Source organism: Cherax quadricarinatus, chromosome 4 (assembly GCF_038502225.1).
Source record: "Cherax quadricarinatus isolate ZL_2023a chromosome 4, ASM3850222v1, whole genome shotgun sequence".
NCBI classification, from domain to species: domain Eukaryota; kingdom Metazoa; phylum Arthropoda; class Malacostraca; order Decapoda; family Parastacidae; genus Cherax; species Cherax quadricarinatus.
In genome coordinates, this window is record NC_091295.1 from 15,979,773 (window position 1) to 16,101,668 (window position 121,896).

Consider the following 121,896-nt stretch of genomic DNA (forward strand, 5'->3'; position numbering starts at 1 on the left):
ATTTATAATGAACTCATTATAAAGTTTCTCTTACAGTCGAGACACGTCGAAGAGAACGAAGCAAGAAGCTGAACGGTATAGTGACATTATTATTAATAAGTCATCATTTTCTTTATGTAAGATGTATTATACATTTTCCATTTTACAAAGATTGTTAAAAGAACATTTATTACCTATTCTATGGTTACATTGTTTAATAAAGTCAAACAGGATATATGAATAATAATAATAATACCTGGAGTTTACCTGGAGAGAGTTCCGGGGGTCAACGCCCCCGCGGCCCGGTCTGTGACCAGGCCTCCAGATAAATTAGACACATATGCAACTCTTGGGTATCTTTATTGAGGAAACGTTTCGCCACACAGTGGCGGTTTATAAGCTGCTTCTCCGCTGATATGCCGTATTCTATTCAAGATTGATGGACTGAACACATCGAATCAAGGTTGAGGGACTGATTACCTCATTCTCCTCCTGTTCTTCAAGTTTCTCCTACGTATGGACTGATGAAGCCACTGTGTGGCGAAACGTTTCCTCAATAAAGATACCCAAGAGTTGCATATGTGTCTAATTTATCAACATGTCGGTTCTCTGAACCATTCATCTGCAAACCAGGCCTCTTGGTGGATCAGAGCCTGATCAACCAGGCTGTTGCTCCTGGCTGCACGCAAACCAACGTACGAGCCACAGCCCGGCTGATCAGGAACTGACTTTAGGTGCTTGTCCAGTGCCAGCTTGAAGACTGCCAGGGGTCTGTTGGTAATCCCCCTTATGTGTGCTGGGAGGCAGTTGAACAGTCTCGGGCCCCTGACACTTATTGTATGGTCTCTTAACGTGCTAGTGACACCCCTGCTTTTCATTGGGGGGATGGTGCATCGTCTGCCAAGTCTTTTGCTTTCGCAGTAAGTGATTTTCGTGTGCAAGTTCGGTACTAGTCCCTCTAGGATTTTCCAGGTGTATATAATCATGTATCTCTCCCTCCTACGTTCCAGGGAATACAGGTTTAGAAACCTCAAGCGCTCCCAGTAATTGAGGTGTTTTATCTCCGTTATGCGCGCCGTGAAAGTTCTCTGTACATTTTCTAGGTCAGCAATTTCACCTGCCTTGAAAGGTGCTGTTAGAGTGCAGCAATATTCCAGCCTAGATAGAACAAGTGACCTGAAGAGTGTCATCATGGGCTTGGCCTCCCTAGTTTTGAAGGTTCTCATTATCCATCCTGTCATTTTTCTAGCAGATGCGATTGATACAATGTTATGGTCCTTGAAGGTGAGATCCTCCGACATGATCACTCCCAGGTCTTTGACGTTGGTGTTTCGCTCTATTTTGTGGCCAGAATCTGTTTTGTACTCTGATGAAGATTTAATTTCCTCATGTTTACCATATCTGAGTAATTGAAATTTCTCATCGTTGAACTTCATATTGTTTTCTGCAGCCCACTGAAAGATTTGGTTGATAATAATAATAATAATAATAATAATAATAATAATAATAATAATAATAATAATATCTTTATTTCTACAAGTACATGTACAAGGTATACAGGTCTACTTGACATCAGTGACATACTACTATATAGAAAGCCGCTTGTTATGCTGAACATTTCCCACAAATTAGGTCACTTTTGTCCCAGGATGCGACCCACACCAATCGACTATCACCCAGGCACATATTTTATACTGATGGGTGAACAGAGACAACCGGTGTAAGGAAACACTTTCAATGTTTCTACCCTCGCCAAGAATCGAATCTGGACCCTCGCCGTGTGAAGCGATAGCTTTAGGCATCAGGTTAATGTGTAGAGCACTGCAACTTGAACTCACACCATTAACGTGGTCAAGGAACTAATATGCAAAATCGATGAAGCCGATATGTGTATTAAATATTCTTGAAGCATGTAAGTAACTCTTCCTAGAAATTCTTGCCAGTGTAGCGTCATGTCGTGGTGTAGCTCGGTCACCTGTGTTGAGGGGACAATACCATCTTATAAATTAAAGGTTTATGTCAGCAGTCCTCTAACTGTAAGACTTTTTGTTTCCTTTATGTAATTTTTTGAAGTTTTTGTCAAACAGTGGATTAAGACAACTTCACCAGGGTCATGGTACCTCCCTGGAAGTAGTAAATGAATAAGATTTCCTCAAGCTGCGGTACGTTCTTTTTCCTCATGTGAGGGAGGGGGCCACCAACCCATCAGTCAGTGCTAGACTGTGGCAGTGGGAGGAAGTACGCTCTGAGGCCCTTCACTTCCCTGGTAAATATGTCTTATTTTACGGTACCTTGTAGCTTTTCTTTTCCTGTTTATATGACACTTCGATGTGATGTACCAGGGTGGGTGGGCGGTCACAGCCATGGGTGTTACAGGAGTGATATGTTGTAGGTTTAAAGTAGATAGATGGATTGGTTTGTTGATATCCCGGTGTAGTAAGGATGGTGCCATTCTTGTGGAAGTGCCACTGGTGCCATTCTTGTGGCAGTGCCACTGGTGCCATTCTTGTGGAAGTGCCACTTGTGCCATTGTGGTAGTGCCACTGGTGCCATTCTTGTAGTGCCACTGGTGCCATTCTTGTGGTAGTGCCACTTGTGCCATTGTGGTAGTGCCATTGTGGTAGTGCCACTGGTGCCATTCTTGTAGTGCCACTGGTGCCATTCTTGTGGTAGTGCCACTGGTGCCATTCTTGTAGTGCCACTGGTGCATTCTTGTGGTAGTGCCACTGGCGCCATTCTTGTGGTAGTGCCGCTGGTGCCATTCTTGTGGTAGTGCCACTGGTGCCATTCTTGTGGTAGTGCCACTGGTGCCATCCTTGTGGTAGTGCCACTGGTGTCATTCTTGTGGTAGTGCCACTGGTGCCATTCTTGTGGTGCCACTTGCCATTCCTGTGGTAGTGCCACTGGTGCCATTCTTGTGGTAGTGTCATTGGTGCCCTTGTGGTAGTGCCATTGGTACCATTTTTGTGGTAGCGGCACTGATGGTGCCTTTCTTGTGGTAGTACCACTGATGGTACCATTTTTGTGGTAGTGCCAGTGATGGCGCCATTCTTATGGTTGTGCCATTCTTGTGGTAGTGCCACTCGTGATGGTGCCATTGTTGTGGTAGTACCACTCGCGATGATGCCATTCTTGTGACTGCCATTGTTGTGGTAGTGCCATTCTTGTGGTGCCATTCTTGTGATGGTGCCATTCTTGTGATGGTGCCATTCTTGTGGTAGTGTAATTGTGATAGTGCCATTCTTGTGGTTGTGCTGCTCGTGATGGCGCCATTCTTGTGGTTGTGCCACTGCTACCATTTTTGTGGTAGTGCCACTGATGGTGCCATTCTTGTGGTAGTGCCACTGATAGAGCCATTCTTGTGGTAATACCACTGATGATGCCATTCATGTGCCACTGATGTGCCATTCTTGTGGGAGTGCCACTAGTACCATTTTTGTAGTGCCAGAAGTACCATTTTTGTGGTAGTGCCACTGATGGTGCCATTCTTGTGGTAGTGCCACTGGTGCTATTCTTGTGGCAGTGCTACTGAAAGTGCCATTCTTGTGGTAGTGCCACTGATGGTGCCATTCTTGTGGTGGCGCCACTGATGGTGCTATTCTTGTGATAGTGCCACTGATGGTACCATTCTTGTGGTAGTGCCACTGATGGTACCATTCTTGTGGTAGTGTCACTGATGGTGCCATTCTTGTGATAGTGCCACTAATGGTGCCGTTCTTGTGGCAGTGCCATTGACGGTTTCATTTTTGTGGCAGTGCCACTAACGGTACCATTCCTGTGGTAGCGCCACTGATGGTACCATTCTTGGGGTAGTGACAGTGATGGTGCCATTCTCGTGGTAGTGTCATTGATGGTGCCATTCTTGTGGTTGTGCCATTCTTGTGGTTGCGCCATTCTTGTGGTAGTGCCACTCGTGATGGTGCTATTCTTGTGGTAGTGCCATTCTTGTGGTAGTGTAGCTTGTGATAGTGCCAGTCTTGCAGTAGTGCCACGTGGGACGGTGCCACTCCTGTAGTGCTACTCATGCTGCTGTTTTGTAGTAATGCTACTGATAGTGCCATTCTTGCAGTGCCACTTGTGATGGTGCCATTCTTGCGGTTATGCCACTCGTGATGCTGTTACTTGCTTAGTGCCACTTATAGTGGTGCTACTTTTGCGAGGGTACCCCTTGTGATGATGCCACTCTTGTTGTGAAGCTACTCTTATGGTGAAGCTGCTCTTACGGTGACGCTGCCACTCTTATGGTAGTGCTACTGCTGTCGTGTTACTCTTGTCGTAGTGCCACGTATGATAGTGTTACTCCTGCGGTGGTGTCATTCATGTAGTGACGGTGCCACTTGTGGTGGTGATGGCGCCACTTGTGGTGGTGATGGCGTCACTTGTGGTGATGGCACCACTTGTGGTGGTGATGGCACCACTTGTGGTGGGAATGGCACCACTTGTGGTGGTGATGGCACCACTTGTGGTGATGGCACCACTTGTGGTGATGGCACCACTTGTGGTGGTGATGGCACCACTTGTGGTGGTGATGGCACCACTTGTGGTGGTGATGGCACCACTTGTGGTGATGGCACCACTTGTGGTGATGGCACCACTTGTGGGGGTGATAGCGTCACTTGTGGTGGTGATGGCACCACTTGTGGTGGTGATGGCACCACTTGTGGTGATGGCACCACTTGTGGAGATGGCACCACTTGTGGTGATGGCGCCACTTGTGGTGATAGCGTCACTTGTGGTGGTGATGGCACCACTTGTGGTGGTGATAGCGTCACTTGTGGTGATGGCACCACTTGTGGTGGTGATGGCACCACTTGTGGTGATGGCACCACTTGTGGTGGTGATGGCACCACTTGTGGTGATGGCACCACTTGTGGTGGTGATGGCACCACTTGTGGTGGTGATGGCACCACTTGTGGTGGTGATGGCACCACTTGTGGTGGTGATGGTTTTACCACTTGTTTTTTTTTTAATACTATACGAGCTTGGAAATAGTCACGAAGCGAAAGGTGACACATTATCAGCCGAGAAATAAGATCGAATAAAACTTATCCGACAGGGATGAACAGTGAGTAACACATCTTTTGAGAAGGTTTTTGTCAAAGAAACGTTAAAAAAGAGGGTATAAGAAATTAAAGTTGCAAAGGAATCAGAGATAAATCCCAAAGGTTTCTTCCTAGTATGTAAAAAAAACTTGGGTTCACTTAGAACTAACTCTGGACAGCTTACCGAAGGGGAGAAATGTTTCAATACGTCAGTGCTTTATAGTACTGATGAATAGATGAATTAGACATATGTACAACAGCTGGATAACTTTATTATGTTGTAGACGTTCACTAAACACTGGCTTTATCAATATATAACTTAGGGACAAAAACAAGACTGCAGAGGTAAAAGTTGAGATAATCAGTGTCTCAGCCTAGCAGCAATGTTCAGTACGTATTGCAGTTTTGATAATGAGGGGGTTGGGTAAGGTTCGTCAGGAAACAGGACAAATGTTTCCTGATGCGGGTCTTAGTCAGATGATGACCCGCCTTTGGAGCTTTTGGTCATCTGACCGAGGCCTTCCGCTGGCTTACCGGTCCACCCCTTTAAAAATTATGGTCATTTATAACCATTGTTATTTTTTTTTTTTTGATAATGAGGATACCCAGTTGTTCCATATGGGTCTAATTCCTTTGAAAACAATGTTCTATTTTTTTTTACAATTATTTCCTGTCGGTCTTGACACAAGAAGACCAATAATATCCAAGTAATTATTATAGTGAACCTGAGGAAAACAAATGACTTAATATAACACTCACTAGGTTCGGCCAAGGAACATTTAGTCTTTTGGATGAACATGAGGAGCGCTGCAGTAGGTCTACTGGTCCATGTTGAGCAGGTAGTGTGTGTAAGAGTGGAGATCAGTATGAGGGAAGGCAAGATATACCAGATGAGAATGCTAAATACAATCTCGTGTCCTTCACTTAAGTCATTGGTGATGGTAGCTTTCTGCTGCTGCATTCTAATTTAGCAATCACCCCATGCACATGTAGGTGGTAGTCATCCCACGCCCATCCTTAAAATCCATAAATAAAACCTCTTGTATTATTCTCACTGAAACCTGGGTAATTAAGCAAGACACACCAGACATCTACACATTACCAGGATACACGACAATCCACAACTGCAAGCCAGACCAAACAGGGGGGAGGTATTGCATTTCACTGCAATAACTATTATGTTGTAGCACTAAATGCTTCGGAGATGAATATGGCAATTTTACATTTTCCAAGTTTCCTGAAAAAAAAAAAAAAAAAAAAAACTCAAGACTCATTACAGTTGGTGCTATCTCCAGGATGCTTCATACTAATATTCCAAATTTTAGTGATAACCTTAAAACCCTAATAACTAACTAACAGCCTGGTGGCTAAAGCTCCCGCTTCACACACGGAGGGCCCGGGTTCGATTCCCGACGGGTGGAAACATTTCGACACGTTTCCTTACACCTGTTGTCCTGTTCACCTAGCAGCAAATAGGTACCTGGGTGTTAGTCGACTGGTGTGGGTCGCATCCTGGGGGACAAGATTAAGGACCTCAATGGAAATAAGTTAGACAGTCCTCGATGACGCACTGACTTTCTTGGGTTATCCTGGGTGGCTAACCCTCCGGGGTTAAAAATCCGAACGAAATCTTATCTTATCTTATCTTAACAAACACTACCTACTATTGGCAGGTGACTTTAACATTAAACTTGGCTTAGCAGATGACTAACCAGTAACTGATTTCATTACTAGTATGAACGGTTTAATACTCTTAGCAGCTATAACTAAACCTACAAGAATGCAACCATAATTGATCATATATGTACAAACATATTGGCTCCCGTCAAATCAGGGATAATCACTGACAACACTACTGACCACTACCCGACTTTCCTCCTAACAAACATCTCTAAGCAGTCAGTGGAATATAGTAACATCTCGTTTCGACTCCATGACGAGGCATCAATGAATAAATTTATCGCAGCTTTAAGTTCAGTTGACTGGGTTGCAGAATTTACAGGCGTTGGCGAATGGATAGAATAATTTTTACAAAAAAATACGTAGCCTATACAACAATCATTGTTCCGTAAAAACGAAACAGATCACTACCAAACGACTAGGTTGCCGTTGGCTTACGAGTATCATCCTTAGATATAGAGATAAGAAACATCAATATAAAAACAATATAGGCGGGGCTTAATAACTAAAGAATTTAGTAAAAACTATGACAGCCCTCGCTAAACTAATAGAAATTCCAAGCAACCATATTATACCAATAGATTCACCGAAACGAGAGGATATTTAAAAAAGACCTGAAAGACACATTTATTACACAAAGACAAGAGACCCAACAGACGTAAACAGTTATGGGCCAATCTTTAACTTAACCTTTGCTATCCAAATCTTTCGAGAAACTCGTATACAAGAAATTATACTCTTTTATAACATCACAAAGTATTCCCAACGTCTGCCAGTTTAGGCAAAACAAAAGGAAAACGACGCAATTATAAAAATGCTATACTTTACACAGCACTTAAAAAAATGAATATCCACTAGGAGTCTTTATCGACCTAAGAACAGTTTTTGATACCGTAGACCATAAGAACATAAGAACGAAGGAACACTGCAGAAGGCCTACTGGCCCATGCGAGGCAGGTCCAAGTCTCCTACCGGCTCAAGCCAATGCACCCAACCTAAATAGTCCACCACCTTGGAGCCTTGTTGGACTGGAGGCGCAGCCAGTGGCCACCCATGGCCCTCCAGAATTACAACTACTGATGCCAATAACAAAATCCCCCCAACAAACACAGAATACAACCTCGTTCATATTTGCTAATATACAGGGCCTTAAGCCATCCACCAACAACAAAATACCTTTTATCAGTGGACTTCTAGTGGAGTCTAATGCAATGTTTGCAGCCTTCACAGAGACTCACACAAAAGATCACTTTGACAGTGAAATATGGATAAGTGGTTACAACCTTTTTAGATGCGACAGAAAAAACAGGCAACAAGGGGGGGTTGGCCTGTATGTCAAAGAGTCCCTTATCTGCACGGAGTTGCTGAACACCACAAATGAGGTAGTTGAAGTTCTATCAATAAAGATCGAGAACCAAAACCTAGTCATTGTGGTTGTATACAAGCCACCAGATGCAACCTCACAACAGTTCAAGGAACAGCTACTGAAAATCGATTACTGTTTGGAAAACCTTCCAGCTCCATCCCCAAACATCTTACTGCTTGGTGATTTCAACCTAAGGCATACAAAATGGAAGAATGTAGCAAATAATGTTATAGCTGAAACAATCCCCGGAGGTAGCGCAGATGAAAGGTCACACACACATGAGCTACTAAGTCTCTGCGAAAAACACACCTTAAGCCAGCAGATAGTGGAGCCAACAAGACTAGAAAACACACTTGACCTTATCTTCACAAATAATGAGGACCTGATAAGAGACATAAGAATATCAAAAACAACTAATTCCGATCACAATCTAATCGAAGTCCAGACGTACATGCATAGGGGTCCTGAACAGCAGAATGCATGTACCTGTGAAGGTGTCTTCACAAAATACAATTTCAACAACAAGAACATCAACTGGGACCAGGTAAACCATGTCCTAAACGAAACATGTTGGGAAGATGTCTTAAATGACATGGATCCAAACCAGTGCCTTGAAAGGATCAACTTCCTGGTAGCCGAAGCATGTTCTAGGCATATTCCCCTAAGAAAGAAGAAGAGCAGAAGTAAACTGGAGAGAAAAAGACGCTCCCTCTACAGAAGACGACGAAGAGTCACTGAGCTCCTCAGGAGGGCTAGAATATCTGATACACGAAAGGAGGCGCTGACCAGGGAAGTGGAAACTATCGAACTTAAGCTAAATGACTCTTACAGGAACCAGGAGAGGCAGGAGGAGCTTAAAGCTATTAGTGAAATCGAAAGAAATTCAAAATATTTCTTTTCATATGCCAAAAACAAGGCAAATACCACATCTAGTATCGGGCCCTTACTCAGACAGGATGGGACTTACACAGATGACAACAAGGAAATGAGTGAAATATTGAAATCCCAGTACGACTCTGTGTTTAGTGAACCACTAATCGGTCTGAGGATCGACGACCCAAATGATTTCTTCATGAATGAGCCTCAAAACTCCATAAATGTATGCCAGATTTCCGACATTACCCTAACTCCGATAGATTTCGAAAAAGCCATTGACAACATGCCTATGCACTCAGCCCCGGGGCCAGACTCGTGGAACTCTGTTTTCATTAAGAACTGCAAGAAACCCCTCTTGCGTGCCCTAAGTACACTATGGAGGAGGAGCTTGGACATGGGTGAAATTCCACAGTCACTTAAAACAACGGATATAGCCCCACTCCATAAAGGTGGCAGCAAAGCATTAGCTAAGAACTATAGACCAATAGCTCTGACGTCCCACATCATAAAAATCTTTGAAAGAGTGCTAAGAAGCAGGATTGCAAATCACCTGGATTCCCAAAATCTGCACAATCCAGGGCAACATGGGTTCAGGGCAGGTCGCTCCTGCCTCTCACAACTACTGGATCACTATGACATGGCCTTGGATGCACTGGAAGAAAATCAGAATGCAGATGTAATATACACAGACTTTGCAAAAGCATTTGACAAATGCGATCATGGCGTAATAGCCCATAAAATACGTGCTAAAGGAATAACTGGGAAAGTGGGGAGATGGATCTTCAACTTCCTAACAAATCGAACACAAAGAGTAGTGGTCAACAGAGTTAAATCGGAGGCTGCCATAGTGAAGAGCTCTGTTCCACAAGGCACAGTACTCGCCCCCATCTTATTCCTTATCCTCATATCAGACATAAACAGAGATATACACCACAGCACCGTATCATCCTTTGCGGATGATACTAGGATCTGCATGAGGCTGTCATCTGCTGAGGACGCGGTTAACCTCCAAGAAGATATAAACAAAGTTTTCCAGTGGGCAACGGTAAACAATATGATGTTCAATGAGGACAAATTCCAACTACTCCGTTATGGAAAACTGGAGGAGATAATAACTAGAACAGAGTATACTACTGACTCCGGCCATACAATAGAGCGGAAAAATAATGTAAGGGACCTGGGAGTAGTAATGTCTGAGGATCTCACTTTCAAGGATCACAACAGTGCCACGATCGCACGTGCAAAGAAAATGATAGGATGGATAATGAGAACTTTCAAAACGAGAGATGCCAAGCCCATGATGATCCTTTTCAAATCACTTGTTCTCTCTAGGCTGGAATACTGCTGTACATTAACATCTCCATTCAAAGCAGGTGAAATCGCAGATCTAGAGAGTGTACAGAGATCCTTTACTGCACGTATAAGTTCTGTCAAGCACCTTAACTACTGGGAACGCTTGGAAGCACTTGACTTGTACTCGTTGGAACGCAGGAGGGAGAGATATATCATAATCTACACTTGGAAAATCTTGGAAGGAATGGTCCCAAATCTGCACACAGAAATCACTCCCTACGAAAGTAAAAGACTGGGCAGGCGATGCAAAATGCCCCCAATAAAAAGTAGGGGCGCCATTGGTACACTAAGAGAAAACACCATAAGTGTCCGGGGCCCAAAACTGTTCAACAGCCTCCCATCAAGCATTAGGGGAATTGCCAATAAACCCCTGGCTGCCTTCAAGAGAGAGCTGGACAGATACCTAAAGTCAGTGCCGGATCAGCCGGGCTGTGGCTCGTACGTTGGACTGCGTGTGGCCAGCAGTAACAGCCTAGTTGATCAGGCCCTGATCCATCGGGAGGCCTGGTCATGGACCGGGCCGCGGGGGCGTTGATCCCCGGAATAACCTCCAGGTAACCTAGTCAGGTCAGGTCACATTGACTTAAGGGAGGAACACGGCAACCGACCTGGTAGCACAAGCTATTAGGTCCAACTCACACCCACCCACATCCACTCATGTATTTATCCAACCTATTTTTAAAGCTACACAGCGTTCTGGCCTCTATAACTGTACTCGGGAGTTTGTTCCACTCATCCACAACTCTATTACCAAACCAGTACTTTCCTATATCCTTCCTGAATCTGAATTTTTCCAACTTAAAACCATTGCTGCGAGTCCTGTCTAGGCTAGATATTTTCAGCACACTATTTACATCCCTTTATTTATTCCTGTCTTCCATTTATACACCTCAATCATATCCCCCCTAATTCTACGTCTTTCTAGAGAGTGCAGATTCAGGGCCCTTAGTCTATCCTCATAAGGAAAGTTTCTGATACATGGGATCAACTTTCTCATCCTCCTTTGTACATTTTCCAGAGAATTTATATCCATTCTGTAATACGGTGACCAAAACTGTGCAGCATAATCTAAATGAGGCCTAACCAAGGATGTATAGAGTTGAAGAACAACCTGAGGACTCCTATTATTTATGCTTCTTGATATGAAGCCAAGGATTCTATTAGCTTTATTGCGAACACTTATGCACTGTTGTCTTGGTTTCAGATTACTGCTAACCAGAACTCCTAAATCTTTTTCGCAATCCGTAATATTAAGATCTACATTATTTAGTTTATATGTGGCATGGTTATTGTCCTGTCCAACATTTAGAACTTTGCATTTGTCTATATTAAACTGCATCTGCCACTTCTCCGACCACTGCATCAGTCTATTCAAATCTTCCTGGAGTGCTCTAATGTCCTCGTCAGAATGAATTGGACGGCCTATTTTGGTGTCATCGGCAAACTTGCCGATGTCGCTCTTTATGCCCTCATCTATGTCGTTTATGTAGATTGTGAACAGCAGGGGGACCAACACTGACCCCTGTGGAACACCGCTCGTGACGCTTCCCCACTCTGATTTCTCCCCATTTATGCAAACTCTCTGCTGCCTATTTGTCAACCATGCCTCTATCCAGGAAAAAATTTCTCCTCCTATTCCATGTGCCTTAATTTTCGTCAATAGTCTCTGATGTGGGACCCTGTCAAAAGCCTTACTGAAGTCCATATACACAATATCATATTCATTACCATGATCTACCTCCTCAAATACCTTAGTGAAAAAAGTTAATAAATTCGTAAGGCAGGAACGCCCCTTTGTAAAACCATGCTGAGATTCGTTGATTAATTTATGCTTTTCAAGGTGGCTACGAACTGCCTCGGCAATTATTGATTCCATAAATTTTCCCACTATGGAGGTTAGGCTTATTGGTCTATAGTTCGAAGCTAAGGACCTGTCACCTGCTTTGAAAATAGGTATCACATTTGCCATTTTCCACTTATCTGGCACCATGCCAGTTTGTAGTGATATGTTGAAAAGATTAGCCAAAGGTGTGCTAAGCTCCTCTTTACATTCCTTTAGAACCCTTGCATACAGTTCATCAGGGCCTGGGGATTTGTTAGGTTTTAATTTATCTATTTGCCTAAGGACCATGTCACTTGTGACCTTAATCGTGCACAGTTTATTATCGTCCTGTTCTACATAATTTATCATTACTGGAATATCGCTGGTATCCTCCTTTGTAAAAACTGAGAGGAAGTATGTGTTAAAAATTCTACACATTTCCTTATCACTGTCAGTGAGCTGACCCGAGGAACTTTTGAGTGGGCCTATCTTGTCCCTGATCTTACTTCTGTATACCTGAAAGAATCCTTTTGGGTTAGTCTTCGATTCTCTTGCAACTTTAACCTCATAATCTCTTTTTGCTTTTCTAATTCCCTTTTTTATTTCTCTCTTTAACTGAATATATCGATTTCTTAATTGCCCCTCTCCTCTTTTGATTTGCCTATATATGCCTCTCTTTTGACCAATCAGATATTTTAATCTATTGTTCATCCATTTAGGATCATTTTTGTTTGATCTGATTTCCCTATTTGGAACATAATTTAACTGAGCAGCTAGAACTATGCCCTGGAAAGCATCATATCGGCAACCATCACCACTTACCTGACCCTTAGTCAGGTCATTCCAGTTCAGCCCACCTAAGTAATTTTTCAGTCCTATGAAATCAGCCAAGCGAAAGTCAGGGACGGAGACTTGATTGCCATTATTAGGGGAATTCCATGATATATTAAAACTGAGTGATTTGTGATCACTTTCCCCAAGCTCATCATTAACCTCAAGATTATTAATTAGTGTTTCCCTACTGGCAAGAACGAAGTCAAGTTGGTTATTTCCTCTAGTTGGCTCTGTCACAAACTGTTTTAAAAAAACAATCCTGGATCGTATCAAGAAAGTCACCTGACTCTAAATTTCCTGTCAAATTGCTCCAGTCAATCTGTCTATAGTTGAAATCTCCCATTACCACAACATTTTCGTATGTAGATGCCTTACGAATTTCGTCCCATAGAAGTTTACTGCACTCCCTTTAAAGATTTGGGGCCCTGTAAATCACACCCAAAATTAGTTTTTCTCGGCCCTCGAGAAGCTGTAACCAAACAGATTCAGTGGCTGACGCTTCTACTTTTATATCTTGTCTAACACAACAATTTAAATTGTCTCTGACATACATCGCTACTCCACCACCCTTCCTGTTGACCCTGTCAGTGTGGAATAATTTATAGCCTTGTATGTGACATTCAGAGGGCATCTCTCTATCTTTCAGATTGAGCCAGGTCTCTGTTATAGCAATAATATCTATGTTTCCTGCACTTGCAATTAATCTTAGCTCATCTATCTTATTTCTTACACTCCTGCTATTAGTATAGTAAACCTTAAGGGAGCTAGTCCCTTGCTGTCCTCTGCTGTCCCCCTTTGTTTGCTGACCTGATCTATTGTCTTTATAACTTCATGCTGAATGCCTTTTATACATTTACTGATTCCAACCCTAGTGTTGCAACCTGCTTGTTTCCCACACACACCCATACCTCTATCTTCTATCAGTTTAAAATCATAGGCATTTCATCAATGGCCTCCTCAATTGAGTTTGCAAGTGCTACCACCCCAGCCCCAGAGAGATGTACCCCATCCCTTGCATACATATCATGTTTGCCATAAAAGTTGTTCCAGTTGTCAATGAATGGGATTGCAAGTTCCTTGCAGTATCTGTCTAGCCAGCAATTTACACCAATTGCCCTAGACAACCATTCATTTCCTACTCCCCTTCTAGGCAAGATGCTACATATGATTGGGACCCCTCCCTCAGACTTAATGAAATCTATAGCTGACCTGTACTTACCTAGCAGCTCTTCTCTCCTACCCTTCCCAACATCATTTCCACCAGCACTGAGACAAATAATGGGCTCGTTCCCATTACCTGACATGATATTATCCAGCCTGTTGACTATGTCCCCAACACCAGCTCCAGGGAAGCACACTCTATCTCTCATCTTCTTATTCCTATTACAAAAAGCACGGTCAATATATCTTACCTGAGAGTCACCAACCTCAAGAATGCTCTTACCTCTGTTAGCAGGGGCAGTAGTACCCTTACCTTCACTGGCCACTAAAGTACATTCATCCTGAAGAACAGAGAAGCGATTTCTTACCTTCAGATCTTCACTCTTAACTTTCCTTATTCTGATTCTCCTCCCATTACTGGTTACCACTCGCCACTTGTAGCAGGTGCTGGACTGCACCTCACTGCTGGTAGCCGTTGCTACCTCCCCACCTACAGCCTCCTCACAGCGAGAGACAGACTGCACCTCACTGCTAGAAGCCTCATTCCCCACAACTCCAGCCACCTCACACTCTCTCCCAGACCCACTGAGGTGAACCTTCAGTCTCCTAATCTCCTCCTGGAGAAGCAAGACCTCCTCCTTCAACTCTCCAACCTCAATTTTTAAAACACTGCAGAAGCAAGCCATGCTTTGTAACCGTCCACGCTAATCCCCAAAGCAGCTCAGGGTCTGTGACCTCACGTGACGACTGACCACTGAACACTACTATATCACAAACTTGATCATTATGGTATCAGAGGTCATGCACTTGAATATAAAGTCTTACCTTACTAACAGACAGCAATACGTCTTTATTAGGGACACAACCTCTTCAGGACATTGGCGTTCTTGGCCTCCTGCTTTTCTTCTTTTGCATCAGTGATCTTCCAGATGTATCTAAGCAACTTAGACCCATTCTTTTTTTTTCATCTTATGTCATCTCCCGCCCAAATTTAGCATCATTCAACATCATTAATAATGAAGAGCTCAAAAACATCAACCTGGATGACTGCCAACAAACTCACACTTAACATTGACAAAACATTCTACATTATGTTTGGGAGCAGAGCAAGTAATGTCCAATTAAACGTTATGATTAACAATACTCTTATTGCTAAGGATAATGAGGAAAAATTTCTGGGTCTGCACCTTGACAGCAACTTGAAGTTTAACACCTACATCCAACACATTGGCATCCTCTCCAAGATACGTTATTATGTACCACGAACAGCCCTACTTGCATTATACTGTTCACTGATCTATCCCTGCCTGTTACAAAAAACTCGATTCTAAAAGCTTAGAGATCTCCAGTGAATACTAGAAAGGACTGCCCTTCTAGCATCCAGCCTGTTACTGGGTTTTCGTAACAAGTAGTCAGTATCCTTGTCCAATTATCCATTAGAATTCAGTATGATTCAGTAGTGCTTCAAGATTACAACTGGTAGGCTACTAACTAGAGAAATTAAAATTTAATAAATTTATTAATCATTAAGTTGTCTAGAGGTATATTATCAAATTAAATTAAATTAAATTAATCACAGTAATCAAAATAATATCACATCTCTCGTTTACAGTATTATTGTGCTGAAAGCACATATCACATTTATAATTCTTAAGTACCGTCTGGTACATTAACATTTAATAAGATATTACAAATATGTACAAGTAAGTTTGTGTATGTGTGTAAGTGCTCTAAGTAGTTCTCTGTCTCACGACTCGACTAGACTTAAACAAGTGACTGACAAAGTCCTCACTTAAACTAACTTCTTGACCGACTGGCAACCAGAACAGTCTGCTTGAACAATAAAAAGAATGCTAAGCCCAATAGCAATATAACAAGCAACTGCGACACAGAATCCGGAACAAGGAGATAATATAAAGACACTAAGTAGGGACCATCTGCAGATCCTCCACAAAAGTCACAAAACTCCCATACTACTGAATGTAAGTTCGCATAAGAAAATCCCCGACTGTGATAATACACAGATACCAGTACAAGTTAGGTGAGAAGCTAAAGCTCAGGACCTGAGATGTTTCGAGTGTCTATGAGACACACAACCTCAGTACAACGTCGAAAATAACTTAAGTCTATACAATGTTCTGTGAACAGAGTTCTACAGAACAAACAAGAATAATGAGACAGACAATCTGTCCAACCTCCAAGAGAGTCTAGAGCAGACTGAATACTTCAGGCGAGGTGAGGACACCTCCCCCCTCGATCACGTGATAGCTCCATGGACAGCAGTCGCCAAGCAAGAAGCCGGCAATATAACGAGCAAGGAGCGATAATTACAGTAGTTTGACAATCAAGACTTGAACTGAGCACATATTATGTTACATCCTACCTAACAAGTCAAATAACAATATAAAGCAATACATTTACGATTTAGCTATTATCGCAAATACAAGCAATATAAAATTATATGAAAAGATAATAATTATATATATACATAATAATCATTGCAACCCATTCAGGGGTTGCAACACTGCCTCACCTATGCTATTTGTGCCTGGGGGATCCACATCAACAATTCACCTCAAACCAATAATAACTTAACAAGAGCCCGCAGTGCTAATGATCAGGCAGCCACTGCTAGGCAACACACTGCTCCACTTTTCAAAGACCTACAAAACATGCACTCCTACTACTGTGCATCCTACTTATACAGAACAATAAAATATAAAATTAATCCCGACTTTAATAGCTGCAAAAGAACCCATAGACATAATACAAGACACAAGAATCTCTGACATACCCCGTGTCAGGGTTAATCTTTGTAAAAACTCAATATACACAGTTTTAGTTTAATATGTTTATTATGCACCCCATACCCATCCTTTGGGCAGTAGTGAAGGTACATAGTGGGTCCAGGGACTGGGCCCCAAAGTTTTGATAGCTGAGCAAGTTACAAAGGTAATGAACTCACAAGTTACAAAGGTAATGAACTCAAGTTACAAAGGTAATGAACTCCAGGTAGGTCTGGTAACAATCATGACAAGTTACAAAGGTATTTACAGATTACAGAGGTACGTAATGGGTCCAGGGACTGGGCCCCCAAAGTTTTGATAGCTGAACTAGGTACAAAGATAATGAACTCACAAGTCACAAAGGTAAAGAATCCTGTAAGTAAATTTGCTTACTTACGTTTATACATGGCTACAATCATGAACAAATTATAGAGTAGTGAACAATTCACACGTCCACACCCGGTCACAACTGTAATGAGTTATTGGTGCAAATATTGATTGTTGAGCACACACACACACACACACACACACACACACACACACACACACACACACACACAGAAGACAGAGAACTCAGGAAAATAAAGAGATTAGCCGAAGAGCCAGAAACGAATATGCACAGATAAGAAGGGAGGCTCAGCGACAATATGAAAATGACATAGCATCGAAAGTCAAGTTTGACCCGAAGCTGTTGTACAGCCACATCAGGAGGAAAACAACAGTCAAGGACCAGGTAATCAGACTGAGGAAGGGTGATGGGGAGTTCACAAGAAACGACCGAGAGGTATGTCTGGAGCTCAACACGAGATTTAAAGAAGTATTTACAGTGGAAACCAGTAGGACTCCAGGAAATCAGAACAGGGGGGGTACACCAGCAAGTGCTGGATGAGGTGCATATAACCAAGGAGGAGGTGAAGAAGCTGCTATGCGAACTTGACACCTCAAAGGCGGTGGGACCAGACATCTCTCCATGGGTCCTTAAAGAGGGAGGAGAGATACTGTGTGTGCCATTAACAAAGATCTTCAACACATCAATTGAAACTGGGCAACTCCCTGAGGTATGGAAGATGGTAAATGTAGTCCCAATTTTTAAAAAGGGAGACAGACATGAGGCACTAAACTACAGACCTGTATCACTAACGTGTATAGTATGCAAGGTCATGGAGAAGATCATCAGGAGGAGAGTGGTGGAGCACCTGGAAAGAAACAAGTGTATAATTGACAACCAGCACGGTTTCAGGAAAGGAAAATCCTGTGTCACAAACCTACTAGAGTTTTATGACAAGGTGACAGAAGTAAGACAAGAGAGAGGGGGGTGGATCGACTGCATTTTTTTGGACTGCAAGAAGGCCTTCGACACAGTTCCTCACAAGAGGTTACTGCAAAAGCTAGAGGATCAGGCACACATAACAGGAAAGGCACTGCAATGGATCAGAGAATACCTGACAGGGAGGCAACGAGTCATGGTACGTGACGAGGTGTCAAAGTGGGCGCCTGTGACAAGCGGGGTTCCACAGGGGTCAGTCCTAGGACCTGTGCTGTTCTTGGTATATGTGAACGACATAACGGAGGGGATAGACTCAGAAGTGTCCTTGTTTGCAGACGATGTGAAGTTAATGAGAAGAATCAAATCGGATGAGGATCAGGCAGGACTACAAAGAGACCTGGACAGGCTACAAGCCTGGTCCAGCAACTGGCTCCTTGAATTTAACCCTGCCAAATGCAAAGTCATGAAGATTGGGGAAGGGCAAAGAAGACCGCAGACACAATATAGTTTAGATGGCCAAAGACTGCAAACCTCACTCAAGGAAAAAGATCTGGGGGTGAGTATAACACCGAGCATATCTCCTGAGGCGCACATCAATCAGATAACTGCTGCAGCATACGGGCGCCTGGCAAACCTACGGATAGCGTTCCGAGCATTGAGTAAGACATTAATTAGAATATTGAATAGGTTGGGACTGAGCACACCTCCCTGTGGGGTTCCTAATTCAAAGTCTTTAGTTATACTTCTCTGCCCCTGGAAAAAACACAGTTGTTGGCAGGTAGCCTTTAATCCAGCGGAGAACATATAGTTTATATCTACATATCTATAGTTCACTTATCTGTTACAAGCAAATTTAGGAAATTTGCTTAGTATATCTGGTATCTTATTTTCATTAATAAGATGTCTTGACATGTCACATAGGTTATTAGTCTCTGTATTCCTCAGTAAGTGGACAATTAAGCATAGTGTTCAAGACAGTGACCATATGCCTGATCACATAATTTACATTTAGTGTGTCTCCCAAACTGCCAGAAGTACTTGTAACCAAGCCTAAGCCTGGCCACTACAACATCAGTCAGTACTTGTAACCAAGCCTAAGCCTGGCCACTACAACATCAGTCAGTACTTGTAACCAAGCCTAAGCCTGGCCACTACAACATCAGTCAGTACTTGTAACCAAGCCTAAGCCTGGCCACTACAACATCAGTCAGTACTTGTAATCAAGCCTAAGCCTGGCCACTACAACATCAGTCAGTACTTGTAACCAAGCCTAAGCCTGGCCATTACAACATCAGTGTTCACATTGCAAGTTGCTCCATAAATATACTTATCTATGTTCATGTTATCGTAGTGGGTTATAGATCTACTCAGGCTTCTAACTGCATTCCTATAACAATCATTTTCATTATTTACTTCTCTCCTAATATTATCCTTAATACTAGACACAGATATACCAAAGTTATATTCTACATTCTCCTTCTGGGTACTCTTCTTGGCTAACATATCAACTTTATCAGGAAGGAGTAATCCAATGTGTGATGGGATCCATAGCAATTGTACATTAATTCCTTTGTCCCGGATTTATGAGTATCTATACCTGGCTTCAATGAGCATGTTGTTAGTCATTATACGAGTTAAGAGCATTCATTGATGACATAGAATCAGTAATGATGATAGTCAAGCTCAGTGTCATACCTAGGAAATGCACCGAATAGAATTACTGCTATAAATTTACCAGCTTATAAGAGTTGGGACCTAGTTAGCCCATTCAGTCCCTCTCGAACACTCCGTGCAAATTTAAACTTCTGCTTTTCGCTAACCTCGTTGCCAGCCGTCACGGTCATTTTTTTAATATGCACGTTTTTAATAAATATACGCTTTTTGTAAGTTTATGTATCTTAACTTTATTTAGAATATATAAAATAAAAAGAACATAGTGAAAGCGGGATAGATTCCTTAACAAATTATTTATACTTGTCAGTGTGTGTGTAAATGTACAGCGCACAGAAATATTCCTTCAAGTGACGTTACTTGGCAGCTTGGGTAAGTTTGTAGATGAATGGTTCAGAGAACCGACATGTTGATAAATTAGACACATGTACAACTCTTGGGTATCTTTATTGAGGAAACGTTTCGCCACACAGTGGCTTCATCAGTCCATACAAAGGAGAATCTTGAAGAACAGGAGGAGAATGAGGTAATCAGTCCCTCAACCTTGAGTCGATGTGGTCAGTCCATCAAGATTGATGGACTGACCACATCGACTCAAGGTTGAGGGACTGATTACCTCATTCTCCTCCTGTTCTTCAAGATTCTCCTTTGTATGGACTGATGAAGCCACTGTGTGGCGAAACGTTTCCTCAATAAAGATACCCAAGAGTTGCACATGTGTCTAATTTACTTGGGTAAGTTATTTATAATTTTGCTATGTTAAGGGTTCAAGAACTGAATATATCAATGCCCATAAACTGTAGAAATAAAAACATGTAATAATTGCGACATTCAGTTAAGAGACATTTCGCCCACTGGTGGCTTTAACATCTAGATCATGGAAAAAAATACTCGATGTAAAATGCTGATTTAGATTATATCCAATTATTGAATTTACAAAGTATAAAATCAGAATAACAGTTGGATGCACAGCATTTCAGGCTGATGTCAAATGAACGAGGTGGGGGTCAGGTCTAGTATGGTCAATGTTTGTCAGTATCTGCCAAATTTTAATACATTGAACCATTAATATTTTAACCCATTACATTACATTAATGTATAACCCTTCACAGAGGAGAGGGAAAGGATGGAGATGCCTTGATGCTGGTGAAGGATTCTTGATCCAAGGAAATAATAATAATAATAATAATAATAATAATAATAATGGCATCAATGAATATACCACGTCACCCAATATTGCACTGTAGGTGTTTCAAGAGTACTGTGTTGTTAGTAAGTGTTTGGTCTAGGTTCCGTCCCATCACATTAGGGATTAGAAGCGTTCTACTTAAATTAAGTTAGCTGGGACCTTGGACACACACCTTTCAAAGTTCTTGAGCACTGTAAGTCAGTCACACCTGCAGTACTCAGGTTTACCTGGAGAGGGTTTCGGGGGTCAACGCCCCCGCGGCACGGTCTGAGACCAGGCCTCATGGTGGATCAGGGTCTGATCATCCAAGCTGTTACTGCTGCCGCATGCAAACTGACGTACGAACCACAGCCCGGTTGGTCAGGTACTGACTTTAGGTGCCTGTCCAGTGCCTTCTTGAAGACAGCCAGGGGTCTCTTGGTAATCCCCCTTATGTAGGTGTTCTCAGTCGCTGGACGGACCTCGACATAAGTGATAAGAAGCTCCCAAGTTTTGGCGTCACTGCCCTATTCACTAATGTGCTAATAGACCTAGCCATTGACCTCTTACACTAGAAGATTGTGTATGACCCGGACCTCTCCCTGCACGCTATAGACAATGAACTAATGCTTAGGAGCCTTGAAGTACTGGAAATTTTTCACACAGTTAACCTAGAACATACTATCAGGATTACTGTTCAAGAGAAAAAAAGATAAACTTATCTTTTCTTGATGTTTTCCTTTTGTTGAAAGCGTACAAAAAACCAACATATAAAAATACAGTAGCTTGTTTTACTTTTACTACCACCATGACAATAGAACAAAGAGGCGTAGTTATAGGCTTTTCCTCAGGGCTTTTACGAGTTCTAATCCTCGATACCTTAAAGATGAATGTGCTATCCTTCACACAGACTTTTAGCCTTCTGAATTTCACCCCTTTGTCTCCACTTGTAAGAAACGGGCAACACACATCATTGGCAGAAACAAAAAGTCTAAAACCGGACCTACCATATACAATATAAGTAGCGTAGCTTCCAACTAATTTGCCAGTAACCAAACTGAAGATAGCTTAAAACTTTGTTACTTCTATTAACGATATAGCGCGTAAGAAGCACATAACAGCGCTAGTCACTAGTGCAAGAGTCTCATGTGGGGTTTGTGACAAGAAGTACAGAGGTGAAACGGCACGGTTCTTCGAACAGAGCATTCGCAAACATAATGCACTTGTAGCAGTGACAATCTAAACAACTGCGTTCAACACAGAAATAGGAAGCGACACCATTTGAGGTTTGATGATACGAAGCTAGTTGCCAAAGAAAGTGACCTGCACCGACGGAAATGCTTAGAGGTGTCCCTCATAGCAATCTCAAACACCATCCGACGGAAGTCGGGCAGCTTCGGTATTTCTAAGTATTTGGCAGTTAAGTTTAGCATTGTCCAACCTGGATACCTGGATTACCTGGAGATTACCTGGAGAGAGTTTCGGGGGTCAACGCCCCCGCGGCCTGGTCTGTGACCAGGCCTCCTGGTGGATCAGCGCCTGATCAACCAGGCTGTTGCTGCTGGCTGCACGCAAACCAGCGTACGAGCCACAGCCCGGCTGATCAGGAACTGACTTTAGGTGCTTGTCCAGTGCCAGCTTGAAGACTGCCAGGGGTCTGTTGGTAATCCCCCTTATGTGTGCTGGGAGGCAGTTGAACAGTCTCGGGCCCCTGACACTTATTGTATGGTCTCTTAACGTGCTAGTGACACCCCTGCTTTTCATTGGGGGGATGGTGCATCGTCTGCCAAGTCTTTTGCTTTCGTAGTGGGTGATTTTCGTGTGCAAGTTCGGTACTAGTCCCTCTAGGATTTTCCAGGTGTATATAATCATGTATCTCTCCCTCCTGCGTTCCAGGGAATACAGGTTTAGAAACCTCAAGCGCTCCCAGTAATTGAGGTGTTTTATCTCCGTTATGCGCGCCGTGAAAGTTCTCTGTACATTTTCTAGGTCGGCAATTTCACCTGCCTTGATATGGATACAACCATAATGTAACACCAACGTATGAGAACCGTCACAGGATAGACTACTCATCATGTCATGCCCACTACTTTGCAGCTGACAATCTTCTCCATGTCACCTGGCACCATGTCACCATGTCACCTGACACCTCAATTATTGGGAGCGCTTGAGGTTCCTAAACCTGTATTCCCTGGAACGCAGGAGGGAAAGATACATGATTATATACACCTGGAAAATCCTAGAGGGACTAGTACCGAACTTGCACACGAAAATCACTCACTACGAAAGCAAAAGACTTGGCAGACGATGCACCATCCCCCCAATGAAAAGCAGGGGTGTCACTAGCACGTTAAGAGACCATACAATAAGTGTCAGGGGCCCGAGACTGTTCAACTGCCTCCCAGCACACATAAGGGGGATTACCAACAGACCCCTGGCAGTCTTCAAGCTGGCACTGGACAAGCACCTAAAGTCAGTTCCGGATCAGCCGGGCTGTGGCTCGTACGTTGGTTTGCGTGCAGCCAGCAGCAACAGCCTGGTTGATCAGGCTCTGATCCACCAGGAGGCCTGGTCTCAGACCGGGCCGCGGGGGCGTTGACCCCCGGAACTCTCTCCAGGTAAACTCCAGGTGACCCTTACCACTATTATGCTAACTTGGTTGTCTCTGCAATAGGCCTGAAGGAGTCATTCCTGTCGAAACGTAATCCTCAGTTGAATGTCAGAATTTTACTTGTTTCTTTCTACAATGTTATCACCATACCTTGTGGTACAGGGCTTGTGCAATCCTCCGGTTTCCCTAAATCCTTTCATAAAGGTTATCTCTCACACTCCAACAGCACGTCAAATCATAAACATCACTTGCCTTCACTCAGTCCTGTCTACCACAAGTCTGTTGGATGTCTAAGCCTCTAGAAAATATACAGTATTTAGTAGTGCAGCGCAGTATAACCCAAACAGGTTTAGAGCATAAAATATATAATTTATTAGTCTAGGGATAAATTCGGTAATGTTCACTAAACAAATTAAACTATATGTATAGGTTCCTTACAGTATTGAAATAATGGAGACGGGAAGTTTACGTCTGGCAGCGCACGGCATATTATAGTCCCTTAGTGAATCTCAAACTGGTACGAGAACTGACCTCTTGGAGGTAGACATTAAGTTGGAGTGACCAAGTAACTGAGGAATACAGATTCAGAGGTCGTCCAGCAGCCGCCGTGGAGAGAAGATGTCTTCGTTCCTGCTCTTGAGTTACCCTGAGTAATTCTCGACCAGAGCTGCTCTGAGCACTGAGCCTCGAGCTCTTTCTTGGGTTATCCTGAGTAATTCTCGACCAGGGCTGAGAGGAAACTTGCTTGCAGTCACTTCGAGCATCATCCCTTCCAGAGTGTAAGGCGGTGACTTGCTTGCTTGTTCACCCCTCTCTTCCCCATCCCCTCATCCTTCCCTCACACAAGCATCAACACTGGCCCACACACTACTTACACTGCTATCTTTCTGCCTACCCTATCTTCTTCTTTTTCAGCAACTTCACCTTCGGCGAGTTAACACAAGGCATTTTGACCATCCGGTAGCCCGTGTGGTTTTATAAAATCCTGCCGATCTTTGCCTTGGGCCCTGTCCCCCTCACTCCTCGAGGGTAGGCTATCTTAGGGGCACTGTCCCCCTCACTCCTCGAGGGTAGGCTATCTTAGGGGCACTGTTCCCCTCACTCCTCGAGGGTAGGCTATCTTAGGGGCACTGTCCCCCTCACTCCTCGAGGGTAGGCTATCTTAGGGGCACTGTTCCCCTCACTCCTCGAGGGTAGGCTATCTTAGGGGCACTGTCCCCCTCACTCCTCGAGGGTAGGCTATCTTAGGGGCACTGTCCCCCTCACTCCTCGAGGGTAGGCTATCTTAGGGGCACTGTCCCCCTCACTCCTCGAGGGTAGGCTATCTTAGGGGCACTGTCCCCCTCCTCGAGGGTAGGCTATCTTAGGGGCACTGTCCCCCTCACTCCTCGAGGGTAGGCTATCTTAGGGGCACTGTCCCCCTCACTCCTCGAGGGTAGGCTATCTTAAGTAAAGTAGTAAAGTTTATTTCTTTGTAAAGGTTACAATGTGTAATTACAATTTTGATTTGCTAAGTACAAAGATAGCCACTATCATACTGAGGCATTTTGGGCGAACTAATCCTAATATATAGTAACTAATTAAAACTAGATAAGATAATAGTACATAGTAACTATACTTAAAACTAAACAAGGAATAGTGGTTAGCTGTTTTACAATCTTATTTGAACTTAATATACTCTTATTTAAACTTAGTACAAAATCTACCTTATAAGTAATGGTGCAGGTGGTAATATTTTGTGGAATGGCAGAATTAAAAGACAGAAGGTCACATGATAAGACTAATTAGCAGATGTTTTGGCAGATTTGGTTAATATTGAGAAGCAAGATGATTTTATGGATTGGCAGAATTAAGAGCCTAGAGGTCACATAATGAAACTAGTTAGCATATGTTTGGTTGATTTGGTTAATATTGTGAGATAAGATGATTTTTTAGCAAAGTCCTAAATTTATAAGCTGTCAGGGGATCCGTGACCTGTTCCGGTAGCGAGTTCCAGATCTTCGGGCCTTTTATGTGCATAGCGTTCTTGCATTGTGAGAGACTGACTCGAGAGATGTTGAAAGTGCCTTATGCCTTGTATTGTGCCTGTGCATTCTGTTGTAACTGTCAAGGAGTAGTTTTAGGGGAGGGTTTACAGTGGAGTTTAATGTTCTGTATATGTAGTAGACACAATAATATGAGTGTATGTCTTGTATATTTAGCAAGTTGAGTCTTTTGAAAAGTGGTGGGGTGTGCTGTTTAGCACAGGAGCTGGTTATCACCTGCACAGCAGCTTTTTGTTGGATTATTAAGGATCTAAGGTGGTTGGCTGTGGTTGAGCCCCAGGCACAGATATCACAGGTGAGGTAAGGATATATTAGAGAGTGGTACAGGGTAAGGAGAGTCGTTTGTGGTACATAGTAGCGTATCTTGGAAAGGATTCCTACTGATTTGGAAATTTTCTTGGCTACGTGATGGGTATGGGACTGAAATTTAAGATTACAGTCAAGGAGAAGACTTAGAAATTTGCCCTCCGTGTGTCTTGATATAGGGGAACCATTTAACAGTATGTTGAGTTGGATATTTGGGGCTCTATTGCCAAACAGCATGAAGTATGTTTTGTCTATGTTGAGAGTGAGTTTGTTGGTCATCATCCAAGCATATATCTTTAGTAGTTCATTGTTTACAGTGTTTTCAAGTACAGCTGGGTCTGAATGGAAGTATGTAAAGTAAAAGGACACGAGTAGACATATGTAGTGTCAACTGCGAATAGAACTGGTGTAAGGAGTTGGGATGCATTGGGGAGATCATTGATGTAGATGAGAAAGAGGAGTGGGCCTAGGACACTACCTTGGGGTACTCCTACAGCTACAGGTTGGATAGCGGAGTTGACTCCATTTGCATGTACATGCATGCTGGTATCTGTCGTTAAGATAGGATTTTAGGTAGTCAAGAGAATGTCCTCTTATGCCGTAATGATTCAGTTTGAGGTACAAGAGATTGTGGTCAACTGTGTCAAACGCTTTTCGTAGGTCGATAAAGAGCCCCAGAGGATATTCATTTTTATCGAGAGCTGTGTACATTGGCTCAAGAATTTGTATAATAGCGCCATTCGTACTTTTTGGTCTAAACCCAAACTGGCATGGGTTAAGTATGTTGTTGGAAGTAAGGTAGGAGTAAAGACACTTGTGTATTATTTTTTCAAATATCTTGGAGAGTAAGGGCAAGTTTGATATGGGTCTGTAGTTGTTCAAATCAGTAGGATCTCCACCTTTGTGGATTGGGGTGACCCTTGCTGTCTTGAGTATGGATGGGAAGGTTGAGGATGCTATAGATTTGTTAAACATTGTTGCAATAATGGGTGACAGTTCTGGTGCAGCTTTTTTATATATGAATGGTGGCAAGTTATCTAGATCACCTGATTTGTTCTTTAATGATTTAATGACGAGTGAGACTTCAGTGGAATTAATTGAAGCTAGAAATAGAGTATAATGCTTGGAATATTAAGTTCTTATCGCATATTTAAAATTTGGGCAGTACCAGGGCATCCTAGGATGATCCTCATTGCTTCGTTTTGCAGTTTTTCCAGCCTTCCAAGCTTCCAGTCAGACACGAGAGCAAGTAGTGGCGCAGCATAATCAACCAATGATCTAATATAAGCAGGATACATCATTTTCATAATTTAAACATTAGCTCCATACCTGGGATGAAAACCTGCCACAACTCTAAGTGCTCTCAGCCTTTCTTTGTGTTGGCGACAAAGTCTCGTTACAACAGGTCCAAGTAGTGGTACCTCAAAGCCTAGATACCTGTATCTGCTTACATATTCTAGAAGAGACCCATCATGCAACTGGATCTGACGAACTGTGCCTCTCTGTCGAGGAGGACGCCTGTTGAGTATCTTTGTTTTATCCCCTGAGATTATTAACCCCAGGTCCTGACACGAGGCTAGTACATGATTAAGAATGTTTTGGGTGTTGGAGAATCCGGTGGTGTGAATCATTATATCAGCAAAACTAACCATATAATGATGGGGCTGGCTAGGCATAGCATTAAGTAAGGCATTAATCAGAATATTGAAAAGGGTGGGACTTAGCACACCTCCCTGTGGGGTTCCTAATTCAAAATCTTTAGTTACACTTCTATGTCCCTGGAACAACACAGACGACTTTCTGTTGGACATGTAACCTTTAATCCAGCGGAGAAGCCATCCTCCAACATCCATTCTGGCAAGTTCACTAATGATTACATGTCGGTTGGCTACATCAAAAGCGGATTTAAGGTCAAGGAAGGTAGTGTATGAGCTGTCAGTGTGCAAAGTGAGAAAGGTGGTAATGCAATGATGCACACTCCTTCCATGCATGAAGCCATGCAACCGGAGAGACAAGAATTGCTTAATTCTGTGCATAAGACGATTAAGAATCATCCTTTCGAATGTTTTACACAAACAGCTAGTAAGGGATATTGGGCGAAATGAGTTTTGTTGATTGGGCTTCGGAATGGGAATAATGAGGCTGTTGGTCCATGATTGAGGGAGCTCCCCAGTGACATAGCTCATGTTATATAATTCAAGTAAAGGATTACCTGGTACTCGACACATCAATCTGAGTATGTTGTAAGTAATACCATCCTCACCAGGCGACGTGGAGTTGCCCTTAGTTAGTGCTGCATCAAGTTCATAATTAGTGAAAGGAATGTTGCAGTCATCTGCCTTGCTGAGCATAAAGCAATCAAGTCTCTCCCTTGCATCATATTTAAATGTCCATTAATTTTGCCTGTGTGGTACTAGGAAGACTCATAGCTAGATGTAGCAGCCCAAGCACTAACTCATTCGTCCTATGCAAGGGATGAGGGTGCGCGATCTGCCCAGTTCTGTTACCCTTAATTCTATTTATGTCCCTCCATGCCCGGCTGAGAGCGCTTAGAGTTGTGGCAGGTTTTCATCCCAGGTGTGGTGCTAATGTTAAAATTGTGAAAATGATGTATCTTGCTTATATTAGATCATTGGTTGATTATGCGGCGCCACTACTTGCACTCGTGTCTGACTGGAAGCTTGGAGGGCTGGAAAAACTGCAAAACGAAGCAATGAGGATCATCCTAGGATGCCCTCGTACTGCCAAAATTTTAAATATGCGGAAAGAACTTAATATTCCAAACATTAGAGATCGTGTTACTGAAAGAAATATCCTTATTGGGGTCAATATACTTAAGTTAGCCCATTCAAACCCCATCACAGAAGCCCTCCAAACTTTCCTCAGCACTGGTGAACATCCTTCCAGATGGATCGAAAAAAACTGGAACCGACCTCCGCATGAACCAGCTACATGATCTATGTCAAGTTAGGCAACAGAGACATTTCCCTGCTCCATGGGATATTACCCCATTCCAAACTACCATTCCTCCATTTCCCCCCAAAACTCTTCTTAAATCACAACCAAAGCTTCGTCTTGAAGCCAAACATGATGCCTTAAGCTGTATTGATAACTTAGTCACACAGAACACTCTTTCACAAATTATTTACGTTGATGGTTCTGTTCACCATTCCACTGGTGCAGCTTGTAGTGCTGCTGTCATACAGAGTGATGGCTCTCAAAGAAATTGGAGCACGCATCAATAACTGGGCCTCTACCCTTCAAACAGAACTGTTTGCCATACTTCTTGCACTCAAATGTGTCCATGTATCTAAGGTTGACACTTTAATTGTAACTGATTATCTGTCATCCATAAATGCTTTCAACTCATTAAGTATAAATTGTGGCATGCTTGTGTCAGAAGCCAGACATAGGTATGGAAAGACTGTGGACAGTGGAGTCAGAGTGCACATGCTGTGGATTCCATCTCACATGGGTCTTCAGATGCATGATATAACTGATAAATTGGCTAAGCTGTATGCTTTCAAAGAGGGGGTAGATTACAATCTTGGGTTGTCAGTTAGCAGTTTGAGAACAATAATAAGAAAAGAACTTCAAATGAACTTTATTTACTTAAGACTTAGGGAGATTGACACAAATCAGTCCATCTATCATCATTTCATCATGCAGGAGGAGCCACATGGCTATGGTGCATCAAACAAGATAAGCAGACTCTTAAGGGATGTCACTACCGCCCGGCTACGGCTGGGTTACAAGTATCTATGGCAGTTTAAATCACCACCACCAGATGTAGACCAAACGAAATGTAAACTTTGCCAGATGGACTATTGTCACACCCTGCGTCATTATGTACTGGAGTGTGATCAAATTAATGACTTTAGAAACAACTCACTCAGAAATGTTCAAGAAATGGCAAAGTATTTTATCCACAGTGGTATATTACAGACCATTCTGGAGAAATACACTGACTTTGCTAGCTGTAAATAATGCATAACCATGTGTGTGTGTGTGTGTGTGCGTGCGTGCGTGTGTGTGTGTGTGTGTGTGTGTGTGTGTGTGTGTGTGTGTGTGTGTGTGTGTGTGTGTGTGTGTGTGTACTCACCTATTTGTACTCACCTATTTGTGGTTGCAGGGGTCGAATCACAGCTCCTGGCCCCGCCTCTTCGCTGATTGCTACTAGGTCCTCTCTCTCCCTGCCCCAAGAGCTGTCTCATACCTCGCCTTAAAACTATGTATGGTTCCCGCCTCTACTACGTCACTTTCTAGGCTATTCCACGGCCTGACTACTCTATGACTGAAGAAATACTTCCTAACATCCCTTTGATTCATCTGAGTCTTCAACTTCCAATTGTGACCTTTTGTGTCTGTGTCCCTTCTCTGGAACATCCCGTCTTTGTCCACCTTGTCTATTCCGCGCAGTATTTTATATGTCGTTATCATGTCTCCCCTGACCCTCCTGTCCTCCAGTGTCGTCAGGCCGATTTCCCTCAACCTTTCTTCGTAGCACAATCCCCGTAGCTCTGGGACTAGTCTTGTTGCAAACCTTTGCACTTTCTCTAATTTCTTGACGTGCTTGACTAGGTGTGGGTTCCAAACTGGTGCTGCATACTCCAGTATGGGCCTGACGTAAATGGTATACAGAGTCTTAAACGACTCCTTACTGAGGTATCGGAACGCTATCCGTAGGTTTGCCAAGCGCCCATATGCTGCAGCAGTTATCTGATTGATGTGCACCTCAGGAGATATGCTCGGTGTTATACTCACCCCCAGATCTTTTTCCTTGAGTGAGGTTTGCAGTCTTTGGCCATCTAAACTATATTGTGTCTGCGGTCTTCTTTGCCCTTCCCCAATCTTCATGACTTTGCATTTGGCAGGTTTAAATTCAAGGAGCCAGTTGCTGGACCAGGCTTGTAGCCTGTCCAGGTCTCTTTGTAGTCCTGCCTGATCCTCATCCGATTTGATTCTTCTCATTAACTTCGCATCATCTGCAAACAAGGACACTTCTGAGTCTATCCCTTCCGTTATGTCGTTCACATATACCAAGAACAGCACAGGTCCTAGGACTGACCCCTGTGGAACCCCGCTTGTCACAGGCGCCCACTCTGACACCTCGTCGCGTACCATGACTCGTTGTTGCCTCCCTGTCAGGTATTCTCTGATCCATTGCAGTGCCTTTCCTGTTATGTGTGCCTGATCCTCTAGCTTTTGCAGTAACCTCTTGTGAGGAACTGTGTCGAACGCCTTCTTGCAGTCCAAAAATATGCAGTCGATCCACCCCTCTCTCTCTTGTCTTACTTCTGTCACCTTGTCATAAAACTCTAGTAGGTTTGTGACACAGGATTTTCCTTCCCTGAAACCGTGCTGGTTGTCAATTATACACTTGTTTCTTTCCAGGTGCTCCACCACTCTCCTCCTGATGATCTCCATGACCTTGCATACTATACACGTTAGTGATACAGGTCTGTAGTTTAGTGCCTCATGTCTGTCTCCCTTTTTAAAAATTGGGACTACATTTGCCATTTTCCATACCTCAGGGAGTTGCCCAGTTTCAAATGTGTTGAAGATCTTTGTTAATGGCTCACACAATATCTCTGCTCCCTCTTTAAGGACCCATGGAGAGATGTTGTCTGGTCCCACCGCCTTTGAGGTGTCAAGTTCGCATAGCAGCTTCTTCACCTCCTCCTTGGTTATATGTACCTCATCCAGCACTTGCTGGTGTGCCCCCCTGTTCTGATTTCCTGGAGTCCTACTGGTTTCCACTGTAAATACCTCTTTAAATCTTGTGTTGAGCTCCCGACATAACCTCTCGGTCGTTTCATGTGAATTCCCCATCACCCTTCCTCAGTCTGATTACCTGGTCCTTGACTGTTGTTTTCCTCCTGATGTGGCTGTACAGCAGCTTCGGGTCAGTCTTTACTTTTGATGCTATGTCATTTTCATATTGTCTCTGAGCCTCCCTTCTTATCTGTGCATATTCGTTTCTGGCTCTTCGGCTAATTTCTTTATTTTCCTGAGTTCTCTGTCTTCTGTACCTTTTCCATTCTCTAGTACACCTAGTTTTTGCCTCCCTACACCTTTGGGTGAACCAAGGACTCGTTCTGTTCTTCCCATTATTTCTGTTTCCCTTGGGAACAAACCTCTCCTCTGCCTCCTTGCATTTTGTTGCTACATAGTCCATCATTTCTTGTACTGGTTTTCCTGTCAGTTCCCTCTCCCACTGAATGTCTTGAAGGAAGTTCCTCATGCCTGAGTAGTTCCCCCTTTTGTAGTTTGGTTTTTCCCAGCCTATTCCTGCTACTCTCTCCACTTGGAGCTCAACTATGTAGTCGAAGCACAGAACCACATGATCACTAGCTCCCAGGGGCCTTTCATACATGATACCTCGATGTCCGAACTACTCAAGGTGAATACAAGGTCCAGTCTTGCTGGTTCATCCTCTCCTCTCTCTCTGGTAGTGTCTCTAACATGTTGATGCATGAGGTTTTCCAGTACCACATCCATCATCTTGGCTCTCCATGTTTCGGGACCCCCATGGGGCTCCAGGTTTTCCCAGTCAATCTCCTTGTGATTGAAATCACCCATAACTAGTAACTTTGCTCCCCCCATGTGTGCTCTCCTGGCCACCTCGGCTAGTGTGTCGATCATTGCTCTGTTGCTCTCATCGTATTCTTCTCTTGGCCTCCTGCAGTTCTGTGGTGGGTTGTACATTACTGCAATTATCACCTTATGTCCCTCAGACTGGATTGTTCCTACTAAGTAGTCCCTTTCGTCCGTGCCATCCATTCCTTCCATTTTCTCAAAACCCCACTGGTTTTTAATGAGCAGTGCAACTCCTCCTCCCCCTCTCCTCCCTCTGTCTTTCCTGAGGATTTGATATCTGGATGGAAAGATTGAATCTGTTATTATTCTGGTGAGTTTTGTTTCTGTGAGTGCTATTATGTCTGGGGATGTCTCTTTGATTCTTTCGTGCCACTCCTCATACTTGTTTGTTATTCCATCTGCATTTGTATACCACACCTTCAACTTCTTTTCTAAGACTGTGGTCTGGGAGGTATATTGGGGTTGGGGAAGTGGGAGACCTGGTAAGGAACTATGGGTTGTTGCTGTGGGGGTGGAGTTTGTAATGTAGTGGGTGGGGGCATTGGATGTGGCATGGGTGTTTTGATTTAGAGTGTTTGGTTGCACTGGGGTTGACCTGGTTGGGAGGCTTCTATAGGAAGTTGTGAGGGAGACTGTATTTGATCTTCTTCCTGGGTCTGGGATCTCCTGTCTGTCTTCTCCATCCCCTCTCTTTCCTCCTTTCGCCTTTGTACCATCTCTCTCAGTTTCTGCCTTTCTTCTTGTGTTCTGTCGCGGTCGAGATACACCTTCCTGTATGCCGGCATGTCCCTTAATCGTGCTTTCTCCTGCAGGATCCTGGTCCGAGTCGCTTCTGCCTTGAAGGTCACTCTCACTGGCCGGGTTCTTTTTTTACAAACCCCCCTATTCTCCGAAAATTTTCCAGCTGGGTCATGTCGTCTTCTCCTGTTGCTTTCATGATGCTTTCAATTGCTTTTTTTTCCCTTGTTTTCTTGCTTCATATGTTTCCCCTTCAACTTCCTGGAGCCCATACACAAAGACTGACCTCACCCTTTCATTCTCCCACTGCATATCCCTGTGTATCCCCTCATTTAATTTGGTTTCCTCCACTGCAGCTTTCCTTTCATCAGTTTCACTGGCTAATGTACTTGGGCTCAGTGGCCTGTCATTTTCCCTTCTCGGCTTTCCTTGGGCTCTGTTGTTGTCTGTTAGGGCCTCCACATAAAGCTTAGCTCTTTCATTTGCTACAGTCTCCTCTGATAGAGCTTCTCCATGCAGTTGTGCCCCTTCTTTCCCTACAGTCCCCTTATTTGTGGCTGAGGTAGCAGTCTCTGTTGTCAATCCCAAAATGTTCTTTAGTTCTTTAGGCTGTTTCAGATTTTTCAGTTCCTCTTCTAAACTCTGTATCCTAGCTTCTGCTGCTTTGACATGCACCTCCCACTTCCTGCTTTCCATATCTATCCTCTCTTCCATTCTCATGCTAAGTTCTTCTACTTTCTTTTCCCATTCATGATCCCTTTTTATGAGCTCTGCTGCCCAATCTTCCTTTGCAGCTTCCTCCTCCTGTCCCTTGGTTTTTCTTGTTGCTCTCTGGCAACCCATTTTTGTTTTATCCTGATTGCCTCAGAGTGGGAAACCTATGTAGTTCTGTATGTTAGGTTAGTAGTGTGTATGTCAGAGTGTGGGGGGGGAAGTAGTGGAGGAACTGTGGCTATGTGGGAGCGGAGTGGGGAGGGGTGGGGAGGGTTTAGGGTGAACGGGGGAGGGAGGGTGATCGAGGGAGGGGAGGATGTGTGTAGGGAGGGAGTGTATGTGTGTGGATATGTGTGTATGTGTTTGTGTGTGTGTGTGTGTGTGTGTGTGTGTGTGTGTGTGTGTGTGTGTAATTTTGTGTGTAATTTTGTGGAATTATGTGTGGGTTTATTATGTACTGAAAGGTAGGTGGCTCGTGCGTTGTAATGTAAGTCTCAGTGGTCCTTGGCTGCCCACAACTTCTTGTGACCTGACCCCCAACCTCCTGGGACTTACCGGCACATACTTACAGTGTGTGTGTGTGTGTGTGTGTGTGTGTGTGTGTGTGTGTGTGTGTGTGTGTGTGTGTGTGTGTGTGTGTGTGTGTGTGTGTGTGTGTGTGTGTGTATGTGTGTGTGTGTGTATGTACTCACCTATTTGTACTCACCTATTTGTGGTTGCAGGGGTCGAGTCTTAGCTCCTGGCCCCGCCTCTTCACCGGTTGCTACTGGGCCCTCTCTCTCCCCGCTCCATGAGCTTTATCAAACCTCGTCTTAAAACTGTGTATGGTTCCTGCCTCCACTACGTCATTTTCTAGGCTATTCCACTGCCTTACAACTCTATGACTGAAGAAATACTTCCTACTATCTCTCTGACTCATTTGTGTCTTCAACTTCCAATTGTGGCCTCTTGTTTCTGTGTCCCCTCCCTGGAACATCCTGTCTTTGTCCACCTTGTCTATTCCACGCAGTATTTTATATGTCGTTATCATGTCTCCCCTGACCCTCCTGTCCTCCAGTGTCGTCAGGCCGATTTCCCTTAATCTTTCTTCATAGGACATTCCCCTTAGCTCTGGAACTAACCTTGTCGCAAACCTTTGTACTTTCTCTAGTTTCTTGACGTGCTTTATCAAGTGCGGGTTCCAAACAGGTGCTGCATACTCCAGTATGGGCCTGACATACACGGTGTACAGTGTCTTGAATGATTCCTTACTAAGGTATCGGAATGCTGTTCTCAGGTTTGCCAGGCGCCCATATGCTGCAGCAGTTATCTGATTGATGTGTGCTTCCGGAGACATGCTCGGTGTTATACTCACCCCAAGATCTTTCTCCTTGAGTGAGGTTTGCAGTCTTTGGCCACCTAGCCTATACTCTGTCTGTGGTCTTCTGTGCCCTTCCCCTATCTTCATGACTTTGCATTTGGCAGGATTAAATTCGAGAAGCCATTTGCTGGACCAGGTGTCCAGTCTGTCCAGGTCTCTTTGAAGTCCTGCCTGGTCCTCATCAGATTTAATTCTCCTCATTAACTTCACATCATCTGCAAACAGGGACACTTCTGAGTCTAACCCTTCCATCATGTCGTTCACATATACCAAAAATAGCACTGGTCCTAGGACCGACCCCTGTGGGACCCCGCTCGTCACAGGTGCCCACTGTGATACATCATTACGTACCATGACTCGTTGTTGCCTCCCTGTCAGGTATTCTCTGATCCATTGCAGTGCCCTTCCTGTTATATGCGCCTGATGCTCTAGCTTCTGCACTAATCTCTTGTGAGGAACTGTGTCAAAGGCCTTCTTGCAGTCCAAGAAGATGCAATCAACCCACCCCTCTCTCTCGTGTCTTACTTCTGTTATTTTATCATAAAACTCCAGAAGGTTTGTGACACAAGATTTGCCTTCCGTGAATCCGTGCTGGTTGGCATTTATACTCTTGTTCCGTTCCAGGTGCTCCACCACTCTCCTCCTGATAATCTTCTCCATAATTTTGCATACTATACACGTCAATGACACAGGTCTATAGTTTAGTGCCTCTTTTCTGTCTCCTTTTTTAAAAATGGGAACTACATTTGCCGTCTTCCATACCTCAGGTAGTTGCCCAGTTTCCAGGGACGTGTTGAAGATTGTGGTAAGTGGCACGCACAACATATCTGCTCCCTCTCTAAGGACCCACGGGGAGATGTTGTCCGGTCCCATTGCCTTTGAGGTATCGATGTCCCTTAGCAGTTTCTTCACCTCCTCCTCATCTGTATGTATGTCGTCCAACACTTGTTGGTGTATTCCTTGCTGGTGTCCCCATCTGGTCTGTCCCCCCAGAGTCCTTCCTGTCTCTACTGTAAATACTTCCTTAAATCTTGTGTTGAGCTCCTCACATACCTCTTGATCGTTTCTTGTGAGTTCTCCACCTTCTTTCCTCAGCCTTATCACCTGGTCCTTGACTGTTGTCTTCCTCCTAATGTGGCTATACAGCAGTTTCGGGTCAGATTTGACTTTCGATGCTATGTCGTTTTCATACTGTCGCTGGGCCTCCCTCCTTATCTGTGCATACTCGTTTCTGGCTCTTCTACTAATCTCCTTGTTTTCCTGGGTCCTATGCCTCCTGTACCTTTTCCATTCTCTGTTGCACTTAGTTTTTGCCTCCCTACACCTTCGGGTAAACCAAGGACTCGTTTTGGTCTTCCTATTATTTCTGTTTCCCTTGGGAACAAAACTTTCCTCTGCCTCCTTGCACTTTGTTGCCACATATTCCATCATCTCGTTTACTGATTTTCCTACCATTTCTCTGTCCCACTGAACCTCCTGCAGGAAGTTTCTCATACCTGTGTAGTCCCCCCTTTTATAGTTTGGCCTGTCCCCTTCAGTTCCTGTTACCTTCTCCACTTGTAACTCTACTATATAGTCAAAACTCAGAACCACGTGATCGCTAGCTCCAAGGGGCCTCTCGTAAGTGATGTCCTCAATGTCTGAACTGCTCAGGGTGAACACAAGATCCAGTCTTGCTGGTTCATCCTCCCCTCTCTCTCTGGTTGTGTCCCTGACATGTTGATGCATGAGGTTTTCAAGTACCACATCCATCATCTTGGCTCTCCATGTTTCGGGACCCCCATGTGGCTCCAGGTTTTCCCAGTCGATCTCCCTGTGGTTGAAATCGCCCATTACCAGTAACTTTGCTCTGCTCGAGTGAGCTCTTCTTGCCACCTCAGCCAGTGTGTCCACCATCACCCTGTTGTTTTCTTCGTACTCCTCTCTTGGCCTCCTGCAGTTCTGTGGTGGGTTATACATCACTCCAATGACTACTTTATGTTCTCCGGACTGAATTGTACCTACAATGTAGTCTCTTTCTCCAATCATGTCCATGCCTTCCATTTCCTCAAATCCCCATCGGTGTTTTATGAGCAGTGCAACCCCTCCTCCCCCTCTACTCCTTCTATCTTTCCTCAGGATCTGATATCCTGTTGGGAAGATTGTGTCTGTTATTGTCTCAGTGAGTTTTGTTTCTGTGACTGCTATGATGTCTGGGGATTTTTCACTGATTCTTTCGTTCCACTCCTCATGTTTATTCGTTATTCCATCCGCGTTTGTGTACCAAACCTTCAGTTTCTTTTCTATCATTGTGGTCATGCAAGAATATTGGGGTTGGGGGAGCGAGAGCCTTGGTGGGGGCCTATATGGGGCTGTGGTGTAGGTGGGGTTTGTGTTGATGGGGGTGGGGTCAGAATGCCCATAAGGGACAGCTGTTGGGGTGAGGTTTGTGATATGGGGGTTGGTGGCAGAGGGAACAGTGAGTGGGTTGTAGTATAGGTTGCTCAGTTGCGTTGGGAATGTCGCGGTTGGAGTCTTTTGGTGGGAGATTCTGTGGGGTGTGTTTGCCCTTCCTCCTGTGTCTGGGTCCTGCTCATTTTCGTCATTGCTTCTCGTTCCTCCTTGCGTCTCTGTACCCTCTCTTTCAGTGTAGTCCTTTCTTCTTGTGTTCTGTCGCGGTCGAGGTATACTCTCTGGTACCCCTCTTTGTCCCTCAGTCTTGCTTTCTCTTGCAGAATCCTGGTTCGAACTGATTCTTCCTTGAAAGTTACTCTGACAGGCCGTATCCTTCCACTCGCAAACCACCCAATTCTCTGAAAATTTGTCACCTGGGTCATATCGCCCTCCCCTATTGTTTTCATGATGCCTTCAATCATTTTTTTCTCCTCCTGTTTTATTTCTTCAAAGTTGTCCCCCTTGGCTTCTTGGAGCCCATACACAAAAACTGACCTCGCCCTTTCCTCCTCCCACTGAGTCTCCATCTGCTTCCTCTGAGGCATTTTATTTCCTTCCATTGACATGTTCTTGCCTTCAGTCCCTGTCATATCTGAAACTTCTATTCTCAGTGAACTGTCTTTCCTGACCAGCTGTCCCTTGCTACTGCAGTTGGCTGTTAGAATCTCTGCATATAGCATACCTTCATTGTCTTCGGACCTGTCGTTTGATCTTAGTGTGCTCGTCGTCTTTTCCCTGGCCCCACGTGGGTCTGATAGGGCCTTCGTGTACGGCATGTCTCCGTTGTTGCTTACCGTCCCCTTGTCTGCGCCTGACTTTGAATTTCCTGATGTCACATCTGAATTGTCATTTGTCTCTCTAATCTGTTTCAGGCTTTGCAGTTTCTCTTCTAAGCACTGTATCCTAGCTTCTGCTGCTAAGACCTGTACTTCCCACTTCCTGCACTCTTCAGCTATCCGCTCCTCCATTTTCTTACCAAGCTCTACTATCTTCCTTCCCCACTCTTCCTCCCTTTTTTGGAGCTCTAACTCCCAGTCTTTCCTCCCTGGTTCGTCTACCAGATCTCTGGTTTTCCGTCCTCTAAGGCCACCCATTTTTTTTTTTTTTTTTTTTTTTTTACCACAGAAGGCTAGAGGAGGGAGAGGGTGCGAGGGGGAGAGAGAAAGGGTAGAAAGAGGGAGAGAGAGGAGAGAGAAAGGGTAGAAAGAGGGAGAGAGAGGAGAGAGTATGGGGGTGAGGGATAAGACCAAGGGGGAGAGAGAGAAATGTGAGGGGGGAGAGAAAGGGTAGAGAGAGGGAGAAAGAGAGGGAGAGGGAGAGGGAGAGAAAAAGAGAGAGAGGGAGAAAGGAGGGCAAGGGAAAAGGCTATGAGAGAGAGAAATGGAGAGATGGAGAGAGAAGCCTATAGAGAGAGAGGAGGGTGACAGATAGGATTATGGGAGTGAGGGAGAGAGAGGGAGAGAGAGAGGGAGAGAGAGAGGGAGAGAGAGAGGGAGAGAGAGGGAGAGAGAGAGAGAGAGAGAGAGTAGGGGAAGGGGAGGGAAAAAGGCTATGAGAGAGAGAAACGCGAGGGAAGGAAAAGATAGGAGGGAGGAGGGAGTGAAGGCAACAGCGGGGAGGGGAAAGGTCTGTGGGGGAGGGAAACGTGTGTGGGGGGGGTGAGGGGACACGGTCAAATTCCAAGGATCAGCTGTGTGTACTCACCTAGTTGTGGTTTCAGGGGTCGAGACTCAGCTCCTGGCCCCGAGTGTATGTGTGTGCACGCGTGTGTGTGAGCACATCATTTGTTTATATGTCCCAGAAATACAATTCACCTCTGTGTATCCGTAATACTAATACGATACCATTAACACTGAGAGTAATTCTAATAATTATAATACTAGCGTGTGTTAACAAGTCATTCTTTCACCCAGTTATGTACTACCTTTTACTACATGTGTACCCAATACTTGCTTCTCAGATTGTACTGTCTGTGTGTCCTAAAACATTATCTCTCGAAACTGTTGTCAGGGCTGTAGTCCCATTAGCCACGACTTAATCCTCCTGCCTATTCCTTGCTCCTACAAATTTTATCTTCCTACTACTGCTAGGTGTTGTGTGTATGATAATCCCTCTGGAGCAGGGTTTGGATAGCGAGCTACCAGTGATCGTAGGGCCGGCTCTACCACTCAAAAACCTCCCGCCAACCACAAACAGGTGATTTGTATGTTACTCCTCAGAGGGGACGTCCATCCAGATGCCTGATGTACAATGCTCGCTGTACGATGCTCGCTGTACGATGACTCGTGCACCTCGCCCTTCCGCCTCTGACTTCTTCAACTATTCTTTTCTCGTTGCCCTTTTGAGTCCTCATTCACCACACTTATCACTTGTATACTTCTACTTTTATAATTTACACTTCACTTTTGGTAAGTACACCCAACCTGTTATGGCGGCGCTACTCCCTCAGGCCTACTACTGCCACCACCTCTGCTTATATATATTTATGTATATGTATATATATATATATATATATATATATATATATATATATATATATATATATATATATATATATATATATATATATATCCCCTTTCTGGCTAGCTTGTTCACTCTGTGTGCTACATCACAAGTTTGTCGTTAGCCACCCTCTCTTAATTCTATTTGATCTTTTCTCTTTAGTCACTCGCTTTGTACTTTGTATATGTGTAACACTGTGGCAACAGGTGCCAAATAGGCCTCAACGAACTGTCACTTTGAAATTTTGTTGTATAATTTCAGGCTTTCTCTCGCCTTTACTTTATTTATTTTTGCAATACTTTGGTTATCACTTGTAGGGTTGTTCACTGACGTTGTCACTAACACTGGTTGCTTCTAGCTGCTAAAACACGCCCTAAAAGCACTAAGATTCTCGGAGCCTGGCGCTTGTGACCCACTACACTACGTGTGTACTCACCTATTTGTACTCACCTATTTGTGGTTGCAGGGGTCGAGTCCTAGCTCCTGGCCCCGCCTCTTCACCGGTTGCTACTAGGCCCTCTCTCTCCCTGCTCCATGAGCTTTATCAAACCTCGTCTTAAAACTGTGTATGGTTCCTGCCTCCACTACATCATTTTCTAGGCTGTGTGTGTGTGTGTGTGTACTCACCTATTTGTGGTTGCAGGGGTCGATTCATAGCTCCTGGCACCGCCTCTTCGCTGATTGCTACTAGGTCCTCTCTCTCCCTGCCCCATGAGCTTTATCATACCTCACCTTAAAACTATGTATGGTTCCAGCCTCCACTACGTCACTTTCTAGGCTATTCCATGGTCTGACTACTCTATGATTGAAGAAATACTTCCTAACATCCATTTGATTCATCTGAGTCTTCAACTTCCAATTGTGACCTCTTGTGTCTGTGTCCCCTCTCTGGAACATCCCATCTTTGTCCACCTTCTCTATTCCGTGCAGTATTTTATATGTCGTTATCATGTCTCCCCTGACCCTCCTGTCCTCCAGTGTCGTCAGGCCGATTTCCCTCAACCTTTCTTCGTAGGACAATCCCCGTAGCTCTGGGATTAGCCTTGTTACAAACCTTTGCACTTTCTCTAATTTCTTGACGTGCTTGACTAGGTGTGGATTCCAAACTGGTGCTGCATACTCAAGTATGGGCCTGACGTAAATGGTATACAGAGTCTTGAACGAATCCTTACTGAGGTATCGGAACGCTATCTGTAGGTTTGCCAGGCGCCCGTATGCTGCAGCAGTTATCTGATTGATGTGCGCCTCAGGAGATATGCTCGGTGTTATACTCACCCCCAGATCTTTTTCCTTGAGTGAGGTTTGCAGTCTTTGGCCATCTAAACTGTATTGTGTCTGCGGTCTTCTTTGCCCTTCCCCAATCTTCATGACTTTGCATTTGGCAGTGTTAAACTCAAGGAGCCAGTTGCTGGACCAGGCTTGTAGCCTGTCCAGGTCTCTTTGTAGTCCTGCCTGATCCTCATCCGATTTGATTCTTCTCATTAACTTCACATCATCTGCAAACAAGGACACTTCTGAGTCTATCCCTTCTGTTATGTCGTTCACATATACCAAGAACAGCACAGGTCCTAGGACTAACCCCTGCAGAACCCTGCTTGTCACAAGTGCCCACTCTGACACCTCGTCATGTACCATGACTCGTTTTCCCTCCCTGTCAGGTATTCTCTGATCCATTGCAGTGCCTTTCCTGTTATGTGTGCCTGATCCTCTAGCTTTTGCAGTAACCTCTTGTGAGGAACTGTGTCGAAGGCCTTCTTGCAGTCCAAAAAAATGCAGTCGATCCACCCCTCTCTCTCTTGTCTTACTTCTGTCACCTTGTCATAAAACTCTAGTAGGTTTGTGACACAGGATTTTCCTTCCCTGAAACCGTGCTGGTTGTCAATTATACACTTGTTTCTTTCCAGGTGCTCCACCACTCTCCTCCTGATGATCTTCTCCATGACCTTGCATACTATACACGTTAGTGATACAGGTCTGTAGTTTAGTGCCTCATGTCTGTCTCCCTTTTTAAAAATTGGGACTACATTTCCCATCTTCCATACCTCAGGGAGTTGCCCAGTTTCAAATGATGTGTTGAAGATCTTTGTTAATGGCACACACAATATCTCTGCTCCCTCTTTAAGGACCCACGGAGAGATGTTGTCTGGTCCCACCGCCTTTGAGGTGTCAAGTTCACATAGCAGCTTCTTCACTTCCTCCTTGGTTATATGTACCTCATCCAGCACTTGCTGGTGTACCCCCCTGTTCTGATTTCCTGGAGTCCTACTGGTTTCCACTGTAAATACTTCTTTAAATCTCGTGTTGAGCTCCTGACATACCTCTCGGTCGTTTCTTGTGAATTCCCCATCCCCCTTCCTCAGTCTGATTACCTGGTCCTTGACTGTTGTTTTCCTCCTGATGTGGCTGTACAGCAGCTTCGGGTCAGTCTTGACTTTCGATGCTATGTCATTTTCATATTGTCGCTGAGCCTCCCTTCTTATCTGTGCATGTTCGTTTCTGGCTCTTCGGCTAATCTCTTTATTTTCCTGAGTTCTCTGTCTTCTGTACCTTTTCCATTCTCTAGTACACCTAGTTTTTGCCTCCCTACACCTTTGGGTGAACCAAGGACTCGTTCTGTTCTTCCCATTATTTCTGTTTCCCTTGGGAACAAACTTCTCTGCCTCCTTGCATTTTGTTGCCACATAGTCCATCATTTCTTGTACTGGTTTTCCTGTCAGTTCCCTCTCCCACTGAATGTTTTGAAGGAAGTTCCTCATGCCTGAGCAGTTCCCCCTTTTGTAGTTTGGTTTTTCCCACCCTATTCCTGCTACTCTCTCCACTTGGAGCTCAACTATGTAGTCGAAGCACAGATCCACATGATCACTAGCTCCCAGGGGCCTTTCATACAAGATATCCTCGATGTCTGAACTACTCAAGGTGAATACAAGGTGTTAGGTAAGACACATATGCAACAGTTAGGTATCTTTATTTCGAAACGTTTCGCCTACACAGTAGGCTTCTTCAGTCGAGTACAGAAAAGTTGATAGAAGCAGAAGATACTTGAAGACGATGTAATCAGTCCATCACCCTTAAAGTTTTGAGGTGGTCAGTCCCTCAGTCTGGAGAAGAGCATTGTTCCGTTGTCTGAAACAATATGAAGTTGAAGTGACAGAATGGGGCCTTATATAGTGCCAGGAGGTGAGACGTAGGTTGCTTTGGGAGGGCAGGTCCCTCTCAAACCCAGCCGTTCTCACTAGTAGAGGTTGTCGAAGTTGATGGTCTGTACCAAGATACCCTTGTGTTGCAGTGTCTGACAGAATGAACATTGAAATGGTATAAAATACCGACAGATTGTTAGGTAAGACACATATGCAACAGTTCAAATTCAAATTCAAATTCAAAGTTTATTCTCTATAAGGATTACAATGCTGAGTTTACAGAAATTTGGTTATTGTTTGGTTTACATGTAGTAAAATTGTGATTACAGAGTGTACCACTAGAACGCTTAGCATGGCTAGGCATTTCGGGCATACTTAGTTTTATTCTTAATTGTAAAATATTACAAATTATGAGGTAAGTTGGTATTATGGCTAAGTGACTAAATACTAGTTTGTGAGTTTAGCAATGTGAATGCTTTTGTTTTGGCACAGTACATAGTTTCAGTATTGGAGTATCACAGGATTCATTATTTTAAGACTGAGATTAATATTTCCGTTTATGGTCAAATGAGTGAGTGAGTGTAAGTGTGAACCACCAGGTGGTATTCGTGTAGTTAGTTGACAGGGTGTATCAGGGAGATAAGATGTTTTCTAATGGTAGTTTTGAAGGTGATGAATGTGTCTGCAGTTCTAGAGTTCTCAGGTAGGGTATTCCAGATTTTAGGGCCTTTGACATACATTGAATTTTTGTAAAGGTTTAGTCGGACACGGGGAATGTCGTAGAGATGTTTGTGTCTGGTGTTATGCCTGTGGGTTCTGTCACAACTATCAAGAAAGCGTTTTAGGTCAAGGTTGATATTAGAGTTTAAGGCCCTGTAGATATAGATTGCACAGTAGTAAGTGTGGATGTACTGAACTGGGAGCAAGTTTAGATCTATGAAGAGTGGGGGGGATGTGTTGCCAGGGATGGGATTTAGTGATTATTCTTACTGCAGCTTTTTGTTGGGTTATTATTGGCTTTAGGTGTGTTGCTGCAGTTGATCCCCAAGCACAAATAGCATAGGTGAGGTATGGATAAATAAGTGAGTGGTATAGTGTGAGAAGGGCATTTTGCGGCACGTAGTATCGTATCTTGGAGAGGATCCCAACCGTTTTGGATACTTTTTTGGCTATATGCTGGATATGGGTGCTGAAATTCAGGTTGTTGTCAAGGTATAAGCCTAGGAATTTTCCCCCATTATTTCTGGTAATTAGAGTGTTGTCAATCTTAATGTTAATTTGTGCATCTCCTGCTCTGCTACCAAACATAATATAGTAGGTTTTGTCAGTGTTAAGCGTAAGTTTATTGGCTGTCATCCAAGTCGATATTTTAATCAGCTCCTCATTCACAATGGTGTTGAGGGTGGCAAGATTAGGGTGAGAGATGACATAAGTCGTGTCATCAGCAAAGAGAATGGGTTTCAGGTGTTGGGATACGTTTGGAAGGTCATTGATGTATATGAGGAAGAGCAGGGGACCAAGGACACTTCCCTGCGGAACTCCAGTATCAAGTGGCCGTGTTGCTGATGCTGTGTCTTTAATGGTGACGTACTGATACCTATTAGTAATGTAAGATTTGAAATAAGCAAGTGCATGGCCTCTTATCTTTATTTCGAAACGTTTCGCCTACACAGTAGGCTTCTTCAGTCGAGTACAGAAAAGTTGATAGAAGCAGAAGATACTTGAAGACGATGTAATCAGTCCATCACCCTTAAAGTTTTGAGGTGGTCAGTCCCTCAGTCTGGAGAAGAGCATTGTTCCGTTGTCTGAAACAATATGAAGTTGAAGTGACAGAATGGGGCCTTATATAGTGCCAGGAGGTGAGACGTAGGTTGCTTTGGGAGGGCAGGTCCCTCTCAAACCCAGCCGTTCTCACTAGTAGAGGTTGTCGAAGTTGATGGTCTGTACCAAGATACCCTTGTGTTGCAGTGTCTGACAGAATGAACATTGAAATGGTATAAAATACCGACAGATTGTTAGGTAAGACACATATGCAACAGTTAGGTATCTTTATTTCGAAACGTTTCGCCTACACAGTAGGCTTCTTCAGTCGAGTACAGAAAAGTTGATAGACGCAGAAGATACTTGAAGACGATGTAATCAGTCCATCACCCTTAAAGTTTTGAGGTGGTCAGTCCCTCAGTCTGGAGAAGAGCATTGTTCCATTGTCTGAAGGGACTGACCACCTCAAAACTTTAAGGGTGATGGACTGATTACATCGTCTTCAAGTATCTTCTGCTTCTATCAACTTTTCTGTACTCGACTGAAGAAGCCTACTGTGTAGGCGAATCGTTTCGAAATAAAGATACCTAACTGTTGCATATGTGTCTTAACTAACAATCTGTCAGTATTTTATACCATTTCAATGTTCATTCTGTCAGACACTGCAACACAAGGGTATCTTGGTACAGACCATCAACTTCGACAACCTCTACTAGTGAGAACGGCTGGATTTGAGAGGGACCTGCCCTCCCAAAGCAACCTACGTCTCACCTCCTGGCACTATATAAGGCCCCATTCTGTCACTTCAACTTCATATTGTTTCAGACAACGGAACAATGCTCTTCTCCAGACTGAGGGACTGACCACCTCAAAACTTTAAGGGTGATGGACTGATTACATCGTCTTCAAGTATCTTCTGCTTCTATCAACTTTTCTGTACTCGACTGAAGAAGCCTACTGTGTAGGCGAAACGTTTCGAAATAAAGATACCTAACTGTTGCATATGTGTCTTACCTAACAATCTGTCGGTATTTTATACCATTTCAATGTTCATTATGTCAGACACTGCAACACAAGGGTATCTTGGTACAGACCATCAACTTCGACAACCTCTACTAGTGAGAACGGCTGGGTTTGAGAGGGACCTGCCCTCCCAAAGCAACCTACGTCTCACGTCCTGGCACTATATAAGGCCCCATTCTGTCACTTCAACTTCATATTGTTTCAGACAACGGAACAATGCTCTTCTCCAGACTGAGGGACTGACCACCTCAAAACTTTAAGGGTGATGGACTGATTACATCGTCTTCAAGTATCTTCTGCTTCTATCAACTTTTCTGTACTCGACTGAAGAAGCCTACTGTGTAGGCGAAACGTTTCGAAATAAAGATACCTAACTGTTGCATATGTGTCTTACCTAACAATCTGTCGGTATTTTATACCATTTCAATGTGAATACAAGGTCCAGTCTTGCTGGTTCATCTTCTCTCTCTCTGGTAGTGTCTCTAACATGTTGATGCATGAGGTTTTCCAGTACTACATCCATCATCTTTGCTCTCCATGTTTCGGGACTCCCATGGGGCTCCAGGTTTTCCCAGTCAATCTCCTTGTGATTAAAATCACCCATAACTAGTAACTTTGCTCCCCCCATATGTGCTCTCCTGGCCACCTCGGCTAGTGTGGCGACCATGGCTCTGTTGCTCTCATCGTATTCTTCTCTTGGTCTCCTGCAGTTCTGTGGTGGATTGTACATTACTGCACTTATCACCTTATGTCCCTCAGACTGGATTGTTCCTACTAAGTAGTCCCATTCACCTGTGCCATCCATTCCTTCCATTTTCTCAAAACCCCACTAATTTTTAATGAGCAGTGCAACTCCTCCTCCCCCTCTCCTCCCTCTGTCTTTCCTGAGGATTTGATATCCGGGTGGAAAGATTGAATCTGTTATTATTCTGGTGAGTTTTGTTTCTGTGAGTGCTATTATGTCTGGGGATGTCTCCTTGATTCTTTCGTGCCACTCCTCATACTTGTTATTCCATCTGCATTTGTATACCACACCTTCAACTTCTTTTCTAAGACTGTGGTCTGGGAGGTGTATTGGGGTTGGGGAAGTGGGAGACCTGATAAGGAACTATGGGTGGTTGCTGTTGGGGTGGAGTTTGTAAGGTAGTGGGTGGGGGCATTGGATGTGGCATGGGTGTTTTGGTTTAGAGTGTTTGGCTGCACTGGGGTTGACCTGGTTGGGAGGCTTCTATAGGAAGCTGTGAGGGAGGTTGTATTTGATCTTCCTGTGTCTGGGATCTCCTGTCTGTCTTCTCCATCCCCTCTCTTTCCTCCTTTCGCCTTTGTACCATCTTTCTCAGTTGCTGCGTTTCTTCTTGTGTTCTGTCGCGGTCGAGATACACCTTCCTGTATGCCGGCATGTCCCTTAATCGTGCTTTCTCCTGCAGGATCCTGTTCCGAGTCGATTCTGCTTTGAAGGTCACTTTCACTGGCCGGGTTCTTTTTTTTACAAACCCCCCTATTCTCCGAAAATTTTCCAGCTGGGTCATGTCGTCTTCTCCTATTGCTTTCATGATGCTTTCAATTGCTTTTTTTCCCCTTGTTTTCTTGCTTCATATGTTTCCCCTTCAACTTCCTGGAGCCCCTACACAAAGACTGACCTCAACCTTTCATTCTCCCACTGCATATCCCTGTGTATCCCCTCATTCAATTTGATTTCCTCCATTGCAGCTTTCCTTTCTTCAGTTTCACTAGCTAATGTACTTGGGCTCAGTGGCCTGTCATTTTCCCTTCTCGGCTTTCCCTGGGCTCTGCTGTGATCTGTTAGGGCCTCCACATATAGCTTAGCTCTTTCATTTACTACAGTCTCCACTGATTGAGCTTCTACATGCAGTTTTGCTCCTTCTTTCCCTACAGTCCCCTTATTTGTGGCTGAGGTAGCAGTCTCTGTTGTCAATCCCAAAATGTTCTTTAGTTCTTTAGGCTGTTTCAGATTTTTCAGTTCCTCTTCTAAACTCTGTATCCTAGCCTCTGCTGCTTTGACTTGCCCCTCCCACTTCCTGCTTTCCATGTCTATCCTCTCTTCCATTCTCATGCTAAGTTCTTCTAGTTTCTTTTCTCATTCATGTTCCCTTTTTGTGAGCTCTGCTGCCCAATCTTTCTTTGCAGTTTCCTCCTCCTGTCCCTTGGTTTTTCTTGTTGCTCTCTGGCAACCCATTTTTGTTTTATCCTCATTGCCTCAGAGTGGGAAACCTATGTAATTCTGTATGTTAGGTTAGTATTGTGTATGTCAGAGTGTGGGGGGGGAGGTAGTGGAGGAACTGTGGCTATGTGGGATTGTAGTGGGGAGGGGGAGTGGGAAGGAGGGAGAAGCAGTGGGTGAGTGGGAAAGGGAGAGGGGGAAGGAGGGAGAGGTGGGGAGAGGGAGGGTGAAAGAGGGAAGGGAGGGATCAGGTGAAGGAGTGAGATGTCGGTGGGGGAGGGGGGAGTGTATGTGTGAGTCTGACAATGTGTGTGTGTTTGTGTGTGTGTGTGTGTGTGTGTTGTGTGTGTGTATGTTGTGTGTGTGTGTGTGTGTGTGTGTGTGTGTGTGTGTGTGTGTGTGTGTGTGTGTTGGGTGTGTGTGTGTGTGTGTGTGTGTGTGTGTGTATGTGTGTGTGTGTTGTGTGTGTGTGTGTGTGTGTGTGTGTGTGTCAGTGGTCCTTGACTGGCCGCAACTTCTTGTGAATTGACCCCCACTCTCCTGGGACTTCCCCACCTACTTACAATGTTGCCCTTAAAAGCTGTGTGTGTATGTGTGTATACGTGTGTGTTCGTGTGTATTGGGGAGGTATGAGGGGTAGATACTGATAATACATACCAGTAATTCTGGGTTGTAAAAAGTGGAAATTGCTACTAGGGTCTAAAGCTTCTATGAGTGTCTGCCCTTGTGTGTGTGTGAGAGAGGGATGGTTAGGGGGTGGGGGGTAGATGGTGTGGTTTAAAGATCAGTTCCAACTGTCTTTCCTAGAAATGCTACTCTTTCCACTTATTGCCCTTTCTGGATTTAAGTATCAATTATTGCTGGTTATTATCCTATTCCTTGTTCACGTTGAGAGAGGACTTCCTAGCTTCCTAAGTATTCTTACTACTAATAACTACTGTGCTAGCTTGCAGGAGTGAGTGACCAGTATCTAACAGCGATGCAAGGCCAGAAAAAGCCTGCAATATGCAAACCACAAAATAGGTGAGTGATACTTGTGCTGGCAACGGTCGTGACAGTTGCCAGATGCTGATATGTGGAATTATGTGTGGGTTTAGTATGTGTTTGAAAAGTAGGTGACTTGTGCTTGGAGTGGTATGTGGATTCTCTATGGTCGCTTGTGACCACAACCTCTTGTGACCTGACCCCAACCCTCCTGGGACTTGCCCACACCTTCTTACAATGTTGCCTATGCCTGACCTACCACCTAGGTTATAGTAAGTTACTCGCCTTGTTCAATGGATGTGTGTGTGTGTGTGTGTGTGTGTATTCACCTAGTTAGTTACCATTTTTTCCTAGTACAGGTGTGTGTGTGTGTGTATGTGTGTATGAGGGGGAGATACTGTTAATACATACCAGTAATTCTGGGTTATAAAAAGTGGAAATTGCTACTAGGGTCTAAAGCTTCTATGAGTGTCTGCCCTTGTGTGTGTGTGTGTGTGTGTGTGTGTGTGTGTGAGGGAGGGATGGTTAGGGGGGTAGGTGGTGTGTGTGTGTGTGTGTGTGTGTGTGTGTGTGTAATTATGTGTGGGTTTATTATGTGTCTGAAAAGTAGGTGGCTTGTGCTTGGAGTGTAATGTGGATTCTCAGTGGTCGCTTGTGTCCACAACCTCTTGTGACCTGACTCCCACCCTCCTGCGGCTTACGCTCACCTACTTACAATGTTGCCTATACCTGACCTGCCACCTAGCTTATAGTAAGTTAATTGCCTTGTTCAATGGATTACCAATTGCTATTCCTTATTGAATACTTGAGTGCCTATTCTTTATTGTGCTATGAGAGTTGGACCATTCACATTCAGCTTGGCGGTTAATTGGAACCTGGAACCCCTCACCCAAACAACCACTCATAGGTGGATACAGTACTTGTAGTGCAGCTGTAGCAGCCTGTAGATTGTCCAGCTCGATGTGACGTCCTGGCGTAGATCCAGCTCGATGTGACGTCCTGGCGTAGATTCACCTCAATTTCTTCTCGTTAATAATGTGCCCAATTCACTGTATTTCTCTCACTGGTCACACGATTGTTTCACTTTATTATCTTTCTTGGGTGACACTTGACAACGTCCCCTTACCACCCACACTAACCTGCCCACTCTGCGCCACAACGTTTTTATTTTCTAGATTCTTTACAAAATTGTGGTTCTCCCCACACTTATGTGGCTCAGGCAGATTAAAAACACTTCTAGGATTGTTCACTACCCTGACACACTTAGCTTCCTGAGCTTTATCATACCTCTTCTTAAAACTATGTATGGTTCCTGCCTCCACTACTTGCTAGGCTATTCCACTTCCTGACGACTCTATGACTGAAGAAATACTTCCTAACGTCCTTGTGACTCGTCTGAGTCTTCAGCTTCCAGTTGTGACCCCTTGTCCCTGTGTCCCCTCTCTGGAACATCCTATCTCTGTCCACCTTGTCTATTCCCCGCAGTATCTTGTATGTCGTTATCATGTCTCCCCTGACCCTTCTGTCCTCCAGTGTCGTCAGTTCGAGTTCCCTCAACCTTTCCTCGTATGACATTCCCCTGAGCTCTGGGACTAGCCTTGTTGCAAACCTTTGTACTTTCTCTAACTTCTTGACGTGCTTGACCAGGTGTGGGTTCCAGACTGGTGCTGCATACTCCAGTATGGGTCTGACATACACAGTGTACAGTGTCTTGAACGATTCCTTATTAAGGTATTGGAACGCTATTCTCAGGTTTGCCAGGCGCCCATATGCTGCAGCAGTTATTTGGTTGATGTGTGCCTCCTGTGACGTGCTCGGTGTTATGGTCACCCCGAGGTCTTTCTCCCTGAGTGAGGTCTGTAGTCTTTGTCCACCTAGCCTATACTCTGTCTGCAGTCTTCTTTGCCCCTCCCCAATCTTCATGACTTTGCATTTGGCAGGATTGAATTCGAGAAGCCAGTTACTGGGCCACATGTCCAGCCTGTCCAGGTCTCTTTGCAGTCCTGCCTCATCCTCATCCGATTTAATTCTTCTCATCAACTTCACATCATCTGCGAATAGGGACACTTCAGAGTCTATTCCTTCCATCATGTCGTTCACACATCAAAAATAGCACGGGTCCTAGAACTGACCCCTGTGGGACCCCGCTCGTCACAGGCGCCCACTGTGATACCTCTTCACGTACCATGACTCGTTGCTGCCTCCCTGTCAGGTATTCCCTGATCCATTGCAATGCCCTCCCTGTTACATGTGCCTGATCCTCCAGCTTCTGCACTAATCTCTTGTGGGGAACTGTGTCAAAGGCCTTCCTGCAGTCTAGGAAGACGCAATCTACCCACCCCTCTCTCTCGTGTCTTCTGTTACCTTGTCATAAAACTCCAGGAAGTTTGTGATACAAGATTTGCCTTCCATGAACCCATGCTGGTTTTCATTTATAATCTTGTTCTGTTCCAGGTGTTCGACCACTCTCCTCCTGATAATCTTCTCCATGACTTTGCACACAATACATGTCAGAGACACAGGTCTGTAGTTTAGCACCTCGTTTCTGTTTCCTTTCTTAAATATGGGGACTACATTTGCTGTCTTCCATTTCTCAGGTAGTTGCCCAGTTTCAAGGGATGTGTTGAAGATTGTGGTTAGAGGCACGCACAGCATCTCTGTTCCTTCTCTAAGGACCCATGGGGAGATGTTGTCCGGTCCCATCGCCTTTGAGGTATCAAGGTCGCTTAGGAGCTTCTTCACCTCCTCCTCGGTTGTTCGTATGTCATCCAACACTTGGTGTGCGTGTGTGTGTGTGTGTGTGTGTGTGTGTGTGTGTGTGTGTGTGTGTGTGTGTGTGTGTGTGTGTGTGTGTGTGTGTGTGTGTGCTTGTGTACTCGCCTAATTGTACTCACCTAATTGTGGTTGCAGGGGTCGAGACTCAGCTCCTGGCCCCGCCTCTTCACTGATCGCTACTAGGTTCTTTCCCTCTCTGCTTCCTGAGCTTTGTCATACCTCTTCTTAAAACTATGTATGGTTCCTGCCTCCACTACTTGCTAGGCTATTCCACTTCCTGACGACTCTATGACTGAAGAAATACTTCCTAACGTCCCTGTGACTCGTCTGAGTCTTCAGCTTCCAGTTGTGGTCCCTTGTTTCTGTGTCCCCTCTCTGGAACATCCTATCTCTGTCCACCTTGTCTATTTCCCGCAGTATCTTGTATGTCGTTATCATGTCTCCCCTGACCCTTCTGTCCTCCAGTGTCGTCAGTCCGATTTCCCTCAACCTTTCCTCGTACGACATTCCCCTGAGCTCTGGGACTAGCCTTGTTGCAAACCTTTGTACTTTCTCTAACTTCTTGACATGCTTGACCAGGTGTGGGTTCCAGACTGGTGCTGCATACTCCAGTATGGACCTAACATACACAGTGTACAGTGTCTTGAACGATTCCTTATTAAGGTATCGGAACGCTATTCTCAGGTTTGCCAGGCGCCCGTATGTTGTATGTATGTGTGTGTGTGTGTGTGTGTGTGTGTGTGTGTGTGTGTGTGTGTGTGTGTGTGTGTGTGTGTGTGTGTGTGTGTGTGTGTGTGTGCATGTGTATTCGCCTAGTAGAGGTGTGTGTATGTGTGTATATGTGTGCGTATGTGTGTATATGTGTGCGTATGTGTGTATATGTGTGCGTATGTGTGTGTGTTCGTGTGTTTGGCGGAAATTGGTACTAGGGGCTAAAGCTTCTATAAGTGTCTACCCTTGTGTGTGTGTGTGTGTGTGTGTGTGTGTGTGTGTGTGTGTGTGTGTGTGTGTGAGTGAGAGATGGTTAGGGGGGGTAGGGGAGGGGTGGTTGTGTGTATGCATATATTTGTACGCTTGTGTGCATGTCTATGCGTGCGCCCTCGTGTGTGTGTGTGTGCGCGTGCGCGCTCATGTGGGTGTATGACCCACTTAATATTTGTATTTATAGCTCATTATAATTGTGACCAGTTGTGGACGTATCAGTGGTTCATTACTTTGTAATTTGTTCATGACTGTGACCGTGTATTGGAGTGAGGCTGATTCATTACCTTTGTAACTTGTCACGATTGTGACCAGATCTACCAGGAGTTCCTTACCTTTGTAACTAGTTCAGCTATCAACTTTGGCGTCCAGTCCCTGGACCCATTATGTACCTTTGTAATCTTTTGACTACCGCCCACAGGATGGGTATGGAGTGCATAATAAAGATATTAAATTAACTAACTCTCCCCTCACCCTCACACCTCCTGCCGCTCACAGTGACAGGATCAGCACAGGGTGCATAACTAAGCTATCAAACTCAGTAAAAGGTTTATTTGACAGTTCATTTTGCCCTCGCCTTTGTGTGTCGTACAGTATAAGAACAACTGAGAAAAGGTACAATACTGAAGATGCTTCTTGAAACTTTACTTGTGGTCGTCAGGAGTTGTGAGGATTGTTTTTGGGATTGTGGCTTTTGTGGTTGTGGTAGCAGTTCGGATGGCAAGCATCATATGTTAAGAGTATAGTGGCAGTGACTTGTAAATACGATTTTTGTACATTACACTGTTAAGAGAGTAGTAGAAGTAATAATAATAATAATAATAATAATAATAATAATAATAATAATAATAATAACAATGCACATAATTTTGTCATACTTGCTTTACAGCCTGGTTTTCATTTTTTTTTTTTTTATTCGCCGGTATTCTCCCGGCCCGGGTCTTTTCCAAGTAGTGGTGACCCGGCCTTGGCTCCCTATCTGGGGAGTGTCTCGAGACTTAAGTCTCCCATGGGAGGAGGTACAAGTACCCCCTCATCTTTGGGACCAACTGTCCCCAGGCCTAGCCACATTCCCCGCCCTCACGGGGCTCGTAGGGAGAAGCTAGGCCTCTGGTCTGCCATCTGCCCCGCCCCAAAGGGGCTCGTGGGGATGGCAGTCTTGTGAGCTGCAGGTGATAGCAAGCTCAGGCCTTTTGAGTTAGGTTTTCATTTATACATTAGTTGTAAATGCAGTGTAACACTCATATACATTCATACGATAGCTACAACACTATTTTATATATTTATTCATACTTAGCGGCCAAAGCAGCAAGTGTAAGGAGACTTGCTCATACATACGTCTCTCCATGAAGCTGAGCGCTCATCGTTGACGACGTATCCACCACATGAAGGTCATTAATGTCACAAATCAATTAGATGAGTACGTCAAGGATATTTCAGTCCCTAACACAGTGAGTTACATAGCTTTATTACGCATGCCATACCCATTCTGTAGGCAGTACGGCATAATGAACAAATTGATATATACAGTAAACACTGAGAATTTATGTTAGTGACACACGTGTGTGATATGAGAAATTATGGAAGCGCTTGAAATTTCACTGTTTTTCATTGGTTATTTTTCATATTGTCATATCACCTGTTTATTATGATCTTATTGTCCGGCTGTGTATATACTCTTGTGTTCGTCTTGGTTAACTCTTCGTAACGTATTTCCACTTGTGTCTAATTAGTGTGCGCACCTCATCCACTATAAATTTAAAACATCAATTTGTATAAATGCGTGTCGGTGTCAGCAGAATGAAGCAATATAGTGCATTGTCTGTGTTGGGAGTCTGCTTGACGTTAGTATTGCTGCCTCACCATTATAAATACTCGGGCTCGCCCTGTTGGTTTGTGGGGGGTCGAGACTCAGCTCATGGCCCCACCTCTCTGACCTTCACATGTGTCCACCACCATTACTAGTTCCTATAGCCTTAGTCATTGTCATATGTACTGGTGAAATTGTATGGAGTTGAACTTCACCTCTTCCTACATCCAGCTTATTATGTTTATTTACCACATTAAGACAAAGTCTCTTAAACATCTCTTGACTCATTTGCGGTTTTATCTTTCATCTATACCTTCTCATAGCGCTGTATAGCCCTTGTGGTTTAGCGCTTCCTTTTTATTATAATAATAATAATATACCTTCTCATCCCTTTACTTCTCATTTCAAACAATCTGTTCCTGTCTGTTCTGTCCATTCCTCTTAGCATCATGTACATCATAATGTGTACCAAAGCGTTCATTTTCACCAGCTCTTCCTCATAGTTCAGTCCTTTAGTCCCAGAACATAAAAAGGTTATAATTATAACCTTAATTTTTAAAGAGGTGAGGTAGCAAGCCAGCAGAAGGCCTTGGTCAGATGACCAAGAACTCCATATGACTAAGACCCGTATCAGGAAACACTTGTCCTGTCTCCTGACAAACTCTAGCTAACCTAACCTCAAGAACTAGTTTAGTTGGAAACGTCTGGGGGCTCCTCTAAACTCTTTGTCATGTGTGGGCTTCATGCTGGTGCTACACATTCTGAAATCAGTCTGACAAACATCGTATGCCTTGTCCTGAAAGATTCTTATTTCAAGTTTCTAAAGGCGGTTCAAATATTGTTAGACACATACTGAAGTTATATGGTCATGTATATGCCTCTGGCAACGTTAGTTTTTTTTTTTTAAATTACTTCGACCAATTTCTTTACATACCATTTAGGTTAACATCACTTATTAAATTATTGCAAACATTAGATTAGATTTCGCCACCGAAGTGGCTAGTTTATTGTGCACCTTGTATACATTAACACCTGTGTGTGTGTGTGTGTTTGTGTGTGTGTGTGTGTGTGTGTGTGTGTGTGTGTGTGTGTGTGTGTGTGTGTGTGTGTGTGTGTGTGTGCACTCACCTAGTTGAGATTGCAGGGGTCGAGTCCAAGCTCCTGTGTGTACTCACCTGTTTGTGGTTGCAGGGGTCGAGTCTTAGCTCCTGGCCCCGAGTGTGTGTGTGTGCATGTGTGTTTGTGTGTGTGCGTGTGTATGTGTATGAGTGTGTGTGTGTGTGTGTGTGTGTGTGTGTGTGTGTGAGTGTGTTTGTGTATTTGTGTGTGTGTGTGTGTATGAGTGTGTGTGTGTGTGTATGAGTTTGTGTGTGTGTGTGTTTGTGTGTGTGTGTGTGTGTGTGTGTGTGTGTGTGTGTGTGTGTGTGTGTGTGTGTGTGTGTGTGTGTACTCACCTAGTTGTACTCACCTAGTTGAGGTTGCGGGGGTCGAGTCCGAGCTCCTGGCCCCGCCTCTTCACTGATCGCTACTAGGTCACTCTCCCTGAGCCGTGAGCTTTATCGTACCTCTGCTTAAAGCTATGTATGGATCCTGCCTCCACTACATCGCTTCCCAAACTATTCCACTTACTGACTACTCTGTGGCTGAAGAAATACTTCCTAACATCCCTGTGATTCATCTGTGTCTTTAGCTTCCAACTGTGTCCCCTTGTTACTGTGTCCAATCTCTGGAACATCCTGTTTTTGTCCACCTTGTCAATTCCTCTCAGTATTTTGTATGTCGTTATCATGTCCCCCCTATCTCTCCTGTCCTCCAGTGTCGTCAGGTTGATTTCCCTTAACCTCTCCTCGTAGGACATACCTCTTAGCTCTGGGACTAGTCTTGTTGCAAACCTTTGCACTTTCTCTAGTTTCTTTACGTGCTTGGCTAGGTGTGGGTTCCAAACTGGTGCCGCATACTCCAATATGGGCCTAACGTATACGGTGTACAGGGTCCTGAACGATTCCTTATTAAGATGTCGGAATGCTGTTCTGAGGTTTGCTAGGCGCCCATATGCTGCAGCAGTTATTTGGTTGATGTGCGCTTCAGGAGATGTGCCTGGTGTTATACTCACCCCAAGATCTTTTTCCTTGAGTGAGGTTTGTAGTCTCTGACCCCCTAGACTGTACTCCGTCTGCGGCCTTCTTTGCCCTTCCCCAATCTTCATGACTTTGCACTTGGTGGGATTGAACTCCAGGAGCCAATTGCTGGACCAGTTCTGCAGCCTGTCCAGATCCCTTTGTAGTTCTGCCTGGTCTTCGATCGAGTGTATTCTTCTCATCAACTTCACGTCATCTGCAAACAGGGACACCTCAGAGTCTATTCCTTCCGTCATGTCGTTCACAAATACCAGAAACAGCACTGGTCCTAGGACTGACCCCTGCGGGACCCCGCTGGTCACAGGTGCCCACTCTGACACCTCGCCACGTACCATGACTCGCTGCTGTCTTCCTGACAAGTATTCCCTGATCCATTGTAGTGCCTTCCCTGTTATCCCTGCTTGGTCCTCCAGTTTTTGCACCAATCTCTTGTGTGGAACTGTGTCAAACGCCTTCTTGCAGTCCAAGAAAATGTGTGTGGGTGTGTGTGTGTGTGTGACTCAACAATCAATATTTGCACCAATAACTCACTACAGTTGTGACCGGGTGTGGAAGTGTGAATTGCTCATTACTCTAAAATTTGTTCATGATTGTAGCCATGTATAAACGCAAGTAACCATTCTTACAGTATTCATTACCTTTGTAACTTGTGAGTTCATACCTTGTACCTAGTTCAGCCATCAAAACTTTGGGGCCCAGTCCCTAGACCCATTGTGTACCTCTATAATCTGTTAATACCTTTGTAACTTGTCATGATTGTGACTAGACCTACCTGGAGTTCATTACCTTTGTAAATTGTGAGTTCATTACCTTTGTAAATTGTGAATTCATTACCTCTGTAACTTGCTCAGCCATCAAAACTTTGAGGCCCAGTCCCTGGACCCATTATGTACCTCTGTAATCTTTTGACTACCGCCCACAGGATGGGTATGGGGTGCATAATAAACATATTAAACTAACTTCACACACGGAGGGCCCGAGTTCGATTCCCGGCGGGTGGAAACATTTTGACGCGTTTCCTTACACCTGTTGTCATGTTCACCTGGCAGAAAATAGGTACCTGGGTGTTAGTCGACTGGTGTGGGTCGCATCCTGGGGGACAAGCTTAAGGACCCCAATGGAAATAAGTTAGACAGTCCTCGATGATGCACTGACTTTCTTGGGTTATCCTGGGTAGCTAACCCTCCAGGGTTAAAAATCCAAACGAAATCTTATCTTACTAAATGCTGCATATTTGATCGAACAGAAAACGGGGAACCACGGAGCTCACTGAGAATACGTACTTGTCAGTAAAATCCTGACGCTCATATTTAAGTACACAGTCACTGGATTATAGCAAGTACATGGACACTAGACCCCTCAAGGAAGGTTCCTTGATGTTGGTGAGGGGCTCTTGATTTAGGGAATTGGATCTGTGCTCCAGTTCCCCGAATTAAGCCTGAATGCCTTCCACATCCCCCCCAGGTGCTGTATAATCCTCCGGGTTTAGCGCTTCCCCATTGATTATAATAATAATAATAATAACATGGACACTATAGCCAGTACACAAACACTGGATTATAGCCAGTACACAGACACTGGATTATAGCCAGTACATGAACACTAGATTATAGCCAGTACACAGACACTGGATTATGCTCAGTACAGAGACACTGGATTATAGTCAGTACAGAGACACTGGATTATAGTCAGTACATAGACACTGGATTATGCTCAGTACAGAGACACTGGATTATAGTCAGTACAGAGTCACTGGATTTTAGTCAGTACATAGACACTGGATTATAGTCAGTACACAGACACTGAATTATAGTAAGTACACAGACACTGGATTATTTATTTATTTTATTTATTTATTTATTTATTTATTTTGTCTTTGCAAATAGTACATTGAGATTTTGTGTTTACAATAGTGGGTTGCAATGCAAAGAGAGCCTCTGTTATGCCTAGGCATTATGGGCTGACTTAACATTATTGGCTTAATGCTAAGGATTATATTATACAGTGGAACCTCAAATTTTGAACTTAATCCGTTCCAGGAGCTAGTTCTAAATTCGAAAAGTCTGAAATTCGAAGCAATATTTCCCATAAGAAATAATGGAAATACAATTAATCCATTCCAGAAACCCAAAAATATTCACAAAAATAAATACATTTTATAGAGATTAATTACAGTTTTACATACACAACAAATGCTATAGTCTTTATTTATGTATAGTAATATAAAATAACATTTTTACTTACCTTTATTGAAGATTGGTGATGGCATCTGGAAGATAGGGAGGAGGAGAGAGGGAGTTGGGGTTATTGTTTGGATGGAGAATCCCCCTCCATGAGGACTTCTGGTATCAAAGCCCTCTCTGGGGTTGCTTCCCTTCTCTGTATTTTAATACCACTAGGACCAGCTTGAGAGTCATTGGGCCCCAGTCTCACAAAATAACTGTCTACAGTCCTCTGTTTCTGTCTCACAAAATAACTATCCACAGTCATCTGTTTCTGTCTCACAAAATAACTGTCCACAATCGTCTGTTTGTCTCACAAAATAACTCCACAGTTGTCTGTTTCTGTCTCACAAAATAACTCCACAGTCGTCTGTTTCTGTCTCAAAATAACTGTCCACAGTTGTCTGTTTCTGTCTCACAAAATAACTGTCCACAATCGTCTGTCTCACAAAATAACTCCACAGTTGTCTGTTTCTGTCTCACAAAATAACTGTCCACAGTCGTCTGTTTCTGTCTCACAAAATAACTGTCCACAGTCCTCTGTACATCCTGGCAAGCTCAACAAGTCTCACTCCAATCTCATACTTCTGTATTATTTCCTTCTTCACATCTATGGTGTTTCTCACTTTCTTTACCACAGGGGTACCGCTAGCAAGTTTCTTTGGGCCCATGGCAGCTTATTTCACAGCCCCACAAGCACTAAACACAATTAAATAATCGTAAAATGTGTGAATGAGATCGCAGGTTAGTGTTCACTCAAGCATGAACAAAGCTAGACTGCTCACGGCGCCTGCGCGGGGACGCGGACAGAGCGGGCCAGCAGACAGGTCCCGTACCCGGTGGTCCGAAAATAGGGGCGCGTTCGATAATAGGGACACAGTTTGTTCGAAAAAATGGTCTTATTTTCGAAACGTTCAATATGTGATACGTTCGATTTTTGAGGTTCCACTATATCAGTAGGATAGTAATTATTTCATAGCTGTACAAGAGATTATTAATTATAAGTGAATCTAATTTATATAAGACAAGAGATATATTCATATATTCAAAAATGCTTTTTGTGAAAACAATGATTCAATTATATTCCTGTCAACAATGGATAAAAGGTTCAAAGTGATTGTTGAAGTTATGATGTGGGAGTACATAAGTATGTGTGTACTGAGTATTTAGCATTTAGTCTAGGGTGATTAAGTACACAGACACTGGAGCGATTAAGTACATAGACACTGGATTATAATCAGTACACAGACACTGGATTATAGTCAGTACACAGATACAGTGGAACCCCGAGTTCCATCCGCCCTGAGTATCTTACACTTCGAGTTTAGAACCGCTTTTTCAGCTAAATTTTGTCCCGGATTTTCGCACTGTGCCTCGTGTTTCATCCCGTGTATCAGACCTGTCAGCCTGCCCGCACGTGTGCACCTTGCAGGCGTCATGAGTCAAGTCTGGCTGCTTGTTTATCTTTGAGTGAACATTACCCTGCATGCTCATCCAAACATTCCATGGGGTTGGAGGTGAGTGTCGAGGATGTGGAAGAGTTGGTGGAGGACCACAGGGAAGAGCTAACCACTGAAGAGCTGCAAGAGCTTCATCTGGAACAGCATCAGACCACAGTTGAGGAACTTGTTTCAGAGGAGGAGGAGGAGGAGGAAGAGGGAGTGGAGGAGGTGCCTTCTTCAGTGATTAGGGACATGCATGGAATGTGGAATAGGTTGCATAGTTTTGTGGAAAAATACCATCCTGAGCAAGCTGAAACAAGCCATCTCTGCAACAAGTTCAGTGACAGAACCATGTCCCATTTTAGGAAAATGTTAAAGAGGCGCCAGAAACACAAGACTCGGGACAGTTATTTTGTGCGACATGGGTCCAGTGATTCTCAAGCTGGTCCTAGTGGCATTAAAAGACAAAGAAGGGAAGTAACCCCAAATAAGGACCTGTTACCTAAAGTCTTTATGGCAGGGGATACCCCTTCCAAACAGTAAGTGCTCCCTCACTCCCTATCTTCCAGATGCCAGCAACAGTCTTCAATAAAGGTAAGTAAATGTTATTTTAAATGTTTATTTAAATGTTAATTTATCTATTGTATTACTAATTGAAGTACTATATGTATTTATCTGTGTTGTGTGTACGTAAAACTATAGTTATTCTTTAAAAAATGTATTTTTTATGAATATGTTTGTGGGCCTGGAATGGATTAATTGGACTTATACTATTTCTTATGGGAAATATTGCTTCAACTTTAGGACGTTTCAACTTTAATCCTAGGTCTTGGAACAGATTAAGGACGAAAATCAGGGTTCCACTGTACTGGATTATAGTCAGTACACAGACACTGGTTTAGTTGAGTTAATCAGTAGTTAAATTTACCGTAATGCATGTATGGTACATTACTTAACCCTTAAACGGTCCAAACGTATGTATATGTTCTCATGTGTAGCACCCCAAACATATATATATGTTTCATTTTTCATTCATTCAAAATTGGCACGATAGGCCTGAGTCACCTAGACATGAGAGAATGGGTGTGCGCACTCAGTGTGCGCCGTATGAAAAAAATTGGGGATGCCTGGGTACCACATGGTAGGTCCAGTTACATTCAGCTCCATCTTGGGTCAGCATCATGGCACATCCTCATGATTCACTCATGCCTCATCGTATTAACATTCTGCTATTCGAGGAAAGTGATATAGACTGTGAGTTTAGTGGATTTGACACCAGTGGGGCCAATAATATTCAAGGAATTAGTGAAAATGTCAACGATAATCCAGATGACCCTCAGCCCATCACCTCTGGGGTAGCCACACCTGACCCTGGGCCAAGCACCTCTGGGGTAGCTAGTGTGGCCACAGCAGACCCTAGGCCAAGCACTTCTGGGGTGGCCAGTGTGGCCACACAAGACCCTGGGCCAAGTACCTCTGGAGTGGGGAATGTTATCCATAGGCAACTTCGCAAAAGGAAACTATCATTTTCCCGGTGTTTTAGTGATAGAGTGATGTAAGTGACGTTGAGATTCATTTTATGCCACTCGAGGGTTCGTCTAGCAATAGTGAAGTTCATTATTCACCAGTGAAGCGTACTTTTAGGCATCATCGTCTACATTCAGGCAGTGTGCCATATGCATTCCCCAAGGGTCGTGGCAGGTCACGATCCAAAACCCCGGCCACTGATAGTGTGCTCCACCAACATGGCTGACATGGCAGGACATATGGTGGGCTAGCTGCAGGATTTTCAAGGATAGCTCCTGATCCAAGGGGCTGACCAGGGCACGACTGAGCAGGACTCTGTGTGAATGCCTTGAAAAGATTCCAGAGCAGTAAGAGGACATCCCAGTGCATCCTTTCAGCATAAATCGTGGAAGTGTTGTGCAGTTTGTGAGAGTTGGGTGTGGTGAGAGTGCCCAGTTTGGGACCAGGCAGTGCCTTTCCCCCATGCTGTCGGGGGGAGGGGGCAGGGTGTGTGGGTGGGGATGAAGCAACATTGTTGGTTTTGGCGAGTCACATGCCCATATATTTCATGATGTGCATGGGAAACGAATGAATGTTGTGTTTGTTGTAGGCAGGACAGTGTGAACAACAATGCACAATCATTGTATAGGGAAGTGCCCATCACCCCCCTCCCCAGGCCTTGCCCCGTGTGTAATAAACAATGACCCTCTCATAACTGTTCACCCTCGTGCCTCAACCATTCAACTCCCCCGCCTCACCCACCCAACTCCCAGCCCCACCACAACTGTAGAGGGTACTTTTCCCTCCCAGCCCACATCAGGGATGCCACTGCATGGACAGCGCCGTGGAGTTCGACCGCATGGCAGCTGTCAGGTGTGCCACAGGCAGTGTGCACTCAGTTCTTCAAGCTTCAACATCCATGCACACGGTGGGTGCCTGGGCACCCGGAGGGCTCCAGGTGGAAACAACCAACAGCCCCTCCCAGCAGAAGTAGGTGACAGCTGCCGAGCCTTCACCTTAACAAAGGACCGGGGATCGTCAGTCAACTTGGCGTCCACCAGGACGTTGACACGTCCCCAGGGCGGCTCTCCCTCGGGCTGCTAGCAGAGTCGCTGGCCTCTTGGACCTCTTGGGGAGGGTCAATGGTGCTCCTGCAAGCAGATGTTCCTGGCGCAACCTGCTGCTGTTTGCAATGGCTGTCTGGCTGTCCTGCCGAGGAGGAACACGCACCAAGCAACGTCTGTTGGCAATGGATGAATTCCCTACAATGTTTGTTAATTAATCATTACTCTGAAAATTGTTCATGATTGTAATCATGTGTTCACGATTCATTACCTTAGAAACTTGTCATGATTGTGACCAACTCTACCTAGAGCTCATTACCTTTGTCAATTCTCATTATTGTAACCAGATTTAGTTCATTACCTTTGTAACTTGCTCAGCTATCATAGCTTTGGAGTCCAGTCCCTGGACCAATTATGTACCTCTGTAATCTTTTGACTACCGCCCACAGGATGGGTATGGGGTGCATAATAAACATATTAAACTAAACACTGATAGTGAAAGTGATCATGAAGGTGAGTATGCGGGGATGGAGGAAGTAGTGGTGGGTGGCACGGTGCCTGGACCACATGGTGCGGTTGGTGGACAGACAAAGGACCGCCTTGCATCCCCTCAACCATGTGCTGCCTCCACTCCTGTCCCTCCTCCTGCTTCCCCTCACCCCATGCCACAGGTCCACCCTGCACCATGTGATCGTGAGTGGAACTGGACACAAAGTATATTCGTGCCACAGCCTTGTGATTTTGATGTGAGTGGAAGTGGTATCCAGCCAGAATGTCCCCTAACGAATGAGTCTACAGAGTTAGACTATTTCCAGTTGTACTTTGACGAGCCTATAATGAACTTGATAGTGACCCAGACAAACAATTATTACCAATATGTCATGGACAACACAGCAAAGGTTGGAGAATCGCCACGGCTGCACAGGTGGAAAGACACAACAGTGGCTGAAATGTATTTATTCCTTGCCACTATCATGCTTATGCCACATACCTATAAGTACAGTATACGTAATTACTGGTCCACAGACCACTTCATCAGTACTCCAGTTTCCGTGACCTCCTTCCGTGCAACAGATTCAGTGCAACAAATGTTGCACTTCTCAGACAGAAATATGCCAAACAGAAATGACCTATACAAAATCCAGGAAGTGTTTATTTATTTGAAGCAGAAATTCAGTGCATACTTTTATCCCTTCAAGAACATTGTTGTTGATGAGTCCTTGATTCTGTTCAAGGGACGCCTCTCATTCAAGCAATATATACCAAGCAAACGTAATCGCTTTGGTATAAAACTTTTTGTTATGTGTGACTGTGAGAGTGGTCTTTGTATTGGATGTTATTGTATACACTGGGAGAAACACACTCGATGATGACAGACGGATGTTGGGCATTTCTGGTGATGTTGTTTGCAGGATGAGGGAACCGTACCTTGGCAAGGGCCATACATTGTACACAGACAACTTGTATACAAGCCCTGTGCTCCCTGATTTCCTGCGTGTGAACAATACTGATATATGTGGAACAGTGAGAAGGAATAGAAAACATATGCCAAGGTTCACTGGAGGCAGTGTTGAAGGTGCTGTCAACCATCCACAGAAACGAGATGGTACAAACAGACAGACGGAGCAGGTTCAACAATGAGCCTATTGTAAAGCCAGCTGCTGTCATGGACTATATGTACAATATGCGACTAGTTGACAAGTGTGACATGATGATAAGGTTTGTTGACTGTGTACGTAGGAGTCGCAAGTGGTATATGAAACTTTTTTCACCTTGTAGACATTGCAGTGCTCAATGCATTCAATATGTATGAAATAAAGACTGGAAAACAACATTTTACAGAATTCTCTCTGAATGTTGTCAAACAGATAGCAAGAAAGTATGGTACCTTTGGAAAATTAAATTTACTTGGATGTAACTCATAAGATACATACCAGTAAATGGTAACAAAGATAATTATTCTTTATCAAGGTTACAGAGACAAGTAGGAATTTTAGGACACTTAGGTCGCAAAAAATGTCCTCAGTCGATACCTACGATAATCTATCTCTCCACAAGTCACTGGTCCTATATTAATTTCAAATGAAATATACATCACCAGGAATTCTGGTAAAAACATTAATATAAATATGTGGACTGTATATGAAATTTAAAATGTGAATACATATACATTGAAGGAGAATTTATAATAATAAGACTCACCAATTAGTCTGGAGATTACGGTGTGTCATACAAAAAAAAACCCTGCCTAAAATATGAAGAAAATACTGGCCAGAATTTCAACATAAATAGACAACTTAGCTGGGGTTCCAAAGCTATACTGTCCATCTGCTTAATGCCCATGTTATGCAGGACTGCAAATCCAACAATTTCAGCTCCTATTTGAGAGGTTTTAAGCCCAATATAACCCTAGAGCGACGAAAATTCTTCCGATTTTCACTAACGTTTGCCTCGGTCAATTCAGAACAATGGCGACTCTTCCCCGGCGACGCTCACCCATCGCTGGTTCTTTATTTATTTACAAATTAATTTTTATTACCTACAATATATGCCATCAATTTACATACAAAATACACTGTATTTTTGGAAAATATACAGTATTTTCTACAGTACCACACCTGTACCTGCCCCTCAACAGCGACTTGTCCCATAATCACAGCCAGTGGGGAAAGTGCCAAACCGAATCACTCCTAACTGTCACTATCTGGTACCAATACCACCTACCCCAAAGAAGAAGAATTCCCAGAAAAAGTGTGTTGTGTGTGCTACCACCAAAAAACGACCCCAACAGCGGAAGGTCACATGATTCATTTGTCACCAGTGTGGGGTGGCACTCTGTATGAATCCATGCTTCGTGGAGTATCATACAATCGTGGAATTCTAGAAACATAAGTGGGACATGTAAATATTTGTATATAGTTGTAGATAATAGAATGTGATTGAGCCAGGTGTGCAAAATCATCTGTCAGTGTGTACATGTGTGTTTATGACAATATGATAATATTTTCGTATATAATATTGGTGTATAAACAACAATTGGCATTGAAATCAACAGATTTACTATAAAACATAATTATCATATCATGAAAACCAAGAAAATTAAAAAAAATTGGAAGAAAACGGTAAATATGTAGAATCTGTGCAAGCGGCAGTGCTCCATGTTGCTATCAGGTGATCACCAAGTGCCAACTTCGCGGCCTCATATCTCGGTAAGTGCTGACCCTAAATTTTTTTTTATTCTAAAACACTTAAAAAATGTGCTTTGTTTTTCTATAAAAAAAAAACTACAATGTATTTTTTTTTTCAATATATTCGGACCATTTAAGAGTTAAATAATCTTTTGTGATTTATACAAGACTTGAAAACTGGTTCAAAATTTGTTCATAATGTTGCAGATTTCTTTCTTCTTCCAGGAGAGTGCACTGTTGTTATACAATGCTCACGTGGCGAATGATGCGGGTGTTGAAGCTGCTGTGGTTGCTCATGTTCCTTGCCTGCGCCCTAGCTGCATTTAATCTGCTGTTTGCATCGTCTCATGACAGCCATCTGCATGATCACCTTGGTCGGGAAACCCTTGATTCTAGAGAATCTCAACAAGTCCTGTCCCCTGAAGAACGTCTCTTAGAAATACAAAACTGGGTCTTGGCTGGCCATCAAAAAGGGGTCCTTCCTCAGGTGTTGTCTGTGAATGAGCAGCTAACACCTGCTGCACCCGTGGTCAAGAAGGAACTTAGTTTTGGGGTGCATGAGGAAGAAAACTCTGCACGAGAGGTATTGGATATGGAGGCTGCTGAGAAAGATAATAAACGAGGTCATTTTCTGGATGCTAATGCCGCAAATGAGGTGAATTCAGTTGAGCCTGAGACGAATGTTAATAACAGAAACCCTGCAGTAGCTGTGTCTTTACGACAGAATTTTAAAGATTATAATAAACTTTCTTTGCCAAGTGGTCACAACTGGAGAAATTTAAGTGAATATGATATTAAAAAATTATCTGTGTTGGGAAGAAGACTTTATTTAAATGAGGAGATAGGTACAGTGAAAGATAGAACTTTTACAATCTTGGTTTGGAAAACTGGACCTCAGATTGAAAAACGTTTACTCAAGGAGTATGGTAAGCTAAATAAAGACCCATTTCGAAAATGTTCTGCACAAAACTGCAAACTGACTTACGAAGATGAGGCAGCCAGGACAGCGGATGCTATTCTAATCCACCTGCATCGCATCAAGGGACCCAATACTTTTCCAAACAGGACTAAAATAAATCAGCGGTGGATCTGGTTAACGGATGAGAGTCCATATAATACTTTTATGGTAGCTAAAGTGAAGGATATGGCAAAATATAATGGCTACTTCAATTGGTCAATGAGCTACAGGATGGACAGCGACATCCCAGTACCATATGGTCGAACAGTGGAGATGAAACCAGAAGAGGCTGCCTCATATCATTATATTGATTATTTTAAACTAAAACCAAAAACTGTAGCAATATTAGGATCAAACTGTGGGAGCCAAAATAAAAGGTGGGACTACGTGAGAGAACTGAAGAAGTACATAGAAATAGACGAATATGGAGGCTGCGGTACCTTGAAGTGCCCAGGGCACTTTATGAAGGATTGTTTACCTCTTCGTGACTACAAGTTTTATTTGTCATTTGAAAATGGCGATTGTCGTGAATATCTAACAGAGAAGGTAAGCAAATCAATTTTCTTTCTTTTATGCAGTGTAAAGCCAATATTTTTTTTAACTTTAATATGCATACTCTTTTTACCCAACATTTCCACACCATGGTGTTCCATTTCATGAGTCGATATAGCCTTACCTGGCTCTTCCTCACACAGTTCCAGCTGGTGTAGTCTTGTTTCCTATTTTCATTCACAGATGCATGTAAGAGCCCATTATTAGATGCTCCTGTTTTTTTTCCTGGGCTACTTGGAGTTGATTTCAAGTGTCAACATCCCTGAGTCCCCAGTGGCTGGCCTGAACTTGATTGTTGGTACTAGCCGCATGCAGTCCATGCTATAAACCACAGCCCAGCTAACCAGGAACTGATTTGAAAAACTTGTGAAGGGTCTTTAGAACTCCCAAGTGTTTAAAAGGCGGGTACTTGCTACTTGGAAACTTTTCATTTGCAAAGCATCTTATTAGAAAACAAGATTTCAAATGTTAGCATAGCCTAGTGGTCATTAATCTAGTAAATTACTATTTAAGTAAATAAGTACTTATATACATACTATACATTTATATAATGTATACAATAAAAAAATATTTCCTTTAGGTTACATTCTTGTATCATTATACATTAGTGTGAGCTGCAGTAACTGAACTTACACAGCTGTAGTCTGCACTGTTGTGAGGATTTGTTTAGGAATGTATTACTATTTAAAAGAATTGTGTGCTGAGATTCAAAAGCAAGAAAAACAAGTTGTACTTTCCCATCAGACGACACACCTCGACGTCTTGGTTGACCAGTGCAAGCTAGTGTTGAAAGTACAGACTCTCATATTGCAATTCATCAGAATGTTGCAACAGCAACTGAATACACATCTTAGAAGCAGAGCCAGATTAAGATTTTGAAGGCCCTTGGGCTACAGGTACTGTGAGGCCCCCAGTGATATTTTCAAAAGGAAAAAAAATAATCACAGCAGTCAACAGTTCATCATATATGTGATGTAATAATATACCATAATTATAAACTTACAGCAGTAACTGTGAACACTTTTCACTTAATTTCTGGAGGCCTTCCAGCTGGCAGAGGCCCATGGGCTGCAGCCCCAAAAGTCCATGTCTTAATCCATCCCTGCTTAGATGGCTTCTTTATGATCAGAAAATTCTTGAAAGGACCCACATTGCCTCTGTGTGCATGTCATTTTCTTCGACACGAATTATGAAAAGCTTAGATATTTTAACATCAGGACTTGGAATAACATAAGAATAGTGAATTGGCCTATGCTAGGCAGGTCTAATTCACTCACAAGTACATACCCTTCAAACCAGTATAAAGCTACCCATAGTTCTCGCTTCAATGAAGCTATTTGGGAGTGTGGACAGCTCACCTACAGCTCTAATGCCAAAGAGTATACTTCCCTATACCCTTTCTAAATCTAAATTTGTCCAAATTGAATCCATTATTGAGAGCCTTGTCTTGATTAGATATTTTCTGCATGTTATTTAAATCACGTTATTTATGCTTTTCATTTGTACACTTCGGTCAGATTCCCCTTAATTCTAAGTCTTAACATAAATTGTAAATTCAGTACCTTCATCTTCCTCTGTAATTTTTGGCGTATTTATGTCCATTCTTTAATATGGAGACCAGAAGTGAGCAACCTAGTCTAAATGTGGTCATACCAATGATACACCTTGAAGATTTCTATTATGTATACTTCTTGGTGTGAGGCCGATAATTCTATTAGCCTAATTGTGAACTGGCTTAAATTTCTGGTAACTAGCTAAAAATATTCCTCATTCACTTGGACTAAGATCTATGTATCTTAACTATTTAGTACATAAATATGATGTTATTTTCTTTTCCTTGGTTTAGATCCTTACTCTAGCTTATACTGAATAGAATCTGCCAGATCAATAATAGTGTCATTGGAAAACTTACATTTGTCCGTATTGAACCTATTTATATTGCAGTTTACTTCCTCATCTGTGTTGTATGTGTAGATTGTGATCAACGAGGGTTCTAATACTGACTCCATTCTGATTTTCCCAATTTATGCGAACTTTCTGTTGCCTGTTGGTCAACTATGCCTCGACCCATAAGAATTTTTTTGCCATGTGCTGCTATGCTATTACACTTCTGAACTCTATCAGAGGTCTTAAATCTAAATATATAATACAGTGGACCCCCAGTTAACGATATTTTTTCATTACAGAAGTATGTTCAGGTGCCAGTACTGACCGAATTTGTTCCCATAAGGAATATTGTGAAGTAGATTAGTCCATTTCAGACCCCCAAACATACACGCACAAACGCACTTACATAAATACACTTACATAATTGGTCGCATTGGGAGGTGATCGTTAAGCGGGGGTCCACTGTATTCTTCATCATGGTCTACTACTACAAATTATTATTGTAATCATAACTAAGCACGAAACCTACAAGGGTCATACAGTTACCACTTCAAATACTTTAGTGAAAATGTTACTAAATTCTTTAGGTAACATGCCCCCTTTATAAAACATGCTAAGAGTCATTGAATATCTTTCAAAGTGGCTTCTAAGTTCATCCACAGTTATGGATTCCATCAGTTTTCCCCATTATTGATGTTAGACTGGTTAGTCTACAATTTGAAATTGAGGATCTGTTTCCCACCTTGTAAACGGGTATTGCATTTACTATTTTCCACTCATCCAGCATGAAATTAATTTGTAGTGATCTATTTAACAGACTAAATATTGGTTTGCTGAGTTCCTTCCTTTAGAATTCTTGGAAATGGCTCATCAGTGCCCAGTGACTTGTTTGGCTCAACCTGTCTATTTGTCTGAGAACCATGTCACTAGTGAGTGAGCTTGTGTAATTTATTTTTGTTCTGACCAATATAATTTTAGATTTCTGGGATTTCGTATATTTCCTTTGGTGTAACAGAGGAAAAAGTGTTAAAATTGATACATTCATTTGCCACTATCAGCAGCCTGACCTTTAGTTATATTTAATTAGGCATATTTTTTCCTAATCTTATGAGTACACCTGAAACTCTTTTGGTTGATCTTTCAAATTCAATTCAATTCAATTCAAACTTTATTCTCTATAAGTATTACAATGCTGAGTTTACAGAATTTGATTATTGTGTGGTTTACATGTAGTAAAATAATAATTACAGAGTGTACCACTAGAACGCCTAGCATGGCTAGGCATTTCGGGCAGACTTATATTAAATCTTAGGTTTAAAATGTTACAAAATTATGAGATAAGTTGGTATTATGGCCAAATGACTAAATACTAGTTGTGAGTTTAGCAATGTGAATGCTTTTGTTTTGGCACTATACGTAGTTTCAGTATTGGAGTATCACAGGCCAACTTATGACTAGTTAAGATTCATTATTTTAAGATTGAGATTGATATTTCTGTTTATGGTCAAATGGGTGAGTGAGTGTAAGTGTGAACCACCAGGTGGTATTCGTATTATTAGTTGACAGGGTGTATCAGGGAGATAAGATGTTTTCTGATGGTAGTTTTGAAGGTGATGAATGTGTCTGCAGTTTTGGAATTTTCAGGTAGGGTGTTCCAGATTTTAGGGCCTTTGACATACATTGAATTTTTGTAAAGGTTTAGTCAGACACGGGGAATGTCATAGAGATGTTTGTGTCTGGTGTTGTGCCTGTGGGTTCTGTCACAACTATCAAGAAAACGTTTTAGGTAAAGGTTAATATTGGAATTTAAGGTCCTGTAGATGTAGATTGCACAGTAGTAAGTGTGGATGTACTGAACAGGGAGTAAGTTTAGATCTATGAAAAGTGGGGGGGGGGTGTTTCCAGGGATGGGATTTAGTGATTATTCTTACTGCGGCTTTTTGTTGGGTTATTATTGGCTTTAGGTGTGTTGCTGCAGTTGAACCCCAAGCACAGATAGCATAGGTGAGGTATGGATATATAAGTGAATGGTATAGTGTGAGAAGGGCATTTTGCGGCACGTAGTATCGTATCTTGCAGAGTATCCCAACCGTTTTGGATACTTTTTTGGTTATGTGTTGGATATGGGTGCTGAAGTTCAGGTTGTTGTCGAGGTATAGGCCTAGGAATTTGCCCTCATTATGCCTGGTAATTAGAGTGTTGTCGATCTTAATGTTAATTTGCGCATCTCCTGCTCTGCTACCAAACATAATGTAGTAGGTTTTGTCAACGTTAAGCGTAAGTTTATTGGCTGTCATCCAAGTCGATATTTTGATCAGCTCCTCATTAACAATAGTGTTGAGGGTTGCAAGATTAGGGTGAGAGATGACATAAGTCGTGTCGTCAGCAAAGAGAATGGGGTTCAGGTGTCGAGATACGTTTGGAAGATCATTGATGTATATGAGGAAGAGCAGGGGACCAAGGACACTTCCCTGCGGAACTCCAGTATCAAGTGGCTGTGTTGTTGATGCTGTGTCTTTAATGGTGACATACTGATACCTATTAGTAAGGTAAGATTTGAAATATGCAAGCGCATGGCCTCTTATACCATAATGGTCAAGTTTGTGGAGTAGGATGCCGTGGTCTACTGTGTCAAAAGCTTTTCTTAGGTCAATAAAAATTCCTAGTGGATATTCCTTATTTTCCAATGCTGTGTAAAGCAGATCTAGCATTTTTATAATTGCATCGTTAGTGCTTTTATTTTTCCTGAATCCAAATTGGCAGGGGTTGAGTATGTTTTATGACGTTATAAATGAATATAGTCTCCTGTGCACGAGTTTCTCAAAGATTTTGGATAGCAATGGTAAGTTTGATATTGGCCTATAGTTGTTTAAATCTGTAGGGTCACCACCTTTATGTATTGGTGTAACCCTTGCCATCTTGAGTAGTTTCGGGAAGGTGCTAGCTTCTATTGACTTGTTAAAAAGCAATGAGATAGTATGCAAGAGGACATGGGCCACTCTCTTGTACAATAATGGTGGGACATGAGACAGATTCCCTGAGTTATTTTTAAGTGACTTTATAATCTCGGTGACTTCCGTGGGCTCAGTTGGAGCAAGATAGAAGGAATTTGGGAAATTCCCATCTAGGTAGTCCCCGGCATGGGCATTGGTACGTGGGATTTTATTGGCGAGATTAGAACCTATGGTTGAGAAGAAGTTGTTTATCTTGTTAGCTGTGTCGGTGGGTTGCAGTGGTGTTTCATTAGATTTAGTTAGGACAATATTCTTGTTATTTTCCAGTTTGTGGGTCCCTAGAATCTGAGAGAGTGTTTTCCAGGTCTTTTTTATATCTCCTCTTGTGTCAGTGAATCTACTGGAGTAGTATAGTTGTTTGGCTTTCTTTATTACTTTGGTGAGGACTGATGAGTAGTGTTTAAGAATATCTTTGTGTATTAAGCCCTGTCTATATTGCTTTTCATATTGGTGTTTCTTATCAATGGATTTCAGAATGGTGCTGGTTAGCCATGGGCAACCAAGCCATTTGTTTGTGATCTGTTTCGTTTTTATAGGACAATGTTTGTTGTATAGTCTAAGTAGTTTGTTAAGAAAAATGTCTGTCCAGTCGTCAATACCATTGGCCTTGGAGAATTCTGTAGGCCAGTCAACAGTCTCTAGGTCAGCTGTGAACTTCCTTATTGAGGCCTCATCATGGAGTCTAAATGAGACTTTGTTGTATTCAAGTGGTGGTTTACTAATGTTTGTCAAGAGGAAGGTAGGGTAGTGGTCTGTAGTGCTATCTGTGATTATCCCTGATTTAAGGGGGGCTAGTATATTGGTCCATATGTGGTCTATTATGGTTGCACTTGTTTCAGTGAGCCTGGTTGGTTTAGTTATTGTTGGTATGAGAAGTGTGTTGTTCATATTGTTGATGAAATCAGTTACAGGCTGATCATCTAGTAGGCCAAGGTTGATGTTGAAGTCTCCAGCTAAGAGAAGGTGGTGCTTATTCATTTGTCTGTTTGGTATTAGTGCCTTTAATTTCTCACTGAAGTTTGGGATGTTAGTGTGGGGTATCCGGTAAATGGCACCGATTGTTATAGGCGTCTTAAGGTTTTTTACAGTAAAATTAGCAAAAATGTATTCTCCATATTCATCACTAAAGCAATTGGTGCTGATACAAGATAATTGGTTAGAGTAATAGATTGCAATACCACCCCCAACTTGGTATGGTCTGCAGTTGTGGATTGCTGTGTATCCTGGTAGAGGGTAGATATCTATTGTGTCCTGTTTTAGCCAGGTCTCGGTAAGAATAATGCAGGAGAAGGGTGTCTTTAGTGGTTCAAGGAGTGCCAGGAGGTCATCATAGTGTTTGCTTAAGGACCTGATGTTGTAGTTAAGTACTGAACATCAAAATGGTATACAATACCGACAGGTTGTTAGGTAAGACACATATGCAACAGTTAGACAACTTTATTCCGAAACGTTTCGCCTACACAGTAGGCTTCTTCAGTTGAATACAGAAAATAGGCAGGAACAGTAGAGATGTGAAGACGATGTAATCAGTCCATCACCCTTGTAGTCGTAGAATTTGAGGTTGTCAGTCCCTCGGCCTGGAGAAGTTCAGTTCCATAGTCAGGAACTATCTGAAGATCAAGTGACAGTGCGGAGACTTAAATACTGTCGGAAGGAGAGGTGCAGAGTAGTAGTAGTAGTAGTAGTAGTAGTAGTGAGAATGTAACCACTGAGAGGTCATGTCCCTCTCAGATCCAACACTTCTCACTTGAAAAGCTTGTCCAAGGTGTTTTCTGTACCAAGATGCCACGTGTTGCAGTGTCTGACAAGATGAACATCAAAATGGTATACAATACCGACAGGTTGTTAGGTAAGACACATATGCAACAGTTAGACAACTTTATTCCGAAACGTTTCGCCTACACAGTAGGCTTCTTCAGTCGAATACAGAAAATAGGCAGGAACAGTAGAGATGTGAAGACGATGTAATCAGTCCATCACCCTTGTAGTCGTAGAATTCTACGACTGGAATTCTAGTCGTAGAATTCTACGACTACAAGGGTGATGGACTGATTACATCGTCTTCACATCTCTACTGTTCCTGCCTATTTTCTGTATTCGACTGAAGAAGCCTACTGTGTAGGCGAAACGTTTCGGAATAAAGTTGTCTAACTGTTGCATATGTGTCTTACCTAACAACCTGTCGGTATTGTATACCATTTTGATGTTCATCTTGTCAGACACTGCAACACGTGGCATCTTGGTACAGAAAACACCTTGGACAAGCTTTTCAAGTGAGAAGTGTTGGATCTGAGAGGGACATGACCTCTCAGTGGTTACATTCTCACTACTACTACTACTACTACTACTACTACTACTACTACTACTACTACTACTCTGCACCTCTCCTTCCGACAGTATTTAAGTCTCCGCACTGTCACTTGATCTTCAGATAGTTCCTGACTATGGAACTGAACTTCTCCAGGCCGAGGGACTGACAACCTCAAATTCTACGACTACAAGGGTGATGGACTGATTACATCGTCTTCACATCTCTACTGTTCCTGCCTATTTTCTGTATTCGACTGAAGAAGCCTACTGTGTAGGCGAAACATTTCGGAATAAAGTTGTCTAACTGTTGCATATGTGTCTTACCTAGTTAAGTACTGATAGACTTTTATCATTGTTTAGGATAGTGCTGGCTTGTGATGCTGTGTAGTAAAGGCAGTTACTTTCCAATAGGTTTTGATTGTGTGTCAGATTATGTAGGTTTAAATCAGGGTCAACGTGATCAATCATCTTCTAGGTTTAAATTATGGTTATTTATATCCTGAGTTGTGTGTTGAGTTTTAGTACTGATATCTGTAGTGGTGGGAAGTTTGGACAAGTATATAGCTATAGCATTTTGGTCATGTAGAGTATAGTCACTAATACACATAATGAAGTTGGTGTTGTCTATGTGTTGTGCTGGAATGAGCTAAAGTACAACTAGGTATAAACTAATAATATAAAATTACAAATTAAAAATAGCACAAGACTCTCACTTGTAATTGCACTAAGGTCTAATGTAATGACTTTGGTATAGTCTATGTATTGACCTAGAGTGAGCAATAGTACAACTAGGTTTAATCTAATAATGTAGAAATACAAATTAAAAATAGCACCAGGCTCTCACTAGTAATTACACTATGGTCTAATATAATGACTTTGGTACTGACTATGTATTGAGCTAGAATGAGCTATAGTACAACTGAGTTTAATCTAATGATATAAAAAAGGCACAAGACTCTCAGTTGTAATTGCACTAAGGTCTTATATAAGTTGTTTACAAGAATTAGAGCATAACTAAATTTAAATTAACAAGATAAAATATACAAGTTAAGGTAGCAAAAGAATAAAAAAAAGTAGAAAAAAAAATTATATGAGGTAGTTGGTACTAGTTAGCAAAAGATAGTTAAGGGCCTTGAACAATAATATAATTGAAATATACACTAATTGCACACACAATATAGTCACTAAGATATGAAAACAATCTTAGAGTAGGACTTACAATATAAACTTATAATATAAAAATACAAATTGAAATGGTACTTGCAATTGCACTAGAGTCTGGTATATGTTGTTGACAAGATCAAAAGTATAACTAGATTTAAATTGACAAAATAAAATTCACAATTAAAGTACCAAAAGAATAATAGTAAAAAATAACAATGGTAATGTCTTGGTTATAATATGATAGTAAGATGGTAGACAGGTACACAGGTACAAAGGATAATATAAAGGTTGGAGTTGAATATACAAACTTGAAAATTTGGCAACACAATGTTATGGGAAGTATAACATAATGTTTAATGTAAAAAAGTAAAATTGACTGGTAGTAAATATGGTGTTTAATAAAATTTTAGTAAGTAATAATGATTACAAAAAAAGTGAAAAAGTAATGTTTATTTTATTCAATATTGCACTGGTAGTTATACTTGAGGTTATTTGGCAGTACAAGGTAATTAAGAGTACTCTAAGATAGTAAATGTGGTATTAAAACAAATAAAGGTAATTAGACAAGTAATGGTTATTAAATGTCAAAAATGTTGAGAGTAAATTGAAATTATAGTAAAAATTGTAATTATTAATTTTAGTAAGTAATATCAATTGATAGTATTTAAAAAAATATGAGGTAGTAATATGGATAGAGAAAGTATCAATTCAGCTAATGTTTAAGCAAACAATAGTAAATAAGAAAATTACATAAGGTGACTTATGCTTACTAGTAAAATCACAAAATGAGGTAGTTGATTATTTAATTACTAAGAGATTGTACAATGAAATTTGAACAATAATGGAGCAAAACATACACTACACTACGTAGGCTTTTAGGTTGGACATTGTTTAGTTATTCTCTGTAAGATTAGTATCCCTGAGAAATCGTGATAGATCATTCTCGTTCGTGATTGTGTACAGTTGACCTACATTTGTTTTCCTAACTAGAATTTTCCCATCCCGTGTGAAGCATTGGTGTATTGTGTCATTATTCTCCCGCTTAAGTTTTCTGACTCTATACAGGAGGTTCTGACGTTTTTTGGTAAGACACTCGTTTATGTATACCTCTTTCTTTACTTTAATAGATGCAATAATTAAGTCTTTTTTCCTGTCATGTGAGTGGAATCTAAGCATAACACTTTTTCTACTATGGGATCCTAGTAACCTGGCTTCTTTTATTTCTGACTCTGGTACTGTAACTTTTGTTTGGTCCTTTATGATCTGCAGAGTAATTTCTTTACTGTTTGTTTGGTTCATATCACTGGGAAAAAGTGGACTGTTAACTATTACTGCGTCCGATAGTTTATCTTGTTCAGTTTTATCTTCTTGGAGAGCAAAGTAGTCACTGAACTTGTTATCTAAGTTGTTCTTCCATTCTTTTACTGCTTCTTCAACCTTTGTATTAAGAGATATTATTTGTTGGGTATGGCTATCTATGACTGTCTGGATGGTCTTGCCACAGTTAGTCATTCCTGGTGTTGATAACTTTTGTTCAAGACTGAGGATTTTGTTCTCGAGTTGTGTTATCCTGGTGTCTTGTTTTGTTAGCGTCTCTCGAAGGTTCATATTTTCAATAACTAAGTTGGAGATGCATGTCTTTAGGGTATCTGGATCGTTGGTCATACCTGAGAGACTACTTGGTAGGTTGAATCCGGGGAAGAGAGGGGAGGATGGGCTGGTGGCAGCCATGTTTGTTGTTATTGTTGTGGTTGAATTGCCACTTTGATTACATATTCTCTTTTTGGCTTACCTTGTTACCCCCCTTTTTGACATCTTAAAAATAATGGCCAATAAGGTGACCGACCCTTCAGTTGAATGTCCTGCTTTTTTTTTTTTTTTTTTACAAAAGATGTTTTAGTATTATTTATTATTGTTATTATAATCATAACTAAGCGTTAAACCCAGTCTGTTATTTGTCTATTATGGGTGACTTGTGCTTGATCTAATTTGTGCATTAGTAATATATGCAGCTTGGAAAGCCTTGCAAAATGCTTTGGAAATGTCATATTAGCACCCATCACCACCTGTCTAGTGTCCCTCACGATAATCTCTAAGAATGGGAGAAGAGCTCCCAGATCAAGAAAATTTTCAACTCAAGATTTATAGCATCAACAGCCATATATAAGTTAGTGTTGTCAGTAACAAGTGAAACAAAATATTAATACTCTCAAAAAATGAAGCGAAGCTTGGCTCATTGTTCATCATAGCTATGCGTTTCTCACCAATACTGCTTATGACAATGCTATCGTCTACCCCTACATTCAGGTGACGAGTTCTCGTGTTTGGAGATTCACATTCATGTTTAGCCTTATTGCAAATTCTTACCATTTATGAAAAGTTCCAGGGGGAAGGGGGGGGAAACATTTCCAGGGATGCCAAGTCTCCTCTAGCCCCCCCCCCCCATGGTTGCAGGCTGATAGTTGGAGAGACTTAGAAGACACACAGCAGGAGGGCTAACTTTTAGTCTTCTGTTTTGTCTTGTTTTCTCTGCGCAAGGCTAAATTGTTGTTATAAAAGGAAAGTGCTAAACATATGAGGGTCCTAACACACAAGGCTAATACTGAATATTTGGAGGTAGTAAAGGTTCTCTGCATTCTCCAGTTCTGAAATTTCACCAGCCTTAATAGAGGCTTTAGGAGGATAGTAATATTATATAGGGTGCCCTGTGGCCAGGTGGCTAAAGCTCCCGCTTCACACGGCGAGGGTCTGGGTTTGATTCCCGGTGAGGGTTGAAACATTGGGCATGTTTCTTTACACTGGTTGTCTACGTTCCCCATCAGTAAAATGGGAACCTGGGTGTTAGTCGATTGGTGTGGGTCGCATCCTGAGACAAAACTGACCTAATTTGCCAGAAATGCTATGCATAACAAGTGGCTTTCTATATAGTAGTACAGTCATTGATGTCAGCTAGGCCTGTATACCTTGTACATGTACTTGTAGTAAATAAAAATATATTATACACAGAGTCTGCAGGTGGCCTTCATTTCCAAACATCTTGACGACCATCGACCGATATTGTTGCCTGTATGCCTCCATGCACCCCATTCCCCATGGTTATAATTAATACAGACCCATGTGTGAGCTTTGGTTTTGGCAGTCCAGTGAAATCACTCTCATTCTTGGTTCCTGTAACCAGGATATGCCTACCTAATCCACCATGAGACCTGGTCTCAGACCGGGCCACAGGGGCACTGACCCCCAAAACCCTCTCCAGGTAAACTCCAGGTAAACCTTGATTCCATCCACTTTTGATCAGTAGTTGCTTGCTCTGTTCTTTGTAGTGGTAGTATAATTCTAGGTAGACCCCAAACAAATAAAATAGGTGGAGTCAGCTCAGATTATAGTAAATCTGTATGTGTTATTTAAAAAATGTATGCGAAGAGCAAGCATTATGCCTTGAGCTGCTTGTGCAATGTGTGATGGAAGGACGACAGCAATGGCTACTGCATCCTACACTGATGTATTGTTTATCAATGAGTTTACCCATAATACCTTTCAAGCACAATTTACTCCTAAGGGAGCTTTAAAGTTTTGTTCCAGGAACTCGGAGCTTCTTCCCATGAATCAAGTAGTAATTACCTTCCACTCCCCAGGCAGTGTTGGACTCATATGCATGTACAGCTTCCCCATGAATATAGTATTAGCTCAACACACTTTATTTCCTGTACGACAGTATATATTAAAACTTGTGATGCTTGTGCAGGTATGGTGGAATGCCTTAGGGAAAGGAGCTGTTCCTGTGGTAATGGGAGCCATCATAGACGACTACATGAAGTTCCTGCCACCAAAATCATTCATACACATCAACGATTTTGCATCACCTCAACACCTGGCCAAGTACCTAATGTAAGAAATACATTAATACAGTGGTACCTCGGGATACAAACTTATTCTGTCCCAGAAGGTTGTTTGAGTGCTGATACTGAACAAGTTTGTTCCCACAAGGAATAATGTAAATTAGAATAATCCATTTCAGACCTCCAAAAATGCACTTACAAAAGCACTTACAATAATACACTAACATAATTGTCTGTGTTTTGAGCTGTTCGTTTCCCGAGGTACCACTGTGCTCTAAATTAAGTTCTCAAATAGAAGGGTTATTTAAAAATTGCTGATTATGTATTGATATTCATATTCATATACAGTAGTTTATTTGGACATGATACTTAGTTTGAGGTGGTTCGGACATGTAGAGAGAATGGAGCGAAACAGAATGACTTCAAGAGTGTATCAGTCTGTAGTGGAAGGAAGGCGGGGTAGGGGTCGGCCTAGGAAGGGTTGGAGGGAGGGGGTAAAGGAGGTTTTGTGTGCGAGGGGCTTGGACTTCCAGCAGGCATGCGTGAGCGTGTTTGATAGGAGTGAATGGAGACAAATGGTTTTTAATACTTGACGTGCTGTTGGAGTGTGAGCAAAGTAACATTTATGAAGGGATTCAGGGAAACCGGCAGGCCGGACTTGAGTCCTGGAGATGGGAAGTACAGTGCCTGCACTCTGAAGGAGGGGTGTTAATGTTGCAGTTTAAAAACTGTAGTGTAAAGCACCCTTCTGGCAAGACAGTGATGGAGTGAATGATGGTGAAAGTTTTTCTTTTTCGGGCCACCCTGCCTTGGTGGGAATCGGCCGGTGTGATAATAAAAAAAAATAAAACTTAGTTGTACAAGGATTTATAGTAGTTGGGTGTACATGCCAAAAGCCCCTTGTATGCAGAGCATTATGGGCTTAAAATTAACTTAAAATTAACAAGCAATGAAAAGTTCAGTGGTAAAATTTACCGTAAACAATTTACAATATGAAGTACAATTGAGTAGTATTTGAAACAGTGAAATTAGAACATTTCGATATTAAAGCATTATACAGTAAAGGTCGCGAACCAAAACCTAGTCATTGTGGTAGTCTACAAGCCTCCGGATGCAACATCCCAGCAATTCCAGGAACAGCTGTTAAAAATTGACCACTGTCTGGAAAATCTTCCAGCTCCTGCACCCAACATCTTGCTCCTGGGGGATTTCAACTTAAGGCACCTAAAATGGAGGAATATAGCAAATAATATTGTTGCAGCAATAACACCAGGAGGCAGCTCTGATGAAAACTCACACTCACACGAGCTTTTAAATCTCTGCACAAAATTCAATTTAAACCAACAAATAATAGAGCCTACTAGACTGGAGAATACACTAGACCTCATCTTCACTAACAATGATGATCTGATAATAAATGTCACCATATCAAAAACAATATACTCAGATCACAACATAATTGAGGTTCAGACATGTATGCGCGGAGCCCCAGACCGACATAATGAGACTAGTCACGAGGGAGCATTCACCAAATTCAACTTCAATAACAAAAACATAAAGTGGGACCAAGTAAACCAAGTCCTAACTGATATAAGCTGAGAAGATATACTAAGCAACACAGACCCCAACTTATGCCTAGAACAGATTAACTTGGTGCCACTCGATGTATGCACAAGGCTTATTCCTCTAAGAAAAAGGAGGAGTAGATGTAAAATAGAAAGAGACAGGCGCTCCCTTTACAGGCGACGGAAAAGAATAACAGAGCGGCTAAAAGAGGTCAATATATCTGAAATGCGTAGGGAGACACTGGTCAGAGAAATAGCAAGCATCGAACTTAAGCTAAAGGAATCTTATAGGAGTCAGGAATCGCGGGAAGAACTAAAAGCCATAAATGAAATTGAAAGAAACCCAAAGTATTTCTTCTCCTATGCCAAATCAAAGTCGAGAACAACGTCCAGTATTGGGCCCCTACTTAAACAAGATGGGTCCTACACAGATGACAGCAAGGAAATGAGTGAGCTACTCAAGTTCCAGTATGACTCAGTTTTTAGCAAGCCGCTAACCAGACTGAGAGTTGAAGATCAAAATGAATTTTTTATGAGAGAGCCACAGAATTTGGTTAACACAAGCCTATCCGATGTTATCCTGACACCAAATGACTTCGAACAGGCGATAAATGACATGCCCATGCACTCTGCCCCAGGGCCAGGCTCATGGAACTCCGTGTTCATCAAGAACTGCAAGAAGCCCCTATCACGAGCCTTTACCATCCTATGGAGAGGGAGCATGGACACGGGGGTCGTCCCACAGTTACTAAAAATAACAGACATAGCCCAACTCCACAAAGGGGGCAGTAAAGCAACAGCAAAGAACTACAGACCGATAGCACTAACATCCCATATCATAAAAATCTTTGAAAGAGTCCTAAGAAGCAAGATCACCACCCATCTAGAAACCCATCAGTTACACAACCCAGGGCAACATGGGTTTAGAACAGGTCGCTCCTGCCTGTCTCAACTATTGGATCACTACGACAAGGTCCTAGATGCACTAGAAGACAAAAAGAATGCAGATGTAATATATACAGACTTTGCAAAAGCCTTCAACAAGTGTGACCATGGCGTAATAGCGCACAAAATGCATGCTAAAGGAATAACAGGAAAAGTTGGTCGATGGATCTATAATTTCCTCACTAACAGAACACAGAGAGTAGTAGTCAACAGAGTAAAGTCTGAGGCAGCTACGGTGAAAAGCTCTGTTCCACAAGGCACAGTACTCGCTCCCATCTTGTTCCTCATCCTCATATCTGACATAGACAAGGATGTCAGCCACAACACCATGTCTTCCTTTGCAGATGACACCCGAATCTGCATGACAGTGTCTTCCATTGCAGACACTGCAAGGCTCCAGGCGGACATCAACCAAATCTCTCAGTGGGCTGCAGAAAACAATATGAAGTTCAACGATGAGAAATTTCAATTACTCAGATATGGTAAACATGAGGAAATTAAATCTTCATCAGAGTACAAAACAAATTCTGGCCACAAAATAGAGCGAAACACCAACGCCAAAGACCTGGGAGTGATCATGTCGTAGGATCTCACCTTCAAGGACCATAACATTGTATCAATCACATCTGCTAGAAAAATGACAGGATGGATAATGAGAACCTTCAAAACTAGGGAGGCCAAGCCCATGATGACACTCTTCAGGTCACTTGTTCTATCTAGGCTGGAATATTGCTGCACACTAACAGCACCTTTCAAGGCAGGTGAAATTGCTGACCTAGAAAATGTACAGAGAACCTTCACGGCACGTATAACGGAGATAAAACACCTCAATTACTGGGAGCGCTTGAGGTTCCTAAACCTGTATTCCCTGGAACGTGGGTGGGAGAGATACATGATTATATACACCTGGAAAATCCTAGAGGGACTAGTACCGAACTTGCACACGAAAATCACTCACTACGAAAGCAAAAGACTTGGCAGACGATGCAACATCCCCCCAATGAAAAGTAGGGGTGTCACTAGCATGTTAAGAGACCAAACAATAAGTGTCAGGGGCCCGAGACTGTTCAACTGCCTCCCAGCATACATAAGGGGGATTACCAACAGACCCCTGGCAGTCTTTAAGTTGGCACTGGACAAGCACCTAAAGTCGGTTCCTGATCAGCCGGGCTGTGGCGCGTACGTTTGTTTGCATGCAGCCAGCAGTAACAGCCTGGTTGATCAGGCTCTGATCCACCAGGAGGCCTGGTCACAGACCGTCCCGTGGGGGTGTTGACCCCCGGAACTCTCTCCAGGTAAACTCCAGGTTCCTGGAGGAGCTACTATAAACGAAATTTACAATTTGCGAATCAATTTTCCCCATAAGAAATAATGTAAATACAATTAATCTGTTCCTGACACCCAGAAGTATTAAAACAAAAAAAAATTTTACATGAAATATACATGTAGTACATAAACAATACAATGGGAAATGATGAATGAAACATTAACAGTATAACACTTACCTTTATTGGAGATTCTTCTTAGTGTATGGGAGACTGGAGGAGGAGAGAGATTGGATTGTTTACAGTTTGGAAGGGGAATCCCCTTCCAGCAACACCTCAGGTACCAATTGCTTCTCTGGGGTTGCTTCTCTTCTCTGTTTCTTAATGCCACTAGGACCACCTTGAGAGTCACTCTAGTCCTGTCTCGCAAAGTAACTGTGGAGAGAGCTCTGTTTCTGGCGTCTCTTTAACACTTCCCTAAAATGGCCCAAGACTTTGTCACTGTACATATTTCTCACCTTCTTTACCACAGGCTTGGCACTAGGAGCTTTCTTTGGAGCCATGGTAGCTTATTTAGTACTTGCAAGCACTAAAATGAGTGGAATATTATGAAATATTTCATAGGAGCACTTGAGGGGACCTTCACTCACTGGTAAACAGTGCCAGACTGGCTGGGTAAGGAGGCCTCCCCAGCTCACACCGTGCGTACGCGTCCCAGACGAACTACTATTCGCGAGTCAACCTATGAAAAGCGAGTCCATGTTTATACAAAAATACCCCTATGATTGGCGAAATTTACGATTGCCGAGAACTACGAAAAGCAAGGGACCACTGTAGTTGTACAAATTTATCACATTACAATGCTTTACAAACAAGTTAATCAATTTACTGTATGTTGTCTTGAAGTTTTAAGATTTAAGTAATTGGGAGAATTATTGGTAATGTTAAATATTGAGTGTTGATTTTTTAGTCCTGGGAGAGTAAGTGGTTTTTTCGAAGAGTCTTAAATTGATTTTCAGGCCTGGTTACTTTAGTATGTTCTGGTAATGAATTCCAGGTATATACTTCTTGTACCTATGTATGCTGAGAGGGGTGGATGGATGGACAAAGCAGACAGATAAACACAGGCATGGATATGCAGAGACAAGCATACTCTCTCACACATACGAGGGGATCAAGGTTTACCCAACAAACAAGGTAGATGGTGAAATAAGGGAAGATCTGTTCTCATACCCCTCAAAGAGGCTGGCAAATAGGCAGCAGAGAGTTTGCATAAATGGGGAGAAATCAGAATGAGGGCACGTCACAAGTGGTGTTCCTCAGGGGTCAGTGTTGGGCCTGTTGTTGTTCACAATTTACATAAACGACATGGATGACATAGTCTGGTGCCGTGCTCCTTCCTTGAGTGGAGGTGACCAGACTGGGTGGGTCATTAGGCTAATCTGGGGGGGGGGGACATGGACCTGCTCTGCATGGGTCAGTAGGCCTGTTGCAGTGTTCCTTCTTTCTTATGTTATTATGTTCTAAACCCATGATATAGTGGACCTTCTATTTTTGTTGATCTCTGTTATCGCCGATTTCGGTTTTGGCCGACTTTTTTTGTTGATTTTTTGGCTCCGTTTTTGTCGATTGTACGGAACCTGTCCAGTGCCAAGCTCGCAGACAAAGCTGACTCCATGCCATTCTCAGCCAGTGTAGGGTTGTTTCTTGGTGAGTGAACATATCCTGCCTGGTCATACAAAACATTTCGTAATAATCCATTGTTTTTGCCACTTGTTTATTGTGTGTGACTGCCAAATAAGCCAACATGGCCACAAAGAAAGCTCCAAGTGCCATTCCTTTGGTAAAGAAAGTGAGGAACACTGTAGAAATGAAAAAAGAAATACTAAAAAAATATGATTATGGCATACGCATTGCTGAACTTGGCAGGATGTACGGGAAGTCGCCATCAACAATCAGCTCCATTGTGGCAAAAAGAAAAGAAATCATGGAAGCTGATGTTGCGAAAGGGGTGAATGCGATAACCAAACAGAGATCCCAAACAATTGAAGAAGTGGAGAAATTGTTGTTGGTGTGGATCAGAGAGAAAGAGTTAGCAGGAGATAGTGTTGTGCAGTCAATTATTTGTGCAAAGGCAAGACAGTTACATGACGACCTCTTAAAGAAACTGCCTGAAACAAGTAGTACTGATGTAGGTGAATTTAAGGCCGGCAAAGGCAGGTTGGAAAATTCAAGAAGTGAAGTGGCATACACAGTGTTGTGAGGCACGGTGAGGGTGCCAATTCAGACAAACAAGCTGCTGAAAAAATCATGCAGGAATTCAGATGTCATGTAGAGGCTGAAAATTTCAAACCCCCAACAAGTGTTCAGTTGTGATGAAACAGGCCTGTTTTGGAAGAAAATGCCAAAGAGGACTTACATTACGCAGGAGGAAAAGGCACTCCCAGGACACAAGCCTATGAAAGACAGGCTAACTCTCTTGTTGTGTGGGAATGCTAGTGGGGATTTCAAAGTGAAGCCTTTACTGGTGTATCACTCTGAAAATCCCAGTGTGTTCAAGAAAAACAGTGTTGTAAAGAGGAAATTGTGTGTGATGTGGAAGGGAAACAGTAGGGCATGGGTAACAAAGGAAATTTTCCTGGAATGGTTTAACCCTTAAACAGTCCAAACGTATATATATGTTCTCTCGCGTAGCGCCCCAAACGTATATATACGTTTCATTTGTCATTCATTCAACATTGGCACAATAGGCCTGAGTCGCCTAAACATGAGAGAATGGGTGTGCACACTCAGTGTGCACCATATTAAAAAAATTGGGGATGCCTGGTGTTACGGCCCCCTGACAAACTAGTGATTAAATAGTTAACCTGCCAGCCGGCAGTACCACTGGGTACGTCATCAAACCCATTGTGGGGACTGCTGAGCCGGCCTTAGAGCAGTAAGTACCTGAACACCTCACGGTACGCATCTACACAGTAGTCACCAGAACACCTAATCGTACACATCTACTGGCAGTAGAGTATTCTACTGGCGTTAGAGGAAGCGCTCACCGCAGCTCACCGAGTCTGTTGGCCTCAGTTACTTGACGGCCGCATTCAGTGAGCTTGCAGCATGGTGTTCTGCTAGTAATTCATCGGACCACCTTGTGGTGTGTCAATTGGTCTTGAAGGCGGTAGATAGTACTCACCAGACCATCTTACAGTGTACTTCTACCGGCCTTGGAGAGTATTTACAGGACTACCGGTGATGTCTGCGGACTCACCGCCTACGCTGGTCAACTGTGGGCTAAGTCAACTGATGCTGTTTTAGTGGGACATTACATGAAGAAAAGGTTGGAGTGTTACACTGAACTGGGCTAGGACCGTAGTGTGACACTTAAGCAAGTATGATGGAGTGGAACACTGAGATATGCTACAGGACCGTAGTGGAACACTGAGAAGAAAAGGGTGTCGTGTGACACTGAAGATGGCCTGGTTGTAGTGTACATTGAATAGTATCATGTGACTGGCCTCTCGAAAGATGCTACGTCGATAGTGAGTGTGTCGCAGAGACAAGGGTGTCAAGTGTGTCACAGTCGAGAAAGGGTGTGGATGACACAGAGAAAAGGGTGTCATGTGACACGGAGAGCTGGAGTGTCTGGTGACACAGAGAAAGGGGTGTCAAGGGACACGGTTGTGAAGGAGCGTCATCACACGGCAAAAAGGGTGTCAAGTGACACGGTGGAGAAGGAGCATCACAACTCGAATAAGTGCCGTGTGGGACACAGAGCATCATTATAAGTGTCGTGTGAGACACGGAGTTGATCATAATTTATTATACAAATGTTATTTATAATTTATTATTTTAGCATAGATATATATATTATTATTTTAAGATGCTAATAATTTATTATTGTAACATGTATATATATTTTAAATACCTCTAGACCAAAGATAGTTGTTTTTATATAATACATGTATTAAAGATTAATTGATTTTAATGTTGTATTTATGTATCCCGAACTCTTTATTACAAAATGAGTAATCCACCATCTAAAAAATAACTTTTTTTGTAATACCTGGGTACCACATGCTCTTTTTTCCTATAAAAAATTATTTTTTTCTCTCAAAATATTTGGGGCGCTATGCGAGAGAACGTATATATACGTTTGGACTGTTTAAGGGTTAATGAAGTGTTTGGCCCCAGTGTGAAAAAATACCTCCTGGATAATAAACTGCCACTCCAGTGCCTCCTGTTAATGGACAATGCTCCTGCTCATCCTCCAGACTTGGAAGACAAATTATCTAAGGAATTCAGTTCTGTAACAGTGAAGTTTTTGCCACCTAACACCACTCCTCTTTTCCAACCCATGAACCAGCAGATCATTGCAAACTTCAAAAAAATGTACACCAAAGCAATGTTTCAAAGGTGCTCTGAATTGGCCCTAAGAGAGTTCTGGAAGAATCACTTCAGTATCTTCCACTGCATAGGCCTTATAGATAAGGCTTGGTGGGGAGTGACTTCCAGGATGATGAACTCTGCTTGGAGAAAATTGTGGCCAGATTGTGTCCAAAAGAAGGATTTTGAAGGGTTTGAGGCTGACCCTGTTGACCTTATTCTTGTTGTGCAATCACTTGTGGCACTGGGGAATTCCATGGGGTTGGATGTGAGTTTGGAGGATGTTGGAGAGTTGGTAAAGGACCACAGTGAAGAGCTAACCACTGATGAGCTGCAAGAGCTTCATCTCCAACAGCAGCAGACCACAGTTGAGGAAATTGCTTCAGAGGAGGAGGAAGAGAGATGGAAGAAGGTGCCTTCTTCAAAGATTAAGGAGATTTGTGCTGTGTGGACTGCATAAATCTGCACAAATTTTTTGATTACTAAGAGATTGTACTGTGAAATTTGTACAATAATGGAGCAAAACATACACTGCACGTAGGCTTTTAGATTGGACATTGTTTAGTTATTCTCTGTAAGATTACTAGGCCTGAAAAATTGTGATAGATCATTCTCGTTCGTGATTGTGTACAGTTGGCCTACATTTGTTTTCCTAACTAGGATTTTCCCGTCCCGTGTGAAGCATTGGTGTATTATTTCATTATTCTCCCGCTTAAGTTTTCTGACTCTATACAGGAGTTTCTGACATTTTTTGGTGAGACACTCGTTTATGTATACCTCTTTCTTTACTTTAATAGATGCAATAATTAAGTCTATTTTCCTGTCATGTGAGTGGAATCTAAGCATAACACTTTTTCTACCTTGGGATCCATTAACCTGGCTTCCTTTATTTCTGACTCTGGTACAGTAACACTTGTTTGGTCTTTTATGATCTGGAGAGTAATTTTTTTACTGTTTGTTTGCTTCATATCACTGGGAAAAAGTGGACTGTGTCCAATAGTTTCTTGTTCAGTTTTATCTTCTTGGAGCACAAAGTAGTCACTGAACTGGTTATCCAAGTTGTTCTTCCATTCTTTTACTGCTTCCTCAACCTTTGTATTAAAAGATATTATTTGCTCTGTGACCATCTATGACTGTTTGGAGGGTCTTGCCAAAGTTTGTCATTCCTGATGTTGATAACTTTTGTTCCAGACTGAGGATTCTGTTCTCGAGTTGTGACATCCTGCTCTCTTGTTTTGTTAGTGTCTCTCGAAGATTGATATTTTCAATGACTAAGGAGATGTATGACTTAAGGGTATCTGGATTGTTAGTCATACCTGAGAGACTACTTGGTAGGTTGAATTCAGAGAAGAGAGAGGTGGAGGCAGCCATGTTTGGTGTTACTGTTGTGGCATCGCCCTGGGCGGTGGTGAGAGGAGTGGTAGGTGAGCCGGCGTCACCCTGTTTAGACTTGTTGAATGGTCGATTTTTCGGTGTTTTCTTGCTGGCCTTGGTGCTGTTTCCTCTGAGATCATGCCTCATAGTAATACAGGAGTCGTAGGAGTTGTTGTAGTCAAGAAGAAGCAGGAAATGGCAGAAATCGTACACCAAATCCAGTCATTCCTGGAGTGGAACCACAGTCGATGGCCTCCACTCCAAACCAACAGATACAGATACTAATGCCGGAAAAAAAATCCCCCCCCAGTACCAACAATACCACCAGTCCGATAACATTCTTCTTTGCAAATATACAGGGTCTAAAGCCAGCAACAAACAACAAAATACCTTTCATCCGTGGACTGCTTGCAGAGGCAAAGGCAATGTTCGCGGCTTTCACTGAGACCCACATAAAGGATCACTTGGACAACGAAATATGGATCCCAGGTTACAACCTATACAGATGTGACAGAGTGAACAGGCAAAAGGGGGGGGGTTGGCCTGTACATTGCAGAGTCACTTGTTTGCACAGAACTGCTAAATGCCTCAAATGATGTAGTGGAAGTTGTAACAGTAAAGGTCGAGAACCAAAACCTAGTCATTGTGATAGTCTACAAGCCTCCGGATGCAACATCCCAGCAATTCCAGGAACAGCTGTTAAAAATTGACCACTGTCTGGAAAACCTTCCAGCTCCTGCACCCAACATCTTGCTCCTGGGGGATTTCAACTTAAGGCACCTAAAATGGAGGAATATAGCAAATAATATTGTTGCAGAAATAACACCAGGAGGCAGCTCTGATGAAAACTCACACTCACGCGAGCTTTTAAATCTCTGCACAAAATTCAATTTAAACCAGCAAATAATAGAGCCTACTAGACTGGAGAATACACTAGACCTCATCTTCACTAACAATGATGATCTGATAAGAAATATCACCATATCAAAAACAATATACTCAGATCACAACATAATTGAGGTTCAGTCATGTATGCGCGGAGCCCCAGACCGACATAAGGAGATTAGTCACGAGGGAGCATTCACCAAATTCAACTTCAATAACAAAAACATAAAGTGGGACCAAGTAAACCAAGTCCTAACCGATATAAGCTGGGAAGATATACTAAGCAACACAGACCCCAACTTATGCCTAGAACAGATTAACTCGGTAGCACTCGATGTATGCACAAGGCTTATTCCTCTAAGAAAAAGGAGGAGTAGATGTAAAACAGAAAGAGACAGGCGCTCCCTTTACAGGCGACGGAAAAGAATAACAGAGCGGCTAAAAGAGGTCAATATATCTGAAATGCGCAGGGAGACACTGGTCAGAGAAATAGCAAGCATCGAACTTAAGCTAAAAGAATCCTTTAGGAGTCAGGAATCGCGGGAAGAACTAAAAGCCATAAATGAAATCGAAAGAAACCCAAAGTATTTCTTCTCCTATGCCAAATCAAAATCGAGAACAACGTCCAGTATTGGGCCCCTACTTAAACAAGATGGGTCCTACACAGATGACAACAAGGAAATGAGTGAGCTACTCAAGTCCCAATATGACTCAGTTTTTAGCAAGCCGCTAACCAGACTGAGAGTCGAAGATCAAAATGAATTTTTTATGAGAGAGCCACAAAATTTGATTAACACAAGCCTATCCGATGTTATCCTGACGCCAAATGACTTCGAACAGGCGATAAATGACATGCCCATGCACTCTGCCCCAGGGCCAGACTCATGGAACTCTGTGTTCATCAAGAACTGCAAGAAGCCCCTATCACGAGCCTTTTCCATCCTATGGAGAGGGAGCATGGACACGGGGGTCGTCCCACAGTTACTAAAAACAACAGACATAGCCCCACTCCACAAAGGGGGCAGTAAAGCAACAGCAAAGAACTACAGACCAATAGCACTAACATCCCATATCATAAAAATCTTTGAAAGGGTCCTAAGAAGCAAGATCACCACGCATCTAGAAACCCATCAGTTACACAACCCAGGGCAACATGGGTTTAGAACAGGTCGCTCCTGTCTGTCTCAACTATTGGACCACTACGACAAGGTCCTAAATGCACTAGAAGACAAAAAGAATGCAGATGTAATATATACAGACTTTGCAAAAGCCTTCGACAAGTGTGACCATGGCGTAATAGCGCACAAAATGCGTGCTAAAGGAATAACAGGAAAAGTCGGTCGATGGATCTATAATTTCCTCACTAACAGAACACAGAGAGTAGTCGTCAACAGAGTAAAGTCCGAGGCAGCTACGGTGAAAAGCTCTGTTCCACAAGGCACAGTACTCGCTCCCATCTTGTTCCTCATCCTTATATCCGACATAGACAAGGATGTCAGCCACAGCACCGTGTCTTCCTTTGCAGATGACACCCGAATCTGCATGACAGTGTCTTCCATTGCAGACACTGCAAAGCTCCAGGCAGACATCAACCAAATCTTTCAGTGGGCTGCAGAAAACAATATGAAGTTCAACGATGAGAAATTTCAATTACTCAGATATGGTAAACATGAGGAAATTAAATCTTCATCAGAGTACAAAACAAATTCTGGCCACAAAATAGAGCGAAACACCAACGTCAAAGACCTGGGAGTGATCATGTCGGAGGATCTCACCTTCAAGGACCATAACATTGTATCAATCGCATCTGCTAGAAAAATGACAGGATGGATAATGAGAACCTTCAAAACTAGGGAGCCCAAGCCCATGATGACACTCTTCAGGTCACTTGTTCTATCTAGGCTGGAATATTGCTGCACACTAACAGCACCTTTCAAGGCAGGTGAAATTGCCGACCTAGAAAATGTACAGAGAACTTTCACGGCACGCATAACGGAGATAAAACACCTCAATTATTGGGAGCGCTTGAGGTTCCTAAACCTGTATTCCCTGGAATGCAGGAGGGAGAGATACATGATTATATACACCTGGAAAATCCTAGAGCGACTAGTACCGAACTTGCACACGAAAATCACCCACTACGAAAGCAAAAGACTTGGCAGACGATGCACCATCCCCCCAATGAAAAGCAGGGGTGTCACTAGCACGTTAAGAGACCATACAATAAGTGTCAGGGGCCCGAGACTGTTCAACTGCCTCCCAGCACACATAAGGGGGATTACCAACAGACCCCTGGCAGTCTTCAAGCTGGCACTGGACAAGCACCTAAAGTCAGTTCCGGATCAGCCGGGCTGTGGCTCGTACGTTGGTTTGCGTGCAGCCAGCAGCAACAGCCTGGTTGATCAGGCTCTGATCCACCAGGAGGCCTGGTCTCGGGCCGGGCCGCGGGGGCGTTGACCCCCGGAACTCTCTCCAGGTAAACTCCAGGTAGTTATACAAAGCTTAGGGTTACGTTATTGGCTTGCAGCGGGGTGTTGCTTTGGGTTTGAGGGGCAATCTTCCTTTGATCTCTATTATACAGTGGACCCCCGCATAACGCTATTAATCCATTCCTGAGAGCTCAATGTTATGCGAAATTATCGTTATGCGAATTAATTTTCCCCATAAGAAGTAATGGAAATCAAATTAATCCGTGCAAGACACCCAAAAGTATGAAAAAAAAAAATTTTACCACATGAAATATTAATTTTAATATACACAAACTTAAGAAAACATGCACAGTTACATGACACTTACCTTTACTGAAGATGTGGTGATGATTGATGGGATGGGAGGAGGGGAGACTGGATGGTTTTAGTGTTTAGAAGGGGAATCACCTTCCATTAGGACTTGAGGTGTCAAGTCCTTTTCTGGGGTTGCTTCCCTTCTTCTTTTAATGCCACTTGGACCAACTTCAGAGTCACTGGACTTCTGTTGCACAACATATCTGTCCATAGTGGCCTGTACCTCTCGTTCCTTTATGACTTTCCTAAAGTGTTTCACAACAGTGTCAGTGTAATAGTCACCAGCACGGCTTGCAATAGCTGTGTGAGGGTGATTTTCATCCATGAAGGTTTGCACTTCAAGCCACTTTGCACAGATTTCCTTAATCTTTGTAGTAGGCAACTTCTTCAATTTCTCTCTCCCCTCCTCTGAACCAGTTTCCTCAGGTCTGGCCTCTTGCTGTTGAACTTGATCTACCAGCTCATCAGTGGTTAGTTCTTCATTGTCCTCCTCCACCAACTCTTCCACATCCTCCCCACTAACCTCCAACCCCAAGGACTTTCCCAATGCCACAATGGATTCCTCAACTGGCATAATCCTCTCAGGGTTAGCCTCAAACCCTTCAAAATCCCTTTTGTCTACACATTCTGGCCACAATTTCTTCCAAGCAGAGTTCAAGGTCTTCTTAGTCACTCCCTCCCAAGCCTTACCTATAAGGTTTACACAATGAGGATATTAAAGTGCTCTCTCCAAAACTCTCTTAGAGTCAGTTGAGTTTCTGAGGTCACTACAAAGCACCTTTCAAACAGCTTTTGTGTACAGTTTTTTGAAGTTTGCAATAACCTGCTGGTCCATGGGCTGCAGGAGAGGAGTGGTATTAGGAGGCAAAAACTTCACCTTAATGAATTTCATGTCCCCATAAAGTCGCTCTGCCACGTCTGTAGGATGACCAGGGGCATTGTCTAACACCAGGAGGCACTTAAGTTCTAATTTCTTTTCAGTTAGGTAATCTTTCACATTGGGGGCAAATGCATGGTGTAACCAGTCATAGAAAAAGTCCCTAGTGACCCATGCCTTACTGTTTGCCCTCCACAGCACACACAAATTCTCCTTGAGGACATTCTTTTGCCTGAACGCTCTGAGAGTTTCAGAGTGATACACTAATAAAGGCTTAACTTTGCAATCACCAGTAGCATTGGAACACATCAACAAAGTAAGCCTGTCTTTCATAGGCTTATGTCCTGGGAGTGCCTTTTCCTCCTGAGTAATGTAGGTCCTGCTTGGCATTTTCTTCCAAAACAGGCCTGTTTCATCACAATTAAACACTTGTTCAGGTTTCAGTCCTTCAGCCTCTGTGTACTCCTTGAATTCATGCACATATTTTTCAGCCGCTTTGTGGTCCGAACTGGCAGCCTCACCATGCCTTATCACACTATGTATGCCACTACGCTTCTTAAATCTCTCAAACCAACCTTTGCTGGCCTTAAATTCACTCACATCAGCACTAGTTGCAGGCATTTTTTTAATTAAATCCTCATGCAACTTCCTAGCCTTTTCGCTTATGATCGCTTGAGAGACGCTATCTCCTGCTAGCTGTTTTTCATTTATCCACACCAATAAGAATCTCTCAACATCTTCCATCACTTGCGATCTTTGTTTCGAAAACACAGTTAAACCTTTGGCAAGAACAGCTTCCTTGATTGCCTTTCTGGTGCCCACAATAGTAGCGATGGTTGATTGGGGTTTCTTGTACAACCTGGCCAGGTCGGCGATACGCACTCCACTTTCATACTTATCAATGATCTCTTTCTTCATCTCTATTGGAATTCTCACCCTTATTGCTGTAGGGTTGGCACTAGAAGCTTTCTTGGGGCCCATGGTCACTTATTTTCCAGAGAAAATCACCAAAAACAATGTAATATGAAATGTTCAGATTGTATGCTTGGATGTTACCGCGGAGGCTGGCTGGTAAACAATGGCACGGGCGGCACATGTGAGGCTGGCTGAGGGTGCACATTGGACGCGTCTCGGACGAACAGCGGTGAGCGGGTTTTTAAGCGGTATGCGAGGCAAAATTTTTGCGATTAAAGCGAGCGGTATGCGGATTAAACGTTATGTGATGCCAACGGTATGCGGGGGTCCACTGTATTCTGTTAGTGGGATGGATTGTGAAGGACCTGCGTAGTATGGGCCAGCAGGCCTGCTACAGTGTATTATTATTAGTACAGTACTTGTTCCTGCCTGACAGTGGAAATATAAACACATATGCAGTATAATGTTATCCTTTATTGACAAAGTTTTGCCCACACAGTGGGCTTTTCAAGTCACAAACAGATCTACCTGGGGTGGAAGGTACGCGAGTATTTATAGTCAGGTTCAGAATGCTGTGGTCAGGTGGAGAATGCTACATCTGATGATCTACCGAGTGGGGTTATAGAGTCTAAAATCTTCGGTAGCTTGGAAGGGAGATTGGATAAGTTTGTGAGCAGACCTTCTGCAGACCTTATGTTTTAAAGTCTATCGAAAACCCACCAACCAAAATGATCTTCTCCACTTCTACTCTCACCATGACACCAAAACTAAACGTGGTGTAATTATAGGCTTCTTCCTGCATGCACTCAGAATCTGCAGCAATGAGTTCCTTGAGGAAGAATGCACTATAATTGAACAAGTATTTTCCAAACTCCACTATCCTCGTCACTTCATCAGAGACTGCAGACGACGGGCACTAAACATCTTCAACACACCCAGAGAAGACACTGCTGAGAAGAGATACATAGTCCTCCCCACCAACTCCATTGCCATATATGTTTCCAGCATCTTTTCCAATACCTTATTCCAAGTATCTACCTCCACAATCATGACCATCAAGGACATTACCAGTAATAGACAGGACAAGCTTCCATCCTCTGCAGGGGTATACATAATCCCTTGTAATGACTGCAGCAAATTATATGTGGGCGAAACATCAAGAGACCTCCAAACACGTATTTCAGAACACCAATACGCAAGCAGGTCTGACGATACAAGGAATGCCTGTGTACAACACTGTAATTCACACAACCATTTAATAAACTACAGAAACTCAAGACTTATCGCCAGAGAAGACAACACTCAGTACTGAAGAATCCTGGAATCATCACTTATCTCTATGACCAACAACTTCAACCAGAATAATGGCTTCTATAACATAGCTGAACCACTTGCCAAGAAACTTTTTCATTGCTATCCCACATAAGAGCATAGGAATGGAGGAGCACTGCAGAAGGTCTGCTCACAAACTTATCCAATCTCCCTTCCAAACTACCCAAGATTTTAGACTCTATAACCCCACTCGGTAGATCATCAGATGCAGGATTCTCCACCTGACCCAGCATTCTCAACCTGACTATAAATACTCGTGTACCTTCCACCCCAGGTAGATCTGTTTGTGACTTGAAAAAGCCCACTGTGTGGGCGAAATGTTGTCAATAAAGGATCACATTATACTGCATATGTGTTTATATTTCCATTGTGTCGGTATTTTATACCATTTATTTCCATCCTGCCTGACAAATTTACTGACGTTCTTCAATAGAACATTTGAGGCAATAGACAGTGATAAAGAATATGATATTGTTTGACTCACGAAATCGTAATAACACGATTACAAACAAACCATACCCCGGCCGGGATTGAACCCGCGGTCATAGTCTCAAAACTCCAGCCCGTCGCATTAGCCACTAGACCAGCTAGCCACAATAAGATTCGTCCAACTAGTTATATTTCTAATATATACCTAGTTGGACGAACCTTATTGTGGCTAGCTGGTCTAGTGGCTAACACGGCTGGCTGGAGTTTTGAGACTATGACCGTGTGTGGCATGCAAAGAGTACGTAACCTTTATTCGGCGCATGTACACACCCTCATTTACAGGCTATCTCCCCCAACCAGCGAACCAGGTTGCTAAGAGTTGATGATGGGGCCCCGTCGTTCAACTAGTGACCAGGTTCTAGCCAATAAGAAAATGGTTTTGGCGATCGCAGAGGTTATGTGGGTACCGCTCTCCTGTCTGCCCTTGTCATTCCCATTCTAGAACTGGTTGAAGCACGGTCTGCTATCTTGTGGCTTCTATTTCTGCCTTGCTTACCGTGGAGTGCACTATACTTATCACTGTACATAGTGTACATATTGCTGTTATAAATTGGTGAAGTATAATATAAGTCTAAACTTTTTCTGCTGTGTTTATTTTGCTCCCATTACACCCGGGATAACAGGCCATTTGGAATCCTGGGTTGTAATATGGGTAGCCTGTCCGAGAGCTGGAGCTGGACTTAGAGAAACGGTTGAGCTTAGGGTGAAGCTCGTAGCAGGAACATTGTGCAGCTTGCTGTCTGGCTTTGCTTTACGAATTTTGCGTGTCAGTTGCTTTGTTATGATCAGCCTTGCTATTGTGTGATCGTTCAACAGCTCGCTACTAGCTTGTTCGGTGTGCTCGCTTCGCTACGGTCAATCTTCTAGAACAGTGTAGCTGTCTGGCATTGCTTTACAAATTTTGCATGTCAGTTGTTACTAGCCTGTTCGGTGTGGAGAATTTTGCAGTCGGCTTTGCTTGTATGCGTATTCTGCAATTGTACTGTGCATAGCTAAGCGTGTTCTGCAAATTAACGTGTTACGTTGGGGTATTCTGCAATCGTACTGTGCATAGCGAATAACTTATGCCACCTAGACGAGTCAGACGTCTGGTGTCGGCATATACTTTGCATAACCTACCTAAATTGTCCCTACAGCGTTGTTGGCAAATTGCTCGTTCCATTGGCATTGCATACAAACGCACTCTCACAGCTGCGCAACTGCGTTCACTGATTGCTGACAAACTTATAGAAGAAGAGATGGCACATCAGACTCCTTCCTCTACGGGAGCTAGGGCAAAAACTCCTATGTTCTCGCAGGAGGAAGATGATACACCTACGGAGCAAAATGGTCAGTATAGTGCAGCTGGGTTGTCTCAGGGTGAATCAGCGTCGTTGGCACTTGAGCTGGCAAAAATCAGTCTTGAGCAAACTAGGGAACAGAGAGCATTCGCAAGGGAAGAATTTGATAGGGAAAGAGAAAGGAGGCAGTTTTCGTATTCTGTAAATGATTTTAGTTTACAGAAAGCAGTACAGTTTGTTCCCCGCTTCAATGAGGCCGAACCAGAGCAATTTTTCGAAAGCTTCGAAAATCAGGCTCGAGCCTTGAGGTGGCTGGAATAGCATTGGGCATCGTTGGTTCATACAGCATTATTGGGTAAGGCACAAGAATTCACGTCAGTATTAAATGACGTTGAATTTTCTGATTATCAAGTAGTGAAGACCACAGTGTTGGGAGCATATACATGTATCCCAGCCAAATACAGAAAAACATTTAAATTAAGCAGGCGGCAGCTTGGTCAATCCCTAGTGGACTTTGTGAGACAGCAAACCAAAGCTTTTACCAGCTGGTATAAAGCAAGTGGTGTCTCTACCTTTGAGGAGCTGGTGCAGCTTATTCTGATTGATAACCTGCTGGAGTCTGTGGGACCAGAGGTTCGAGTCTTTCTGCAGGATCGTGACTTAACCACTGCATTGGAGGCAGCCAGGTTGGCTGATACCTTCGAAACTAACCGCTCCTTGTCCGAGCGGTCCCGTCTCTCTTTTCAACAGCCTGGCATGAGCAGAGATCGTCAACCTTGGAGAATGAAGTGCCAGCTGGAGGGAGAACGTCTACATCAGCCAACTAAGTCACCTGGTGAGCCACGCTTTTCAACATATGGTCCACCTGCGGAGAGGCAAACTACTCGTGGTGCATCTCGACAACAGTATCCAGAGAGACACCAGCCAGAACGACACCATTTGCAACGTCAACAGGGAGTAAAGGGCAAGCCTGTCGTCTGCTTCAGGTGCAATAAAGTAGGTCACATCAGTCCCAACTGCCCCCATAAACCCCAACCCATTGGGAAAATCTCTAATATCCCTAGTAACATGTCCCCTAGAGAAGTAGAAAAAGGTATGGCCCCTTATTATTGCAAGAGTCTTATTTCCCTTCAGGAAAACTCAGAAACAGTTGAAGTAAAGACCTTTCGAGATACTGGAGCATATTGCTCACTTGTAAGAGAAGGAATATTACCCCTTTCAGAGAATACTTCTTTGAATTCCTCTGTTTTATTGGAAGCATTTGGAGGAGCTATATATTCTGTTCCTTTGCATAAAATTTATGTACAGTGCAAATATTACACTGGGTACTTGACTGTAGGTGTCTCAAAAGGATTTCCCATGAAAGATGCCATGTTATTACTGGGTAATAACATTACTACTGTTAGTTCGTGTCCTGAACCTATAATGATTAATTCTGCTCCGGTGTTGGCCATAACTCGGGCAACATCCCAAGGGTTGTCTGGAGAGAATGTTGACCTATCCTTGGACGACTCCGATCTCGGAATAGCCACGTTGTTTTATGAGGCACACCGGCCGGAGCCTCGTAAATCAAGTGAAAAGACCCCGATCAAGCCTTCCTATTCCCAGGTTGCAGGATTGCCAGATGTCTCTGTTTCCATGCCCGAGGGACTGTCCTTCCGGGAGGAACAACGAAAGGACCCTTCTTTAAAATTCGCTTTTGAGGCAGCCATGGGTAAATCCTCTTTGGGTCATCCGGTCAGGTATGAAGTTAAAAACAATTATTTGATCTGCACTGAGACTGGTAAGGAGATAGAGGGCCGGCAATTGCATGACAGGTTAGTGGTTCCAACAAAGTATAGACCTCAAATATTAAATATAGCTCATAATACAGTGGACCCCCGGTTAACGATTTTAATCCGTGCAAGAGGGCTCATCGTTATGCGAAATAATCGTTATGCGAATTAATTTTCCCCATAAGAAATAATGGAAATAAAATTAATCCGTGCAAGACGCCCAAAAGTATGAAAAAAAAATTTTTTTACCACATGAAATGTTAATTTTAATACACACAAACTGAAAAAGGCATGCACAATTACATGACACTTACTTTTATTGAAGATCTGGTGATGATTGATGGGATGGGAGGAGGGGAGAGCATTATCTTCTTACTGTTTAGAAGGGGAATCCCCTTCCATTAGGACTTGAGGTAGCAAGTCCTTTTCTGGGGTTACTTCCCTTCTTCTTTTAATGCCACTAGGACCAGCTTCAGAGTCACTGGACCTCTGTCGCACAACAAATCTGTCCATAGAGCTCTGTACCTCCCGTTTCTTCAAGACTTTCCTAAAATGGGCCATAACATTGTCATTGAAATAGTCACAAGCACGGCTTGCAACAGCTGTGTCAGGGTGATTTTCATCTATAAAGGTTTGCAGTTCAAACCACTCTGCACACATTTCCTTAATCTTTGAAGTAGGCACAATGGATTCCACAACTGGCATAGGCTTCTCAGGGTTAGCCCCAAACCCTTCAAAATCTTTCTTAATTTCCATACTAATTCTCACCCTTTTTACCACAGGGTTGGCACTAGAAGCTTTCTTGGGGCCCATGGTCACTTATTTTCCAGAAACACCACCGAAAACACTGTAATAATACGAAATATTCCGAGTGTATGCTTGGATGTTACCGCGGAGGCTGGCTGGTAAACAATGGGACGGCCGGCACATGTGAGGGCACATTGGACGCGTCTCGGACGAAAATCGGTATGCGGGTTTTTAATCGGTATGCGGGGCAAAAATTTTGCGATAAAAGTAATCGTTATGCGGAAAAATCGCTATGCGATGCCATCGTTATGCGGGGGTCCACTGTACATCATTAGGAAGTCACTTAGGAATTACAAAAACCTTGCATAGAATCACAAAAGAATTTTATTGGCCAAAATTAAAGAAAGATGTGAAGAATCATATTAGTTGTTGCCGAGAATGTCAGCAAGTTGGGAAACCTGGACATTCCATTAAACCTGCACCTCTCCAACCTATACCTGCTGATGGAGAACCTTTTGCAGATTTAATTATAGATTGTGTAGGTCCACTACCTAGGTCAAAGTCGGGAAATCAGTATTTATTTACAATTATGGATAAAGTAACCAGATACCCTGAAGCAATTCCCATGCGTAGTATTAATACTAAAGGTATTCTCAAAGCTTTAACCAAATTCATTTCTTGTTTTGGCATTCCTAAAACTATTCAAAGTGATCAAGGTACTAACTTCACTGCCAAAGCATTTAGGGAAGTATTAACTAGGTTAGGGATAATCCACAACTTATCCACTGCCTATCATCCTCAGTCCCAAGGCGCCTTGGAAAGATTCCATCAGACATTAAAAACTATGATGAGAACTTTTTGCATGCACTTTCCTACAGACTGGGATGAATCACTACCTTTGTTGCTGTTCTCAGTACGAGAGACGGTGCAAGAGTCTACAGGGTATAGTCCTTTTGAGCTGATCTTTGGGCACAATGTACGAGGTCCTCTTCAGGTGCTCAAAGAAGGATGGATGGGAGAAGACGTTAGCTCAACACTCTACAACCCGTCTTCAAGGTTGCAGGTGGCACGTCAGTTAGCCAAGGCTAACCTAAAGACAGCTCAAAGTAAGATGAAACAGAGGTATGACAGAAGTACAAAATTCCGCTCCTTCCATCCAGGAGACAAGGTGTTGGTGCAGGAACCTATACCTGGCCACACCTTGAAAGCTAGATTTACGGGACCTATGCAGATTGTAAGTAGATTATCTGATGTAAATTATGTGGTAGCTCCCATTGATAAGACCTCAAAAACTAAAACTTACCACATTAATCAAATAAAGGCTTTTCATACACCAGATAAAGTCCCAGTAATGACTCTGTCCTCTACCTCTGAGGACAACTCTGACTCTTTGCACTCTATCTCTGAAATTAATATTAAACTTTCAAATTCTGTCCTCCTCAAGGATCCTAGCCTTTTAATGGAGGGATTATCTGAAATGCAAGCAACAAATTTAACTGAGCTTCTACAGTCATATCCTAATATTTTTTCGGATGTGCCGAAAAAATGTACGTTAGGTTATCATGATGTAGATGTGGGAAACTCTAAACCAATTAAACTCTCCCCTAGAGAGCTAATCCTGAAAAGCAAAGGCTACTTCAGCAGGAAGTAGAATTTTTGTTAAAGCATGGTTTAGTGGAGGAGTCATCTAGTCCATGGGCTTCACCGTGCATCCTTGTGAAGAAGGCTGATGGAGGATTTCGTATGTGTACAGACTACCGTAAAGTGAACGAGGTCACAATTACAGATGCTTACCCTCTTCCTCGTCTGGATGACGTAATTGACTTTGTGGGTAAGGCTACTTTTGTGTCCAAATTAGATCTCCTTAATTAAAGGCTACTATCAGGTACCTTTGACAGATAAGGCGAAGGAAATCTCTGCCTTCGTAATTCCAGGAGGTCATTATCAATACACAGTTACCCCCTTCGGAATGAAAAATTCCCCCTCTTCATTCCAGAAACTTATCCATCAGGCTATTAAAGGACTTGAAGGCACGGCAGCGTACCTAGATAATATTGTTGTGGTGTCTGATACTTGGGATCAACACCTACTTAGACTTAAGGCTCTGTTTGAGACCTTTAAGAGTTCCCATTTAACAGTTAATTTATCTAAATTTTCCTTTGGCCAGGCCACTGTCACTTTTCTAGGCCATGAAGTAGGTAGTGGTAAAGTTGCACCTAAACTTGCTAAAGTTCTTTCTATTAAAGATTATCCAGTTCCTCATGATAGGAAATCTTTTCAATGTTTCCTAGGCATGATAGGATTTTACAGAAGATTCTGTAAGAATTTCTCAGATATTGTAGCCCCTCTTACCTCTCTTACCAGTCATAAAGTTCCCTTTAATTGGACGTCAGACTGTAACACTGCTTTTAATAAAGCAAAAAGATTATTGTGTACTGCACCCATTCTCTTGTCTCCAGACTTCTCCAAACCTTTTTCATTACAGGTTGATGCTTGTGAGTCTGGGGTTGGGGCAGTACTATTACAAATCGGGAACAAGGAGTTGCAGCCTGTAGCATACTTTTCAGCCAAGTTCCAGCCACATCAGAGGGCTTATTCTACCATTGAAAAAGAAGCCCTCACGCTGGTACTGGCTTTGGAGCATTTCGATGTTTATGTGGGCCAGACATCGCAGGTGGTCACAGTCTACAGTGATCACAATCCTCTAGTATATCTCCAAGCCATGAAGAACCACAACACAAGGCTTATGCGCTGGACGCTAAGGCTGCAGCCATATAATATTTTAATTAAATATATTGCCGGCAAAGAAAATATGTTGGCAGACTCTTTATCTAGAGTCTAAAATTTTAATTTATTTAGGTTAGGATGTCATTTGTGGTAACCCCTTTTCAAGCTCTTTTTTTTATCCCCTGGTGTGGGGTTTTTCTTTTAGTGAGGGGATGCGGGCTACCGTCCGCCTGTATCTTGGACCTATGCTAGCCTGTCTGACTGCTGTCTCACTCTAAGTTTAGGGTTTGGCTTTTGGTCACGAGAAAAGCTGAGCTCTATCTAAGAGTTGGATGGTGGAGAGGAAAGGCGGTCCCATTATTTTGTGCCATGGTGGCACGGTTACCACTGGGAGGTGGCAGCCTAATCCTGAGCCTTCTCGGGGTGGGGGTGTGGCATGCAAAGAGTACGTAACCTTTATTCGGCGCATGTACACAGCCTCATTTACAGGCTATCTCCCCCAACCAGTGAACCAGGTTGCTAAGAGTTGATGATGGGGCCCCGTCGTTCAACTAGTGACCAGGTTCTAGCCAATAAGAAGATGGTTTTGGCAATCGCAGAGGTTATGTGGGTACCGTTCTCCTGTCTGCCCTTGTCATTCCCATTCTAGAGCTGGTTGAAGCACGGTCTGCTATCTTGTGGCTTCTATTTCTGCCTTGCTTACCGTGGAGTGCACTATACTTATCACTGTACATAGTGTACATATTGCTGTTATAAATTGGTGAAGGATAATGTAAGTCTAAACTTTTTCTGCTGTGTTTATTTTGCTCCCATTACACCCGGGATAACAGGCCATTTGGAATCCTGGGTTGTAATACCGTGGGTTCAATCCCGGCTGGGTATTAAGTCTGAAGTAACACATACAGAGTCTGTTTGGATAGAATTTTCAGAGGGGCATGAAAAATTAATTTTAGGTGTGATATACCGTCCCCCAAATTTAGATAGGGACCAGGGGAAACTACTATGGGAGGAAATTGTTAGGGCCACAAGGCACGATAATGTAGTAATTCTAGGAGACTTTAACTTTAGTCATATTGATTGGAATTTCTTGACTGGGAATTTAGAATCATACGACTTCTTAGAAGTAGTTCAGGATTGTTTTTTGAAGCAGTTTGTGACAGAACCTACAAGGGGTAATAACCTGCTTGACTTAGTTCTGGCAAACAATGAATCCCTTGTTAATAATTTAGAAGTTTCAGAGGAACTGGGTGCTAGCGACCACAAATCAATTACATTTAGCATTGAATGGAAGTATGATAGTAGGGATAACTCAGTAACAGTCCCAGATTTTCGCTTAGCAGATTACGATGGGCTTAGAGAACACTTATCATCTGTTGACTGGGGTAACGAAGAGAGCTATCAATATGACAGTTTTCTGAACACAATACATGCTGCTCAGAGAACGTTTATCCCTTACAAAGAAATTAGATCAAATGACCCAAAATGGATGAATAATAGGCTGAAGTATCTACTAGGGCATAAGAAAGGAATTTATAGGCGTATCAAAAGAGGCGAGGGTCATCTTATGAATCAGTATATTGACATTAAGAGAGACATTAAAAAGGGGATAAGAAAAGCTAAAAGGGACTATGAAATTAAAGTTGCTAGGGATTCTAAAACTAACCCGAAAAGTTTTTTCCAGGTATATAGAACAAAAGTTAGAGATAAGATAGGTCCCCTTAAAAATAACTATGGGCATCTTACTGACAAAGAGAATGAAATGTGCTCGATTTTAAATAATTATTTTCTCTCGGTTTTTACACAGGAAGACACTAATAATATTCCGGTAATTAATTTTTATAGTGGGCCAGAAGAAGATAAATTATGTAACATCACAGTCACTAGTGAAATGGTTATGAAGCAGATAGACAGACTGAAGCAAAATAAGTCACCGGGTCCTGATGAGGTTTTTTCAAGGGTTCTTAAGGAATGCAAAATGGAAGTCTGTGAACCATTAACTAATATTTTTAATTTATCTCTTCAAACAGGTGTAGTGTCTGATATGTGGAAGATGGCTAATGTAATTCCTATTTTTAAAACGGGACAAGTCGTTACCGTCAAATTACCGCCCAATAAGCCTGACCTCAATTGTAGGCAAATTACTAGAGTCAATTATAGCTGAGATTATAAGAAGCCATCTCGATAAGCATAGCTTGATTAATGATACTCAGCATGGATTCACAAGAGGCCGGTCTTGTCTAACTAATTTATTAACTTTCTTCAGTAAAGCTTTTGAGGCTGTTGACCACGATAAAGAATTTGATATTATTTACTTAGATTTTAGTAAGGCATTTGATAGAGTTCCGCACCAAAGACTGTTGAAGAAAGTAGCAGCTCATGGCATTGGGGGAAGGGTGCTCTCGTGGATCGAATCATGGCTCACAGACAGGAAGCAGAGAGTGTCCATAAATGGGGTTAAATCCGAGTGGGGATCAGTAACAAGTGGCGTTCCACAGGAATCAGTCTTGGGCCCGTTGTTGTTTATAATATATATCAATGATCTTGATGAAGGAATTACTAGTGATATGAGCAAATTCGCCGATGACACGAAGATAGGTAGGATAATTGATTCAAACGTAGATGTTAGGGAACTTCAGGAGGATTTAGACAAACTCTACTCTTGGTCAGAAAAGTGGCAGATGCAGTTCAATGTAGATAAATGCAAGGTTCTGAAGCTCGGGAGTGTCCATAACCCTAGCACTTATAAGTTAAATAATGTAGAAGTTAGCCATACAGATTGCGAAAAGGACTTGGGGGTTATGGTAAGCAGCAACCTTAAACCAAGACAGCAATGCCTAAGCGTACGTAATAAGGCAAATAGATTACTGGAATTTATATCAAGAAGTGTAAGCAACAGAAGTCCAGAGGTCATACTGCAGCTTTATACATCATTGGTAAGGCCTCACCTAGATTATGCAGCTCAATTCTGGTCTCCATATTACAGAATGGACATAAATTCGTTAGAAGACATTCAGCGTAGGATGACTAAATTAATACATAGCATTAGAAATCTTCCTTATGAAGAAAGATTGAAGACTCTTAAGTTACATTCACTTGTTAGACGAAGAATGAGGGGAGACCTGATGAAAGTGTATAAGTGGAAGATAGGTATTAATAAAGGGGATATTAACAAGGTCTTGAGGATATCTCTCCATGAGAGAACCCGCAGTAATGGATTTAAATTAGATAAGTTTAGATTTAGAAAGGACATAGGAAAGTATGGGTTTGGAAATGGGGTAGTTGATGAGTGGAACAGTCTACCTAGTTGGGTTATTGAGGCTAGGACTTTGGGTAGTTTCAAATTTAGGTTGGATAAGTACATGAGTGGGAGGGGTTGGATTTGAGTGGGACTTGCACATCAGAGCTTATTTCTTGGGTAACATTGAAAATTGGGTTGGTCAAATGTTTGTCAGTGGGATGAATTGTAAAGGACCTGCCTAGTATGGGCCAACAGGCCTGCTGCAGTGTTCCTCCTTTCTTATGTTCTTATGATATTGTTTATTTGGATTTTAGTAAAGCCTTCGATAGAGTACCTCACAAGAGACTCTTAAGAAAAGTAGCAGCTCATGGTATAGGAGGTAAAGTTCTAGCATGGATAGAGGCATGGCTTACCAATAGAAAGCAGAGAGTTTCGATTAATGGGGTCAAATCTGAATGGGGATTAGTCCCTAGTGGCATTCCACAATGATCAGTTTTAGGCCCTCTCTTGTTCATAATTTACATTAATGACCTTGATGAAGGGATTATGAGTGACATGAGCAAATTTGCTGATGACACAAAGATAGGCTGTATGATTCATTCTGAGGAGGATATCAATGAACTCCCGGAGGATTTAGACAAATTAATATGGTAAGACACATATGCAACAGTTAGGTATCTTTATTTCGAAACGTTTCGCCTACACAGTAGGCTTCTTCAGTCGAGTACAGAAAAGTTGATAGAAACAGAAGATACTTGAAGACGATGTAATCAGTCCATCACCCTTAAAGTTTTGAGGTGGTCAGTCCCTCAGTCTGGAGAAGAGCATTGTTCCGTTGTCTGAAACAATATTGTTCCGTTGTCTGAAACAATATTGTTTCAGACAACGGAACAATGCTCTTCTCCAGACTGAGGGACTGACCACCTCAAAACTTTAAGGGTGATGGACTGATTACATCGTCTTCAAGTATCTTCTGTTTCTATCAACTTTTCTGTACTCGACTGAAGAAGCCTACTGTGTAGGCGAAACGTTTCGAAATAAAGATACCTAACTGTTGCATATGTGTCTTACCTAACAATCTGTCGGTATTTTATACCATTTTAATGTTCACAAATTAATATCTTGGTCTGAAAAATGGCAGATGAAATTCAATGTGGATAAGTGTAAGGTACTAGTCCTTGGTAATGAAAATAACCCTCGAAGCTATAAACTAGGTAAAGTAGAGCTTGATCATACAGAATATGAAAAATACTTGGGAGTCATGGTAAGCAGAAATCTAAAGCCAAGACAGCAGTGCCTAAGTGTGCACAACAAGGCTAACAGATTACTTGGATTTATCTCAAGAAGTATTAGTAACAGAAGTCCAAAAGTTATTTTACAGCTCTGTACCACACTAGTGAGGCCTCATTTGGATTATGCTGCTCAGTTTTGGTCTCCTTACTACAGGATGGATATAGATTCATTGGAGAACATACAGAGAAGGATGACTAAAATGATTAACTGTGTAAGGAATCTCCTGTATGAAGATAGATTTAAAGCCTTAAATTTCCACTCTCTGGAGAGACGTAGAATGAGGGGAGATATCACTGAGGTGTATAAGTGGATGACGGGCATAAACAGGGGAGATATTAATAAAGTACTGAGGGTGTCGAACCAGGTAAGAACCAGAAATAATGGATTTAAGTTGGATAAATTTAGATTTAGAAAGGATATAGGTAAGCACTGGTTCTCTAACAGAGTTGTGGATGCGTGAAACAATCTTCCCAGTAGGGTGATAGAGGCTAGGATCTTGGGTAGCTTTAAAAAGAGATTGGACAAATATATGAGTGGGAGGGGCTGGGTTTGACTGGTGTCATTGGGTATGGGAGTTAATTCTTGGGTAGCTTTGGGTAGAGGTCGTTTTGACAAGGACCTGCCTTGCATGGGCCAGTAGGCCTTTGCAGTGTTCCTCCATTCTTATGTTCTTTTGTTATTATTATTATTATATTATTATTATTATTATTATTATTATTATTATTATTAATTTAGAGAAGAGGAGCACAGATCCAATTCCTTTGATCAAGAGCTCCTCACCAACGAACCTCCCTTGAGGGGGAAGTTCACATCCTGAAATTTCATTCATATCCAGTTCATATCCTGAAAAATTTGCTGAGGTTCCACTGTACAGTGGACCCTCGGTTATCGGCCACTTCTGTTATCGGCTAACTCGGTGATTGGCCAGTTTTTCGACACCCAGTTATTGGCCATTAATTTGGTGATTGGCCGTTTGGGATGCGTCCGTCCGCTGGCTGGGGCCGCTTGCCCATCAGTTTGGCTGTGTCTCTCAGTGGCTGAGGAAGCTTCTGCTCATACATCCAGATATTTCGCTTACAGTGGACCCTCGACCAGGGAGCTTGTCCTTAGCTAAATTTATCGTTAGCTGAATTAATTTTCCCCATAAGAAATAATGGAAATCCAATTAATCCGTTCCAGACAGCCAAACGTATTAAAAAAATATTTTTTTTTACATGAAATACTGTGGACCCTCGGCTAACGCCTTTAATCTGTTTCAGAGAGCTAGCCTTTAACCGATTTAGCCTTTAACAAAATTAATTTTCCCCATAAGAAATAATGGAAATCCAATTAACCCGTTCCAAAAGTATTAAACAAAATAATTTTTTTACATGGAATATACATATCCCTACACAGAAAACAATGATACATGTACATGAAGAATAAAACAATAATAACATCACACTTAGCTTTATTGTAGACTTGTTGATGAGTGATGAGATGGGAGGAGGGCAGAGGATGAAGGTGTTCTATTGTTTGGAAGGGGAATCCCCTTCCATAAAGCCTTCAGGTAACAAGTCCTTTTCTGGCTTGTGTCCTAAGATCTACATTACTCAGAGGAAAACCTCTGTGTAATGTAGTTCCTATTTGGCATTTTCTTCCTAAACAGGCCTGTTTCGTCACAATTGAACACTTGTTGGGGTTTTAATTTTTCAGCCTCTATGTACCCCTTAAAGTCCTGCACATATTTTTCAGCTGCTTTTTTGTCAGAACTGGCAGCCTCACCATGCCTTATCATACCATACCACCATCACAACCACTACCACCCTCTACCACCATCACTACCACCCTCTACCACCATCACAATTGCTACTACCCTCTCTTACCACCACTACAACCCTCTACCACCATCACAACCATTACCACCATCACAACCATTACCACCCTCTACCACCATCACAATTGCTACCACCCCCACTACAGCCCTCTACCACCATCACAACCACTACCACCCTCTACCACCATCACAATCACTACCAGCCTCTACCACCACCACTACAACTCTCTACCACCATCACTACCACCCTCTACCACCACCACTTTCGTATTTTTCTACAAACTTTTTCTTAAATTATATGTATTTCTCACATTCTGTACCACAGGGCTGGCACTAGAAGCTTTCTTAGGGCCCATGATGGCTTATTTAGCAGCCATCATGGGCACCAAAAACAATGGAATAATACAAAATATATCGCACGTACGCGCGGAATCGTCCTCACTGACTGTAAACAATGGCACACTGGCTGGTACATGGAGTGAGTGGCCGGGCCCACTCAGGGCACCGTGGTGACATGTTCGGGATGAAAGCTCTTAATCAAGTTTTTTGGCGTTAGCTGAGCCAATTTTTTACGCTAAAGCGAGGTGTTAGCCAAATTTGGCATTAGCCGATGCAGGCGTTAGCCGAGGGTCCACTGTATACATTTCCCTACAAAGAAAACAATGAGACATGCACAATAAATACATAAATAAATACTTAAATGACACTTACCTTTATTGAAGAGTATTGATGAGTGATGAGACACTGTTTTTCTTGAACACTGGGATTTTCAGAGTGATACACCAGTAAAGGCTTCACTTTGCAATCCCCACTAGCATTACAACAAAACATGAGAGTTAGCCTGTCTTTCATAGGCTTGTGTCCTGGGAGTGCCTTTTCCTCCTGAGTAATGTAGGTCCTGTTTGGCATTTTCTTCCAGAACACGCCTGTTTCATCACAATTGAACACTTGTTGGGGTTGGAATTTTTCAACTTCGCCATGCCTTATCACACTGTGTATGCCACTACGATTCTTAAATCTCTCAAACCAACCTTTGCTGCCCTTAAATTCACCAATATGAGCACTAGTTCCAGGCATTTTTTCCTGTTCACCTGGGTGTTAGTCGGCTGGTGTGGGTCGCATCCTGGGGGACAAGATTAAGGACCCCAATGGAAATAAGTTAGTCCTGGATGATACACTGACTTTCTTGGGTTATCCTGGGTGGCTAACCCTCTGGGGTTAATTGTTTCTCGGTAATTGTTTATCGTTAAGCCACACCAACAACACTCTCTCCACATCTTCGAGTAGTACAGCTGATGGTGGTGCAGCAGCAGCTGACCGTGATACAAGAGCAGCTGATGGTGGTACAGCAGCAGCTGACGGTGGTGCAGCAGCAGCTGACGGTGGTGCAGCAGCAGCTGACGGTGGTGCAGCAACAGCAGCAGCTGATGGTGGTGCAGCAACAGCAGCAGCTGACAGTGGTGCAGCAGCAGCTGATGGTGGTGCAGCAACAGCAGCAGCTGACCATGGTACAGCAGTAGCTGATGGTGGTACAGCAGCAGCTGATGGTGGTGCAGCAACAGCAGCAGCTGACCATGGTACAGCAGCAGCTGACGGTGGTACACAGCAGCTGACAGTGGTGCAGCAACAGCTGACCGTGGTACAATAGTATTTCGATAATATTTCTCACCCTTTTTACCACAGGGATGGCACTAGAAGCTTTCTTTGGGTTCATGGTGGCTTATTTAGCAGTTACAAACACTAAAATCAATGGAAAAATACAAAATATATCGCATGTCTACATGAAACCGTCCGCGCTGGCTTGTAAACAATGGCACACTAGCTGAAGGCAGGGCAGCTGAGGCGCTAAGACTGGATGGACAGGCGGACGCGTTTGGGACAAATGTCTTTACCTGAGAGTTTCATCGTTAGTCGAACCAATATTTTTACGCAAAAATGCATCGTTGCCCGATTTTATCGTTAGTCGATGCCATCGTTGGTTGAGGGTCCACTGTATTTCCCATTGTAATTTGTGTTATTTTTGCAGTGCAACTGTGAAATAAGTAACCATGACTCCAAAGAAAGTTCCTGTGGTAAAGAAAGTGAGAAACACCATGGAATTTAAGTGTGAAGTGATCGAAAAGTTTGAGAGTGGTATGAGGGTACTGGAACTTGCCAGGATGTACAGCAAGAATAAATCAGCAATTACATCCATCCTGGCAAAGAAAGAACAAATCAAGGATGCTAATGTTGCAAAAGGAGTAAGTTTTCTAACTAAACAAAGTTATTATTATTGTGGATTAAGGAAAAAGAATTAGTGGGAGACAGTGTTGTGGAGTCAATTATTTGTGAGAAGGCAAGGTATGAAGATCTTGCAAAGAAAATGCCTGGAACAAGTGCTGCAGTTTGTGAATTTAGGGTCAGCAAAAGATGGTTTGATAGATTTAACCCTTTGACTGTTTTGGTCATATATGTACGTCTTACTAGCCACCGTTTTTGACGTATACATGTATATACTCATAAATTCTAGTGGCTTCAAATCAAGCAGGAGAAAGCTGGTAGGCCCACATGTGAGAGAATGGGTTTGTGTGGTCAGTGTGCACCATATAAAAGAATCCTGCAGCACACAGTGCATAATGACAAAAAAAAACTCCAACCATGTTTTTTAATTAAAATGCTGAATTTGTGGTCTATTTTCGTATAGTATTTATTGTTGTATTCTCGTTTTCTTGGTCTCATTTGATAGAATGGAAAGCATATTATAGAAATAGAGGTGATTTTGATTGGTTTCACTATGAAAAGAACCTTGAAATGGAGCTCAAAATAGGGGAAATGTTTGATTTTTGCCGATGTTCAAAAGTAAACAAATGATGTAATTTTCCAATAAATGTCCAAGTAGCCATTCTAATATGCAGTCATGAATGGGTTGATATTATTTATACAATTATTACAATACTGCAGTAGTCTGCATAGCAATAAATTTTGTATTTTTTGTATGAATAAAAAATCAAAATGGAAAGCAATAGTAATATAAGAGGGGCCTAGAGACGTGACTAATGAACAGAGGATATGTTATTTTAGTTCCAAGAATGTTTACATTGTTTATTCTGGACCCTATTTTGAAGTTGTCATATTTTTTAATTTTCATTTAATTGACCAAATTGCAAATTTCTGACCACATTATTAGGTAGTTGAAATTGGTAAATGGGCAGTTTCTTGTACTCAATCAATAGAAAAAATGGAGTTCTAAAGAAATAGCTATGAGTTGGGTCAATTGGAAGAATGGAATTAGCCATAAATAGGGCTCAAAGTGGGCGAAATTGCCGATTCGTAAATATCTCCGAGGTTGCTAACTTCGCGAGAGCGTAATTCCATCAGTATTCCATTAAATTTCGTTCTTTTGGTGTTATTACAATCGGGAAAAGATTCTCTATCATTTCATAAGAATTTTTTTTTTTTGGGGGGGGGGAGAATTGACACCAGGAGACACCTCAGGATTTGGGGTTGTGACAGTCAAGGGGTTAAGAAGCGTAGTGGCATACACAGTGTCGTAAGGCATAGTGAGGCTGCAAGTTCTGACATATGTGCGGCTGAAAAGTATGTTCACGAATTCCAGGCTGAAGGATTCGAACCCCAACAAGTGTTCAGTTGTGACGAAACAGGCCTGTTTTGGAAGTAAATGCCAAACAGGACCTACATTACCCAGGAGGAAAAGGCACTGCCAGGACACAAGCCTGGCTAGTGTGGTAATGCTAGTGGGGATTTCAAAGTGAAGCCTTTACACATGTATCACTCAGAAAATCCCAGAGTGTTCAAGAAAATCAATGTCCTGAAGAACAGATTGTTTGTGATGTGGAAAGTTGATCATAAGGCATGGGTCACAAGGCAAATTTTCAAAGAGTGGGCTAATGATATGTTTGGCCCAAATGTGAAAAAATACCTCCTGGAAAAGAAATTGCCACTCAAGTGCCTCCTGATACTGGACAATGCTCCTGCACATCCTCCAGACTTGGAAGACGAAGTGTTTAGGGTCTTCAGTTTTATTAAAGTGAAGTTCTTGCCACCTAACGCCACTCCTCTCCTCCAGCCCATTGACCAGCATGTCATTTCTAACTTCAAAAAACTCTACACAAAAACTGTTTCAAAAGTGCTTTGAAGTGACCTCAGACACTCAGTTGACCCTAAAAGAGTTCTGGAGGAATCACTTCACTATCCTCCATTGCATAAACCTTATCGGTAAGGCTTGGGAGGGAGTGACTTCCAGGACTTTGAACTCTGCTTGGAGAAAACCGAGGCCAGATTGTGTCCAAGAGAGGGATTTTGAAGGGTTTGAGGCTGACCCTGACCCTGCTGACCCTGTGGACTCTATTGTGGGGTTGGAGGTGAGTGGCGAGGATGTGGAAGAGTTGGTGGAGGACCACAGGGAAGCGCTAACCACTGAAGAGCTTCAACTCAAACAGGAACAGACTGCAGCTGAGGAACTTGCTTCAGAGGAGGAGGCAGAGGGAGTGAAGGAGGTGCCTTCTTCATTGATTAAGAACATTTGTGCAAAGTTTTGTTGAGAAGTACCACCCTGACAAAGCTGAGACAAGCCATACCTGCTACATGTTTAGTGACAAAACCCTGTCCCACTTCAGGGAAACCTTAAAGAGATGCTAGAAACAGAGCACTCTGAACAGTTGTTTTGTGAGATAGGGGTCCAGTGACTCACAAGCTGGTCCTAGTGGCATTAAAAGACAAAGGAGGGAAGTAACCCCAGAGAAGGCTTTGCTACCCAAAGTCTATATGGAGGGGGATTCCCCTTCCAAACACTAACTCCTCTCTATCTTCCAGAAGCCATGTAATATTTATATAATTGTTAAAAAAAATTATTTTTTTGTGAATATTTTTGTCAATGGATTAATTGTATTTACATTAATTCTTATGGGAAATATTATTTCAGTTTTTGGCCGACCTTCTGGAACGGATTACAGCCGATAACTGAGGGTCCACTGTATTTGCATACTGGTTCAGCAGTATGATTTTTGAAGATAAATGGTACAAGCTGACAGTTGTCTTTTTAAGAATAATCCTTCATGCTGCTTTTTTTTTATTATTTATTTTACAGAGAAAATGTACAGTATATATTCAAATAAACTAATTTCCTTCTAGGTAAAATGTTTTACAATTTATGTAGCTGTCTACACTGGAAAATTTACTTAAAAATGAAAGGTGGCATAAATTATTTGCACTTGGTTTATTAAAACTTCTTTGCCGAGTGATGAACTATCTCAAACTTTTGTTAGTAAAACAAGCCAAGCGTGTAGCAGCATAACTCATTTCTACCACCTCAAAGTTCCAAAGCACTCAGTAGATGTCAAACAATTATATTTTAATAGCCATATTATTTTAGATTGCACTTGCATATCAGTTACCAGTGTTTTTCATTGATCAGTTGTTGTACTGCATTGGTAACTCTATTAAAGAATGTTTGTCCACACATCAGAATTTGTCAGTGAATCATATCAGTCACTGATACATTATTTACTCTAAATGCTATTAATAAAACTGTATTTGCAGGTACTTGGCTTCAAATCCAGTGGCATACAACAGATATCATGCTTGGCGGTCCAGATACCGTGTGTTGAATGAACATGGTTACTTTGCCTCTGAAGTGTTCCACTATTGTCGCATCTGTGAAGCACTAAATTATAATGACCCAGCACCCAAAGTTTACAATAATATGGAAGTATTTTGGAACAAAAAAACTCAGTGTTTCCCACCAACTTGGGAAGATAGGCTTAAATCCCTTGCGGTAACAAAATCGTAGCCTAGTGAATGATTATATCGGGAGTTTTCACAAGTTTCATCAAAGTTATTAGTTTTTATAATAGCAGTTTTAGAAAATATTTAATAATTAGGTCAATAATTTGTCATCAGTATTATTCTTCCATGAGAATATAATTATTACAGAATAAATTTCAGAGTGTAACTATTAATTAACCCTTTGACTGTTTTGGTCATATATATATGTCTTACGAGCCAGTGTTTCAGACGTATATATACTCAATAATTTTAGCGGCTTCAGATCAAGCTCCGCTGCTCTCTCTTTACCTTCCCTTCTCGCTGATGGACCCACCTTTCATCCGGACTCTCTCATTGACTTTTTGACAACAACTGACTTACTTCACAAACTCTGATACCTTCGGCCCTTTCTACCTCAATCTCTTGCTACCCTCTACCCCCGCACTATCCCCTGCCCCGCTGTTTTCTGTAACCTACTGATCATCCCTCCCCCCTTCTGCCGCCCAATACCCTCGCTTCCTTCCCTACCCTGCAGCGCTGTATAGCCCTTGTGTCTTAGTGCTTCTTTTTTATTATAATAATAATTCAAATCAAGCAGGAGAAAGCTGGTAGGCCCACATGTGAGAGAATGGGTCTGTGTGGTCAGTGTGCAGCACATAAAAAAAAATCCTGCAGCACGCAGTGCATAATGAGAAAAAAAAACTGACCGTTTTTTTTGGATTAAAACACCGACTTTGAGGTGTATTTTCACATAGAATTTATCATTGTATTCTCGTTTTCTTGGTCTCACGTGATAAAATGGAAAACATATTGCAGAAATAAGAGATGATTTTGATTAGTTTCACAGTGAAAACTACCTTGAAATTGAGCTCAAAGTAGCAGAAATTTTTTATTTTTACCAGTGTTCAAGAGTAAGCAAATCACACCACACGTCCAATACACATCAACTGGGGAGTCTAATATTCTTTCACTAGTGCACTGATATTATTTATACCATTTTTACAATAATGCAGTAGTCTGCATAACAATAAATTTTGTATTTTTTGTATGAATAAAAAATAAAAATAGAAAGCAATAGTAATATAAGAGGGGCCTAGAGGCATGACTGATGAACAGAGGATATGTTATTTTAGTGCCAAGAATGTCTACATTGTTTATTCTGGACCCTATTTTGAAATTGGCATCTTTTTTAATTTGCGTGAAATTGGCCAAATTGCCAATTTCTGACTACTATATTGGGTAATTCAAATTGGTAAATGGGGGGTTTCTTGTACTCAATTGATAGAAAAAATGGAGTTCTAAAGAAATAGCTATGAGTTTGGTCAACTGGAACAATGAAATTGGCCAAAAACAGGGCTCAGAGTCGGTGAAATCGCTGATGCGTATGTGTTGCCGAGGTTGCTAACTTCACGGGAGTGTAATTCCGTGAGTTTTCGACCAAATTTCCTACTTTTGGTGTCATTACCATCGGGAAAAGATTCTCTATCATCTCATAAGAATTTTTTTTTTTTTTTTCCAAAAATTTTGTGACATAGAATGACAGTTTCAGAAAGGGGCTTACAACAGTCAAAGGGTTAATGCCATATTCATAGAACAAAGCAGTCACATAGTATTGAGATTAAAGCTTTGTAAAGTTTTCTTATATGGGATACACCCTAACACTGTGGTGACTTGTAGCACAATTACAGTATTTGACCAAAATTCTAAAGAAAATATAGAGTAAATAAACAATGACAACATCACAGATCTAACATAGTAACTTTTCTTAAAACTTATTGTTGCTGCAGTTGCATATTTGGCCAGTCTGCTTTTGTTTCTGTTTGTTACTTATTACTGGGCAGAATTTACTATCTTAATTTACTTCTGGTCTGGAGAACAAATACCCAGTACAATGATTTCCCTATCAACAGTTAGCTCAGAAAACTTTCAATAATATGGCACCTACAAACTTAAAATTCAAAACAGAAATAATATTGATTTAAGATTTTAAAAAGTACTGACTGATATGATGTATAATATTCTTGAATGAGCAGAAGGTAAAAGGTAGGTGAATTTTCATTCTTACAGAATTATTATTATTATTATCATAACTAAGCACTAAACCCACAAGGGTCATACAGCACTGCTTATAGAAAGAAAATAATGAATAGTTATACAATGAATGGAAACTTTATGTAATTTGTTTCTCTAAGAATTTTCTCTAATCTAAAGTAATTATATACCTATTCTTGGATTATTACTTTCATTAGAGTTTGCTTTTTAAATACTTAAGAGTTCCTGCATAATTTTGCTTTTGAAATACAGTGCTACCTTGGGATATGAACAGCTCAAAATGCGAACAATTATGTAAGTGTATTTAAGTGCTTTTGTAAGTGTATTTATGGGGGTCTGAAACGGATTAATCTAATTTACATTATTGCTTATAGGAACAAATTCATTCGGTATCAGCACTCCGACAACCTTCTGGAACAAAATAAGTTCGTATCCCGAGGTACCACTGTTCAGTATATTAGCATTTTTTATCTTGTCTGTGATAAGTATATTTACAATGCTGCATATGTGAACTACATGTGAGTGTAGAGGTAAATCACATTGTGATTGTCATTTTTTTTACATCTTAAATTGGCCCACATTATGTGAATCAAGTGGATCACATGATGATCAGGAAGTGGATTTTGATGACCTCCAGGAAATATCACTTATGCATTAAACATTTTTACTCTTCCAGTTCAAATACAATATTTCTGTAATTTGTAAAATACTGAATGACATGCATTAAGCATGTAATAAATCTTAACCAAGTTAACAAAAACAAGCACTACTACTAAGTATTATTACTAGTAACATTGTAAACAACTCATGGAAAGTACAGAATTTGAATCCATGGCAAGCCACTTCTAAATGTAGCTGGCCAGTGCTCTAACTGTACTATGAAGGCCTAATAAGATTTGTCCTATTGGGTTTCTGTATGTTAGGAAGTTTAGCATGGACACTGCTGTGACTGCAAATGCAAGTTTTACAGATGAATCTCATACCAGCATGGTTAGATCTTACCACAGCCATAGTGTGAGATTCATTTATAAAGATGTGCATTTGTGGTCACAGTGGGGCCCGTGCTAACCTTCATAGTGTACAGAAATAAATCTTGTTGGCCAAATCTTATTAGGCCAACCTGGCATTAGTTAGAGTACTGGCTTTCTAGTTTTAGGATTGACTTTCCATTGATTCAAAGTCTCTTGTTCCATAAGATATACAGTGGAACCTCAGTACTCGAACTTAATTCATTCCAGAAGGCTGTTTGAGTGCCGATCCATTTGAGCATCAAATGAATTCTTCCTAACCAATTTTCTTTTTGGTTGGCTGTCATCAGTAATCTTCATAGGCCCCATGGTGACTCCTTTATACAAATAACATAAAAAAAAACAAAAGCTGTGAAGAAACATGAAATAGTTTACAGTGAAGTTCTGGTAGCTCATGTTTGGTCAAGCTCTGGGCTTTGTTCAAGTAGGGAGCTGTTTGAGTACCAAGGTTCCACTGTACCGTATAGTACGATACATACAGTAGGTCAAACCACAAAGAGTTATAGTTTATGATTTTATATTAAAGCTATAAATTAATAATCCATTATAAAATGTATTGAAAATTACATCATCCAAGAGTTCCCAAGCTGTTTAATGCATAGTAACAAATAAAAAAAAATTAATGTCTTAGGAACATAAGAGTATAGTATTATCTTCAATGAATAGTCTTACACAATATATATATTATATATACAGTATATGGTTAACCTGAAGATGTGTTCCACCCTCATTTCAGCAACAGAAACATATAAAACAATGTAAATTATTAGATGGGAAAGGTAAATCAAGCTGATGTATATTTTTAACACACCAGCCTAACTATCAATCATCAAATTGCTGTCTTGCCAGAAATGTGTAGATATTGCAATTTATAAGAGCCTTTGAACTGCAACATCATTAAATCTGTCTTAGATTTAAAATAAAAAGTTAGCATAATTTTTTTAACTTCAGCTAACAATTTTGCTTTTTTGGAAGGAAAAAGGTAAATTTTCAGGTGATACCTATATAATTTTTTTTTTTTAGTTTGTGAGTGACAAGAAAATTTTATACAGTGCAACACTACTGTACTTGTATACATGTATATTTGTTCATAACTTTTCCTATAGTTTGCAAAGAGTTCAGTTTTGTGTATGTCCACATGACTGTTTCCTGCACCATTCAGTGGCTCGATCTTGGAATTTCTCCTCTTCAGTGAGAACATTTATTGAATATATAATGAGTCTAGTCGTTTTTTCCTTCAATAGTATGTATGTATGTCTCTTCTTTCTTTCAACACACCGGCCGTATACCACCGAGGCGGGGTGGCCCAAAAGGAAAAACGAAAGTTTCTCCTTTTACATTTAGTAATAGTATATACAGGAGAAGAGGTTACTAGCCCCTTGCTCCCGGCATTTTAGTTGCCTCCTACAACACGCATGGCTTACAGAGGAAGAATTCTGTTCCACTTCCCCATGGAGGTAAGAGAAAATAAATTAGAACAAGAACTAGTAAGAAAATAGAAGAAAACCCAGAGGGGTGTGTATATATATGCTTGTACATGTATGTGTTGTGTTGTACATGTATATGTTGTGTATCTTTATACGTATATGCTTCTAAACTGTTGTATTCTGAGCACCTCTGCTAAAACAGTGATAATGTGTGAGTGTGGTGAAAGTGTTGAATGATGATGAAAGTATTTTCTTTTTGGGGATTTTTTTTCTTTTTTTTTGGGTCACCCTGCCTCGGCGGGAGACAGCCAACTTGTTGAAAAAAAAAAAAAAACGTATGTGTAGTATGACCTAAGTGTAAGTAGAAGTAGCAAGACGTACCTGAAACCTTGCATGTTTATGAGACAGAAAAATGGACACCAGTGGGCTAGATAATTTTTACAGTGGGCTAGAAGAAGATAAATTATGTAACATCACAGTCACTAGTGAGATGGTTGTGAGGCAGATAGACAGACTGAAGCAAAATAAGTCGCCGGGTCCTGATGAGGTTTTTTCAAGGGTTCTTAAGGAATGCAAAATGGAACTCTGTGAACCATTAACTAATATTTTTAATTTATCTCTTCAAACAGGTGTAGTGTCTGATATGTGGAAGATGGCTAATGTAACTCCTATTTTTAAAACAGGGGACAAGTCGTTACCGTCAAATTACCGCCCAATAAGCCTGACCTCAATTGTAGGCAAATTACTAGAGTCAATTATAGCTGAGATTATAAGAAGCCATCTCGATAAGCATAGCTTGATTAATGATACTCAGCATGGATTCACAAGAGGCCGGTCTTGTCTAACTAATTTATTAACTTTCTTCAGTAAAGCTTTTGAGGCTGTTGACCACAATAAAGAATTTGATATTATTTACTTAGATTTTAGTAAGGCTTTTGATAGAGTTCCGCACCATAGACTGTTAAAGAAAGTGGCAGCTCATGGCATTGGGGGAAAAGTGCTCTCGTGGATCGAGTCATGGCTCACTGACAGGAAGCAGAGAGTGTCCATAAATGGGGTTAAATCCGAGTGGGGATCTGTAACAAGTGGCGTTCCACAGGGATCAGTCTTGGGCCCGTTGTTATTTATAATATATATCAATGATCTTGATGAGGGAATTACTAGTGATATGAGCAAATTCGCCGATGACACAAAGATAGGTAGGATAATTGATTCAAACGTAGATGTTAGGGAACTTCAGGAGGATTTAAACAAACTCTATTCTTGGTCAGAAAAGTGGCAGATGCAGTTCAATGTAGATAAATGCAAGGTTCTGAAGCTTGGGAGTGCCCATAACCCTAGTACTTATAAATTAAATGATGTAGAACTTAGCCATACAGATTACGAAAAGGACTTGGGGGTTATGGTGAGCAGCAACCTTAAACCAAGACAGCAATGCCTAAGCGTACGTAATAAGGCAAATAGATTACTGGGATTTATATCAAGAAGTGTAAGCAACAGAAGTCCAGAGGTCATACTGCAGCTTTATACATCATTAGTAAGGCCTCACCTTGATTATGCTGCTCAGTTCTGGTCTCCGTATTACAAAATGGACATAAATTCGTTAGAAAACATTCAGCGTAGGATGACTAAATTAATACATAGCATCAGAAATCTTCCTTATGAAGAAAGATTGAAGACTCTTAAGTTACA

The 121,896-nt window shown here is 42.3% G+C and overlaps 1 protein-coding gene across 3 annotated transcripts; it reads left to right on the plus strand.

The window, feature by feature from the left end:
* Positions 1-2,068: 2,068 nt before the first annotated feature.
* Positions 2,069-119,744, plus strand: LOC128684251 (alpha-(1,3)-fucosyltransferase 7). Of its 3 annotated transcripts, none has more exons than XM_070094779.1 (5): positions 2,069-2,245; positions 66,753-68,031; positions 80,158-80,300; positions 114,856-114,950; positions 115,473-115,604. In XM_070094779.1, exons 2-4 carry the CDS (start codon positions 66,775-66,777, stop codon positions 114,932-114,934), a joined length of 1,479 nt encoding a protein of 492 aa, XP_069950880.1. In that variant the 5' UTR covers positions 2,069-2,245; positions 66,753-66,774; the 3' UTR covers positions 114,935-114,950; positions 115,473-115,604. The 3 variants fall into 3 exon arrangements, with proteins under 3 accessions (XP_069950880.1, XP_053626404.2, XP_069950868.1); XM_053770429.2 differs by lacking the exon at positions 114,856-114,950 and adding an exon at positions 66,395-66,548 and having other exon boundaries at positions 2,088-2,245; positions 115,473-119,744; XM_070094767.1 differs by lacking the exon at positions 114,856-114,950 and having other exon boundaries at positions 2,093-2,245; positions 115,473-119,744.
* Positions 119,745-121,896: the final 2,152 nt, after the last annotated feature.

Excerpts from the sequence above, each read along its gene's own strand:
- LOC128684251 (XM_053770429.2), top strand. The coding sequence starts at position 66,775 with ATGCTCACGTGGCGAATGATGCGGGTGTTGAAGCTGCTGTGGTTGCTC. Across the intron at positions 68,032-80,157 it reads GTGAATATCTAACAGAGAAG|GTATGGTGGAATGCCTTAGG; the intron begins GTAAGCAAATCA and ends ATGCTTGTGCAG. Across the intron at positions 80,301-115,472 it reads CACCTGGCCAAGTACCTAAT|GTACTTGGCTTCAAATCCAG; the intron begins GTAAGAAATACA and ends CTGTATTTGCAG.